The 142,986-nt window shown below is 44.0% G+C and overlaps 6 protein-coding genes across 19 annotated transcripts in view; 4 read left to right on the top strand and 2 right to left on the bottom strand.

Annotated features, from left to right (window-relative positions):
- Positions 1–8,107, bottom strand: part of si:dkey-264d12.5 (coiled-coil domain-containing protein 30) — a 35,766-nt gene extending 27,659 nt beyond the window's left edge. For 3 of the 5 annotated variants that reach the window (XM_023996089.2, XM_023996090.2, XM_070445537.1), the window contains exons 1-11: positions 7,530–8,106; positions 4,525–4,710; positions 4,231–4,351; positions 3,590–3,822; positions 3,169–3,252; positions 2,251–2,410; positions 1,876–1,947; positions 1,552–1,667; positions 1,324–1,395; positions 1,145–1,230; positions 602–977 (exon numbers count right to left, since the gene is read on the bottom strand). In XM_023996089.2, the coding sequence (XP_023851857.1) occupies positions 602–977; positions 1,145–1,230; positions 1,324–1,395; positions 1,552–1,667; positions 1,876–1,947; positions 2,251–2,410; positions 3,169–3,252; positions 3,590–3,822; positions 4,231–4,351; positions 4,525–4,710; positions 7,530–7,553 (1,530 nt within the window). In that variant the 5' untranslated portion in view covers positions 7,554–8,106. Of the gene's footprint in view, positions 1–601; positions 978–1,144; positions 1,231–1,323; positions 1,396–1,551; positions 1,668–1,875; positions 1,948–2,250; positions 2,411–3,168; positions 3,253–3,589; positions 3,823–4,230; positions 4,352–4,524; positions 4,711–7,529 lie in introns of all 5 variants that reach the window. The other 2 variants (XM_070445538.1, XM_023996091.2) reach the window with 2 other exon arrangements.
- A 2,696-nt stretch (positions 8,108–10,803) lies between these two features.
- emp3a (epithelial membrane protein 3a (MAM blood group)) lies at positions 10,804–24,830 on the top strand. Of its 4 annotated transcripts, XM_023996087.2 has the most exons (6): positions 10,804–10,979; positions 16,456–18,028; positions 20,971–21,093; positions 22,376–22,478; positions 22,772–22,912; positions 23,116–24,830. In XM_023996087.2, exons 3-6 carry the CDS (start codon positions 21,016–21,018, stop codon positions 23,289–23,291), a joined length of 498 nt encoding a protein of 165 aa, XP_023851855.1. In that variant the 5' UTR covers positions 10,804–10,979; positions 16,456–18,028; positions 20,971–21,015; the 3' UTR covers positions 23,292–24,830. The 4 variants fall into 4 exon arrangements, with proteins under 4 accessions (XP_023851855.1, XP_070301636.1, XP_023851854.1 ...); XM_070445535.1 differs by lacking the exon at positions 16,456–18,028 and having other exon boundaries at positions 10,804–10,983; positions 20,954–21,093; XM_023996086.2 differs by lacking the exon at positions 16,456–18,028 and having other exon boundaries at positions 10,806–10,979.
- Positions 24,831–25,203: 373 nt separating this feature from the next.
- fam83e (family with sequence similarity 83 member E) lies at positions 25,204–32,104 on the top strand. 3 transcript variants are annotated; one of them, XM_023996081.2, is made up of 10 exons: positions 25,204–25,590; positions 25,922–27,244; positions 27,558–27,704; positions 28,945–29,069; positions 29,163–29,612; positions 30,062–30,124; positions 30,277–30,336; positions 30,483–30,729; positions 30,890–31,102; positions 31,431–32,104. In XM_023996081.2, exons 2-10 carry the CDS (start codon positions 26,783–26,785, stop codon positions 31,626–31,628), a joined length of 1,965 nt encoding a protein of 654 aa, XP_023851849.1. In that variant the 5' UTR covers positions 25,204–25,590; positions 25,922–26,782; the 3' UTR covers positions 31,629–32,104. The 3 variants fall into 3 exon arrangements, with proteins under 3 accessions (XP_023851849.1, XP_023851850.1, XP_023851852.1); XM_023996082.2 differs by having other exon boundaries at positions 25,207–25,590; positions 30,890–31,096; XM_023996084.2 differs by lacking the exon at positions 25,204–25,590 and having other exon boundaries at positions 26,926–27,244; positions 27,542–27,704.
- Positions 32,105–34,284: 2,180 nt separating this feature from the next.
- On the top strand, positions 34,285–41,628 carry utp3 (UTP3 small subunit processome component). 2 transcript variants are annotated; one of them, XM_023996080.2, is made up of 15 exons: positions 34,285–34,560; positions 34,893–34,980; positions 35,181–35,237; positions 35,333–35,389; positions 35,500–35,614; positions 35,723–35,791; positions 35,943–36,064; positions 37,759–37,899; positions 38,056–38,168; positions 38,254–38,350; positions 38,485–38,616; positions 38,938–39,077; positions 40,761–40,821; positions 41,108–41,215; positions 41,452–41,628. In XM_023996080.2, exons 1-15 carry the CDS (start codon positions 34,544–34,546, stop codon positions 41,539–41,541), a joined length of 1,407 nt encoding a protein of 468 aa, XP_023851848.1. In that variant the 5' UTR covers positions 34,285–34,543; the 3' UTR covers positions 41,542–41,628. The 2 variants fall into 2 exon arrangements, with proteins under 2 accessions (XP_023851848.1, XP_023851847.1); XM_023996079.2 differs by having other exon boundaries at positions 40,758–40,821.
- Positions 41,629–43,607: 1,979 nt separating this feature from the next.
- ppcs (phosphopantothenoylcysteine synthetase) lies at positions 43,608–45,992 on the bottom strand. Of its 4 annotated transcripts, none has more exons than XM_023996075.2 (4): positions 45,904–45,992; positions 44,278–44,811; positions 44,072–44,175; positions 43,608–43,990 (listed from the first exon to the last, which is right to left on the bottom strand). In XM_023996075.2, exons 2-4 carry the CDS (start codon positions 44,807–44,809, stop codon positions 43,667–43,669), a joined length of 960 nt encoding a protein of 319 aa, XP_023851843.1. In that variant the 5' UTR covers positions 44,810–44,811; positions 45,904–45,992; the 3' UTR covers positions 43,608–43,666. The 4 variants fall into 4 exon arrangements, with proteins under 4 accessions (XP_023851843.1, XP_023851845.1, XP_023851844.1 ...); XM_023996077.2 differs by having other exon boundaries at positions 43,608–43,985; XM_023996076.2 differs by lacking the exon at positions 45,904–45,992 and adding an exon at positions 45,702–45,791.
- Positions 45,993–50,100: 4,108 nt separating this feature from the next.
- On the top strand, positions 50,101–130,953 carry LOC111969806 (forkhead box protein J3). The gene is made up of 12 exons (XM_023996073.2): positions 50,101–50,348; positions 75,513–75,969; positions 102,997–103,071; positions 108,752–108,835; positions 111,193–111,294; positions 116,746–116,874; positions 120,222–120,396; positions 121,933–122,394; positions 122,764–122,865; positions 126,145–126,345; positions 126,552–126,620; positions 127,093–130,953. Exons 2-12 carry the CDS (start codon positions 75,646–75,648, stop codon positions 127,203–127,205), a joined length of 1,836 nt encoding a protein of 611 aa, XP_023851841.1. The 5' UTR covers positions 50,101–50,348; positions 75,513–75,645; the 3' UTR covers positions 127,206–130,953.
- Positions 130,954–142,986: the final 12,033 nt, after the last annotated feature.

Below are 142,986 nucleotides of genomic sequence, written 5' to 3'. Positions count from 1 at the left end.
ACACAGGCTGCCCAATTCTGATTTTTTCCCCCCACTCATTTGATCTTTTGACCCATCACATCAGAGCTTTTTCAGAGCTGATCTGATTGGTCAAAAGACCAATTAGTGAAAGAAAATATCAGAATTAGGCTGCCTTTGGAAACACAGTCATATAGGACAGCACAACCAAGCTGCCATGTCAAATGAATACCCGCTAAATCCATGAAAAACACAGCACAAGCCATTAACATCAGCTGCTTTCAATGGGCCATTGTGTGGGATGTAGACAGTAAAAACAAAACTACATAATTCCAGCAGCTCTTAGGAAAGGTAGTCAGGAAAGAGGATTTCAATTGTAAGATGATTTTTAAGATTAAATGTAAACATGGATTTAAGCAATTTGCTGTGAGATAAGTCTATATTATGTTACTATTCTATCAAACTTAAAACTTGTAAGTTCATTCCATTAACAAATGTGATAAATATTGACATTGACAGTAGGCTAGGTCCTAACCATAGACACATAATTGGTCCTAACTAGCCCATTCACACTAATTCTGTAGCCCCTCCTAGTGGCCACAGCATAACACTACATCATCAGACGGACAGGAGTCATCCTCACCTTAAGCTGCAGTTCCACCGCCTGACTACAATGCGGCTGTTGCTGCCTGCTCCGGCCCAGAGCTTCATCCAGCTTCAACTCCTCCCTCATATTCTCAAGATGTTCGTATTCCTTCTTCTCCTCATCCATCTTAATCTCCACCTCCTCTTTCTTAGTCTTCAGTTCCTCATATTCCTCCTCCACCTCCTCGGTCTTATCCATCAGCAGCTCCAGAACCTTCTCCTCCTCTTCTCTCTGCTTCTTCAGCTCCTCGTAGTCCTCGTACTCCTCTGCCTTCCTCGTAACATTCAGCAGCTCATCGTATTTCTCCTGCAGCCCCTGCAGTTGACGCCGCACATCATTTAGTTTGTCCTTGGTCTCGGACTGCTGGAGGCATCTGCATGAAAGAGAGACACATCATCACCATCTGACAACAGATTTCACTTTCCTTTCCTCTTTCAAATGAATTAACTGGAACACCATCTACTATCAGCCAACACAAATCTGAGACATGTACTGGGTTTGGTTTTGGGCTAAGTTCTAGAGACAAAGTTAAGGTGGGACCTTTCATGGGTCTTGTCCTGGTCCAGGAGTAGTAGTTCTGTCTGGAGACAGACAGTGTGCATCTGAGGGGCGGGTATCCCTTCTCCCTGAAATACACAACAACAGGAAAGGCAGTTAAGTGACAGGCTGATTTGTTGTAATTTGATGGGGTCTCATCTCCATACTGTGTTTGGTTGTACCTTAGCCAAGTTAAGCTGCAGTGCTTCTGGGTGGATCTTAGCCGCATTGTCAGAGTCCTTAATTTTCTCCACCTAGGGAACAACAGTATGTCCACATTACATACAGTAACTATCGTGACCTTCACCCCCCTCATACATTGTAGCCAAAATGACTGCATCTTGTCCATTATCCATTTCTTTATGACAATTTTAGGAGGAGGATAACTGAATCCAGGAATGGCAGATTACCGTCTCTAGGAGGGTCTTTCTCTCTGCGTCCATGGTGCGCACCCTCGTCCTGAGGGCTCTGATCTCCTGGTCCAGACGATCATTCAGCTCCTTGGCCTTACGCAACTCCACCACGTCTATAGGAGGGACGAAGGGACATTTTACCCTCCAAACTATGGGTGTCACTGTCCTCACGTCAGTTACAGTCAGTCAGTCATACTTCTGGAATAGCCTAAAGCGATATTGTGCAGTTCCTTTGACATTCTGAAAGGCTGTTCTCTGAAAATGCTCCACAAAGGAATATTTTTTACAGTAATCCAAAATGTAAAGTAAATATCTTATTACCACATTTCTTGAGCTTTTCCACTTCCTGTCTGAGCTGCTCTACCTCCTCCTGGGCTCCCTGCAGCTCTGGCTCTGGGTTAAGCACACATACACTTATTCAAGACGGAGAAATACATAACACACAACTGGCACACAAAACATGCACACATTAATAAAGTTGCTCGTTAATTTTTTACTTTAGTTTATTTAGGAAATATTTTTCTTAACTCTTATTTGTCTTAAAACTGCATTGTTGGTTAAGGGCTTGTAAGTAAGCATTTCACGTCAAGGTCTACACCTCTTGTATTCGGTGCATGTGACAAATAACATTTGATTTGAACAGTAACTAGTACCCTCACTTAGCAGAGAAAAGGGCTGTGTGAAATCTGGCCTCACCATAGGCACTCTGGGTCATGCGGGCTGACTCTAGCTCATCGGTCAGACGTCGGATCTCTCTGTGGGCCATGGCCAAGCGGCGTGACGCCTCCTCCAGGTCTCTCTCTAGATGGGCCCACTCCCGCTCCACACTGAGCCCTGACCCCGGCCTGAGCTCAACCTTGGGAGGGGAAGAGAGCAGACCACACCACTGAGCACGGAGAGGAATCTATCATCGCTGTCTACAGGAGTACTATTGATTTGACGAATCATTCTCTCCAGGAAAACGTGGAGTCATTTGAAAGATCACTGCTGTGAGGCATTAGCTGTTCCTCACGCCGAGAAGGTTAAAGAAGGTTAAAACAGAATAAAGAGAAACATTCTTTTTTTTTTTTTAATTGGTCAGGAAATCACACGTGCAGTACATGCATTTGGTTCAGACAGGATACCATTGACACTGAGGGGTGTAGACTCCAAAATACCCATTACATCCACACACCCAGAAACATGGAACAATGTTAACTTGAAAGAATTAGCGTTTTCGTCATGAATATTGTTCTGAAGGCAGCTCTTCAGAGTGATCACTAGCTGGCACAGCCACAAAGTCATAAAATCATTAACCTTAACCACACTGCTAACCCTAATGCCTAACCCTAACTTTAAATTATGACCGAAAAACATATTTTTGTTTTGATGAATTTTTTCAACATAGGCAAATTTGACCCATCTAGCAGAAATCGCACAGTTCTGCCTCAAGGACACGACTCATCCCAATAAACGTCAATCTGCAAAGAGAACAGGAAAGAGATGCAGCAAACACAGTAATTACAGGGCATGCACAGGGGTCCCCACACCATGCTGAAGAGTTTCAACATAAACTACAGCATCTTATTCAGGCTAAGTGTTAATGAGGATGCAGTATTATCTAAATGGACATACTGAGGCCAAAGCCTGTTTGCTCTGAGCTGCCTTGCGGAGTCCAAAGAGCCTCTTCCATGGGCTCTGGCCACGTGAGGGTGCCCCCTTGTGGAAAGAGAGTGGAATGAATGAACAGTTTAGTTACAGACAGGGGTCTGGATCATCTTCTCTCTCCATGGTCTTGCCAGCAGAGCTGCAGCATGTCCACTGTCTATGACACCCTGATTTAGCAAATTCACTATAACAACATGAACCAACTATAGTATTTCCATGTAACTATATATCTTCATGGAACATTTGTGACAGTTACTAAACCACTGGAATGAACTGAACAAGAAAAGAAATGTGACTTCTAAAGTACTTTGGTTAGCGCTAATCCTCTCATCTAAACTCAGTATAATCTTGGACTGAGAGAAAGCATGAGCCAGCGAGTTGGTCTCACCTGGTCCATGCTCTCTTTGGGGCACTGAATCTGGGACTGTGTCTCCTGCTGGCTGGCGGAGGGAGTGCCTGCCTGGGCATCGGGGACCTGCGGGGCCTGGGGGTCATCAGGTCTCTCCAGCAGGGAGGCCCTCTCCACCAGCAGGTAGGCCACCTGTTCACTGTGACTGCTGGGAATCACTTCTGCCAGGCCCTCCTGGTACAACATCTCAGCCACCTCATTCATCTGGGCATCTACACACACACACACACACACACACACACACACACACACACACACACACACACGGTAAGGAAGAAAATAAAGTGTAAGTACAATGCCTACAACACTTCACTTAAAAGGGGACTATTACAAATTGATAAGGACACTAATGACACTGATATGACAGGGAATGGGATACACATTTGAATCCTACACACAAAGAACCATATGTGCGTTTAAACTAGAACGTATAATTGAAAGAGAGAAGTGTGATGACATGATCATTCAATAATTACACTTGATGTGGTATACACATGCCCAAAAAAAGACAGACAATATCAGATTTTTTTTTTTTAAAGCAACGTGGTTATTCGTTCCAAAGGTTCATTTGTTTCCATAGGGTTACATTTTTCACATCTTATCTGGGTTCTAGGTCGCACCTTGCTGGAGTGTCAGGCGTTGCAGCTGGGCCCTGAGGACCTCATTCTCCTGCTCGTACTCCTGGGCCAGGGCATCCCTCTTCTCTGATAGGCTACGGATGTGCTCTAGGTACCTCTGCACCTGAGATAGACACATATCATCAGCTCAGGCCCTGCGCTTTGGCTGAAGCCAGATGAGTGAGTTCCTGTACCCACCACATGGTGCCAATCAGAGAAAAAGTATTGAGATGAATGTATGTGCAGCCTGTACAGTACAGTGTAGCATCACAGACAAAACTCTAGGTAATGGCTCACCTCGGCCATCTCGGCAGAGTGGCGTGCTCGTAGGCTGTCCAGGTCATAGGTCACGGCGACAAGGCGTCCCTCGCTGTGCTGGAACAGCCTCCATAGGAAACCCAGCTGCTCCTTCACTGAGGCCCCGGGGGCCATGCCCTCCTCCTGCAGATAGAGGACCACATGCTCCAGTTCCTTCTGCTCCTCCTGGGGTTAACATGACAGAGAGACAACCACAGAGATCAGACACTGATAGGCACCTTCTATTGAATGGAATGTCTCAATGCTGTTTCTTGTAATTGTATTTGTAATGATTGACTATCAGCTGGAAAGCAAATAGCTGCTATGAAGATGGTCAAAGACAAGGCAAAAACAAAGTGAAACTCATTCTTCTGCTTCTCCTCCTGGGCTAGAACATCCTTCTGCTCTGACAGGCTGGGGATCTGCTCTGGGTACTGGGCAATGGGCTGCACGTGAGAGACACTTATCAACAGCGTCTCAAGGTATCGAGGCCGGCTTTAGGCAACATGACCCTATGTTGAGAGAGATTAGTGCACTCTCTGAGACTAATTTGATTTAGTTGAAGGAGAAAATGCTGAACTTGTCAGATCACCTGCCTTGCCATGCAGATTCTTACCTATAAAAGTTTTAATATGAAGCCTGTCAATGGCACTTTGATGAGGAGGCATGGACTGTATCTCTGACACATACAGTTGAAGTCGGAAGTTTACATACACCTTAGCAAAATACATTTAAACTCCGTTTTTCACAATTCCTGACATTTAATCAGAGTAAATATTCCCTGTCTTAGGTCAGTTAGGATCACCACTTTATTTGAAGAATGTGAAATGTCAGAATAATAGTAGAGAGTATGATTTATTTCAGCTTTTATTTCTTTCATCACATTCCCAGTGGGTCAGAAGTTTACATACACTCAATTAGTATTTGGTAACATTTTTTATTTTTATTTTTTATTTCACCTTTATTTAACCAGGTAGGCTAGTTGAGAACAAGTTCTCATTTGCAACTGCGACCTGGCCAAGATAAAGCATAGCAGTGTGAACAGACAACACAGAGTTACACATGGAGTAAACAATAAACAAGTCAATAACATGGTAGAAAAAAAGAGAATCTATATACAATGTGTGCAAAAGGCATGAGGTAGGCAATAAATCAAATAATTACAGTTTAGCAGATTAACACTGGAGTGACATTGCCTTTAAATTGTTTAACTTGGGTCAAACATTTTGGGTAGCCTTCCACAAAATTTGTGAATTTTGGCCCATTCCTCCTGACAGAGCTGGTGTAACTGAGTCAGGTTTGTAGGCCTTCTTGTTCGCACACACTTTTTCAGTTCTGCCCAGAAATGTTCAATAGGATTGAGGTCAGGGCTTTGTGATGGCCACTCCAATACCTTGACTTTGTTGTCCTTATGCCATTTTGCCACAACTTTGGAAGTATGCTTGGGGTCATTGTCCATTTGGAAGACCCATTTGCGACCAAGCTTTAACTTCCTGACTGATGTCTTGAGATGTTGCTTCAATATATCCACATACATTTTCCGTCCTCATGATGCCATCTAATTTTGTGAAGTGCACCAGTCCCTCCTGCAGCAAAGCACCCCCACAACATGATGCTGCCACCCCCGTGCTTCACAGTTGGGATGGTGTTCTTCGGTATGGCGGTTTTGGAGCAGTGGCTTTTTCCTTGCTGAGCAGCCTTTCAGGTTATGTTGATATAGGACTCGTTTTACTGTGGATATAGATACTTTTGTACCTGTTTCCTCCAGCATCTTCACAAGGTCCTTTGCTGTTGTTCTGGGATTGATTTGCACTTTTCGCACCAAAGTACGTTCACCTCTAGGAGACAGAACACGTCTCCTTTCTGAGCGGTATGACGGCTGCGTGGTCCCATGGTGTTTATACTGGCGTACTATTGTTTGTACAGATGAACGTGGTAAACTTCAGGTGTTTGGAAATTGCTTTCAAGGATGAACCAGACTTGTGGAGGTATAAAAAAGAAAATCTGAGGTCTTCGCTGATTTCGTTTGATTTTCCCATGAGGCACTGAGTTTGAAGGTAGGCCTTGAAATACATCCACAGGTACACCTCCAATTGACTCAAATGATGTCAATTAGCCTATCAGAAGTTTCTAAAGCCATGACACCATTTTCTAGAATTTTCCAAGCTGTTTAAAGGCACAGTCAACTTAGTGTATGTAAACTTCTGACCCACTGGAATTGTGATACAGTGAATTATAAGTGAAATAATATGTCTGTAAACAATTGTTGGAAAAATACTTGTGTCATGCACAAAGTAGATGTCCTAACCGACTTGCCAAAACTATAGTTTGTTAGCAAGAAATTTGTGGAGTGGTTGAAAAACGAGTTTTAAACTTCTGACTTCAACTATAATTTATTCATGTTTTTTCCACATCTCATGCACTGCACTGTTCAGTATGACAAACATACAGTAGACTTTCTCAGAGGGGGTGGGTTAAATGCAGAAGACACATTTAGGTTGACTGCATTCAGTTGTTTGCAACTGACTAGGTATCGCCTTTTCCTTCCTCTGTGGATGACTATACTGTTGAGACTATGGATCCACATAACTTTGAGAAACAACTGTTGCTTATTAGCGTCAGCTGCAGTTGGGATAGTCAGGAGAGGTTTGCCTGAAATGTGCAGCTGTTCAAATGCCCATCAGACCTTCCCAACTATTTTAAGAGTCGTTTTTGGAAAGGAATCTTACATTTATAATTTACTATGAGAAAAAATGGCCAAGGTAAATCCTGTTAAATCAAGTCTGCGGTTAATGACAGTTGATTATAGTCATCATTCTAGTTTTGCCAGAGAAAGTCTGTCACTGTCATGGAGGGTTTGTAGCCTGGATACTGTACTCATTCTAAACTTATTTTGAAGGGTTGTCAGAAAAGTTAAATGGTAAATGTTGATCAACAGTTGCAAATAGGCTAGTATAAAGTCGTCAACATCAAATTGTAAAACTATGAAAGAAAGAGGGACATACCTCACTCTGCTCCGTATCTTCCATGATAGGCGAGACAACTCGAAACAACTGGAAGATTCCTATTATTTAGGCGTTTAATCCCCAAAAATACATAGTCGATGCGAAACATAGAAGTGATTTGCTTCTCCCCAAAAAATGGCTGGAACAAACTCGCTTTCTAAAGTGGAACACATTATCGTTATGCGACGCAACAATGTTGCATTGCATTCCAGAGCCACGGATCGCGTAATAAGGCATTGAGCAGTTCACGGGTTTTTAGTTCGGACATGGCTGAATACAAAAGGCGTTAGCAGACCTACTGTAGAAACTCATCCAGCGAGACGCATGGACGACGACAACCAAGCTAGCACTATTTCCAAACAAGGATACGTTTTTTTATGAGGCATTCTCTGACTCCCTTCTCTTTATAAACCTTATTTCAAAACATGATACATTTATCTATTGTATTGTTAATTTTACGTGTCATGATTGTAGTTATTTTTCTGTCGTCTGTCTTGGTATGCCACGGATCAGTGCACAGTTGGTCTCACTCTCTTCCCATCATAGGCTCCCGTTATTTTTGACTGGGTGGATTGTTTCGGAGTCGTGAACGCGCACCGCGATACCAGCGCACCATTCGCTTCTATTTTCTGGCTACAGAATAGGAAACACCGAGAAAAAAGACATATACCCACGCAACCATGGCCCATGAATCTGTTTAGAATATGTACGTTTTTGTAGCCAACTCTCCCAATCATAGGCTTTAATATTCTTCATGTTAGTTAAAGCTTTTTTATACACAGACCTACTACTTAATTAAGAAATCATCTTCATTTTGTATCGAAATAATACGGTGAAGGTAACTGAATGACAGTAAGATAGTGAACTTTGTATCAATCCTTCTCCATAACAGCAGAAACACTAGAGGGCGCACATATAATGCACAACAGATATGCAACAAAAGACCAAGCTGAAATTCTGATCAAGATAGGGGTGTCATTATATAAATAATAAACATAGAGCTAGTGGTCAGGATATAGTAGGATAGACAGTAGGATAAAAGTACTAAGCCTAACCACAGCCCTAACTTAACCCTAGATTCATGCCTACACCCTACTTCAACCATAACTTAACCCTAGCTTCATGCCTACATCCCAGTTCAACCCTAACCCTAGCTTCATGCCTACATCCCAGTTCAACCCTAACACCCTAGCTTCATGCCTACATCCCAGTTCAACCCTAACCCTAGCTTCATGCCTACATCCCAGTTCAACCTAACCCTAGCTTCATGCCTACATCCCAGTTCAACCCTAACCCTAGCTTCATGCCTACATCCCAGTTCAACCCTAACCTAGCTTCATGCCTACATCCCAGTTCAACCCTAACCCTAGCTATGCTACACCCCAGTTCACCCTAACTTAACCCTAGCTTCATGCCTACACCACAGTTCACCCTAACTTAACCCTAGCTTCATGCCTACATCCAGTTCCACCCTAACCCTAGCTTCATGTCTACACCCCAGTTCACCCTAACTTCATGCCTATACCCCAGTTCACCCTAACTACATGCCTACATCCCAGTTCACCCTAACCCTAGCTTCATGCCTAGACCCCACTTCCACCCTAACCCTAGCTTCATGCCTACATCCCAGTTTCAACCATAACCCCTAGCTTCATGCCTACATCCAGTTCAACCCTAACCCAGATTCATGCCTACACCCCAGTTCACCCTAGCTTCATGCCTAGACCCCACTTCAACCCTAACCCTAGCGTCATGCCTACATCGCAGTTCAACCCTAACCATAGATCATGCCTACATCCCAGTTCACCCTAACATTCATGCCTACATCCCAGTTCAACCTAACCCTAGCTTCATGCCTACATCCCAGTTCCACCCTAAGCACCTAGTTCCACTGCCTACATCCCAGTTCAACCCTAACCCTAGCTTCATGCCTACATCCCAGTTCCACCCTAACCCTAGCTTCATGCCTACATCCCAGTTCCACCCTAACCCTAGCTTCATGCCTACACTCCAGTTCACCCTAACCCTAGCTTCATGCCTAGACCCCACTTCAACCCTAACTTAATCGTAGCTTCATGCCTACACCACAGTTCACCCTAGCTTCATGTCTACACCCCAGTTCCCCCTAACTTCATGCCTACACCCCAGTTCACCCTAACTTCATGCTTATACCCCACTTCAACCCTAACTTAATCGTAGCTTCATGCCTACACCCCAGTTCAACCCTAACCCTAGTATCAGCCTAATCTTGGCATAACCCTTATGTTCAACCCTGGCTCAAACCTTAACCTAACCCCTCCAAATATTGCTCCCCCACATCTGAATTCCCAATTTAAAGGTGCTACACCTAGTATTTAGCAGAATTTCTACATTGGCTACTTGACCCAATTTCCACTAGATAACACAGCCACAAAGTCAAAGCAGCTTTCCCATTTTGACAACAGATGCAGCTCTGTTGGGAGACATCAATAAGTGAATATCACAGCCAATCACAACACTGGAGGGTTAGTAATACTGTGAAACACTACCATTGTATGTTTGTTGTTAAATATTGCCTTTACATTCAAATAAAGCAGATTTCGTGAACATATTTTTGTTTGTCTTATTGTGTTAACTTTTAGCCTACTTGTTTAGGTTTCTTGTGTGGTCTCAGTTTTCCCACTCACTAGGAATCAAAAGTGTTCTCTAATGAGAAGCAATTTCCTCCCATTGACTGAATCTAGCCTGGCAACAGTAGCCAACTGTACTGTACTACAGACAGACTAACCCAGAATGGGTTACACAGTACAGTACACAGTACATTCCCACACAGTTGCCCCTAGATCAAAGCAATGGATCACTTTAAACTGGTAGTCTACTCAACTATAGTGTGACTTTGGATATAACTTGACAAAACAAATACATTAGGTAAATTGCTCCTGACAAATGTAATAATAATGTATGTTGATATGACAGTTAAGATCCTTCTGTCTCTATAAACTGACACTGAACACATACAGTATATTACATATTTCCACTCTTACAATTTGCTGTAGGGTTATGGAACAGGTCGAAAGCAAAGTATTAATTATTCCACATTGTATGTATACCATGCCAACATTCGAATGTAACGTTTACAATATGTAGCTTTTCATGTGATTGACTCGGTTTATGACTGTGGGTGGGTCCAGTGCAGTGGGTAGTCAGTAGTCATTTCTAGTCAGTTAGTCCAGACTGTAGACTTTGGGGGAGGGCAGAGGAAATGGAAGTTTAAAACTCCCCCTATATCCCACTGCATTCCAACCCCTGTCTTTCTCTAAATTTTGGAGACAGAGTGTGGGAGAAGACGAAGAGTAGAGGGGGAGGAGATTGGCATCTGTGAGAAAAGCCCGATTGCAGCAGAAGAGAGAGGGCTACTGAGGGTTACAGAACCAGCCACTTGGCCACAGGAACTGAAATTTGCAATCTAAGGTAAGTCACAATATCAAGGCTTTGAACTTGACTTAACAGTCTTGATAAATCTTTGGTTATAGTGATATCTATTGTGTTTTTGCTTTGATTTAACAGTAGCACAAATATACTATATACCAACATCATTATGTGTGTTTCGAAATAGATACTTTTAAGAATCAGTGAAAGTATATAATTGAATATAATTGTTATTCTCAATCTAGAGTGTAATGTTATCAGAGTCAATGTACTTTGTTTTCACGCAACAGTTCCCTTTCAGTCACTCACTCGGCGTAACATACTATGGGGAGTCAACGTCAAAGACCGATCATATTCCCTTGATGAAAACTGAAATCACGCCCAACAGGCCAATGGATGCTGAGCATGCCCTCGGAAGCCTTCCTGGTTATAATACCAGGCTCGCATTCATTTCCTCAATTCTACACTCTTCAGCTCACCTAAAGGGAGAAAGGGTCACGCAATTTATAAACTTTTCAAGCACACAAAGATTACAATTTTCGGCTCCAACTTAGGTGTCTGTTATTGGGGAGAGAGTACTGGTACCCCTAAATGTTATGAGTTTTGGGTGTTGGTATCGGGTTTTGTGTTTGATAAAAGCTAACTTCTTTCTGTTCTTTCTGGTCTGCTTGTGTAGCAGGTGCTTCCTTGCTTGACTAAGACGGCCAGTGGTAAGAGTAGGTTCAAAAAGGCTAACCAGCTGAGTTTCAACCTCCGACCGTACCCTAGGTTATACTCACAAGTGTTGTCCTGTTTGCCTGGGGTGAAACACGCTCAGTATGACGGGTCTTCCGTTGTCTGAGGCCGAGTGAGAGCAGCAGCGGTGGTAGGAGTTCATTCCGGTTTCTCTGGCAGTGTTCAGAGTCTAGATTCCTGTGATGCTATACTATCCCTGGTTGGCTCAGGGGCAGCTCTGGGGCAGCCTAAAGCCCCAGCTTTGGATTTGGTGGTGGAGAGTGAACCATTGGTGGTTAATGCGCCTTTGATGGCGCTGTGTCGTCGGGTGGCAGATCACCTGGAGACGGATTGGGTGTCTTCTCCCCCGTAGCAGAGTTCCTCCAGGTTTGGGAGAAGGTATTTACCTCCTGTCCCTTCAGCGCGGTGAAGTGTCACTTACCCCTGTATAAAGAGTTTAGCCGATGAGCTAAAGGCGACCTGGGATTCCCCTCATTCAGCCAGGCTGGTGCTACCAGGTTATGGCGAGTTCGTGATTGTAGAGGGTATGGAGAAGGCAGGGCATGTTTGCAGTCTGATGGATGGAAAGCTGGTGAGTAACTGAGCTCCAGATGCTAACAACGGGGCCAATCCTAGCACGGTGCTGCCGAATAAACCGTGCCGGCAGGTCAGCTGGACAAAGTGTACCAGGGTGAGGGGTGTGGCGGCCCGGTCATTGAATGTGGTCACAATGCTGCAGATGTATCATATCGATTTGCTGCAGGAGCTGAATAAGACTGTGGAGGCAGGGACGCCAGTTTCAGAGCTTCTCAACAAAATCCGTGCAACGGCTGATTTTGTGCTGTGTCTGTCCCACAGTACTATCCTAGTTGGAGGGAAAGTATGGTAGCAGCGGTGGTGGCTCAGCGCCACCTCTGGTTGACATTGTCCTGAATTCTTGAGAGGGACAGGCATATGTATTTTGATGAGCCAGTTTCACCAAAAGGTTTTTAAGCTTGGCTATGAAGTCCTAACAGGCCCATTTCAGGGAGAAACAGAAAGAGGACGCAGCTCTACGGGTCTTTTTCCCATGAAGATCTTTCACCGGGGCACCTCGGCAGTTCCCGAGGCGTGATGGGAAGGGTCTAGGCCAGAGCCGGGATGCCCCGGGCCAGGGGGCAGCTTCGAGGTTAGTTTTTGATCGTCTTTGTGCTTCTGGTCAGTGGCGGACGTCTTGGCACAGATGCCATGCTGGGTCAAAGGAGAGCAGGGTGAAAGAAGCAGACCTCACAAACCTAGCTGGAGGAGACATGTTCTTGGGGCCCTCCTCCCCAAGCATTTACGGTGGCAACAGTGCTCCCAAGTGGCTCGGTCAATGGGGGAAAGTTACTGGTTGCCAAAGTCCCTGAACCCGGTGTGGTCCGTGTATCAGAACGGCAGTACCATGAAAGCACATTGTTTCTACCCAAGATTCCTCTGTGTTCAGGGGTATTGAGAGTGTGGTATCATCCAGTTGTGGGCATTCCCCACATTCAGACGCACGGTTGTGGTGGATATGAAAACAAGCATGACAACAACAACAAAAAATATCCCAGTCCTTCAGGAGATAATGTTTAGGAGACTGGCAGCGTGATCTGTCCAGTGGCGGGCATGCACAGTTTAACTGGTTAATGAGGACGGTGACGAGGGGGTACTGTCTGCAGTTCCCTGTGCATCCTCCTCCTGTGCATCATTATGTCAATGGTCCCCGAGGTCCTAGCGTCTATCTTGAGAGAGATTTCCTCTCTCCTTCAAAAGCAGGCTGTTCGGGTGGCCCCTATGTCTGAAGTACAGAGCGGTTGGTACAGCCGGTACTTCTTAGTTCCCAAGAGAGATGGAACGTTATGTCCTATCCTGGACTTCTGTGTTTTAAACAAGCACCTCAAGGTTTGCAAGTTCAAAATGCTCACACTCCACCGGCTATTGTTGTCCGTGCGTCCCATTGATTGGTTCAAATCTGTAGATCTGAAAGATGCATATTTTCATGTGGCTAAACATCCTCTTCACAGAAAGTTTCTGAGGTTTGATTTCGAGGGTGTGGCCTATGAGTTTCTGGTCCTGCCTTTCGGGCTCTCCCTATCACCCGCACCTTTTCTGTGGTGGTGGAGCCGGCTTTGGCACCGGTGTGGTGCCAGGGATAGGAGTATTGGCCTATCTGGGTGATTGGCTGGTCGTAGCGGTGTCGAGGGAACAGGAGGAGCTCCACAAGTTGGTTTCCCATATTCAGTCTCTGGGGTTCATAGTGAATCACAAGAAAGATTGTTTGATGCCGGCTCAGCGTATTCAGTTTCTGGGTCTCGTTCTGGACTCGGTTCTGAATCATGCGTTTTTGTCCCAACAGAGGAGGGTCGCATACCGGCTCTGTCTGGCAAGGTTTCAGCTGGGGCACTCTGTGCCTTTTCGCTTGTGCCTGCGGTTACTGGGTCTGATGGCCTCTATGATACTGTAGCTGTGGTGTCTCTGGGACTTCTGTTGATGCGTCTGTTTCAGTGCTGGGTGGTTGCTATGTGTCTGGACGCATCTCGCCACGGCCATCGGTTGCTCAAGGTATCCCCGTGGTGCCTAAGGGACCCGTGACTGCTGTTGCAGGGGATTCTCATGGGCCACCTAGTGTTCAGCAGGGTGATCACGACAGATGCATCCTTACTGGGATGGGGAGCGCTGTGTGTGGGCTACTCGGAAAGAGGGATTTGGTCAACAGTGCAAAGAGCGCAGCATATGAATTATCTAGAGCTACTGACTGTTTTGCTAGCGCTGAGGCGTTTCCTTTCGATGTTGGAAGGCCAGAATGTGATGGTAAGGTCCAACAACAGGACGGTGGTGGCGTACATCAACAGGCATAGGGGTACACGTTCTCTCTCACTCCTACACATGGCCTGTTATCTGCTCGTATGGAGCAGTGCGCATTTCCTGTCGCTCAGGGCGACGTATCTTCCTGGATCACTCAACGTGGGTGATAGAGAATCATTGTACCATCTAAACCGCTGTGAAATGTCTTTTTCATAAGCACAAATATTGTATTTTCAGCTGTTTGAAGCTGGTGTATAAAACCACCAAAAAAAAGACGCAAAAACTAAACTTATGAACTGGAAGCATAGAAATAGCGCACATGGAACAGATCTACCGCTTCTTAAACATGCTTTCAATGAGAATGACAGATCTATAACACAGATGTGAATTTGGTTAGGTCTCCCAAAAAGTTACGTATTGCAGCTTTAAGTGTGTGTTTTTGAACAGTAAGTTGCATTTCATGTCGGCAGGTAGCCTAGTGGTTGAGCGTTGGACTAGCAACCGGAAAGATCAAATCCCTGAGCTGACAAGGTAAAAATCTGTCATTCTGCCCCTGAACAAGGCAGTTAACCCAATGTCAACAACAGTGGGAGACATTGAGACAGCTGCTGTACATTTTTCTGTGGATGACACTGTTCTCTATTCAAGCGGCAGTAGTTTGACTTTGGTTTAAAAACAAACTCAAATGGGTTTTAACATCATTCAACAGAATCTGTACAATTTGAAGCTTGTTCTGATTTGCTCTAAAACAAAATACATGGTATATTACTACCTTGGAAAGGAAGTCTATAGAGCAAGTAAAGACAAATATCTAGGAGTTTGAGTGGATGAGAGGCTGAGTTTCACTAATCATGTTGAGGACCTGGTAAAGAAGATCAAGTTGAGAATAGTGTTTTTTCCAGGCTTGTTTCTCTTTGGAGGTCAGAAAAGAGCTGCTACGGTGTACATTGCTGTCTATCTTGGACTACCGTGATGTCATTTATATGCAGACCTCGAGCACTACCCTGAAGGCACTTGATTCTGTGTATCATGCAGCTCTTAGGTTTATTACCGACCAAAAGCATCTGACACGCCACTGTGATCTCTATAGTGCTGTCAGCTGGTCTTCACTGATTCTATGTAGGCTTAAACATTGGTATGCTATGATCAATAAGGCCATTTTTGGAAAACTGTCACTTTATCTCTGTTCTTCTTTGATAAGGTCAGAAAAGAAATGCCAGTTAAAGTCTCACTCTTACTTACTTCTAACGGTCCCTAAAATCAGAACGGATCATTGCAAAAACTGTTTTAAGCTACTCAGCTCGGTGGTCTTGGAATTCTCTCCAGGCCAGCTTGAAACTCCAGGATCTTGTTTCCTTGGAGGAGTTTAAAGGTTTGCTTGACTCACAAGTTACTGAGGAATGTGATTGTCATTAGGACTTGGTGAAGGTGGTACATTTGATTGATTAGTTAATCTATGGCGCTTGTATGTTTCTGTAATTTAAATGTATTTGTGTCTACCTAAAACAAACCAAAAAATGATGGTGTGCCTTTGTCTGTAAGATGTTACAGTTTGTCTGATATTTGTCTCAAGCATTGTTTCCCCCTGCTGCTGCCTTGGTTGGACCAGGTCTCTCTTGAAAAATAGATTTAATCTCAGTGAGACTAACCTGGATAAATAAAGGTATAGAGAGGGTTTATAATGGTGCTTTAGTTTAAGCCTTTTATGTGTAATAACCTGTTATAGTGATGTCATATAGTCTATATTGTCATGCAATGTCATTGTATAATAGCTGTATATCATTCCTGATATTGATGGCACTTTTGTTATCTGCTTCCTCCTATAGGAAAACCACACATACACACACATCCACATCCACACACGCCTTCACACCCAAGTGTGCCTTGTGTCAAGCCGTAGCTCTGTACATGCTGTGCTGCCTTCATACGGTGCTGTTATATACTGTCTATCTTCATGTAAACTGCAAGTCAACTATTCACTGTGTCTTCCCATCAGTGCATCCTGACCGAGGCCCGGATGCAAGCACACCCATACCAAACCAGCAACCTAAGAATAATACACCCTTTATCCCTCCACTACATCTTGCTCCGTTCAAGCCGGGTAAAAGTGTTTACTCCCAGATCAAGATGCAGCGAGTTACCGGTGAAGCCTGGACCTGGTCTGATCATCCACGGCGCCACGCCTAACCTTGTCCTAGTTGTAGTAGCACAGCACAGTATGCACAGTATGCACAGTATGCACAGTATTCACATGGGAAAGAAGACGACCTTCAGCCTCTTATTGAGGGAGCTGCCAAGACAACACTCCTCACTCCACCCAGTCCCTTCCTCTCCAGCCAGGCCAGATGGGACACAATATAATATATATCCCATCTGAGCCACGAGGACAGAAGTATAGTCTCACTCAGCTACGTGAGCAACAAGAAGAGAGCTCATACCCCAGTCCATAGCTAGACTCTCTCTCACTAAGCCAGCCTCTACAGAGCACTCATCCTGAGGCATCCCTGCAGCAGAGAGAGTTCTGCCGACACCACCACGGCCCGCATCAGATTCTGCTGAGCATGCGTAGCCATCACCCAATGAAGAGGATAAGGCTTGTGATGGACAGTATGACAACTGTGAGTTGACTGACCCTCCACCGTGGCCTCCAGCATGTGATGAGTCACTACTGCCGCGTCATCAGAGTGACACTCCAAGCCTACAGTGCAGCTACCAAGAGCCTCCTCCAACAGCAGCTGAGTTCTCTCAGTCCCGGCACTCACCACACCTGTCTGAAAGCTATTCCTCCACTAGTGGTCCAGCTAAGAGACATACTGTACTTACCTATCAGCTCCCAGACACTTCCAGTGTGGAGAACCAGCCCGCTGACGGTGCCAGGGTGTATCTACCTGTCCCTGCCACTGGTTCTCATGTTGCCCTCAGCATGGCTATCCATCCTGTTCCTAACAAGGTGATCCAGTCTTAGCATCAGTCAGCAGTCAGCCATCGTGGAGCTCCAGACCACCTACCCCGGTCCCGGAGCCCAGACCAGCTACCACAGATGGGTCCCAGCCTGCCCCTTCCCCCAGGGTTCCTGCTGATTACTACAACGCTAACCCGTTCTTCCCTCAGGTTCCAGTCTGCCACAGAGTATGGGGCTGAGCCTACCCCTGTTAGGTCAGACTCAGCGCCTTCCACTCAGGAGGGGCAGCGTTCTCTACCTACCATGGCAGCCCAGCCAGACCTGAGCCTGAAGGTACAAGCTGGCCCTGTCTTCAGGTCACCACCTCCTGCAACAGAGAGCCATCGTGTTGTATCCACAGGGCCACAGACCGCCGTTGATGCAGATCATCAGCCAGCACCTCCTTCTCTGCCACCAGCCGCAGCCCAGGGATCCTTAGCCCCTGTCTCAGTATCTCTTCCACCAGCTGTAGCCCAGGGGCCACTACCTGGCTCTAAGCTAAGAGTCATCCCTGTTCCCGTTAGGGGGGCTTCAGAAGCCAACAACAAGCCCCCACCTGCTCCTGATGAGGAGCCCAGCTCATCTCCAGCCACGGTCCCTCCAAAGTTGCTAGGACTACAGTACTACAGTAAGTCTTACAGGTCCTCTTACAGATTGTATATCACCATAGTATGTTATACCGAGTGACCAACTGAAAGGGAACGTACAGTTCTGAATATAACTACTGTTCCCTAAAGGAGGGAACGAGGTATAACATATTTTGGCCCCGTGTCGTCAGGGGGTTTGGGCTTGCTGAAGAGCGGTACTGAATTGAGGAAATAAATGCGAGCGTTTGTATTATAGCCAGGAAGGTGGGGCTTCCGAGGGCAGTCTCGGCATCAATTGGCCCATTGGGAGTGATTTCAGTTTTCTTCATGTGAATATGATTGGTCGTTGACTCCCCATAGTATTTTTTGCCTCATTCCCTCCTTCGGGGAACAGTAGTTATATTCATAACTGTACATTCTCCCTCCTAATATGTTAATTCCTCAGGTTTGCTCCTCTTCATACTAGGTAAGTACTACATAAACAGTACAGTTTACCTCAGCAGTGGAAAAAGCCTAATGCCAACCAGATAAAGAATGTGACGAGACACATACCTTTAAGAATAGTCATTACCAAACTAATGGAAACGGATGTCTCTCTCAGTATTTCACGCAGGAGAACATGTATGTGTTGTATTTGAATTTAGAAAGAAAAAGAACAGTACACACACACAGTCTGCTCTATTCTGGAACTGAATGTCTGAATTTAGTCCTCCATTGGCATTCATCCCATAAACAGGCGCTGTCAGAATGGGCCAGCTTGAATGGGCCAGCTTGAATGGGCCAGCTTGAATGGGCAAGCTAGAGGAGACTGCGAAATGAACTCCTCTCGAGAAATACTCTTATTCCAGCCATTTGTTGTTGGATAGAGATGCATATTAGATTATTTACAGTATGAGGATGGGGATGGGATATACAGTAATCTTGTCCTGCATTGCTTTTAGACATCTGTATATATGTGCACAGGCTCACAGGAAAGAGATACATCTACATACAGCTGAAGTCGGATGTTTACATACACTTAGGTTGGAGTCATTAAAACTCATTTTTCAACCACTCCACAAATTTCTTGTTAACAAACTATAGTTTTGGCAAGTCAGTTAGGACATCTACTTGGTGCATGACTCAAGTAATTTTTCCAACAATTGTTTACAGACAGATTATTTCACTTATAACTCACTGTATCACAATTCCAGTGGGTCAGAAGTTTACATACACTAAGTTGACTGTGCCTTCAAACATCTTGGAAAATTCCAGAAAATTATGTCATGGCTTTAGAAGCTTCTGATAGGCTAATTGACATCATTTGAATCATTTGGAGGTGTACCTGTGGATGTATTTCAAGGCCTACCTTCAAACTCAGTGCCTCTTTGCTTGACATCATGGGAAATTCAAACAAAATCAGCCAAGACCTCAGAAAAAAGATTGTAGACCTCCACAAGTCTGGTTCATCCTTGGGAGCAATTTCCAAACGCCTGAAGGTACCACGTTCATCTGTACAAACAATAGTACGCAAGTATAAACACCATGGGACCATGCAGCCGTCATACCCCTCAGGAAGGAGACGCGTTCTGTCTCCTAGAGATGAACGTACTTTGGTGCGAAAAGTGCAAAACAATCCCAGAACAACAGCAAAGGACCTCGTGAAGATGCTGGAGGAAACAGGTACAAAAGTATCTACATCCACAGTAAAATGAGGCCTATATCGACATAACCTGAAAGGCCACTCAGCAAGGAACAAGCCACTGCTCCAAAACCGCCATAAAAAGCCAGACTACGGTTTGTAACTGCACATGGGGACAAAGATCGTACTTTTTGGAGAAATGTCCTCTGGTCTGATGAAACAAAAATAGAACTGTTTGGCCATAATGACCATCGTTATGTTTGGAGGAAAAAGGGGGACGCTTGCAAGCCGAAGAACACCATCCCAACCGTGAAGCACGGGGGTGGCAGCATCATGTTGTGGGGGTGCTTTGCTGCAGGAGGGACTGGTGCACTTCACAAAATAGATGGCATTATGAGGACGGAAAATTATGTGGATGTATTGAAGCAACATCTCAAGACATAAGTCAGGAAGTTAAAGCTTGGTCGCAAATGGGTCTTCCAAATGGACAATGACCCCAAGCATACTTCCAAAGTTGTGGCAAAATGGCTTAATTACAGCAAAGTCAAGTTATTGGAGTGGCCATCACAAAGCCCTGACCTCAAGCCTATAGAAAGGTTATGGGCAGAACTAAAAAAGTGTGTACGAGCAAGGAGGCCTACAAACCTGACTCAGTTATACCAGCTCTGTCAGGAGGAATGGGCCAAAATTCACCCAACTTATTGTGGGAAGCTTGTGGAAGGCTACCCGAAATGTTTGATCAAAGTTAAACAATTTAAAGGCAATGCTACCAAATACTAATTGAGTGTATGTAAACTTCTGACCCACTGGGAATGTGATGAAAGAAATAAAAGCTGAAATAAATAATTCTCTCTACTATTATTATGACATTTCACATTCTTCAAATAAAGTGGTGATCCTAACTGACCTAAGACAAGGAATTTTTACTAGGATTAAATGTCAGGAAAAACTGAGTTTAAATATATTTGGCTAAGGTGTATGTCAACTTCCGACTTCAACTGTACATGTTTCTAGTCTGATTGAAATTATAATAGTAATAATAGTAGCAGCAGACAGGGGTTTCAGACAAGTGACAGAACATGTATTTACTAAACCTACAGCATGTTGGAGCTCTGCTATGTTCTTCAAAGGCAGTTCAGGCTCTCTAGATTCCCTTGACTTATTCCCCTGACTAAGATGCCTGTGGTGGGTTGATAGATAGGCAGAGAGAGATAGTCACTGCAGGCATGTGTTGAGGAGCATGATGAAAGTGAACATGTTTCCCCCTGAGAGAGCGATAGAGAGAGAGAGAGAGAGAGAGAGAGAGAAAGCGAGAGAGAGCAGTGTTTCAGGCCACTGTCTCAAGACTCTGTCTATGTCCAGGACCACTGGGTGTGGCCTCAGTGGAAGCTCCCAGCAGCAGCCATCATGGTTCTCCTGCTCATGTCTGTGACTGTGCTGCATCTGCTCACTCTGGCCATGCTGTTCATCGCTACCATGGAGAAGGTGAGACACTCTCCATTGTTAGCCAATCTCAACAACTAACAAAGTTAGTGTGAGAGAAGTAGAACAATTATTGTTATCAATCAATAATAACAAACCTCCTGGCATTGACAACTTAGATAGAAAGCTACTGAGGATGGTAGCTTACTCTATGGCCACTCCTATCTGTCATATCTTTAATCAGAGTCTAGAGGGAGTCTCGGGGGCTCCCGAGTGGTGCAGCGGTCTAAGGCACTGCATCTCAGTGCTAGAGGCGTCACTACAGACCCTGGTTCGAATCCAGGCTGTATCACAACCGGACGTGATTCGGAGTCCCATAGGGCGGCGCACAATTGGCCCAGCGTCGTCCGGGTTTAGCCGGTGTAGGCCGTCATTGTAAATAAGAATTTGTTCTTAACTGACTTGACTAGTTAAATAAAAATAATAATACATAAGAAATTATCCTCAGGCCTGGAGGGAAGCCAAAGGAATTCTGCTACCCAAGAGTGGTAAAACAGCCTTTACTGGTTCTAACAGCAGACGTTTCAGCCTGCTGCCAGCTCTTAGCAAACTGTTGGAAAAATTGTGTTTGCCCAAATACAATGCTATTTCTCTGACACACACACTTACACCATCAGTCATGCCACCAGGGGTCTTTCACAGTTCCCAAATCCAGAACAAATCAAGAAAGTGTACAGAATTATATAGAGACATTATTGCATGGAACTTCCTTCCATCTCATATTGCTTAAATGAACAGCAACCCTTTTTTTAAACAGATAAAGCAACACCTCACAATGCCTCTTATTTGACCTAGTTATGTTTTGTGTATGTATTGATATGTAGGCCATGTGTGCCATTTTTACATTTATGTAGTTCTGTCTTTGAGCTGTTCATGTCTATTAATCTTCTATAATATGTCATGTTTCATGTTTTGAAGGAAGAGTAGCTGCTGCTTTCTCAAACAGCTAATGGGGATACTAATATAATACCAAAATACCAAATCCGACACTGCAGCACTCCCTTTCCTGGCATATGTTGCTGATATGAGTATCAAAGGCTGAAGAGAGCAACCACAACAATGTTGAATATCAACATACGGATAGTACTATGGTGCTTAAGATAAACCTACCGTGACCTTATATAATATGCAGGAATTTGATTTATGGATATCCAATCACATCGAAAGCTCTGAAGGAACCCAACAGTGGGACGTAGCCTACCCATTTTTATGATATGGGCAGATTGCCATGCACAGAACCTGCCTGCTGAACTAAACCTTTCTTGTATTGTGTGTCTCTCTCTAGTCCTGGTGGGTCTGGACCGATGCTGAGATCACAGACCTCTGGTATAACTGCATTCATGACAACGTAACGGGAAACTGGCTGTGTGCTGCCTCTAATGAAAATGGTAAATAAAATAGGAAGTTTTATCCAGTCTACATGTGATCTTTAGGATCTACTCTACATGTGAATGAGGATGTCACTTTATATAACCGCGTCCCACCATTATTCGGTGTAATTATGCCTTTGAGTGATCATGTGCATGATGTTTGTATTTTGTGTTTCCAATATAGTCTTCATATTCAATGTGTCTGTGTGTCGGTCCCAATGACATTGAGTGTATGTAAACTTCTGACCCACTGGGAATGTGATGAAAGAAATAAAAGCTGAAGTCTTATGGCTCTTCTCTTGTTCCTCCAGACTGGTTGCAGGTTGTCCAAGCCCTGATGGTCCTCTCTGTGGTCTTCTGCTCTATCTCCTTCCTGGTCTTCCTGGGTCAGCTCTTCACCATGTCTAAAGTCGGGGTCTTCTATTTCACAGGCCTTTGTCAGGTCTTCGCAGGTACTGTACTGGACCAGAACTTCACAGTTTATGGCAGCCAGTTACTTTGTGTGTTTACTTACTGTATATTATTTTAGAGGGTTTGTCATTAACCTAGATAAGTTGCTTCCTCATTCTCTGTTAATTGTGGTTATTGATTCACACACGTTTATTCTCTGAAGATAATTTACCCTCCCTGTCCCCTATTTGCTTTGCTCCTCCAGGTTTCACATCATTTGCTGCCTCGCTCATCTTCACGTTCCACCGTAAGGAGATCCTGGAGGACTCTAGAGACCTGAGCATGGGTCACTTTGGCTACTGCTTCATCCTGGCATGGTCCTGTGTACCCCTCCTGCTCTTCAGTGGAGTTCTATATGTCCACCTGCGCAAGAGGCAGTGAGCCAAGACAGACGTGAGGGCAATAAGCAGCATCATTCAGTATTACTTGATACTGTTATCCTGTTATCACTCGACTGTGGTGAACAACAACAGAGACACAATGTGCGATGAAAGAGAGTTACATACACTACATGACCAAAAGTATATGGACACCTGCTATTGAACATCTCATTCCAAAATCATGGGCATTAATTTGGAGTTGGTCCCCCCTTTGCTGCTATAACAGCCTCCACTCTTCTGGGAAGGCTTTCCACTAGATGTTGGAACATTGGTGTGGGGACTTGCTTCCATTCAGCGACAAGAGCATTAGTGAGGTCGTGCACTGATGTTGGGCGATTAGGCATGGCTCACAGTCAGCGCTCCAATTCATCGCAAAGGCGTTTGATGGGGTTGAGGTCAGGGCTCTGTGCAGGCCAGTCAAGTTCTTCCACACCGATCTCGACAAACCATTTCTGTATGGACCTCGCTTTGTGCACGGGTGCATTGTCATGCTGAAACAGGAAAGGGCCTTCCCCAAACTGTAGCCACAAAGTTGGAAGAACAGAATCGTCTAGAAAGTAATTGTATGCTGTTGTGTTAAGATTTCCCTTCACTGGAACTAAGGGGCCAAGCCCGAACCATGAAAAACAGCCCCAGACCATTATTCCCCCTCCACCAAACTTTACAGTTGGCACTATGTATTCGGACAGGTAGTGTTCTCCTGGCATACACCAAACCCAGATTAGTCCGTCTGACTGCCAAATGGTGAAGAGTGATTCATCACTCCAGAGAATGCGTTTCCACTGCTCCAGAGTCCAATGGCGGAAAGCTTTACACCACTCCGCATTGCGCATGGTGATTTTAGGCTTGTGTGCAACTGCTCCTCCAGGGAAACCCATTTCATGAAGCTCCAGACAAACAGTTATTGTGCTGACATTGCTTCCAGAAGCAGTTTGGAACTCAGTAGTGAGTGTTGCAACTGAGGTTAGACATTTTTTTTTGATGCGCTACAACCCTCAGCACTCGGCGGTCCCGTTCTGTCAGCTGGTGTGGCCTACCACTTCGCGGTAGGCCACACCAGACGTTCCACACTCCTAGACGTTCCACTTCACGATAACAGCACTTACAGTTGACCGGGGTAGCTCTAGCAGTGCAGAAATTTGACACACTGACTTGTTTGAAAGTTAGCATCTTGTGACCGTGCCGCAAGTGCTGTCATTAAGACCATTCTTCTGTCAATGTTTGTCTATGGAGATTGCATGGCTGTGTGCTACATTTTATACACCTGTCAGCAACGGGTGTGGCTGAAATAGCCATATCCACTCATTTGAAAGGGTGTCCACATACTTTTGTATATATAGTGTATGTATCGTGTGCATACTATTACTGTATCTGTGAAACACACCTTTTTTCATTTAATCTATCAATTGTGTCACTTCATTTAATTGAACATTTTTGACCGTAGGCAATATTGCTGCAGCTTGGTTTAATTCTGTCGTTTCTGTGATGAAGTATTTGACTGCATAAAATGTTCCTCATGATCAGCAAGAAAAAAACAGCAGAGGGGCTCTTGTGTGTTTAATTCCACTGTGAAAGCTTCTTTATATTCCTACCACATGCCCATTGTGAAGAACTCCAGTATGCTGTACTATAATAATAATGTAGAGTGTGCCATTATGTTCTTTGAGCTTCAGAGACACTCCTGTGAAGGGGCATTCGTAGGTAGCTACCACACTTACGCCACAACATTACTATCTTACTCTAAAAAACACTTTATGGTCAAATAACATCATTAGCTGACAAAATGATTGTTCCACTTTGTAGAAACCCGTATCTCAAGACATCATTTCTGAGCACGGACGGTGGAAATTCGATGAGAGTCAATAGAAGGTGTGGGAAGAGAGGACTGCCCCCAGCGAGGCTTCCCCAGGCAGTCAGTAGGAGTCTGACTCCAGTCCTGCTCCTGTGGCTAGCAGACCTGCCCGTCTGGCTGGACCGGTCTCAGAAGTCAGCTATGAAGTGAATGAAAAGGTTTTCTTTCATCACCACATAATAGATAACACAAGGGAAGAAATATTATATACACTCTCTGTAGGGAGACACCTATAAACTGCTTTATTTTTGGAGGATAGCCATACAGAATCCACAAGTTGGAACACAAGTTGACATGAGGATTTGAAAGTTGTCAGCTGTGCACTTCAGGGTAAGAAGTGACGATTATCTCGAGGAAACAGGGTAGTGACCCGATCGTGGCTGCGAGAGACTGAAAGGATGTAACGAACGTCGTCGGGAGAAGGAGAAGAGGACCAAGGTGCAGCGTGGTAAGTGTCCATAATCCTTTTAATAAATACGAAACACTTGAACAAAACAACAAAACGACAAATGAACAGTTCTGCAAGGTGCCAACACACAAAACAGAAAACAACTACCCACAACTAACAGTGGGAAAACAGGCTACCTAAGTATGGTTCTCAATCAGAGACAACGATTGACTGCTGCCTCTGATTGGGAACCATACCAGGCCAAACACATAGAAATACAACACACAGAACAAAACATAGAATGCCCACCCCAACTCACGCCCTGACCAAGCAAAATAGAGACATAAAAAGGAACTCTAAGGTCAGGGCGTGACAAAGGATCTGTCAGCAGAGCAGAACGCTTGGAGCAGAGAGAGAGAGGCAACGTGAGCAGAGAGAGAGACAACGTGAGCAGAGAGAGAGGCAACGTGAGCAGAGAGAGAGGCAACTCGAGCAGAGAGAGAGGCAACGCGAGCAGAGAGAGAGGCAACGTGAGCAGAGCGAGAGGCAACGCGAGCAGAGAGAGAGGCAACGCGAGTAGAGAGAGAGGCAACGTGAGCAGAGAGAGAGGAGGAAGGTGAGTGCGAGGGAGGAGTTGTACGAGAGGGGGAGGAGGAAGATAAGAGAATCTGTTAAAAGTTGGAGGTAATCAGTCATATTTTAGGACATGAAGTTTGAGTGTGAAGGGTGAGTTGTCTTTTTCTATCGTCACTATCATTATTTCATTGTTTTTAGTGGTTATGATCTCTTTAGTGATTATATATCATAACTCACTCAGAGCTATTTGTTCCTTACGTCAACAAGGACTTGTGACATGTTTGTGAAAGGCTGGGAACTTTTTTTGCCTCTGTTTTCAAGATCGTTCCCTTGAAGATATATCTGTGTCACAGGCCAAGCTGTTTGTGGAAATGACCTTATTTATCTGATTCTGGACAATGCTTTCAATGAGATCTAATGCGAGAATCAAGATTCATTGGTGACTGCGTTTCTCTCAGAGGAAACAGAGGTATTGAAAAGGAGACTTCTACCGCACACACTTTTCCAGTAACAATTAGCATATCGTTACTAGCTAGTGTAATTGGTGTCATGACTTTAGCTGGACCTGTGCTGCCCTAGTAGTGCTTGTAGGTGGGGGTGTACCCCCCCCCTCCCCCCAGAGTTCAAAAGACAATCCTCATTCCCAAAGACCGAGGAGGCTACATACTGTACGGCCATGTCAAACTCCCAGGAACAGAGTCTGAATAAAGACGTGATATTTCTGCCGGTGTCTGAGTCCAGCCCGGAGTACCTTCACTGCGAGAGGGAGCGCTATGCGCTAGAACGCCTGCTGAGTGCGGGCCCCGAGGCCTTCTACACCACGCTGAGTGCAGAGCACCTCGTCCCATTCCTCTCCCCAGAGGAGGTGAACCAGATCAGTGGCAGGGTCAAGGACTACCATAGCAGCTATGAGGAGTTGGAGGGGGCTGAGGAGGGTGGCAGCTCAGGTGTGCAAGACTTCTCCGCCAGGTACTTCCCCACCCACTCAGACACCCCTGCACCTTGCCTGGAGCTGGGCTGGCCTGAGGGGGTCACCTGGGTGGGAATGGGACGCGCCGTGGTCTATACCAGCCCACCTGCAGATGAACAGCCTCCTGTCAGAGAGATCATCAGAAGACTACTGCAGGGGGCTAGCAAGGTATGTCTGAATGATTGAAGATGATATACTTTGAAGGCACAACAATATCATCAGGCCTACATGCACTTGGCACATCAGTAGAAATATTGATTGAATGACGATTATTTGTAGCGGATGGCTGAGTTCATCGCTACTGCCTTACTGAGACCTAGAGGTGCTGTCAAGCCGGATCCAGAAATGCCTTTTCTTTGCTGAGTCAGTATTGTTGATGGTGCTTCTTCAGTATGTTGTGTTAGGGTTTGCGACCTGGTCAGGGAGGAATATCCACCCTGTCACATATTAATATTCCTCTGACAGAGTGTCTGCTGTGCAGGTTATTGCCATGGTGACAGACAGACTGACAGATAGCACTGTGATTGGGGATCTACGCACTATCGCTTCACGGGGAGTCCCTGTTTACATCATCCTGAACCAGAGATCCAGCCAGGAGAACCTCCCCCCTCACAGGCTGAGGCATCCGGTGAGTAACTACACCATAGAAGGACTACAGACTCTGACTTCTGATGTCATTCATACCACTTAGCCAATCCCACATACCTTGTTAATTCACACAGTACCAAAACAACAGCTCAACATATTAATACTCTTTGTCAATAGTGCATCAGGTTGCATAAGAGCAGTACGAGCTGTCTGAGAGGGGAGTCATTAACCTGACATCTGGCTCTTTAGAAGCTGATGCACACCCAGGCTGACTAGTCTCTGGTAACTCCTTTTTTTGCCATTTGTGGAATGTATCTGGGTGAAGCAACACAACTGAACAGGTTGTTCTGCATTTACTGTGTCAGTCTGTGCATCTCTTGGTGTGGCTAAGGTCACGTCTGTGGTAATGATATACAAGACAAAGGATATTATTGTGGACTACAGGAAAAGGAGGACCGAGCACACACCCATTCTCGTCGATGGGGCTGTAGTGGAGCAGCTTCAAGTTCCTTGGCGTCCACATCACCAACAAGCTAACATGGTCCAAGCACACCAAGACAGTCATGAAGAGGGCACGACAAAACCTATTCCCCCTCAGGAGACTGAAAATATTTGGTATGGGTCCTCAGATCCTCAAAAGGTTTTATAGCTGCACCATAGAGAGTATCCTGACAGGTTGCATCACTGCCTGGTATGGCAACTACTCTGCCTCCGACCGCAAGGCACTACAGAGGGTAGTGCGTATGGCCTAGTACATCACTGGGGCCAAGATTCCTGCCATCCATGACCTCTATACGAGGCAGTGTCAGGGGAAGGCCCTAAAAATTGTCAAAGACTCCAGCCACCCTAGTCATAGCCTGTTCTCTCTGCTACCGCACAGCAAGCGGTACCGGAGCGCCAAGTCTAGGTCCAAGAGGCTTCTAAACAGCTTCTACATATTACCTCAATTATCTCGACTAACTGGTGCACCCGCACACTGACTCTGTACCGGTACCCTCTATAGCCTCGCTATTGTTATTTTACTGCTGCTCTTGAATTACTTGTTACATTTATTTCTTACTTTTTTTATGTATTTTTCTTAAAACTGCATTGTTGGTTAAGGGCTTGTGAGTAAGCATTTCACTGTAAGGTCTACACTTGTTGTATTCAGCGTATGTGACAAATAACATTTGATTAGATGTATACTGTATATTCTGGCAGAATTTAAGTAAATTCAAAGTCTATGTCTGAATCGACAGGGTTGAAATAAAGTTGATTTCCATGTATTCTGCACTTCACAGAATATACAGGTTCGTGTTCTTGGAGGAAAGACCTTCTGTTCGCGGGAGGGAAAGATAGTGATGGGGGATTTGAAGGACAACTTCCTCCTGGTGGATTTGGAGACAGTGGTTAATGGCAGCTACAGGTAAAGCAGCTAGGTGCTTTCCACTGGTTCTAACTTATTACATACTCAGTTACCCTCTGACATCAAATAACAGCTTGTTATTGTGTTCACTAGCTTCACATGGTCAGACGCCCACCTGCATCGGCAGCTGGTGACGGTGCTGAGTGGCCCGGTGGTGGAATCCTTCGACCGACAGTTCCGGATCCTCTTTGCAGCCTCACTTCCAGTTCCAGACACATGGAAGACCGCCAAAGCCCCAATAGACGAGCCCCATCACCACTCAGTGCTCCTGGACCTCAACAACCGGCCCAAGTATTTCCCCATGGAGCCTATCAACAGCCTCACTCCTCCCCCCCCTGCAGACTACACCCTGGATTGGGAGGCCCTGGGCGTCATCCACAGAGGAAGTCCTGTCAATCAACAAGGTGAACCCATGGACATGAATATGAACATGGAGGAACCATTGCAACATTTTACAGCAGTGAACAAAAAGCCACCTTTTGGGGAGGAGTTTTGTCTGAAGGACGTTGATCACCTCACAACTACGCATGTATATGAGGGGAGGTATGTGTGATGAAACCAGAGGGGTTGCCACAATGTGATTTCCATACCTGTTTTTATGCCACAGAAGGCCAGATTTCCTAACCATTTGAAACCAGTGAAAGGTTTTTGATAAGAGCGTACACGGCTCTAAAGTGTACAAAAAGTCAGTTTCACGCACTCAGGTTTGATCATTTACCTTTCATTCCCTTCAAAACATATGTCAACAGGTGCAAACATAGCCCTTGTGTCAACGCAGACCCATATTATTGTGAGCTTAGGGGTGTAGAAACCTAGAACATATGAAGCCGGTCATAGAAAGCATGTAATGTGTGATTGTATGTACTGTGAGCCACTGTCTTGGTTGTATTTTCTCTCTGTATCACCTTATCTGTAATACTTTTATCTTGTGGGGACAGCAGCAGTTTCTGTATGATCGGTGCTGAGGTCTTTTTGTTCTTTTCACGTTACAGAATATGGGCCAACAATATCAATTTGGAGACCGAAATTCAGCTGGATAATCAAACGACTTTTAAGTGAGTCCATTTGGGAAATATGAGACTCATATGTGCTCAGTTTGCAATGTTATGGCATCCTTAAGAAGATAATGAGTTTACATAAGAATAACTCTCCACAATACATGAGTAGTAATGTTATAACACCTGTCTGGTTTCGGATTATTTCGCAGCGGAGCTTTACCCTCTCAGGAAGAGAACCAGCCGTCCACTGAAACAGAAACCCAACACAGGTGTGTAACGCTGTGATAATTGTGACTATAATTGTGATTGTGAATTAACTTTCAGAACTCAAATTAATTAAATGGGTACATTACCATAGTAAACCTAGCCATACTTTGTCAGTAAATAGTACTAAAATGTAATTTTTCGCTTGAAGGATACAACCCAAAACATATGGCATACACCTCTCCAAACAGAGGAGCTCTGGGGTTGATGAGAAAGAGTCTGTGTGGCCCAGCCAAAACAAAATGGAGACAGGCCCACGAGAAGAAGCTGTGGGCTTTCCCTCCAGAGAGAGAAGAGATCGTCCAACTAGAAGGGAAGATGTTATGGCAGAGGAGTTAGGCACAGAGGCAACTGAATCTAGAGTCAACTCTGGTGCTGATAGCCCCTCTACATCTAGGGTGAGTCTCTGGTTTATAAATATACACACAGTCCAACTGCTACTGATTCATCCTGTATGGAATGACGATTCTGTATCATTTGGAGTACAATAAAATCCAATACTGTTAGATGTTCAAGGACAGAGTATGGACAGTGAAGGTTTGCCTTTCTCTCGTGCAGAGACCTCTGATATTGAAGGTGCCTCAAAGTGAACGCTTCAGCTCTTTGAGTGACATCATGAGGAGGCTGCAGCCTCATCAGAGCTCTTCAACCCAGCTAAGGAGGGGTGCTAAGACCACCGTGTCAGAACTCAGCAGTTCCATGATGGACCTGAGTGTGATGCATACAGACCCAGGCTTTAAAGAGAAGGGACCATCAGTGCCACGTGTAAGTGTAATGATTTATGATTTATGTCACACCCTCACTGTGTGTATGTATGTATGTATGTATGTATGCATGTACAGTATGTATGTATGTATGTATGTATGTATGTATGTATGTATGTATGTATGTATGGTATGTATGTATGTATGTATGCATGTACAGTATGTATGTATGTATGTATGTATGTATGTATGTATGTATGTATGTATGTATGTATGTATGTATGTATGTATGTATGTATGTATGTATGCGTGTGTGTTCCTTTCCCCGTGTGTGAGCAAGATAAAAATAGAGACCATCTACTGAGACATTCCTTGGTTTTCTCTTTTTCTGACAGTACTTTGAACCTTTTCGAATGACCCCAGCCTTCGCCCTGATGAGGAAGAGGAATGATGAGTTTAAAACGGGGATCCTTAGGCCTCCCAAAACCTTTCTGCCTCCTACCACCAGGCCTCGCAGTGGCAGCGTTGGACTCCAGAGGGACTGGAGAAGGCCACAGAGTGACTGGGATCTAGGGAAGGAGGATAGAAAGTGATTGAGTGAAGAGGATGGAAGAGAACGGGGAAATGTCACTATGCGAATGGGACAGACAATGGTAGCTGCATTGAGAGCAGAGTCTAGTGTTGAATCACACGGACAAATTTGATGTGCAACTTCAGTGAAAATGGTTACTGTATTTACCTGGAAGATGAAGCAGGGAAGCCATCTGTTAATGACAGCAGTTTGAAATGTATTGTAATGTAATGTAATGGATGTGACAAATGTAAACTCAGTTGATCATCTCTCATAATACTGACGTTGTAGGTCCTACAAGATGGTAAAATGCTTAGCAGAACAAATCTAAACAGCCACAGTATTCATGGTTTCAGGCCCCACACAAATGTATACATACAGGTCTTCGACTAGAACAATAGACTTCTTGACATATTAATTTGTTTCTTATGGAATATTGGATTAGGACTCTTTTTCATTATATGTCAAACTGAATAAAATAACCTTTCATAATGTTAATTCACACAGGTTGATCTGTTTAATATAACTTTCAATCCTATGATATTTTGTTTATTATCATGATTAACTATGTCTCTGTCCTCGCAAATACACTATATTTTATAGTCCAGGGAAGACAAAAAAAATCATATTTTCCATAGTATATATATCCCTTTCAGCCAAATAGTCATATTCTGGTTCAGTCGCTAGATGGCAGTAGTATTACGAGTATGTTCATGATATCCACAATGTGGGGATTCAGGTTCTCTGTAGAGAAAACTCAGACAGTGTTTTTTACCAGGAGGAAGGTGGGAGATGAGGTATGCTTGAGGTTATATGAAAGAAACTTGGAGAGGGTGGGGGCCTTCAGGTTCCTTGGGGTATACTTTGACACGAGACTGACCTGGACAGAACACATTGAGAGAGTGGTGGGAAAGTGTAAGAAGGTGCTAAATGTGATGCGCTGTCTGACGGGGAAGGAGTGGGGGGCTGGGTGTTCCTCATTGAGGACCATGTATGTTGCATTGATCCGGTCTGACGGGGAAGGAGTGGGGGGCTGGGCGTTCCTCATTGAAGACCATGTATGTTACATTGATCTGATCTGTAATAGACTAAAGCAGTATAGCATCTGGTTCGGCAGCCCGGACATCATTGGAAAGGCTAGATGTCATACAGGGGCAAGGACTCAGAATATGTAGTGGGGCGTTTCGGACGTCCCCAGTGGCTGCACTACAGGTGGAGATGGAGGATATGCCATTGCAGATTAGGAGACAGCAGCTGGCAATTAATTATTGGAGCAACCTACAGGGACATGGGGTGTCTCATCCTGCGAAAGGGATTTTACAGGCATGCTGGGAACACAAGCGAAGACAGAATGCTTTAGCTGGGTGGGTAATACCCAGGCAAAGGAAATGGGACTGTATGGAAGGGAGTTTTGTCCAAATGTAGCTATTCCTGTAAATCCACCATTGCTACTCCCACCTCCAGTAGTTGATCTAGAAGTGTTGGAGAGACTACAGGAAGATAGGGAGGGTGTTGATCCATCTGATTTGTTTAAGAGACGTCTGGATACTGTGTATCAGGATTTTGTGGCCATTTACATAATGGTTCAAAAGATCCAAGGACAAGACGTACTGGGTCACGATTTGTAGTGCAGGAATGTGGGTTGCCAGTCAGGAAACGTATTACAGATCATCTGGCTGTATATACAGCAGAGCTGATGGCCATTCTGTTGGCCTTGCAGTGGGTGAAGGATGTAGTTACTTGCGCTAATTCATGTGCAGTGTTGATGAGTCTCCAGTCCTTTAGGTCACGTAGCAGACAAGACCTGCTGTATGAAGTGCTACAAACCCATGGCAGGATTAGACAGATGGGTATACAGAGAAGATTTACTTGGGTCCCAGCCCTTGTAGGGGTGGAGGGGAATGAGGCAGCTGATATACTGGCTAAACAAGCACTTAGTAGTGGGTATGTTGATGTTGTAGTTTTAATGAGAAAGGCAGAGGTAAAAAGCCTGATATGGACAGTGATGGTGCAGAGATGGCAGGAGCAGTGGAATAGAGATAATAAGGGCAGGCATTTATTTCAAGTACAGAGGAAAGTCGGGGAGAGGAGGACGGCAGGAAGGGACAGAAGAGAGGAGGCTATTTTTACAAGATTAAGGGTGGGACACAGCCAGTAGAGTAAGGGTGGGACACAGCCAGTAGATTAAGGGTGGGACACAGCCAGTAGATTAAGGGTGGGACACAGCTAGTAGATTAAGGGTGGGACCCAGCCAGTAGATTAAGGATGGGCCACAGCCAGTAGATTAAGGGTGGGACACAGCCGGTTGAATAAGACTTTAAATATGAAAAAAGCATCCAACAGGAAAGTGTGATTATTGACAGGAAACAGAGACAGGGGAGCATGTATTGCTACAGTGTGGGGAGTATTAGAGGGATAGACAGAGAGAGGCTGACATCTAGTATGAGGGAGAAGTGGATACAGGAAATTAGTTCAAAGAGTATATTGAGTGGAACTTCATTAAATATAGTTTCAAATATTTTGTTATATTTTTTTTCAGAGCAATGGGGCTGGCAGGAAGGATTTCGTTTTCTCTGTCTCTGGCCCACACTCCAGTACAATAGGTGGCGGTAACGCACCATAACGTCTCACTAGAACATCTTTGATACCGTTAGATTGGCAACCGCTTATAAACCCCACCGAAGAAGAGTAAGAAAACAATCCGGAAGCACGTGGAAAGAAAACAGAAAATGCGATGCTGCTAGGAATTGCAAACAATTATTTGTCAATATAACGTTTGTTGAGTCACCAGAATAGAGACAGCTTTTTTTTTTTACCGAGGACTTTAATTATGCCTGTCATATTTATGTTTGGAAGATCACATTTCTAGGCAACAGAAAAGTTATCCCACTAGTAAGATAGCTAGCAAGCTAACGTTACTCTACTGAGCTTCTCAACATGGTTCGGGCGCTAAGGTACGTTAGCTAGATTTCTTTGTATAAACAGTTAACTTTAGTTCAATATGCTAGACATTTAACCTTTAAATTGCCCTATGAGATGGCAAGATCGTAGTCTTTATGATGTCCAGGGCACTGTTTTTCAAAAGTTATCTATATGTCGCCTATCGAATACGATTAAATGCATATGAATAGAACGGGAGTTACCGTTCAAGTACATGTTTCGTCCGTTATATTCATTAAATATCTATGGATTTAATCCTATCCGAGAGGCGAAATCCAAATAGATTACTTTCGAAAAACTGGGCCCTGGCTTGGATGTGACAACTTTAACCCCCTGCTCCACTCAGAACCAAACGCGCCCCTCCGGTGAAGAAGACGGTACAATTTGACGAAGATGACCCTAAAGCATATAAGGACATGCCTGTCCCAGATAAGGTACAGTCTATATATGTTATGGAGAAGCCTGTGTGACTAGAAGTGTGATTAACTTCATATGTTATCAACATCTGCACAATGTTGATTGTCAACTATCCTTATGGAGTTTGTCCCTTACTTGACCAAGAGTTGTCATTGTTGCTGTAGACCGATTTTGAATGTTTCCATTCAACCTCCTTTCAACGTACAATCTTTTTAAGAGATCCTCGCAGTATACGAAGGACAAGGTCGATGAGTTCCACGATGACAAAATCTCGGTGAGTCTCCATCTATATATTTGTAGAGGTCAACTTCTTACCTGATATATTTGAACCCTACTCAGTCTTAATGTTGCATATGTTTGTCACTATAGAAACTTCTGGCACGTGGTGTTCATATGGACAGTGACCAGGAAGATGGTGATGACGAGGTGAGTCAAAGGCCAACAACTGCAGATGAACAGTATCTAATAGAGCAGAACTTGAATGGCTTACCCGTGCAAACGTCACATTGAGCCAATGAGTATCATGTGGTTTGCAGGAGGAAGTGATGGCTCTGGACCTCACTGACTCAGAGGATGAAGAGGAGGAGGAGGAAGAAGAAGTAGAAGAAGAGGCTGATATGGACAGTGATCTGGAGGGGAAGAAGGATGATGGTAATTATACAGCCCAATGTCAACCTACTGTAGCAGTTTTTGTACCCACTCAACTATTAACCTGTATTTTGCTGAATTAACATATTAAATGTGGTTGTGTTCTCCTAGATCTCCCCAATGATATGGCATGGGGAAACAGGAAGAAGATGTTCTATGACTCTGACTATGTGGCTGCCAGTGAGTATTTCACATTTTATTCATTCATATTATTGAGACCCGTTACCTGTAGTCTTTTATGTTTCCTGAATGTTTAAATCTGGCTGATGTAGTTACGTGTGTTCGACGTAGGCTGTTAACTTGAAACGACTCACTTTTTTGTTTGTTGCAGAGGGGAAATCTCAGCAAGACGCAGAGGCAGATGATGAAGAGGAAGAGGAAGAAGCTAAGAATATTCAGAGACGATTGGCTGCCAATCTTAGCGAGGAGGACTATGATCTTAACCTCCTTCAGGTATACATTATCAGCAACAAAGTATACAGATGAAGTCGGAAGTTTACATACACTTAGGTTGGAGTCATTAAAACTCGTTTTTCAACCACTCCACAAATGTCTTGTTTACAAACTATAGTTTTGGCAAGTTGGTTAGGACATCTAATTTGTGCATGACACAATTAATTTTTCCAACAATTGTTTACAGACAGATTATTTCACTTATAATTCACTGTATCACAATTCCAGTGGGTCAGAAGTTTACATACACTAACTTGACTGTGCCCTTAAACAGCTTGGGAAATTCCAGAAAATGGTGTCATGGCTTTAGAAGCTTCTGATAGGCTAATTGACATAATTTGAGTCAATTGGAGGTGTATTTGTTGATGTATTTCAAGGCCTACCTTCAAACTCAGTCCCTCTTTACTTGACATCATGGGAAAATCAAACGAAATCAGCCAAGACCCCATGAACCAGACCCCATCTGGTTCATCCTTGGGAGCAATTTCCAAACGCCTGAAGGTACCACGTTCATCTGTACAAACAATAGTACGCAAATATAAACACCATGGGACCACGCAGCCTTCTTACCGCTCAGGAAGGAGACGTGTTCTGTCTCCTAGAGATGAATGTACTTTGGTGCGAAAAGTGCAAATCAATCCCAGAACAACAGCAAAGGACCTTGTGAAGATGCTGGAGGAAATGGGTATAAAAATATCTACATCCACAGTAAAACGAGTCCTATATCGACATAACCTGAAAGGCCGCTCAGCAAGGAAGAAACCACTGCTCCAAAACCGCCAGAAAAATGCCAGACTACGGTTTACAACTGCACATGGGGACAAAGATTGTACTTTTTGGAGAAATGTCTGATGAAACAAAAATAGAACTGTTTGGCCATAATGACCATCGTTATGTTTGGAGGAAAAAGGGGAGGCTTGCAAGCTGAAGATCACCATCCCAACCGTGAAGCACGGGGGTGGCAGCATCATGTTGTGGGGGTGCTTTGCTGCAGGAGGGACTGTTGCGCCTCACAAAATAGATGGCATCATGAGGACAGAAAATGATGTGGATATATTGAAGCAACATCTCAAGACGTCAGTCAGGAAGTTAAAGGTTGGTCGCAAATGGGTCTTCCAAATGGACATTAACCCCAAGCATACTTCCAAAGTTGTGGCAAAATGGCTTAAGGACAACAAAGTCAAGGCCATCACAAAGCCCTGACCTCAAGCCTATAGAAAATTTATGGGCAGAACTGAAAAAGCGTGTGCGAGCAAGGAGGCCTACAAATCTGACTCAGTTACACCAGCTCTGTCAGGAGGAATTGGACAAAATTCACCCAACTTGTTGTGGAAGGCTACCCGAAACGTTGGACCCAAGTTAAACAATTTAAAGGCAATGCTACCAAATACTAATTGAGTGTATGTAAACTTCTGACCCACTGGGAATGTGATGAAAGAAATAAAAGCTGAAAGAAATCATTCTCTCTACTATTATTCTGACAGTTCACATTCTTAAAATAAAGTGGTGATCCTAACTGACCTAAGACAGGGAAATTTTACAAGGATTAAATGTCAGGAATTGTGAAAACTGAGTTTAAATATGTTTGGCTAAGGTGTATGTAAACATCCGACTTCAACTGTACATGCTTGAGCCTCTAGCTCTATCGAAGTAAATAAATACATTTTCCTGTTGTCCTCATTGTGTATGTGTAGGAGTTTGCTGTAGAGGAGCAGGAGGTGGGGAAGGAGAGGATTGTGAAGGACCTGAAGCAGATGTCCCAGAAGGAGAAGATGAAGCTGCTGAAGAAAGAGTCACCAGAGCTACTGGAGCTCATTCAGGACTTTAAGGCAAAGGTGTGATAACCACAACATCACTACTACTGTATGTGCAGCAGGATAAACATACAGTCTAATCCACACTTAATGTTGTTGAGCCTGTAACAAGCGTTAGTTACTAATGGTGGTGTTGTGTGGTACTGCCGTGCTGTTTGCCAATGGTGTTGTGTGCAGTTGGCAGAGCTGAAGGATGAGCTACAGCCTCTTCTGGAGATGGTCAACGATGGACGGGTGCCACCAGGAAAGGGTGCCAACTACCTGAAGACCAAACAGCAGCTTTATCTAAAGTAAAGTGTGAATGTTATTTGTGACATAAATTGCATAAAGAATGCCAAGGAGAATGGACTCGCTTATTGTTATTTCTGTCCTTAGTTACTGCACAAACATCAGTTTCTACCTGGTCCTGAAAGCAAAGCGTATTCCCGCACACAACCACCCTGTGATTGAAAGACTGTTGACTTACAGAAATGTGAGTAGATGCATTTGTGATTTGATCCAATTGTAGATATACTGTATGTAGTGAACGTACACAGTGCTTGTCGTGTAGTTGGTAGGATTCTGATTGTGTCCTATACTAATTGCGTTCTCTGACTGTCCCTGCAGCTGATTAATGAGATGGGTGAGGTAGACGCTCGGCTTGCCCCACAGCTGCGCCAGCTGCTCTCTGCAGACCAGAAGGAGAAGTCCGCTAGAAAGTCAGAGAGCAGCAAGCAGATCACCAACAAGAAGGTCAAGGTGAGAAATGAGTTGGATGTTGGTCCATTGGGTGATGTGGATGTTGCCTATTCTTTAAGGTGGACTCTATGACGTAGATGCACAAAGTAAACATATTGGGTCAATTTCTGCAACAACTTAGAGCGTTGAAGCACAAGGCTAAACTTCTCCGCTGTGTTGGTCCCGTTGCTACCACACTAACAGCGTGAAGCGAACCCGTGCACGTATACTGTGTGAGAGGGAAGTCTTGCATCTCGTTCAACGCAATATCTGCGGTGCTGCTCGTGGCAATATCATTTTGCCGGGTCTACCTTTAAACTGGACTGCTCCCTATGTTGTCAGGTATCTGAAGAGGCTGGGGCGGAATCATCTGAAGACTCATACTCTGACTTGGATGAGGAGGCTGCTCTGCGCTTCTATAGAGGAGTGGAGGAGCGGCTGAAACTGAAGAGGAAGAGCAAGAACCCGCAGGCTGAGGAAGGGTGAGTGTTACCCGAGGACATTATAGAGCACCACAGTGGAGGTGTCATAATACCCATAAAACCTAGTGGTCAAACAGGGAAATGGTCCCAATCATTTTCCCACCTGTCATTTTTCCCATAGGGGATTTTAGAAACACCTCTGGCGTGACGTTTTGATAACCGTGTAAATAAATCTCTTTCGGACAAGGTTACTTTTATTTAAACTCAGATTCGAAAATGGTAATTAGCATCAAATTAGACATCTAATCAAATGTTAGTTGTCACATGCGCCGAATACAACAAGTGTAGACCTTACTGTGAAATGCTTACTTACAAGCCCTTAACCAACTACGCAGTTCAAGAAATAGAGTTAAGAAATGTTTTACTAAATAAACCAAAGTGAAAAGAATCATCAAAGTAACACAAGAAAATTACATGGCAATAAAGAGGCTATATACAGGGGGTACCAGTACCGAGTCAATGTGCAGGGGTACAGGTTAGTCGGGGTAATTTGTAAAGTGACTATGGATAGATAATAAACAGCGAGTAGCAGCAGTGTAAAAACAAAGGGGGTGGTCAATGTGAATAGTCCGGATGGCCATTTTGATTAATTGTTCAGTAGTCTTATGGCTTGGGGGTAGAAGCTGTTAATAAGGAGCCTTTTGGACCTAGACTTGGCGCTTCGGTAACGCTTGCCATGCGGTAGCAGAGAGAACAGTCTTATGACTAGGGTGGCTGGAGTCTTTGACAATTTTTTTGGTGCTGGATGTCAGGAAGCTTGACCCTAGTGACGTATTGGGCCATACGCCCTACCGTCTGTAGCGCCTTGCAGTCAGACGTCTGGAAGTCCAGGATCCAATTGCAGAGGGAGGTGTTTAGTCTCATGTTCCTTAGCTTAGTGGAAGTAATAATTTGTAAGAAACATTTTCTTGTTTGCTTGTGGCCTGATACAGCTCGTTGATTGAGGACATTATGCAATACTATCTCTGCAAGCTACTGCTGACACCTTTGCTAACAGGTATTGTGTCAATTTAAAACTTGCCCAAGACCGTTCACAGAATTGTCAATTTAAAGAAATGTTGCCAATTTATTCATTACTACATTTTAGCTTACAGATAGTTAACCCAGAAATTTTTAGGGTTTCCTTGATTCGTCAGTCTCATCCAGATCATCATGGCATTTGTAGTTATTTTTGATAGCCACATTAGCTGATAATTGGCATTATATTAGTTGGGGGTAAATACAAGCGAATATATTGATAAGTCACCTTTCCAAGAGATTTACACGGTTATCAAAATGTCACGCCGGGTAAGCCTTCACGAAATACAGCCCTTATTTTAAGTGCCCTTACAAAAAAAGATTGCAGTCAGAGTGCAGTACACTGCATCTGAAATTAGTATTTTTTTTACTGCAGTAGTGTAGCTGCAGTTAGTGTGGTATGCAATTACTGCGTCCAAAATACCAGTCGACTGCAGTTACTGCACTTTTACTGCAGTTTCAAAACGGCAATCTTTTTTTGTAAGACTGTTTCTAAAATCCCCTATGGGGGAAAATGAATGGTGGGAAAACGATTCTAACCATTTCCCTGTTTGACCGGGTATTGGGTTTTATGGGTATTAGGACATACTGTGGTACTCTATTCAAGTTCAAAGAGTAGGAATGAGATGGGCAGGGTTTGATGGTAGATCTGTTTCCTCGTAGCAGATTGGAGGAGGCAGGAGATGACGAGGTGGATCCAGATGCCAAGAGACGCATTACCTACCAGGTACAGTGTAACACCCTCTGAGAATTAGAAATGAGTTACACACACATTCAAGTATACAGCAGCCACAATTTATTGTACATCTTAGCATTCATGTACAATATGAACTGGTTCATGTCTCTTGTTCACATTTTCATTGTACAAAGCACAGTATGAGGCATTCATTCTCACAATACATAAAATCATGGCCTTCAGATCAATCTTGTACTTTGTATGTAAGAGTATTATATTCCCTACCTAGTTTAAACCATTAGTCTAATTAGCACATGCTGCTCTATCCTTCCTGAAGATGGCCAAGAACAAAGGGCTTACACCAAAGAGGAAGAAGATTGACCGCAATCCCAGAGTCAAACACAGAGAGAAGTTCAGACGAGCCAAGATCCGCAGAAAGGGACAGGTTTGTAGACTACATTTAAACTTGAAGTTGCAGTGTATACAAATCCTATGAATGATTGACTATAAGTGCGTCGCAGGAATTACTGACACCTTCAGGCAGATCTTTCAGAACCACTGCTGTATAATGATATTATATACAGTGTTTGAAAGCAACAATTATGGGCCAAATTACAAAAAGACTGTTGGAATTCCTAGTTCTTCAAACAAATCTACATGAAAGTATTTAATGTATTCCAGGTTCGTGAAGTCCGTCGTGAGGAGACAAGATACAGTGGAGAGCTGTCTGGTATTCGTGCTGGAGTTAAAAAGAGTGTCAAACTCAAGTAACCAACCCAACTGTTTGCTTTAAGGAAGACTATCAACAGTTCCCTGTGGACTGGAGGTGATTTGTGTGATTTCTCCAGCACAATGTAATACCAACATACATTTGAGGTTTAATGTCCCAAGTCTGTCACTTTACTGATGTACTACTGTCTGACATTACTCTGTCAATCTGCTTTGTTGTAATGAAACTGCAATAAAGTTGTTCTTAATCAAATCTAACTTAATTTGGCATTATTCCACAACCCAGATGTTGTAATCTGCTTCCGGACAAGATGGTATGAAAGTTAAGATGCTCAAGGATCGGTTTGCTGTCATTATGTAATGTTGTTTTTTAGGCAGTACTGAAACCTGCTTATTCATGCACATGAATGTCTGAACTAGGTGGGTGAAAGCCAAGCCAGATAAAATAAAGATCCAAACTCGACAAGCATGAATTCCAGCCAGATTTTAAACAGTTTAGTACACAGAGATTGTCCCGTACATTAGTGTTCTACAAGTAGCCAGGTCCAATTAGTCAACTGGTCGATTGTTTGGTCGTTAGGCTGTTAATTGACCGAGGTTGTTTGTCGAGCAGTAACACATATACACTACTGTTCAAAAGTTTGGGGTCACGTAGAAATGTCCTTGTTTTGAAAGAAAGACACTTTTTCCCCCATCAAATTGATCAGAAATACATTGTTAATGTTGTAAATGACTACTGTAGCTGGAAACTTTTATTTTTATGGAATATCTATATCAACAGTGAAGAGGCGACTCCGGGATGCTGGCCTTCTCGGCAGAGTTCCAGTGCCTGTGTTATTTTGCCCAGCTTAATCTTTTCTTGTTATTGGCCAGTCTGAGATACGGCTTTTTCTTTGCCACCCTGCCTAGACGACCAGCATCCCGGAGTCGCCTCTTCACTGATGACATTGAGGCTGGTGTTTTGCGGGTACTATTTAATGAAGTTGCCAGTTGAGGACTTGTCAGGTGTGTTTCTCAAACTAGACACTAATGTATTTGTCCTCTTGCTCAGTTGTTCCCCCGGGGCCTCCCACTCTTTCTATTCTGGTTAGAGCCAGTTTGCGCTTTTCTGTGAAGGGAGTAGTACACAGCGTTGTACGAGATCTTCAGTTTCTTGCATGGAATAGCCTTCATTTCTCAGAACAAAAATAGACTGACGAGTTTCAGAAGAAAGTTCTTTGTTTCTGGCCATTTTGAGCCTAATCGAACCCACAAATGCTGACGTTCAAGATACTCAACTAGTCTAAAGAAGGCCAGTTTTATTGATTTTTTTCATCAGGACAACAGTTTTAAGCTGTGCTAACATGATTGCAAAAGGGTTTTCTAATGATCAATTAGCAACTTGGATTAGCTAACACAACGTGCCATTGGAACACAGGTGGTTGCTGATAATGGGTCTCTACGCCTATGTAGATATTCCATTAAAAAAATCAGACGTTTCCAGCTACAATTGTAATTTACAATGTATTTCCGATCAATATGTTATTTTAATGGACAAAAAAAAGGTGCTTTTCTAAGTGACCCCAAACTTTTGAACGGTAGTGTAGTTTCCGGTACTGTTTATATTGAGGTGCAGGAGCGCCACAATTCTTTTGAGTTAATATTCTATAAGAGGAACAGTAGCTCAAGCAGTAGAAAATTTGAGGTGCCCGTACTCTGCTCCGGTGAGCTCCTGCCCAGGTGCTTCTTATCCTAGTGAAAATAGCCTACAGCTGTGTCTGTAGGCCCACAATATTTTATACAATTCTGCAACTTTGCTAGTGCAAGCTTTGGGCTGGACCCAACGTAATGGTAGATAATGTTTCAAGTTAGTTGTAGACAGGCCATGTGTTGCCAGTGATTTATAGAATATTTTTATCAGGTTATTGGCTGCAATGTTTACATTTAGGCTATTTTGTTTCTATCTAGATCTCTGGCGCCCTCTTGAGGCATGTCTTATATCAAACTAAGTTTAAAGTGTCAGAGAAGATCAATGCCTATAGTTGAATTTATTTAAACACAAGGTATGTCTATATGGAAAAATACACGTTTACAAATTTCAAACAATGAACTGGTCAAAAGAACAGAACTTTCGGTCAAAAAATATTTTATTTCGTTGGGGAAAGCCCTAGCATGGTTAACTGGGGTCTCAGCCTTGTTGGGTTATGAATTGGCTGTGAGCTGCAGTCAGATTACCGACAATCCTGTCCTCAATCTCTTCATCTCTGCTTGCTTCCTCATCTGTGAGTACCAGCTCGACCTGAGTGTCAGGGGTCACCACCACTACGTAACCTCGTCTGGTATCCAGTACATTGGCTACCACAGCCTGGTGCCGATAGGTGGACAGAGCCCGCCGAGCTCTGTCCAGCAGGATGGATGGGTCTGTCTCCAGCTTGAAAGAAATCACAAATGCTTGAGGAGCCCAGTCCTTCACCAGCGGCGACAACATCTTGGGGACCATCTTCATACTGATCTACAGGAAAGAATCTTGACTTAACAGTGGATCTCTAATAAAGAGCATGTGCTGTTGTATTTGATGGTTTTCTTTACTCACCTGAAGTGGTCCATTGGAAGACTGGATCTTGTGCTCTGGCATATCAGATGCTGGGATGTAGAAATCCGACACTGCTGCAGCCAAATAAAACATAGCGTTGGACCCTGAGTGGAATGATCACAGAGCGCATGTTAGTTATCCCAGCACATGCAGGTACTGTACATCTCAATAAGCCCTGCTACCTCTAGTTGAGTGTCAGTACCTACCTATGGGGCTGAGTGCCTGTGCTGCTGCTTTGAGGAGGTGCAGGTACTCGGACAGGGTGCTGAACTCCACAGGCAGAAGAAGCCCTGCCTCTTTCACCGCCTGGTAACGCATCAGGATTTTGCCAATGTTTGGAAGTGCCTGCTGGTTGACCACGACTTGGTCAGAGACCGAACCCCCCTTTCCACTCTCCAGCTGTAGGCTGTCCAGCAGATTAATCCCAGAGTAGAGGCGTGTGAAAGGATATAAGGAACGGTGTCTGTGCAGGAAGATCACAGCATAGCCTGACTCAAGGAAGTACTCTGCCGAAGAGGCTCCGCGCCGGCCACTGCTGAAATTATCCAGGAAGCGGACGGTGCGAGACTCCAGGGGGACTTTGGTGCCTCCTGAGGTGATAAGCACCACCCTGTGCCCTGCAGCCCTGTGCTGCACAGCAAACGCTGCCATCTGCCCTTTGACCTCCTCTACATGGGAGGGAACAGCAAACTCTTCAGACAGCTTCCCTTCTGCAGTGAGGGTCCTGGGGTCTGCCATGCCTAGTTGGCCGAGGAGAGGGGGGGAAACATCAGCTTACAAGACGAATATTACATTGAAAAGGAATGTGAAACCTAACATGCATTGCCAAGTATGTGATTAAGCAATAAGGCATGGGGGGTATATAGCCAATATACCACGGCTAAGGGATGTTCTTATGCACAACACGGAGTGCCTGGATACAGCCCTTAGCCATGGTATATTGGCCATATACCACAAACCCCCGAGGTGCCTTATTGCTATTATAAACTAGTTACCAACGTAATTAGAGCTGTAAAAATAAATGTTGTCATACCAGTGGTATACAGTCTGATATACCACGGCTGTCAGCCAATCAGCATTCAGGGCTCAAACCACCCAGTTTATAATTTGGTTTAAAGCTGCAATATCTAACTTTTTGGGTGACCAAACCAAATTCACATAAAAATGTGAGTTATAGATCTATAATTCTCATCGAAAGCAAGTCTAAGAAGCGGTATAACTGTTTTGTGTTATTTATATGCTTCACATTCTTAAGTTTAGTTTTTGCGTCTTTTGGTTTTGTACACCAGTTTCACACAGCTGAAAATGCAATATTTTTGGTTATGGACAAGATATTTCACAGCGGTTTAGATAGAACAATGATTCTCAACACTATACCTGTTTTTTTGTTGTTGTCACAAACTGAAATTAGGTGAACTATTAGAATTTTAACAACCAAGAAATGGCGTAGCACCTTTAAACGTCAGTGAGAGGAGCCAAGCCATCAATCTCTTAGATAATTTACGTTTTTGGTAGGAATAGGAGACTTGTGACCTTGACAAACTTTTGAGGGGACGAATAGTAGTCACTGGTTGATTATTTGAAAGAGTATCTGGTTTGCCTCTAGGATACGTACGTATGTTAGACTCACCTTTGTCTACTAGTTACAACTTTACTGCACTTTACAGCAGTTAACGTTATGCCTTAGAAAATGCGGTTCACACTACCTGCTATTACAAGGAAGTTCGTTGACATGGGGCACGCGCCTAAGACCATTCGGCTAATGTTGCAGTTATCAGTGAATTAGCTTAATATTTATATGAATCTTATTCATTAATAGAAACATTCCTTACTTTAAAAGGCACCGAGGGAAAAATGTAGCTGATGATTGAGATGTACCGGGCGACTTCCGGATGCTGTCTGGCGTGATGTCTTCTTCGATTAGCTACATTCATTGGAATGTAAAGAACTCGGAATTATGTCGCCGCCTAACGTCGTGGAGGTTGAATTGCCAGGTGACTGCATTACAAATGATTCCAACAACAAAAGGAATGTAGGAGCTAGCCTATACATTGTGTTTCAGTTATTTATCACACTTAAACAATTTTTTCAGATATAATAATAACCTACGTAGTGATTCAGTGGCCTTTTTCTAGATACCTTTAGTCACAGGCAAACAACCTCCTGTGCCATGAAGGTCCAAACCTGGCAGAGGCTGTAGGACAAGTCCACTACCTACAAGTCCACATCTCTTGGCAGATGCTGTAGTCCTGGAAGGCGCATATAGGAGAAGATAGTGGGAACTGAGGTTTTGTTTGAAACTGCTAGTGAGTCGGGTGAAGATAATAGCACAGAGAGGAATGGATTGTGATTGAATAAGTGGGATGGATATTGTTTGTCGACGTGTCAATATCTGTATTTTGAATGACGTTGTTTTGCCGTCTTTCACGCAATGGATTTGTATTTTCTCATTCAATACCCTGTCCAGCTGGTGGCGGTAATGCACCATTAATATTGGATGCCAACCGCAATTAAACCCCATCGAAGAAGAAAAAGAGGCTGTAAACCGCTTTCAGTGAGCTCCAAAAGGGACAGTGACAAATGTTTTGTTGTTTTGTCTGTGCTCCAGCACTTTGGATTTGAAATGATACAATGACTAAGAGGTTAAAATGCAGACTTTAAGCTTTAATTTGATGCTATTTTAATCCATATCGGGGAACTGTTCAGAAAGTACAGCAATTACAGCTTGTGACGCTACAAACTTGTTGGATGCATTTGCTATTTGTTTTGGATGTGTTTCAGATTATTTTGTGCCCAATAGAAATTAATGGTAAAAAATGTATTATCATTTTTGAGTCAATTTTATTGTAAATAAGAATAGAATATGTTTCTAAACACTTCTATATTAATATGGACGCTACAGTGATTACGGATAGTCCTGAATGAATCGTGAATAATGATGAGTGAGAAAGCTACAGATGCACAGTTATCATACCTCCAAGACATGCTGACCTCTTACCATTACAATAACAGGGAAGGTTAGTATTTTTGGGGGGGCGGTATAATGAATCTGGGTTTGGCGGATGCCAGGATAATGGTCTGGGGCTGTTTTTCATGGTTCGTGCTAGGCCCCTTAGTTCCAGTGAAGGGAAATCTTAATGCTACAGCATACAATTACATTCTAGATGATACTGTGCTTCCAACTTTGTGGCAACAGTTTGGGGAAGCCCCTTTCCTGTTTCAGCATGACAATGCCCCCGTGCACAAAGCGAGGTCCATACAGAAATGGTTTGTCGAGATCGGTGTGGAAGAACTTGACTGGCCTGCACAGAGCCCTGACCTCAACCCCATCAAACTCCTTTGCGATGAATTGGTGAACATGGTGGCTAGTCACCTTCAACATGCTAAATCATATCATCACATTTTCTTTATTGATTTTAGTTACAGCTTTCAATACAATGCAAATACACACACTGCTGAAACGACTACTGGACCTGAATGTCAAAGGAGGCCTCGTAGGTTGGATCAAGGACTTTTTAACTGACCGCCCACAGAGGGTCCTTATGAATGGGGCCCTCTCTGATGAACTGACCCTGAACACAGGGATATGTCCTTTCACTGTTGTTGTTCTCTCTCTACACTAACGAGATGAAGAGCAGAGGAAATAATGTGAGCCTTTTTAAGTATGCGGATGACATGGCTCTGGTTGTACTCTTTTTGTAAAGATGCTACGTCAGATGGGGACAGCAATTTTAAACAGACCAACAACCTTCAAGAATGGTGTCGGTCATGTGCCCTCCACATCAATGTGGAAAAGACAAAGGAGCTGATCCTCAATGGCAACAACTTGCCAATGTCCCAACCACTCTCTCTGAATGACCAACCAGTGGAGGTGGTTGAGTGTTTTAAATACCTAGGGACACAAATTGATAACAAGCTGAGTTTTACAGAGAATGGAGACTGCAGATTATTATTTATTTTTTTAACAAGCCAACGCCTGTTCTTTATCAGGAAATGAAAGGGGTTTGGGGTCAGCCAGGATGCTCTGGAGAGGGTGTACTGCAGCTTGGTGGAGAGCATCCTCACGTTCAATATGACAGTCTGCTATGGTAATCTGAGTGTGAGGAGCAAAAGCAAACTGACCAGAATAGTAAACACAGCCAGTAAAGTAATTGGTCGACCACAGGGGCACATTTGAGAATTCTGTTCGACAAGGCAACCAAAAAGAAGGCACTGGCTGTCATTGGCGACCCCTACACCCTCAGTTCGAGGCTTCCCTCTGGCCGGTGCTTCAGAATGCCCATGGCCAACAGGAACATGTTCAAACATTCATTCGTTCCTTGTGTTGTTGGACTACTAAATGCAAAGTAAATTGTATCGGTATATGTACTTATCTATCTAGTGCAGTTGGGACAGTAGTCGGTTGGGAGTGAATGTATTAATGTCCTCTATGTTGTTAGTGGATGCAACATGATGGACTGACTGGTTTAAATGTGTATGATGTGAGAATGTATGTGTATGTGATTATTTTAATGAAGGTGATGCCAAAGGAAAATGTCCATCCTGGATGGACAATAGAGTTATATTATATTCGATTCTATTAATGCCCATGATTTTGGAATGAGATATTCGGCGAGCAGGTGTCCACATACTTTTGGTCATGTGTATTTGGACAGGAAGAAATATGAATCGCAACCTGTTTGCGGCTCAAGTGAAGCATTTTCAATGTTAATCCACTGGAGGTGCTGTTGCCTCACCAAAAACTGGATGAGGAAACTGAAATGATACTGAACTAGATAGACTAGCCCAGATTAGACGTTTTTGAGTCCAGCAAGGTATTGTAACGACCCTGGGTTTATAAGCGCGGAAATCGACTCTGCCGCACGAGCATGCTTTTGCGGCACAGCCGATAGCGCGCTTATAAACCCAGGGTCGTTACAGTATGATGAATTGACCAACATGTCAATGCATGTCTCATGAAGATGAACATTATTAAGATAATAGCTGACAGGATGCTTCTAACAACAGTGCAATATATCTAATGTCAATCAAATATCAAAATTATTAATTTCTTGCAAATAAATATGACCTCTAGTAGTACTGTAGTAACTCCTGTAATAAGATTATTAAGAGCTAACACCTCGATCACGCCTACAGTATTTTTACGCAAAATGGTACGCAGCATCATCTGGATATGTGTGCAACAAAATTTCAGCTTTCACATGCTACCATTTCCGCCAAGCCATCGATCTATGCATACAATTCGATGCATACCTTCAATAAATCCAACGTATGCACCACAAAGAACGTACCCCAACAGCCTCTACAACAGCCTCTACAACGCAATGCAGTATGGCTAATGCAGAGTTCCATTGGAAATTAATATACTTCTTCTGGTGTACCAAAATACAACGCACTGTTGGTGTGATCGAGGCGTAAGAACACATAGAAACAACTTTTTTGTATCATGTTTTTTATTTAGTTGTTATTATAATGATTGAGTAAATATGTGTTGTTATTCTTATTGTTATTCTTACTAAAGTTATTACTATTGTTGTTTTATTAAAGTAGTTGTAAAAGAGAGAGGACAGTGAAGTAGGGGACTAGTTTTTGTGGCTGTGTACATCTCCAAGTGCAGTTTGTAATTTGTGTCGTTCTCATGTTTCATGAACATGTAGCTGACAGGATGCTTCTAACAACAGTGTAATAGATCTAAAGAAAGTCAAGAAAATAGCTAAATGAATAATGTCTTGCTGTTAAATATAACCTTGAATAGTACTGTAGTACGAGTATTAATAGCTAAGAAAAAGAAAAAAAATCACGTATTTTGTTGTAATTATAATGATTGAGTAAATATGTGTTGTTATTATTATTATGAACGTGGTTCTAGCAGAGGCAGAGAGAGAGAGAGGACAGTGAAGTAGAGGACTAGTTTTTGTGGCTGTGTACATCACCGGGTGCAGTAATGTAGCCAGTGCAGTTTGTAATTTGCGTCGTTCTCTGAATTGTATTGAAAGTAGTTCCGGGTATATATTTTTTTGTAGCCTGTGTAGAAAACGACAGAGTCCCGGATGTTGGCTGTCGAGACTGGACTCGAGAGAAAGGCGAACGGGAAAAGGCAGAGAAGCCGAAGAGGGACGACACTGGCACACTGGTGAGAGTTCAACGGGTCTTACCTAGGACAAACTCCAAGAGCATAGGCACCTGAGGGACTTTCTTGTTGAAGAAGAGGTGAAAGGGGTGGGGGCAGATACTTCAACACTGCCCTGGACCAAGGTAACGACCTGACATACCCAGGGTAAGTGAGCTGTAAGAACATGGGAATGGTAGTTGAACTGAGGCCCATGAAATGGACGACTTTCATGGGGGAAGTGAGCTGTACTGAAGTTCTGGGGATTGAGTTCAGCAATCAGGCCTTGATAGTTTTCTTTTTGCTGGGACGGGGCGTATAGGGACATCATTAGTAACGATCCAGGTAGCTCGTTTCCTAACACGATAACTAGCATGCTTGATCACAATACGTAGATAGCTAGCTATAACTCTCGAACTTGACGGTTAGCACCATTGACAACTGAGCAACTTTGACAGCTAACGCCACGGTAGCATTCGTTTTTCCATATCTTTAGCTAACTATCCATATTGCAAAGAAGCCCAACTATTCTTTGACAAGGTGTGTTGCTAAAATGTTAGCCATTTTAGCAACATTTACTCAAGCTAAGTTGCTATCGTTAGCTAACTTAGGAATGGGTCACTGTGCGCACACTGTCTTTAGCTAACTCGAGCTAGCCAGCTTGACTGGCTGGTACGTTTGGTCCCTCATCAGCTGTTGGAATGCGTTACGTCTGTCAATTTAATGTTGTCTGACTTTGTGGGATTTCTCGAGATATGGATGATAATCAATGGTCTTAAGCGTCTGTACTTTAACTAGCTAATCAAAAATGTATGCATTGTCAATGTCACTAGCTAGTTTGGCTACCTGAAGTGAAGAATTAAGGGGAAAAAAGCACTTGAGAGCAAGGCTTTGTTGATTCAGGTTATAGTAGTTTGACTCGCACAACCTATGACTCCAGAACCAGGGATGTAACACAAACTCCTGATTTGTTAGCTGCAGATTGTACGCCTGATAATGTGATATAACCAAATATTGTTGGTGTCTATACTGGGCGTTACAGGAAAGCACCATACAAACCGCCGCCATAGATTTGATCAATGTACCTGTTCTTTGCGATATTTTCTTCGTTCTCGATTCCGTGAAAAAGTATATTAAAAAATATATATAATTTCCAGTTACAAGTAGATATACAAAAACCAGCGAAAACTCAGATAATAAATATTTTTTTGTATTGCGTGAGGATGTTCCTCGCGATCGTAGCTTCTGCACATATAGCATTTCCCAGCATCTTTGCAGGAGCCATGTGTTGGAACCGAAATTATTTTACAATAGTTCTGTTTTGAGCAGAACATTACATTTTTTTATCATTGTATTTCTGTTGAGGAAAATATAGTTCTGAACCAGTTCGAACCCCCCCAAAAGTTACGGTTCATATAGTTAGTTTTCGTATATATTTTTGTTGTTGTGTGGAATCAACATCGTTTTTACTTTTAGCTCATTCATTTACTCCAATTAGCGCCAATAGAGCAGCAACGGGTAAGATAGTTGTTTACATGTTTGATTGGTCAAATAATTGCAGGAGCTAGATTTAACTGAAATTTGACAGGTGGGGAGAGGGGCAGACATGGAGGGGGATTGGCTTGAAGCTCTGAACATCATGACGGAATTTGAATGTATTTAGGCTATTACTAGCACTATAACTTCACAGAATTATATAGCTAATAGACAATATTTTTGAAAAAAATATGTAAAACAAAAAATAACGTAATTAACCAGTTCTCAAGATTTGAAAATAACGATTCTGTTCTGGAACACTAGAAATCACTTTTGTTCCTGCTCCTGTTTCCGTTGCTCTGAAAATGTACTTATTTTCCCTGAACTGGTTCCAAACCCTGGCAGGAACTAGTTGTTTCAATGCATCGCGCCTGCAGCCACGCAGTAGATGACAGCTTGTCATACAATGTGACCAAAAAAAAAGTTCTGCACACATGTAAGAGGTATACAGTGCATTTGGAAAGTATTCAGACCCCTTGACTTTTTCCACATTTTGTTATGTTAGTCGTAACTTTAATATGGATTCAAGTACTTTTTTTCCTCAATCTACACACAATAATGATGAAGCAAAAACAGGTTTTTAGAATTTTTTGCTAATTGATTCAAAAATAGAAAAACACCTTATTTACATAAGGATTCAGACCCTTTGCTATGAGACTCAAAAAATGACCTCAGGTGCATCCTGTTTCCATTGAAGATCCTTGAGATGTTTCTACAACTTAATTGGAGTCCACATGTGGTAAATTCTATTGATTGGACATGATTTAGAAAGGCACACACCAGTCTATATAAGGTCCCACAGTTGACAGTGCATGTCAGAGCATGAACCAAGCCAAGCCATGACGTCGAAGGAATTGTCCGTAGAGCTCCGACAGGATTGTGTCGAGGCACAGATCTGGGGAAGGGTACCAAAACATTTCTGCAGCATTGAAGGTCCTTAACAACACAATGGCCTCATCATTCTTCAATGGAAGAAGTTTGGAACCACCAAGACTCTTCTTAGAGCTGGCTGCCCCAGACAAACTGAGCAATTGGGGGAGAAGGGCCTTGGTCAGGGAGGTGACCAAGAAGCCAATGGTAACTCTGACAGAGAGTTGTCCTTCTGAAAGGTTCTCCCATCTCTGCAGCACTCCACAAATCAGGCCTTTATGATAGAGTGCCCAGACAGAAGCCACTCCTCAGTAAAAGGCACCTGACAGCCAGCTTGGAGTTTGTTAAAAGGCACCTAAAGATTCTCCATGTTGTGGGGATGTTTCTCAGGGACTGGGAGACTAATCTGGATCGAGGGAGAGATGAACAGAGCAAAGTACAGAGAGAACCTGTCCCGAGCGCTCAGGACCTCAACAGGACAACAACCATAAGCACACAGCTAAGACAACACAGGAGTGGCTTTGGGACATTTAACATTTAAGTCATTTAGCAGACGCTCTTATCCAGAGCGACTTACAAGTCTCTGAATGTCCTTGAGTGGCCCAGCCAGAGCTCGGACTTGAACCCGATCGAACATCTCTGGAGAAACCTTAGAACAGCTGTGCAGCGACGCTCACCATCCAACCTGACAGAGCTTCAGAGGAGAATGGGAGAAATTTCCCAAATACAGGTGTGCCAAGCTTGTAGCATTTTTTTTATTTAACCTTTTATTTATCCAGGCTAGTTAGTTAAGAACAAATTCTTATTTACAATGACGCCCTACACTGGCCAAACCCAGACGACGCTGGGCCAATTGTGCGCTGCCCTATGCGACTCCCAATCACGGCCAGTTGTGGTACGGACAGTTGTGGATACGGCCAGTTGTGGATTCAAACCAGGGTGTCTGTAGTGACTCCTCTAGCACTGAGATGCAGTGCCTTAGACTTCTGCGCCATTCGGTAGCCCGAGAAGACTCTAGGCTGTAATCGCTGCCAAAGGTGCTTCAACAAGGTACTGAGTAAGGCGTCTGAATACTTATGTAAGTGTTATATTGCAGTAAAAAAAATATTTTTAAACCTGTTTTTGCTTTGTCATGATGGGGTATTGTGTGTAGATTGAGGGGGGAAACTATTTAATCCATTTTGGAATAAGCTTGTAAGTAACAAAGTGGGAAAAGTTAAGGGGTCTGAATACTTTCCGAATGCACTGTATCTCACTCGATACAAAACATAAATTCAGACAGATATTAAATCTATGATTTTTGTAGAATCACCTGCAACTGGAAAATGACATTTTGAAGAGAATTTCTTTTGTTCTTGATTTGGAGAAAGAAAAAGAAAAGTGTCGTCAAGAACAGGTTAGTTGCAAAATTGATGGCGGCAGTTTCTATGCGACTTTCCTGTAATGTACTCCTTAAAATATTTGGTTATATCACATTATCTGGTGTAAAATGTGTAGCTACAGTTTTCTATCACATGTCTACGAAACAGAAGTTAAGTTGTTTCTATATGTGCCATTTCTGTTATATGTCCTACTAAAAAATACAAAAAAACATTCTCAAACTTAGTCCCACAAAGATAGACCAGACCCGGTTTGTCTTAATCATCCATTATTTAAAGCTACAATATTTAACTTTTTTGGTGACCTGACCAAATTCACACAAATGTGAGTTAGATCTTTAATTCCCGTTGAAAGCAAGTCTAAGAAGCCGTATATCTGTTCTATGTGTGCTATTTCAATGCTTCCCGTTCTGAAGTTACGTTTTGGAGTCTTTCGGTTATGTAAATCCGCTTCAAACAGCTGAATATACAACATTTCTGGTTATGGAAAATTAATTTCACAGTGGTTTAATGGTACAGTGATTCTCTACACAATGACGGCTTGTTTTGTCACAAACTGAAATTAGGCAAACTATTAGAATTTTAGCAACCAGGAAATGGCGGCGTGATTTCTGCATAGTGCATCTTTAAATAGCAGCTACTGTGTGCTGTCTGCATGTACATGCAGCCTTGAAGATGTTCAAGTATTGATATCACTCCACTGGCATTACAATAATGACTTGAGTAAGTCTTTGGTTCTATTTTGACTTGGTTTTTAGAAATGACAATGTGCATAAATCACACATGCGTCTGATTCCTCAAAGTACCGTTTTTTGTTTTTGTTACTGAGCGGTAATGGGGAGGGCTTTGCAAATGTGGGTGATTTTAAAATATTAATTGTCATTCAACGTCCCATCGAGGTTCTCACTCTCTCCCCTAGTGATGGATAGGTGTTCTTTATTGACCCCCCCCTAATTTACCTTTGGGATCGATATTGTACTATCCTTCATGCTGTTCACAGTTTGAGTCTTTACTTCGGGGATGGTAGTCTGCTTTTAGGTTGTAACCTAATCTGTTTTGATAGTGAAAAGTGGAGTAATCATCTTTAATTAGATTTATAAGACTTTTTGGCACCTCCCCCACTTCCCGTTAGTTTCACACAACATGCAAGATAGTGAGAAATTCACACGTTTAAAAAAATTCAATGTGTTTTCAAGGAATTGTATGAACTGTGAATGAGTTGTTTCTGGATGACTGGATAGCAGAGCGGGAGATATTGTGCGGCGTGATGCAGCATTGTTGCGGCTGTGTGTGCTGAACTGTTCTCTGAGCATTGTGAAATTAGTCCAGCAGTCTGTGCATCAGTGTTCACCTCCTATTCTATTGAGGGTTTTCATATCCGTTATTTATGCAAATGTAGTCATGGTCATGTAGCCTAGACTTTGAACAGTATCGGCCACAACGTTTGTGTCTGCATTAAATTAGGCAACTCTTAGATGCTGTGTCGTTGGTCCTGTGTAATTAAATGTCTTTACTAATAATTTTAAGGATTAGACTACCCCTTTCAGTTTGAAATTGTAGGCCTCGTTTAAAAAAAATAAAAAAAAATCTTAAATAACCTCCAAGCAGGGATAAATGCACAATGTCAGTTGAGGTAGATGTTCAGCATCTGCTTGTTCGGTCTGTCTGTAACCATTTCCATCCAAGGATGTGCAGAATTTTGAGGAGATGAGGAACAATGCGACCACAAGCAAGCACTATGGGGTTAAATCTGTTCAACATTAGCGTTCCACAAATGAAAACCAGCACATTGAAAGGGCTCGACCACCCACCCAATTACCACCTTACTGTTATGGGTTGAAAGATTCCATTCCTCACAAGCTAGATTGGCAGATTTTCTTGTGGTCAGGGACGGAATATCTATACAGTGTGCTGATGGTTTAGGTTAATGCTTCAGGTGTACCCTCACAAGGATTATGCTTGAGTCTGCCTGCTGTCTTTTCAGAGCCCTCTGTGGAAGACCTGCATTTTCCCTGGCTTTTGAGATATTGTGCACCATTGATTGATCCAGCTGTGCTTAACAGTGGTACTACAAACATCTGAATGAAACAAAATTACTTTTCATTTTTTTTTAAATCATTGGAGCCTGTTCACTGGCTTAAGGTATTAATCTTTATCTACCTGCAAGTACTGTATTTCATAAAATTGCTGAATCCAGTATTGAATATTGTGCTATTTCTTTTAATAAGCTTAATAGGATAATGACACCATTGTGGAGAGGTGGGTAGGGTCTCCAAACTGACAAAGCCTTTGTAAGAGGCAGTCTCTCACCTTTCACATACGAGCAGCTCATTTCAAATTCATCTGTGCCCCTGTGCCTACCTCTGTCTCACTGAGAGGCTTTTTCATTTCTCCCCCTGTTGAAGCGATTATTCAAATGGCAGTCCGTGAGACTCAGTAACACGACGGCTGGTGGTAGCTGAGCCCCAGGCCCGGCAGGCTGAAATATACCAGTCCCCTGCTGCCTAGGGATCGGACAGACAGAACTCAGGAGGGAGGCTATCCATTCAGACCAGCCCAAGCAGTCAGTGTCAAGATATTAGCAATCATCATCCTATTATATATATATATATATATATATTATATTATAGGCTGGGCTATTCTTTTGATCGACTGGTGACTGACCGCAGTAGTGCAAGTGTAGAGGGCAGTATGTCTTCAATCCAATTGCAATATTGTGGTGCATTGTCCTTATTGATTGATCATATCTTTGTTCATAACCAGGGATTTTTTTGCCATTAATCCTTGGGCGGGCTGCCAAACAGTGGGAAAGAAATGCTTTCAGTATTAACTTAAACGACTGAAACCACAAAGTATGTAGAAAAGATAATGGACCTATATATTTTTTTATAATATAATCTTTGAGAACTAACAATCACCAATATAAAAGCAAGACGGGGAGAAATGAAAATTGCCCAAAAACATTGTTTTGAGCAAATAACTCAGCATTAGCCATGCAAAATGCCTAGAATTTCACCGAACTAGCTTTAAAACTGCAAAATGGAAAAATTTGTAGAATTGCAAGAAATTCTTTAACTGCAAAAATGTCTATTGGTGTCATGGAGAAATTATGGGTAACGAATGGTCTATGATTGTATTTTATCTGTCATGTTTGCCTAAAAAATACCTTCTACGTGAAAGAAAGACTTTGTCCTGGCTCTGTGTTACAAGACTTTCTGCTGGGTATTGGGTGTGCACATACATGCTCCTGTTCGTTGTTGTGATGGCAGGCAACTATTGCAGGCGCCTTCTCTGAAGCAGCTCAGGCCTAAGTGACTCTGAAGGGTTCGTTTGAAATCTCTCCTATGTTCTGCTCTAATCCAGTATGTAGTTTGTGCTCCTGGTTGCAGTGTTGGTGAGATGGGACTAGCTCAGTCTTCATTAGCAATGCTGTGCATCACCAGAATGCAGATGAGCTATGAAGCCATTCATCTCCTGGAAATGCGTCCCTGATTCCAATTTGAATCTTATTTGTAGTTGTGTGAGCCCCACTTCTCCATGTTAAAGAAATATCTTTATATGAGAGATCAGAGGGGGATAATTGCTCTTAAGTGAACCTCATTTAGTGCTGGCCAGAGCAATTACAGTAACTGCAGTTCCAGGCATTTACGGGGGCCAGCAGCAGCTGTCATTGAACACTCTGAAGCTGTGATATCAAATGGTGAATAGATTGACATTGGCAAAGCATTATGTGGAAATGGAATGTTCAAGGATGGATTTTAATTAGTTTTGCAGGTTTTATGCAGCTGTTTTGCATCTAAGGAAAGTCATAATTAAAAATAACAATTAGAAACGCATTATTTTTTGTAATGATTAAAAAATAAATTATTCTCAAGGTGCTGTAAGGTGAAAGAAAGCCAGCACTTCTTTTCCTCAGGCGAAACCCCCAGGGCTTGTGGGAGATGTTTTATCATTAATGTTATTCAGGAGCCAAATTTTTTGTTTTGCTCAGCTGGGTGCTTTAATCTATTTTTGCTGTAAATTAATGAATTTTTAAAAAGCTGTTCGCTGGATGTGGGAATGCAGCATTGGTTCAGCGTTTTCAAACAACCCCCCCCCTAACCTCCTCATGGGATGGAGAGAGCAAGTTTACTGAAGAACTTCGCTTGAATACATTTTTTTATTCATCTAGCAATACACTGCCTAACTCCGTCTCCCTCTCTCCAATATGCAAGGCTGAAACTGTGTCTGTGGAGTGTACTTGCGCTGTAAAATTTGGGCAGAAACTAGTTGTGGACACTGATCAGTGAAATAAATGTTTTAATTATTCTGCTTGCCCAGAATTATCGAAAACAAGTATACACATTTTAACTCAATCTCTCAATGTGTCCATGTTGCCATCCGCTAGCTTAGATAAGGGCCTTGTTTTGTGTACTGGTGCCATGTTTTTGGACCAACCTTCCCCATGTTGACTATTGAAGCCGCTACAGAGGAACCAGCTACCCACACTGTGGCCTGGTGGGTTCGCGCTCGAGAACGTGTGGGTGAGAGAGGGCAGAGGGAATCATGAATTAATCTCTTGCCACGTGGGGCTGTTGTGGTTCTCAGAATAGGCTGCACGTGGCAGCTGTAAGAAGGCCTAACCGCCACAAGAATTTTTTGCCCAGTGAAATTGACTACAGTGAAGGTTTGACCATAAATAAGTGTAGATCAGAACATCCATAGTAGGACCTTGCCATGTGAGACTAACTAATGCGTAATGAGTAAGACAGACTGCTAATACCTTGACAGGATTTCATTAGTTCATCATATTGTACCCGGTGTCCTTGAGTTGTCATCGCCTATCGCAGGACTTGAAAAATATATATATATTTTTTTTTTCTTCCTATGCTCAGTAGAAGCAATTGATATGCCTATACGATTCACACTCTTAAGAGACTTGTGAGCTGTGTGCTGGCAACGGCTTTTGCTAAGCTTACACAGCTTAAGTAATGAGAATGGAGCTCTCCTCCTGCTATTTAGTATCCATTTTAATTACAGTGGCTAGCTTATTCGCTCTTAGCCAATGCAAATTTCACCTCCAAGTTAAATGGCTTAACTTGCTAAAGATGACCTTTTTGAGAGAGGAATCTTCATCCCAAAACAAAGTTGTCGCCAAGTCCTTTTGCTGGAAGCATTGATAACACTGGAATAATACGATGGCCTGTGTGTGTGTTTATACTGCCAGCCTCTCTGTTCAGTGAGGAAAAGCAGGGTCGGTTTAATGAAGCCTTTGCTCTTAATCCTGTTTGTTAGTAAAGTCAGGCTTAATGTGTTAGTAGTATGTGGAGACGCTACTCACTGTGACGGTCACTGTCCCAAGTCTGCTGGGGTTGAACCAGTTAGGCGACCATTCACCCAGCCTCGTCTCTATGGCTTCAGTAACTGTTCATTCTTCTCCCCCTCATCTCTCTCTCGCAATGCTAATGCAGACCAGACAAATTATCTCCACCTAATTTCTGAGATTTTATCTAGACTTGTGATGTGGTGCAATGCACATGATCTTTAGGGATGATGGCCAAGTTTAGCAGATGGATTATTTGGTGGGTGGGGGGGGGGGGCTGCTGTGTTAAGTTAGATGTCTCAACCTTATGATTTTTAAATGGTCTTTACCCTGTGGCTCAATGTGTTCTGCCTGCTCAGCAGAACGTCTTAAGTCTCCCCCCACTATATTGTGTGTTTCTGAAACTCAAATAAATTACTCTTCACGTAGTTCATGTGCACACAGGTTTCATTTGTGATTCAGAAAATCCCAGAATGAAGCCAAGGGATCTCTGTGGAGTTAAAGGAAACGTCGGTCTGTGGAGCCATAACCGACACAATGAGTGATTTACTCTCTTCCCCCTCTCCCCTCTCTCTCTCTCTGCTAACCCATACCACTACATTCACTCGCTGCTCCTCACTTAGCAAACAACACGTCTGTGGAGATTTCTGAAGAATGCATCTTGTTACTCAGATGAGTCATACTTCCTCTGGCCTGTGTGCTTCTCCGTCAGAGTGGATGAATGAGCGGGTGTGCGGTGGGGGGAGGGGAGTGGCAGGATGGCTGCGGTGCCCTGCCACTGTGCCAGTGGCCTATAATGTAATAAGGAAGTGTCAAGGCCACGACACACTTCATGCAAATGGCGTCGGAGCGTTGTACACGGTCCTTTCCAACGTTTTTATTATTATTTTTTTTAAATGAGCCACACGAGTAAGTAGAACTGCACGTGTAGTGTATAGGGCCCGTTTCAGTGTGGCGGTGAAGGAGCTTGAGGCGAGGCAGATCCATGGTGCAACAGAATGGCTGTCCCCAGGTGACGGACAGTGGGTCAGCCAGGGTGAGTCATCCCCTGGTAAACTGACGGCCTGGAAGCCCAGCCGCTGACCCCGGCAGGGCTATGTTCCACTGGGCCTGGGAGGCATGCAGGCCCCGGGGCTGGAGAGGATGGAGCATGCTGCACCTGGTCATGTCTGAAGCAATTGCTGCCTCTATCTCTGGAGGAATTTGGTGTTGTGTTAGTCTTTTGTCCAGTGCAGGAATTAAGATTCCTTCATCAAAGCGTGCACTTTGTTACGTCTTGTGCAATAGGGCTACACACACACACACACACACACATCTGCCAACCTTGACGTCTAGGAAGAATATATATATTTTTATTATAGGGAAATTCTTAGGCTACTGTTTACTTTGCACAATGCACAGACTCCATTGATTTGAAGTAGTCGTTGATTTGAAGTAGTCGTTGATTTGAAGTAGTCGTTGTTATGTAGGCTATGTCAATTGTATTAAATGTATAGTTAAATCAAATGGCCTTCACATTAGTGTTGATAACGGTTAGTGTTTGACTGCCATTAGGCCTCACTCGGCTTAGTCCTGTCTTCCCTATACCTGCACTATTTGATCAATGCCAGGATCAATAACTCAGACTGAGTGACCTACTTATGTCTTCTAAGAGTGCCAGAGATACTTATATTTGCAGGAGAATACGGTGGTTAAATATGTCAATTAAAATGTAGTTAAACCCATTTTAGGATTTAAGCACCCAAAGGCTGTGTCAGCATGGTAGTCACCTCAGAGAATTCCATTCGTTATCGCAGAGCCACAGAGGCATTCTGCAAACATTTCAGATGTAATATCTCATTAGCAACAAATGATTGAATTTTATATTGGCTCTCCCTCCCTCAAGCCAATTCCAAAAATGTCAGAATCTAACTAATTAGCCTTGTCAAAGTCCGTAATGATATACTTTCTGTTTGATGTATCCAATTTATCCATGTTGTCACTCAGACGTATGATTCAATCGATATCAAAGGCTTTTAGTTAGTGTAGTGGCACTGGGCATGAAGGGGAAAACCCCTATAGTACCTAGGCCATCTTGGTCTACCCCCATACGTGTGCATAGACTGTATTCATTGCGGGGGAGAACCGATAGTTTCATAACGCACTATTATTTTGGAACTATTATAGATATGACTCAAAGTATCGATTTTGTAAAAAAACGATGTATATATTTTTGCTTCAGTAGGTAGCATTAGCTAGCGCTAGTTGACTGTACATGCATCCTATTTGCGAGTAGGTTAAGTTATTTGAATTCCATTTAGTTCTGTTTTTTTTCCCTCCCTGTGAGCTCAAGAAGCACACTGTGCAGTTTCTCTAGAGCGATCCGATCAAGCCCGAACTGTGAAATGTAGTAAGGAGTTAGTTTCCAACAGGCCTATATTCTACGTAATTGCCACGTTTTCTGCATTAAACTACAATGGCCATAATCCATTGCACACCTAGTTGTCCAGTCTGTTTCTTTTACACATGCTACGTTAGGTTCGAGTGGGACAGACACAGAGAATAGCCCTTTGAATGCGCGATTGAGAAGAATAGAGAGCGTTTGCTTCGTGAGCTACCTCTACCTGAAAATACATGATCTAAGTGATAGTTGGTATTCAGCAGTCATAAAAGTATGTCTTAATTACTTTGATGAACTACTACAATTTAGATTTTGTCAGACAGCATAGGCAGCAGCTCTATAGAGATGCAATGATGACTTGGAATGAAAGTCATCAAATAAAAGTGTAACATACACAACTGAAATGTTTTAATGGCAATGAATGATTAAGCGATGAGCAGTAACTACCATTGATCGGCCTTTTATTCATGGTTTTATTCTGTTACATTCAACCCACGATGCAGGTGGATTTCATGTAAAAAATAAATAAAAAATAAATTATATTTGAAATAGAAAACTGGATTATTTTGTTATCGAACTGACCTCAAAGCACTAATCACTCAGAACTACCTGCACCAAAACTCGGGTATTTTTCATCCTATAGCTTATCAATCTTTTTAAAATAGTGAGCACACATGTTTTCGGCACATTTCCCTGACTGAAACTTTTCTCATGCTTTCTCTCGTATCTCTACAGCAGGTATATATCTATATTTTAGTGAGCCTTATGTTTGCAACATCAACTCGCAATAAAATTGCAGTATTGAATCGCAATACGTATAGAATGAGGACAATTGTAATGCATATCGTATCGGCACCTAAATCTCATGGTAATATCGTATCGTGAGGTCCTTGGCAATTCCCATCCTTTATAGACCGAAGAACCGATTCTACATGAATTATGTTTAAAAGGGACGGGGACCATACAGCTTGGTGATCACTGAAAATAAAGCAGGGGGAAGATCAATGCTTATGAGAGCGGTCTGATATGAGCTGGCTTTAATTGGAAAACGGTGCTGTTTTCCTATGAGGACAGCATCTCAAACTAATCTCTAATTGCAGTTTTCGGCGTGTTGCCTCATTGAAGCAGAAACAAGCTGTGCTGTTGAATGCAGCGTCTTGGCTGCTCTTTCCCTTGTACAAGGCTTTGCTGCTTTGAAATGTCAGTTTGACACGATCGGCCCCGCTCAGTTCGACCCCCCCTGGAACCACCCCCCCCTGGCATGGCCGCTCCAGGGGGTATGTTCACAATTTTTTATTGGGTTTCCTCTAATACTGTGATGCCTTCCCTTCTGGTTTCTCTCCCCCCATTAAGATGCAGGAGGCAGAGAACGTGTGTGTTCGGTAGGGGGGTGAGGGAGAGACGGTGTGCGCTTTGGGACTTGAATTACTTAATGGGCGCTGTAGAAACCGAGCACACAAGTTCTGTAGCTTACAGAACGTCTAGCTGCAGAGTGTCAAAGTTAATGTTCTGACAAAAGTGATCATGATTGAGGATGAAGAAATTAGTAGTGCCTCTTTGGCTAATACTGATTTACTACTGGGTGGAGCGGTTCAAGACTCATAATCCCCATAGTGCTCTCGTCACATTATCCCTCCTCAGAAATTACTGGCTTTGAAACCCCCTTGCCTGCCTCATTCTTGTTCTTTGACTTTCATGTTGTCTTATAAACTTCACATTTTAAATGTTCATAGCAAGCAGGCTTTATTTATTTGGTTAGCGTTAGCCTATTCGTTTTCTACTCTTGTAGTTTTGCAGCCCTACTTACCATGCTAACTTGGTGCCCAAGGCAAGAAGTTGCAAATGCACTTTTCAGAACCTACGGTGTAATGCTACTTTTTTATTAATTTCAAAACTCATGGATAATTGAACTTTAATCCCCCAAAAACGTGATACATGCTACTGTAGTGCTAACAAATGTTTAGAAATTCACACAGTCATGAGAGCCAGGAATTGTAATCCGTTGATGGAGTCTACATGCAGAATACATTCAGTATGATTGTGTGTGTGGCTATTCGATAAGTGTTTGGGTCTGTAAGTGGCATGATCTTGGAACTGTCAATATGTTGAAGCTCCTGGTGGACAGGCCCTGTGGGTCAGCAGTCTGCTCTGCTGCACCACAGCTCCTCTGAACCAGTGAGTCATGTTGCATACCACATGACTCACTACTTTCGCCAAGTGAGTCATCTCTAACAAAAGCGCCTCATATGGAGGAGGCTGAGGGGGAACCAGGAACGTCTTTCGGAGAAATCAATTTTTTTTAGGTCTTTAATTATAAAATTGCTGTAAAAAGTAATATGATAAATATCCTCATGCTGTCCGCTATCGGCTTCTCCGAATCTGTCTAGTTATTAGCCTAGTTTGTGAGCGTACGCGTGTGTTCTGTTTTCTGATAACCATGAATTGGTGAGGATTGTATAGCATAGTGGTGTTCAATGCAGTTTGGTTGTCATTGTCCTATCCATTGCAAAAATTCTCTCATATTTCCAGCGATCTTGGCAGAGAACTTAAAGCAGCATAGTGTTGCGCATTTCATCTGTTTTTGAATCGTAAAAAAAAGAAATGATTCAAGCGCTTGCTATCTGACAGACATGTCCTCCATGGCTGTTTCATAAAAGCAATAGTCCCACCCCAGAATTTGACTTGAACTCCAAGGCATTCTACTCTCTGGCTTTCCTTGTGTTTTAATAATCCCGCTATATCAATTGAAGTCTGTTAGTCAATTTTGCTGCAGAATTCATAGTGAATCTTTGCTGTGGCTCTTCAGTGTGTTACAGTATAAATCCTTTCTCGCTCACTGTTAAACAGAAGCCGAAGACCCGGGAGAGCAATAGGGAGTTTTATTAACCTATACAGCTGTTTGTCCTTGGCCAACACATGCTTTCTCATGCTTAGGCTATAATAAAACCATAATGACAGGCATAGAGGCTGAGACGCACAAATAAGAAGTGATCGTTGTCTTGGGCATGTGATCTCTGAGGCAATGGAGACTGATTTGGTTTGGAGCTCTCGTATTGCGGCGGTCTCTCGCCCTCTCAGCTGAACAGTTCTGATTGATGAAGCGCACGCAGTGTCTCCTGCAGGATATAGGGTTGACATTGTTTCCGTGGATTTTCTGCATATGGCTGTTACTCTTTGTGAATATTATGTATTGTACAATGGCGGTGTGTACCCCCTTAGACGTATTAGTAATCCTATTTCTATGGTGTTGTGTGCATGGCCCCTTTAAGGGGAGCCTGTGTCTGCTGGCTGGCTGTTTCTGGGGCCCCTAAGTGAAGGTGTCTCTGTCAGATGAGTGACGCTCGGCAGAGGCAGCAACTGGGACTTCTGTTTCATCTCCTCTCGTACAGCTCTGGAGCAGACATGCAAATCCGCTTTTAATGAGCGCAGCCTGTGGTGTGTGTGTGTGTGTGTGTGTGTGTGTGTGTGTAGGGGGATAGGGATATGCTCAGGAATTTTAAAGTGGGGTAAAAGGAAGGTAAGGTGAGCAACCGACAGCAGCGTGCCAGAGCAGAATGGGGGGAAAAAGGCTTTGTAATCTGTGAGGGAGGTTGAGGGGTATGTCAGTAGATGTGATAGGAAGTCTCCTCTCTCGACTCAAACATTCATTAGCCCCATCTGATATCTGACGTGGCTCCCTCTCTTTGGTGCTAAAACACTCGGGTGAAGCTGCAAAGGTTTTTTTTGTAATTACATTTTCAACCAGCATCAACAATAATGCACATTGCTTCACGCGGAGAATTACTGTGAGGGCTTTTAAAGTTTTTGATTCGTCTGGATGTTTAGAATCCCCAAACACTCCATTTGTCTGTTCTTAACAACCCCCCCCCCCGTATGTGTCTGCAGTACATTCAGGTTTTCCAAGCCATTACAGTAATGGCAGGGCCACTGAACAAGATTTTAAGACCAACAGTTTTTACTCTTGCTGTGGACTTTGCCAACTTTGCTACAAAGCGTGCAGGGTACTTTACCTGATCTTTGGAAAGTGATAATCCATCAGGGGTGCATGTCATGTGACGTCTGGATGTTCGGTCATGACATGTAGCTCTCTGGAGCCGTGATACAGATGAGCTTTGTGCTGTCTGTAAACGTCCTGGATCAATGTACGATTTATCGCCTTCAGCCATTGTCATATAATGTTAATACACTGAGGAATTAAGACTCCGTTTTTTGATGAGCTTTTGCAAATCGATTGGCGGTTAACAACCTCATCAGCTGCCACTGACTTGATCGGAATTTCCCTGGAGGTCCTTATAGCCCTGCGAAATGGCTGTGCTAACTAGGCGGTTTCTATAAAATACTAGACCAATTTGTACAATATCCACAGTAGTGCACTAGACAACCCAGAGACGTATCTCTCTATAAATATTGTAATCAAATATTGGATAAATGATATATGATGACAACATCCTCAGCGTGGTCCACTGCTTTGTGCATCTCCAGATGTTTCTAACCACACATCTACAAACGGCCTTGACGCAGTTGTTTCATGGGAGGAGCAGAGGGCGTTCCACACCAGTCTGTCCCACGAATACAGTGCAGTTCGCTAGTGACCAGATTCAGGAATTGTCAAGCAACTCCCATGCCTTCCTCCCCACATAAAGTGCGAGTTCCATAGCAGAAGCATGCTTCTCCTCACTGCCTGCATGGGCTTTTGCCTTCTCTCTGACAACACCAGTTTCCGATTACCGCCTGGCTATGGCTGTGTTCTAACACTGGAGGGAGTTCCTCTGTCTGTCTTGACAGCCAGGCTACCGTAGCATTGAGTCATGTCACTGGACACAACACTGTGGTGCTGTTCTCCTGAAGCTGCTGCCATGTGGGAGTGGTGGCTTTGTTCTGTTGCCTTGCAGCTTCAATGTAAGTAAACAAGTTCAGCAAGCCAGGTCTGGGCGGGAGACTTGGTCGTCTGCAACACTGTATTGTTCCGTTTTATTATTATTATATATTTCTTCTTCATAATTTCCAACTGTGTGGACTGGTCAGCAAGCGGAGTGATCTCTCGGATCAGATCTGTGATCAGCGTCATGTGTCGGCAGTGGCTCTGCCAGGCAGTATGAGTTCAGTCCCCATGGTGATTTCACAGTCTGATACTGCTGCACAGCGGCTGTTCGGACAGTGTGTCTGAAATCTCCATCGCTTCATTTGAACATCGTGCACTTGGCTTTGGGGGATGATTTTTGCGTACTTTGAGCTTTTTAAAATCTAAATCGTGTACCTGGTCTCACGATAAATCCTCTGGGTTAGTGATGCCCTATTGTGCTGTTTGATGAGCAATGCCATGTTGATTCCCTTTTTGCCTGGAGGTATTTGAACAGCAAAGGCCTAGAACAACAATGACTCGTACAGTTACCTTCTCTCCTCTCCTCCTCCACACCCAGGTAAACAGTGTGGTCTCTAAGAAACCAGACGCGTTGACGCAACCTGGAACAGGGTGTGTGGGAGGGATGATGTTGACAGGTGGCGATGCTGAATGCCTGTATCTCCGACTCTCAGTCACTCACATGGCCTAAAGCTTCCTGGAAGCTGCTTTCTGAAGTTGCTCGGTCTCAGCCAGGGAGAGGGCAGGAAGCCGTGCTACTCCAGCTAGTCTTGTTAAAGACTCCATCCGCCCAAGTCCTACTGTTCTCTCTGCTACCGCACGGCAAGTTGTACGGATCCACCGAGTCTGGAACCAAGCCATCCGACTGCTAAATAGTTAGTCGATCTGCATTAACCCTTTTTGCACTAACTATTTTGACTCCTCACACATGCTGCTGTTAATGTTTATCTAAACTGTTGCCTAGTCACTTTGTCCCTGCCTTTTTAATGTTCATATCTTCCTCAATTACCTCATACCCCTGCACATCGGGCTCCCGAGTGGAGCAGCGGTCGAAGGAACTGCATCTCAGTGCAAGAGGCGTCACTATAGTACCTGGTTTGAATCCAGGCTGTATTACATCCGGCCATGATTGGGAGTCCCATAGGGCGGTGCACAATTGGCCAAGCATCGTCAGGGTTTGGCCGAGGTAGGCCGTCGTTGTAAATAAGAATTTGTTCTTCACTGACTTGCCTGGTTAAATAAACAATAAAAACATGGACTCGGTACTGGTACCTGTGTGTGTATAAGTCATTGTGTATTTATTCCTTGTTAATATTTTTTGATTTCTTTTTCCCTTTCTCTGCGTTGTTGGGAAGGGCCCATAAGCTTCCATTTCACAGTTAGTCTACACCTGTTGTTTACGAAGCATTTGACAAATAAAATTTGATTTGGAAGGCTTCCAGAGAATGCATGAGGAGTTTCTAACCAGGTTTGACCATGGCTGAGTCCTGGTGACTGACTCGTGGTATCCCTGGTCCATTCCACAGCTGATTGTGGTTTCTCCACTCTGTCAACTCATTTTACTAGGGCTAACGGAACACACAGCAGCAGTCTCACTCTCGAATGGAATGGGATCGCTCTCCAGAAAGAATGTAGAGCTCTGTAATGGATGATTTGTTTCTCCTGGCAGTGAATATGGGCCACCGATGGACTGTCTGTGCTGGCTGTGACCCAGTGATTGGGGGGGGGGGTCACTCACAGTTCTAGTGATGGCATGCTGTCCGCACATCCGCAGAACGCTCCGACGTCACATCAAGCAGCCCTCTGCAAAGATGGCCTCCTCAGCCTGCCTGCCCTGCGCCAAATGGCTACGCTGTCTGAGCAGAAGCTAAGCTGACGCTCCAACAAAAGATGAAACTATTGACCTGTGACTTAATCCTCTAATCTCCGCTGTTATTGTGCAACCACAAATGCAGAGGCATTATCGTTCCAGGGAAAGGGCACGGTTTTATGACGGGTGGCCCAGCCAGCCCCTTTGCAATGTGCCATGAATGCCCATCATGCTCTTATTGTGCGTGGTCACTCTAGCATAAGCTTTATCTTAGTCAATTACTGGCTGGAAGGCTGCAGTCTGTTCCATACTATTTTTGTTGCGTGTTTGTGTTTATCTGTTTGTGGGCTGTGCTGCATGCGTTTTTCCACTGGCTACTGGGCGGCGTTATCTCATGCCGGGTAGAGGGTACAGTGAGGCTTTTTTGATCATTTTTTTAAAGAGGGAGGGGTTGGAGCCGGCGGTGCCTGGATGGAGGTGCAGTAAAACGCTGAAATGGAACTGAGTCAAAGAGCAGCTCTTCAACAGCATCCAGTTCCGTCAGGCAGTAAACTCTTTTAATAAGCTGTTCATTATTTCTGAGAGAGTGGATATTGATTAAAAAGCAAAGCGGTTTTAATTAAAACTCAAATGTTACTGCCATCCCAGGTGAAGACAATTTTTAGGCTTACGTGAGGAGAACCTCTAATGACTGAACCAAAGCGTCTTATTCTCCCAATTAGAATGGCGTTGGGCATATTTAGTGCTACAAAAATAAATACGACTAGTGTGGTAACTGTATGTTGCGCTAGTATCACTCTCCGCCTTTGCACAACCTAGTGTGCTGCCTAGCCTGAACCCTCTCTCCATTTTGAAATTCAGGAAATTATTCCTGTGATGTGATTTCTGAGCATGCTCTGCCCGCCCAGGTAATTCCTTCGACTCACGCTTGGGCGACTTCAGCTTGTTCACGTTATTTAACACATTTCAGTTGCCGCGAGGAAGATCGCTTGTGCACCGTTATTTGGGAAGGTGGTGATATGGGATTTACAAATGCACAACGTAGTGCTGGAACTCCATGTCAAGACGAAGCGGCTTATTCCGGCCGAGTCCATGCGCTTTAATTGCAGGAGAACTTCCTGATTAATAATGTGAGTTTGCTGTATCTCTACTGATGTGACACTGGAGCCAATCATATCTGGTCCAGAGGCAGTGCCAGCGCCTCCCTCCTTACCCCAGAGCCTGGAATTTAATTGAGGCCTATAGGATGGGATCTGGGGAATGCTGATGAGGGGAAAGGCTCTCAAGAATGCTACAAACAGTCATCCTGCCAGTCCCTTAAGTGGTCTATTTGGGATTCAGCAGCAGCCCCTCTCTGTCCTGTCTCTCTCTCTGTCCTCTCTGTCTCCCGCGCCGGCTGCCAGGCTGGCGTGGAGTCAAGCTCCCCAGGGGAGAGTGTTAATGCAGGCCCTCAGGCCCGGGGACCAGGGTAATTGGGTTTGCATGGTCGGTGTCAGGGCACCCCCACCGCTCCCTACACAAAGGCCACCTCCCAGCCAAGCTGTTAGGGACAGAAACACAAACCCCTCCTGATCACTGGTGTAATTCATTGGAAAGGCTTATTGAATTACTGGAATGCTGTATGTGGAGTTTTTGTGAGGACCTGCTGCAGATTGCACAATGAGCTTGAGGGCCTTGTGTTTGCCTGCCTGCGTGCGCAGCTCTCTCCAAGCCCAGGCTCAGAACACTACCGTGAATAACGGCAGACTGCTAATTTCTAATATCCCCAAACGGCGTAATTACTGCAGCTTCCATTCAGAATCCTTTTCTCTTGTTTTCAAGTGCCCAGGGGGTCGCGTTAGCATTCATAAGTCTGCTGTTTCAAAACACAGACCGTCCAGAAATCTGCGTTTTTAAACCCCATTTCAACTGCGTTTTTATATTAAGTTATTATTTTTTTGCTTCAATAGTGATCAGGGGCCTACAGCTATAGTTTACATTCTCAGACATTACATTAGTGCAACGCATTTTTGCTAAAACAGTGCATGGCCATCCGATGTCTGTTTTATCATAGAGCGAATGCAGCCTGCTACATTTTCCTGATGTTTTGCTTGAAGTTTCTCGCATTTTACTGGAGAAAAGTAGGCTACACGAGGATAAATACCAGAGAAAAGTAGCTCCACATCAGTCAGAGCGCTGTCTGCTGATAGAATGCCAGTTCCTGAATTCTCATTCAAGTGGAGAAGTGCAACTGAAGCTTAAAATTAGTCTGATTCCGAGCAGAGATTACAATAAACCATTTAACATCTGTGTTTACAATACCCAGCAAGGTATTTCTTACGCCTGAAAAATCACAATCGCCCTTAACGCGGCCCCTGGTGTCTGTTTGACCAGGTCTTGATGTGGGGGCGGGGTCACAGAGTCGGTTGTCTGTGCTGTAACCTCATGACAGCCTGGAGGCTGGAGCTGCATGGCTGGGCCTCATCCAACTCCGACTGTATTGGCTGGGCTGGTGTCAGCTGCCTGCTACGGCTTATGTTGACAGGCATGCATAACCATGCGGCCTATTATGCTCTGGTTGGTTTGATGCTGAGTGCTTCGAGCACCCCAACTAGTATGTTTTTGCTCCGTGCAACAAGAGCCAAGTTGTTCACGTTAACGTGGCCTGAAAAGGGCAAGTGGACAAAGACGAGTCTCTTCCGCCTGGATATGTGCAGTGTTTTAAAGCTTTTGTCCGGAATTGAAATGATCACCTCACCTCTGTTTTGGTAAAAAGCTGAGGGGTGGGAGAAAAGTAACCACTCTCAAATGCATACAGCGCTATGGCTGAGAAGACTGGCCGTCCATGATATTAACGTTTTAACCGTGTTTTAAGGTTGGTGTTTGTTTACATTTTCTTTGTTCACAAACATTGGAGTAAAATTTGCTTGGTCATGAGGCATTTACAAGTTATATTCTTTTAAGAATCAATGGGTACATATAAATCCAAACGTTTCAGCAACTAAGGCTTTAAACTGCCTCACACAGCATGGTGGCAATCTCCACTGATTGGTAATAGTTATGGAGTATGGTGTTAAGTCACTGGCGAGGTGGGAGCAGGTGAACTGAGAGAACCCACTTCCCCTACAGTATACCATAGACTGCTTCACATAACCACCAAACCCAACCAATTTAATAGACCGGTTCCCAACACCGAAACAGAACTCCAAATGCAGTCAGCAGCTATCTGCAAACACAGGCCCTGTGTCTGAGCCCAGCTTGGCTGCGGGCTACAATAAACTGAACAATGTGCTCAGCAGTTTGAGCAGTGAAGTGATAATTGACACATCCTAAAAAATGCAAGTAAGGATTGGGTTATTAATGCTCCCTCTCTTCCTGGCGCTGGTTTCAACGGCACCATTAAGCCTTTAATTGAGAAGGAAGATTGAAATTAAAAGTCGTTGCCTTGGCACTGCCATTACCTACTTGAATTTATTTTATTTTAATGAAGATGAAACCCCCTTGGGGGTGTTCACACGACACGATTACAAACGTGAGCATTCCAATCACAATGGCCAGCCGTGTTCTTCCAAATATAACTCTTCCAATAAGCCCTTGGCCTCCAGGACTGGAAAAAGTGAGGCATCTCCCTTTTGAGTGACAGACAGGTGAGCGTGGTTCCCGCCCCCCCCCCCCTGCATATCATTAAGAAAACGAGGGCTTTTCAAGCAGTGGAATAAGGCTGTTGATATGGAAGGTATGGCCTGAGTTTCGGTCGAAAGTGAAGATGTTACAAAAAACTTGTTACCAGGTTACATCACTGTTGTGAGTTGTGTGCCAGATCTTCAGGCGTGGCAGAGGGGTACTCGCGGAGCCATTCCCGTCTCTTTCGCCAAGTTACATTACACTTTTCTTCATTTAACAGACGCTCTTATCCAGCGCGACTTACAGGCGCAATTAGGGTTAAGTGCCTTGCTCAAGGGCACATCAACAGATGTTTCACCTAGTCTGCTTTTCTCCGGTTACTGGCTCAGTGCTGTTAACCGCTAGGCTACCTGCCATCTCTCCCACTACAGGAAGATATCTCTTGTCACCGCAAGCTTTTCTCTTTCTCGTCTTAGTTTCTCTGTACTCTCTCTCGCCAACATGCTCAGGGGCAGCATTTAATCACCGGTGGTGTAAATATTTACTGTTGAGTTTTTGACTACCGGTGACTGTGTTGGCTCTTAAGGAGATGTGCAGCACTATCATGGCCATGGGTCTCATGGTCTTGTGTAGCCAGGCAGACATATGCTGTGCTGAGGTGTTAAGTGTGACAGATGCATGGCGGGAGTAAATGGAGGGGATTCATTGCAGATAAGTGCATTAGAAGGAACACTGGTCTGGTACCTATCAAGAGTTTTACGTCGAAGTGTGACTGAGAATGTGGAGTCTGGATATCCCTTTCTCCGGGATAGAGAATGATTCAGGGTTATGGATATCTACAGGTTTCTATAGCTAGGTAAAGAGAACGTGGTAAGCGTAAGGTTCTAGGAAATGTAGCCTATATGGAACTATAAGCAGGTACTGAAACTAATGCTTGCCAAGTGTAAGGCTATGCAGCAGACAGTGGGAAGGGGTGAGTTTCAAACCCTATTTTTTTTTTTTCTGCTCCATCTCAAGACCGTGAAGGTGTCATCTACTGTGACGTTATGGCGAGGACAGCAGGCTCCATTAGTCACCCTGTTGCCTCAGAGGATGACGCCCACTGACAAAAGGGTTTGGCACTACGCAATGGCTGCACTGTGTTTGAGCCACATCGGACTTATTGACAGTGAGGCATGACTGAATCACTGTCGGTGCTCTGTGTAATAAAAAGGTAGGGAACTTGTTGGATTAAGATATTTCCATACCAAATCTGCCATTAATCTGAGGGGGATAAAACCCTTCAAGCGCCACTGAATAGAAATGAATTTGACGAGGCGTTTATTCCTCTGTTGTAAAACGCGCCCCAGAGCACCACACTCAAAACAAATTACAGTTGAGGAAAAACCCTGGTTTGTGAAAGCGACAGTGACAGACTCAGCCGGATCAAAGCGGTTCCATTGTGTGGAGTGGTAATCTCTTCCCTGGGTCTCCTAAGTGTCGGTGCCTGAACTCTCTGACCTCTGGATGGTCCTGCCCTTGGCTGCCTCTCACAGAGCCTTGGCCTGATGAAGGCAGAGGGGCTGCTGCCGCTCTTCATCATTCCTGCCACAGCCAGGGTTTGCCAATTTAAGACAATCGGCCCTGCAGATTCTGAAACATCTGGATCATTAGCATAGGGTCAAATGGCGTTCGTTCGGCGTCTGGCTGCATCCTAGCCCTGCTTCATCATCCTATTGTAAGGATGCAGTGGATCACTGCCACTGAGCCACAGGTTAGAACCAGCTACAGACACACAGTGAGAGACCATGCAGGGGAAAGTCTGCTAGTTGTATTTCAGGGTACTGTGGCTTGTGTTTCAATGTAATTGGTTGTAGAACAATTTAGAGATTCGTATTTTCAATGGTACATAAAGATAATGAGAATAGTGTGTTAATTTGATCTAGGAGAGGGTTGGTCGCCCTGCTATCTCTTTTAAAGTGGAAAATGACTCATTAGCGGGACGTGACCCACCTTTCTCATTTCAATTAGCTCCAGAGCCACTGTGGCATTTGGTAGTTTCAGGTAATAACGCAGCAGTGAGCTATAAGTGCTGCTACTACGTCTCATCTCACAGATCAGGGTCTTAGTTACCACTAGGCTGAGGCTCCAGTCAGTGACTTGCTGCAGCGTATTGCCTTGTCTCTGTGAAGGGCATTCCTGCTGCCCCTCAAACCCTCCGAGGTCTGGGAGTATTTATTACAGCAGGGTGGGCGTGTGAGCAACACACACACACACACACACACACACACACACACACACACAGAGTGGAGATTCCTCTCTTTCTCCTGTGGGGCTTTCTCCCCCACCATAGTGCAGTGTCAGTCCTTTACAGGGGGCTTGTTTTGCATGGCTGCCTGCCTTCACCTATCTATGCCTGTAACTTTAGGCCCCTCTCTTCTGCTGCTATTTTAAGCCAGAGAGGGCATCGAGCCCAGCGAGAGAGGGGCTGTTTGTGTGCAAATCAAGGCGGATACAAAGGGCCGAGCATAGGCTAGGACGGTTGGCATGATGACACAGGGCTGGTTGTTTACGGCAGAGGCTCCGCCTGGGGGAGGAGGGTTTACTAGCCTGCAGTCAGAATTCCTCCTGAGCCATTCCCCCATTTGGCTGGCAGTTGTGAAAACAATTCTCCCTCTAGCATTTAACTCTGAGTCAGCTCTATGGGCAGCAGGGAGAGTGAATGTGCTAACTTGCAGGGGTGGTGGGATATGTATTTTATTTTAACAGGTAATTTGACTGAACACATTCTCATTTACAGCAACGACCTGGGGAATAGTTACAGGGGAGAGGGATGAATGAGCCAATTTTAAACTAGGGATGATTAGGTGACCATGATGGTATGAAGGCCAGATTGGGAATTTAGCCAGGACACCGGGGTTAACACCCCTACTCTTACGATAAGTGCCATTGGATCTTTAGCGACCACAGAGAGTCAGGACACCCGTTTAACGTCCCATCCGAAAGATGGCACCCTACACAGGGCAATGTCCCCAATTCATTCCCCTGGGGCTTTGGTTTCTTTTTTTTTTTTTTTTTTTTGTAAAGACCAGAGGAAATGGCGCCTCCTACTGGCCCTCCAACTCTACTTCCAGCAGCATCTGGTTTCCCATCCAGGGACTGACAAGGACCAACCCTGCTTAGCTTCAGAAGCAAGCCAGTGGGATGCTGCTGGCTCCTGAACTTCCTGTGTGCTGTCCTGGGATCGGGATTATGGAGTGTGTGTGTCAGACAGCCTTGTGTGGTATTGTGAACCATCTCTGTAACAAAATATGTGGCACAGCGTTGACTACCAGTATGTGGATTTAAGGCCAGGCTGAGTCAATCAAACCTACCTGTTTTTCTAGTATCCTCTAAAACGGGAAGCATCCATATGTTTTGAAAGTACCTAAAACCAGTCAGACGTTTACCTTTTTACTACAGGGAATATGATACTAATTTAATACAGTATGTCTAGCTAGCTGCCAGACATTTTGTGTCATTTTTTTTTTATGCTCACCAACCTCATTGTTGAAGTGTAATTTCAAAATGTGTGTAGTTGGACTAAACCCTGCCTGTCTTATCTTCTTCCAGGCCTCACTGAGAGACCGCTAGACAGCTGAGCTGGGGGAGCCTTGCCCTCAGCCTCCACTCACCTCACCTGGCCTGCTTTCCACCCATCAACACCCCCCCGCCCCCCCCCAGCCTAGCCCAGCCTGTCGTCGCTATGACGTCGGAGCTGGAGAGTAGTCTGACCTCCATGGATTGGCTGCCTCAGCTGACCATGCGGGCTGCCATCCAGAAGGCGGATGCCCAGGGGGGCCACGGGGGGCAGGGCATGGGCAAGAAGAACGCCATGCTGGACCCCAACACCACGCTGGACCAGGAGGAAGTCCAGCAGCACAAAGACGGCAAGCCGCCCTACAGCTACGCCAGCCTCATCACCTTCGCCATCAACAGCTCGCCAAAGAAGAAGATGACCCTGAGCGAGATCTACCAGTGGATCTGTGACAACTTCCCCTACTACAGGGAGGCAGGCAGCGGCTGGAAGGTACGTACTGTAAGAGGACAGACAGACAAGCTGGAGTAGAACGGATGTCAATTCCCAGCTGATGACATCACCCGGTGTGTGGTTTTGGAATGCTATCGAGTTAGTTTTGTAGACATCGAGTTGGTCGTAAAAGCTCAACGTCATTCATAACAAGCACCACACTGTAATTTCCCTAAAGCTCAAAGCGTGCTGTACATCTTTTGAATAAAAAAATATAAAAATAGGAGCAGCCCTGCGAGAACTGTGAAGAGTAAAATTCTGGATTAATATTCAGAGATGTCCCTATCTGAGCAAACAAAGACTAAATAACTCATTCATGGGTGGTATTATTCATTGCAGATGCCTTGATAGGGAGAAGGCCGTTGTGTAGGAGAGAGCCAGTGCTGTGTCATCATCTCAAGGAGCACATGATATACACAGATGAAGCTATGCTGATTGCCTTTTAAAGAGCCCAGATGGAAAGTGATACAAGAATGAGTTTTCCAATCAGTAGACATTTATAGGAAGTAGGATGTGCGGCACTGGTTTATTGCAGTCAGACATGATGTATGCAGCCCATTTCCTGTGTGCGTCTATGTGGGGAGGGGATAAAGTATCCAGCATTAAATGGGTTGATTTGGCTTCGGTTGATATGCAATGTCTTAGATTTTAGGTTGAGATTTTAGTGCGATCCCCATTAGCCGACGCCAGTGGCGACAGCTAGTCTTCCTGTGGTCCGGCGCAAAAAACAAATGTATTAGACAAAAATACTTTACTACATTTGTCTTAACTAGGTTTTTTTAAGGTCATTTTGCTGTTTGCTTGTGTCATTTGAGATTAATATGATCGTAGGGGGGAGGGTTCGAAGGTGACGAATGGAATTGTTTTAAGATGGTCATACTATGGATCATTTAGATTTTTTATTCTGAATTTTAGGGCCCCTTTATTTATAACAATTATTTGATAAAATATTGAATTTGACATTTACTCGTATAGCCCAGAGAAACACATTGAATAACATGTTCATAAATGGCAAACAATGTATCATAAGAAACAAGGTTTTGAGGTGTTTGCCCTATATCTAGGAGATATAAGAAAGCTCAGGAAATATATATGGGATGCTCTGGATCGACAATGTGTTCCAGTTCTCCCCAAATATCCAGCCACTTCGCACAGCCATTGAAGAGGAGTGGGACAAGATTCCACAGGCCACAGTCAACAGGTTAACTCTATGTATAGGAGATGTGTCGTGCTGCACGAGGCAAATGGTGGTCACACCAGATACTGTCTTTCTGATCCATACCCTACCTATTTTTTTTTTTTTTATGTATCTGTGACCAAGACTCCTCTGTACTCCCAGTCATGAGAAATCCATAGATTAGGGCCTAATTTATTTATTTCAATTGACTCATTTCCCTTTATGAACTAACTCAGTAAATTCTTTGAAATTGTTGCATAATTATATATATTTTTTAATGAAATTGTTTCATATAGATTTGTTTAGGTGAAATAATGAATATTTAGGCTACCTCCAACTTCCATTATGTTCATATTCAGATAGCCATTTCCAACTAGGCCTACTATCCCCTCCTATACCTTAGCTGACAACATTGATATTGTGGCAGATTGTAACCAATGCCAGCCATAATTAGCTATATAGGCTTTAAAGCCTTGGCTACAGGTTAAACAATTTACAGCTTTGATTTCCCCACCATCATAACAGTCAAGGGGGTAAATAACAGTGGTTTCCTTTGAAAGTGGGAAAATGGGATCTTTCCAAAAATGCCAGATGTATTACTGTACTCCTAATATTCAACAAGTAGCATTTGTTCTTCCCATAGGAAAAAAGCAACCACAACTCTCATTTGCGGACTGCGGCAACACCGATGAGTGACTAACAGCACACATGGGAAAATAGAGCTTCTGATGTGATCAAAGCAAAAATAGCCTACATGAAAGTACGAGAGAGCGTAAACATTGTTTCTAGTTGAGGTTAGTTGCAAGTCAAGTGTCCTGGCTTCGCATCAGTTTAAAAGATTGACAAGTGACTGAAGTGACCACCTGGGAGCTGTGAGGGAGAGCCGGGCAGATCAGCTCAATCAGACCACACGACTGAAAGATACCAATGCATTGCATGAGATATTGTACATGTTTAGGATTTGACCAAACAGATGAAATAGAGCTTTATGTCAAATTAAATGTCCGTTAGGCTCACGTGGAATTCTCGTCTCGTCACATTTGTCAACTAAAATTTGTAAAAGTTATTGTTTCTTTTTCGGGGCATCTCATTATTGTTAGTTTTAGTTAGGAAAAATAGGTATTTGACGAGTTTGTCAGTTATTGGCGACGAAACTAACACTCAGTCAATCTCTCCTCTACTTTGAGCCAAGAGAGACTGACATGCTTACTGTTGACATTGCAGAGGTTACTAAGGGATTGTGGGCTGGGTGGTAGCCTAGAGGTTAAGAGGTTGGGCCAGTAACCAAAAGGTTGCTGGTTTGAGTCCCGAGCTGACTAGGTTAAAATCTGCCTGTGCCCTTGAAGCACTTAATCCTAATTGCTCTGGATAAGTGCGTCTGCTAAATGACAAACAAAACAAATTGTTAGCCTACACAGTTTGAACATATGTAAAAAGTACTGTATGGTGGTGAAATGTATTTAGGTTGACTATTGAGGCTGTGATGTGAATAATGTGGTGTCACTATGCATGTGTTGCAATCTGTTCATTCATGATTTACATTTTCAAAGACAATGTCTTTTTAGATGATGGTGAAACATGGAAATCACAGGAGCAACAGCGTTTAATTCAATTAGCTGATAGTCCTGGGAATGCAACCTACTATGATATGTATGCACCTAATATAACTTCTTTTCGAACGCTTTTAAAACACGGAAGCCAAACGTGGAAACTATGGATACGACTTCCTCCGTGCTCAAGCATTATCATAATTCATATGCGCGTCACTAGAAATCCCTACATTAGCACATTTCTGTTAGCCGAAAACATCCTGACAAAATACAACATATTACTGGGCCTTATGTGCCTGAACCTTGTAAACTGCTAAGAAAAAAAACCTGTAACTGATATTAATGGTTGCCCAATCAGGCAGTCTAGATGCAGTTCTTTTGAAATGAATACCGGGATGCATTCTTAAACACCAGGCATCTGAGCAGTTATTCAAATTGCATAGGCTATTCACTGCCGTGTCCAGCATAGACTTTTCTACTCACTTGAAAACAATAACATTCTTCATTACATTGTAACGCATGGTATATTTTCCAGCTGCGTACCCCTGGACTGGTAAGGAGCGCACTCAGCGCAGCCTCTGGAGGCACATAATGTAGCTACCTATGATTTCGTTATCTAATGTTTTATTTCGCTGTGTAAGTTGACTGGATATATTCACTGCGGTATTAAGCCTAACATTGAGCTTATATGAATTATGGTCTAATCTGTATACACTTCTACTTAGGCTGGAGGTTACATTTCGAGCCTGCCTTTGTTCTGTTTCACAATTACGCACCTGGCCTCTCCGCTGCCACGGCTATTCCTGGGGTCCCACGAAAAGCCAGACTACAAAAGCTTGTTGGACACTTGTTTCAAATTTAGTTTTTTGCCTAATAGCCTATTGGAGGAGAGATTTGTGCTTGTTTACTGAATGTAAAATGGGCTACAGCGTTGAGGACAAAGTGCATTGGTGTGATCACTTTTGGCCGGCTATGATAACACTGTTACATAGCCTAGATGACTACAGTGAAAGACCCAGAGGAGTTGACAACTGTTAGAAAAATGGAAATCACGTGCAATCCACTTGGGCAATGACATGCTGTAAAGTTTAGCCCAGCCTAAATAGCATTTTTATGTTGAATTGCTACATTAAAAAAAATGTTTTAATACAAGTTACTATAAATATTAGTTTTCCTTAGGCCTACATGTACATTGAAGTATTATTTTCAGTTGTCACTGTGATGAACACGCACTGAATGGTCTGAACCAGTATCTGTGTGCTAAATGTTATGAATGGTCTTGTTACCACCTTTTTAATCGGCAACATGTAATAGGATGTGTTGATCAGTCGACCGGTGCAGGACTGTAGAACGATAAACTTTCTTGTGGATGCTGACCAACGTTTTCTAGTCCTGTAGCCTATAGTTTATCATCGTTGTTTTTATAGTTATTGGCTTGATGGCCCTTAAAACCTCTTAAGGATCAGACCCTTTTTTCAATTTTCGCCTAAAAATGACATAGATTTGACTAACTGCCTGTATCTCAGGACCTGAAGCAAGGATATGTAAACTCAGCAAAAAAAGAAACGTCCTCTCACTGTCAACGGTGTTTATTTTCAGCAAACTTAACATGTGTAAATATTTGTATGAACATAAGATTCAACAACTGAGATATAAACTGAACAAGTTCCATAGACATGTGACTAACAGAAATGGAATAATGTGTCTCTGATTTTGACCCCCTCTCTGTTCAAAAGTAAGTCTCAATCTGGTGTGCCACCAGCTGCATTAAGTACTGCAGTGCATCTCCTCCTCAAGCACTGCACCAGATTTACCAGTTCTTGCTGTGAGATGTTACCCCACTCTTCCACCAAGGCACCTGCGAGTTCCCGGACATTTCTGGGGGGAATGGCCCTAGCCCTCACCCTCTGATCCAACAGTTCCCAGACGTGCTCAATGGGATTGAGATCCGGGCTCTTCGCTGGCCATGGCAGAACACAGACATTCTTGCAGGAAATCACGCACAGAAAGGGTTGTATGGCTGGTGGCATTGTTATGCTGGAGGGTCATGTCAGGATGAGCTTGCAGGAAGGGTTCCACATGAGGGAGGAGGATGTCTTCCCTGTACACCACAGCGTTGATTGCCTGCAATGACAACAAGCTGAGTCCGACCATCACCCCTGGTGAGACAAAACCTGCTACTCGTCAGTGAAGAGCACTTTTTGCCAGTCCTGTCTGGTCCAACAACGGTGGCGATAGGTGACGTTGTTGCCGGTAATGTCTGGTGAGGACCTGCCTTACAAGCCCTCAGTCCAGCCTCTCTCACGCCGTTGCGGACATGCTGAGTACTGATGAGGGATTGTGCGTTCCTGGTGTAACTCGGGCTGTTGCCATCCTGTACCTGTCCCGCAGGTGTGATGTTTGGATGTACCAATCCTGTGCAAGTGTTAAACGTGGTCTGCAACTGCGAGGACGATCAGCTGTCCGTCCCGTCTCCCTGTAGCGCTGTCTTAGGCGTCTCACAGTGCGGACATTGCAATTTATTGCCCTGACCACATCTGCATGCCTCCTTGCAGCATGCCTAAGGCACGTTCACGCAGATGAGCAGGGACCCTGGGCATCTTTCTTTTGGTGTTTTTCCAGAGTCAGTAGAAAGGCCTCTTTAGTGTCCTAAGTTTTCTTAACTGTGACATTAATTGCCTAATGTCTGTAAGCTGTTAGTGTCTTATTGCCCGTTCCACAGGTGCATGTTCATTAATTATGGTTAATTGAACAAGCATGGGAAACAGTGTTTAAACCCTTTACAATGAAGACCTGTGAAGTTATCTGGAAGGCAGGGTCCTGAAAGGGACGTTTTCTTTTTTTGCAGAGTTTATATTCTTGATACCATTTGTAAGGAAACACTGAAGTTTGTGGAAATGTGAAATTAATGTAGGATAATATAACACATTAGATCTGGTAAAAGATAATACAAACAAAAATACATGCGTTTTCAATTGTTTTGTGTTTCATCTTTGAAATGCAAGCGAAAGGCCATTATATCACTTAGGAGTCTAGGTGTGATTTAGGCCACTAGATGCCAGCAGTGTATGTACAAAGTTTTAGACTGAGCCAATGAACCATTGCATTACTGTTCAAAATGTTGTATCAACTCAGCCCAAACGTGCCGACTTGGTCAATTGATACATTTTCAAGTACATAACTAAAGAGAACATATAGAAATGATATGGTAATAACAAAAAATATGTTTTACACACTCCACAGAATGTCATAAATGATGGCTTCCCTACAGAAAAGGCACTAACCTTCACACATCTAGATGGGAGCAGACACAGCAGGGGTTCAAACTGTAGAACCCAGTGCCTACGTTTTGAATATAAAAATGTATTTTATCAAACAAAACAATGCAACATTTCATCTCTGGGACCCTCAGGATGACATATCAGCAAGATTACTGAATGTAAGTACATTATTTACCTTCCGATGTGAATGTATCAAACCAGTTGCCATGATAAAATATTTTGCTGTGCGCTCTCAAACAACGGCATGGTATTTTTTTTCACTGTAATAGCTACTGTTAATTGGACACTGCAGTTAGATTAACAAGAATTTAAGCTTTCTGCCCATATAAGACATGTCTATGTCCTGGGAAATGTTATTGTTACTTACGTCATGCTAATCACATTAACGCATGTTAGCTCAACCGACCCGCGGGGCAAACACCAATCCTGTAGAGGTTTTCACTCTTACACAACTAACCTAATTATCACAACATAACTGCTAGTAGATATAGCTAACATTAGCGAACTTTAATTAAATACATATACAATTTCACTTGTTTACTTGACTTTAATACTCTATAAATTGACTCCTTCAAAAAAAATGGACTCTAGCAAGTTTGCCAGGAGGGGACTGCAGTAGGTAAGGAAGGCATAAGTCAAATCCTTCACTTCCATTGTCTGTGCACATAGCAACGTTCGTAAATGGGGATAGCGTGTGTCTAGTTCCTTTCGTGTTTGTGTGAGAGAGGGGTTGATGTGAGCATGTCTGGGCGGGGTGAATGTAGGTCGGATGCAGTCATCACTCCGCTATTCCCCTGGAGAGATGTTGGCGGGCTGCAAGAATTTAGGAGCCAGAGCACGCACGCGTCTGCTCTGTATGATAATGCGGGCTGTGCCTCTGAGATGAGACCGGGCTAATCCAGGCATTTAATCATCTCCATAGAACTCCATTAGCCCACGCTTTTAAGAAATATCAATAAGTGCTGTCAATAGGAACAGCTAATTCATCAAGGTCAAAAAATATGAGCGTGGCCGTTTTTGAAGGAGCGAATAAGCACACAGCGTCCACGAACAGGCAATTAAACAGAGGCTTTCTTAAACCCTCTCCAGCTTTCTAAAGCACTTTTGGATACATATTTGCACTCTTAAGCGATGCAGAAGAGTTATAAAAAGAGACCTCTTATTTTTTTTATAGGCCTGTGCTGTAGGTCACACTATTAGCTGACGAGAACAATGTTTGGGGTATAGCTAGTACTTGGAGAAACACACTGGCTAGTCCTGACTTATGTAGGCCTAGTATGCCTGCTACATGGATACTTGCTTAAGGATATTTCATCCTTTCTATAGTCCCCCTCCCCCTCATCCCATAGCATATATTTGTACCAACATCACCGAGCATGTTACATGGGAGAATCATTTATTTATATGTGTATGTAGTGATTATTGTATTCTAAAACAGACCCTTCTGTGTTATCCCCTGTTCCCTCTAGTCCAATTCAATCTTGCTGCTCAAACTAATCCATTCCAGTCTGTCATTGCAGTGTAGGATATGTGGAGCTGGCCCTAATGACTTTCTACAGATTAAAAGGCAAATCGGAGTGATCTGGTCTCTCCCAGGTTAGGATGTCCTGCTTCGCCTGTCCAAAGCTCTTGATGCTGATGAGACTTATTTTTTCTCTTTTTTCTCAAGACGTTTTGGCTGTGGGTCAGTTTCTAAGGTTATGAGTTTCACACTGGCTGGCTCCTGCCTGAGCCACCGCTAATGAATTTAAAGCGATCAATTTCTACCTGACCTGCTTGGGTCTCATACCTCGGCCCTGCAGTGACTTGTTCTCTCCTCAGACCACACAGCCTATAGGCGACTGCTGAAATGCATTAGTGTAGGATCCTTTTGTTTTGTGACACGTTCCGTATAAACCTCAGTGTTAAGGTATTAAATGTATAGACACTAGAGGATTACCGGGCACCCAGTCCATGCAAAAGCTCATGTTATCTGCAGAGATCTGAAATCTCTGTTTACAAAACAGGTCTATAATCCCGCTTCAAACCGCCCATCTAATCTGATCAGGCCCTCTGAAAACGTGTGGCTGGCCGGCCGGCCGAGCCTTGGCAGATGTGCGCACCGCTAATGAATTTAAAGCGATCCAAGTTCTACCTGACCTGCTTGGGTCTCATACCTCGGCCCTGCAGTGACCTTGTTCTCTCCCCAGGCCACACAGCCTATAGGCTACTGCTGAAATGCGGTAGTGTGGGATTCTTCAACGTGTGACACGTTCAGTATAAACCTAAGTGTTAAGGTATTAAATGTATAGACGCTAGAGCACCCACAGATGACGCCAGCGGAACCCCTGTTCGGCCCGCTCCAACTCCGGGAAACCAACTCGTTAGTGCTCTCGGATGGAACACACCCACTCACGCATGTACACCCAATCCAATAGTTGCTGACTGTGGAACCGCCCACCTCCGTCTCAAATCTTTCTTCCTACACCTTATGTCGTCCAGTGCAGGCAGAAACTCTTTCCCTGCTGCGTTTCTCGCAGGTGAAGGATGCCAAAGAAAACGTGACGCAATTCTCAAACAGGTTTGAAATGTTTGCTCTTGAACTTTAACTGTTGAGGAGATTGTTGCGACTGGTGTGATTTTTTTTCTTCCCCCCCCCCCCCCCCCTCCATGTTTTCCACACCTGCCTGAAGTCAAGCTGGCAAATAATGGCTGCTGATTGCCCTACAAGCACCATCTCCCTACTGCATGTCCACATGTCCTCGCAGCTACTGTGTCATGTTGATTAAGAAACGGCTCCAGTGTCTAGGAGGCTATAAATCGGCCAGTCTGCAGACTAGAGATGGGGTACGGCGCTGCCTTCTGCAGGGGCCCTGGACAGACCTAGCCTCTTTGATCTCATTATAAAATGCAAATGCGCTGCACCCTAAAGGGATCAAAGGTTCCCCTTCCCATTGGATGGCGCAAGCTTAATAATAGCAGCCTGGAGCGGTTTCTGTTTTTTAAGAAGTGATTTGGGGAGCTGCCGTTCCTCCGGGACATTATTTACTTTGGAGATAATGTTGCTGCTCACTAACGTAGTGACTGACTGCAGCACAGAAATCCCAGGCAGCTCCTGTTGCCTATTTTAAATGTGATCAGTCAGGTAAGCGTGTTTTGCGCTTCTCTCTGGCCCTGCTATCTCCCACCTCAAGCTTGGGTTTCAGGGCGTGGAATGTGAAAGTGTAAAATTGCTTCAACGGTAGACTCTGTGATACCTCCATCTACTTCTCCATTACCCCGCTAAGCAAGCAGTTACATTTTAAATGCTTTGCAGATATTCAATAATTCAGCAGCTGAGATACATATTTAGAGTAACTAATGCTTATTTTCCCCGGCCCCAAAAAATACGACCATTTTAGAACACTGTCTTTATCATGCTGTATCAAAGGCACTGACAGTGCAAAGTGAGAGCCCTGTTTTTTGAGATGCATGTGGGATTATTTTTAGCAACTCCGTCTCTCCCCAGATTGTTGTTAATTGTAGATGCAGCAGAAGTGGCTGTGTGGAGGCCCGGTGCCGACTGTGTTGGTGGTGGGAGTGGTAGTGATTCATTCGGCAGCCGGTTTGATCCTGCTGTGTGGCGGGTTCCCGTGTCAGGAAGCTCCTGCCTGGCTGCCCGCCCACCAGGCTCACCTTTCCTCCCCCCACCGCCTCCCCACTGCTCACACTCTGCCCCTTGGAGTGGGCGGGGAGGACATGCTGGCTGGCATGCCTCGCATCCATTTGGCAGGAGCTGTTGTCCCCACACCCCGTTGAGTGAGGAGTCGACTACATTGAGGAACATGAAAGGGCTCGGGGCTCTGGAGTTGTCTCTTGTGGCCCATATGTACTGATTTTGGCTCCGTTTTTATGTAACCGTGTCTTTTCCCAGCTCATGACCATGACTTCACAGTTCAGTGTATCTATAAGGTTCCATTCCATACAAGCAAATCTTAGCCTAAATATTAGCGTCTTTTTTTTTTTTTGTACTGTTTTTCCTTTCCCTGCTGAGCAACACATTTTGCCATCCGTCATTAGTCACGAATTGATCGCCGAAGCTCCCTCGACTGTGATAATGAAATCTGTTTAAAGTCAATACCTGACTTGCTGCCTGACTCTGAGACCCCAGTAGTAGTAGTACTGCTGGTGTGCTGTTTATTTCTCCACTGATGGTGTTGGACAGTGATCCACTGTTGAGCTCTGGATGGGGTGCATACTTGCTGAGTCACTGCTCCTGGCCTTTCTGAAAAGCAGTGCGTCTCGGTCTGTGTTATGGGGGCATGTTGCTCAGCCACTGAGTGCTACGATGACACTAAAGCAGTGAGGGAGCAGAATGGGCTCAGTAGCTGGGGGTAGGGTTTGGGCTGATACACTCAGCAATGCAGTGAGACGTTGAAACACAGGGATGAATTTGGATTCGCTGAGATTTATATGTGCGTATTTAATAACTGAGGAAAGGGGGTGGTTCTGTATTTTATGACTTTTCCAGATCTGTTCGCTTATGTGGCGACTGAGATCATCACCTCCAATGGGCTGTGCCCATGCTTTGTCTCAGATCTGAGGCTGGAAATGGAGACAATTTGGGAGGGGAGGGGGGGTGAAATCACCCTAGCTACAGAGTTATGAACTGTAAGGAATTTTAGGCAAAAAAACAACTCGTAACTAGAAAAATAATTAGCTAGTTCTCAGGTTCTTCTAAAGGGAAAACGAACGGGGAGTATGAGAATCCTTCAGTCATCCTTTTGTACCCAATCAGATTTGAATTTGGGTATTTTTATTTCATTTTTAGATGTGATGTTCTGAGGTGGTGTGTCCATTTTGGCCATATGGGTGTTCCTGTCATTGTAGCAAGGGCAGCGAGCATCTAACAGTCCAAAGTGCAGGACTCTGTGGTTTGCGCAGTCATTTGACATCGTCATCATTTTAATCCTCTATTTAAAGCCTTACACAAAATGAAAGCGGTTGTCTGAGGGTGGTGCTAAACCATCTGACATAAAAAGAAAAGGGGTAAAGTTTCATGGAAAAAGCTTTAAATAAAGGTTAAAATCATGCATGTCACATGATTGCGCGAACACAGGGCCCTAGTATGAGATGGTGAAAGCTTTACCATGGCTTCAGTATAAGACTGAATCCCAATCATGAAAGCCTCTGCTTTGCTGGTCTCGTTTTAATTGAAAGCTTAAGCTAGACGTTTGAATTCAATTCCTACTCATGGCCTTTCGGTGTTAGGTCAGTCTGAGCCTAAGCATGGCCTCTCATAGGTACTGTGATTTCTCCTGGAAAGAGGGGGGGGGGGTGGAGAGAGGGGGGATAGACAGAGGGGTGGAGAGAGGCGCTGAGCCATGATGAATTCTACATGCTATAAATAGAGCCAAGTCCTTGGAATCCGCCTTTAACTCTGAATCTTCCCTGTTAAATCCACCTAAGCTGGGCTAGGCCGGCTACTGCTGCTGCCGCTGGCTTCTGCTATATAAAAACTATTATTTTCACAAATCCTCCAGAAAACATGAACGATCAAACAAAACAATCAATGCTCTCGTGTTTTTAATAAAGTATGTGTGACGGATTTCTTCCCTTCTCTCGGTCTCCAGGTCTTTGTTTGTAATTTCATTAATAATATTCATAATTGAGGTAGTCTGTTCTCCTTGTAGATCGTTTGCCTCCTGTGAAGCTCGCTGCTAATTTGTCAGCTGTTCTCTCGTGCTGTTTTGTTTTCCTTTTTGAAAAAAAAAAAAGGAAAAAAGTTCCAGCCAGGACTAATTATTAGAACCTGTGGGAAGGTCCTGGGGAACATATGACTGACTGGGGATCATGCCGGAGTTCTGGAGGCTGGCTGAGGTAAGCTCTTCCCTGAGCATATACTGTTAAACCTGGAGGTTTATCTGAGCTAACTAGCCTATACAGCCACACTGCAGGTCACCGTCATCTGATAGGAATAAAAAGCAGAGGTAACAAGCCTAATGATTGGCATGTTTATCTAATCAGCATGGGTAGTAATTATAGTGAGAAGGTTCCTGGCTTATTTAATTTCATCTTTGTTATAATGCGTCCTTCAGCCTCCATGGTAATTACGTAACCCTGATCACCCCTTCGGTCATTGTCCCAGAGCTAATAACCTCACACTGCCGCTTGCAATCGCCGCTTTCTGCAATGACATGAATGTGGTGTGAATGCCAAGATATCGCAATGTGCAAAGCATAACGTGGCTACAAATGGGTTATTTTAATGTTGTCATTGCCACAAATCTGATAGCTTTTGTACGCCCCTCTCTGTAAGCCTTGCTCACGTCAGGACGGTCTCTGAGTGAGAAACTTGAACCCCGTGCCTGCGTGTCCTCATTTTGGGGTCGGTGCTCGACGGAGAAGGGGACAGTGACACAGCTGTGGCGGCAGAGCGGAACCAGTGATGGATGACATGTCAGAATGGGCTGCTCAGCCTTCCCTCCACTCCTATTGACAGCCACGACTCTCCCATCCAGCATCAGCGTGGCTAATCGCAGGTCACTGCACCCACGGATATGACACATGAATATTGCTGGTTGTAATTGCTCGTTTGTCAATGTCACCGTTTTCAATGCCAGTTTTCTGCGGTTAATTTATCGAATGAAAGTCCCATTTGACAAACATCAAAGAAGTGGGCTAAGTCAATTTGCTATGAGGCAGAGGCTGTGTACGCTGCAGTAGAACACCAATGTGGCTCACAGCAGCACAGTTTGACTATGCTAACTAGTCGCCGGTGTTGAGACAGGGTTGTACTCTGTTATCTTAGCAGTGACCAGGAAGAACGGAAACCAACGTTTTAACAAGTGTTTATTGTTACCTTGTGGTTTTGCGCAGGCTCTATCTAGATGCTGGGAGTTTTGTCCTAGTACAACAATATGTAAATGGGGCTCAGTGTGGGAGATGGTGTGTGTGAATGCTCAGAGCAATTGTTAGCCCCGGCTTTGAGCCCTGCAGCCGCAAGGCCACAGCCCTCTTCCCCCCCAGTTAATTGCCTCTGCATTAGCCCATTGATGCGGTCGTGTAGAGGGATGAACGGGTGCTCCGAGGTGTCTGGCCTCTCTTGACCACTGCCATGTATTATTTATGCGTCAGCGAGTCTGTCTGCTCAACATTAACTTGGCTAATGGGCTGTATAGGAGGTCTGTTGCTGCCTTTTTAAATCAGTAGCAAGTCAAATAGAATTCGGGAAAGTTCTGGTTTGGTCTGAAGGTCGACGCTAAGGCAACACTTCAAATTTTTAAAGGCAATTTTTCTGTTCCTCTGTACGTTCCTGTAAGATTGAATAGTTCACCCTGAGGACAGGTTAACATGGGAGATCTACCTCGGATACGGGGTTGAGTCATGCGCTGTCTGCCTGTGATGCAAAGGCATGGACGTGCTTGGTTGCCCCATATGAACTTCTTTGATTCTGTATAGGTTAATCTGAGGTAGGATAGTTTCTCTGTCCTATTGAGGGATTGTTTGTATATCCAGAGGCTTTAGATCGCATGTCTCAAAGTCATTTCACGGAGGGCAGCGTGTCTGCAGGTTTTCTCTCCTCCCTTGTGCTTGATTGACAAATTAAGGTCACTAATTAATAAGGAACTTCTCTCATTTGGTTATCTAGGTCTTAATTGAAAGGAAGAACCAGCAGACAGTGGGCTGGGTGATAAATGGCCAAAATATATTTTTTAACATTTTTGATTATCTATGTTTTTATATAATAGTTCTAAATTTGCTTTTATGAGAAGTGCAAAACCCTAGGGTGGCAACCAATGACTTATATAAAACCTGGATTGCTGATGATATGTGTTGGCCAGTGAGAGGCTTTGAAGCCACCGGTCGGCCATATTGGCACTTCCTTGTAGGAGCAGGCCTACATCAGCACTGGTATCAATCAGGCTGTATTAGCTAGCTACTTTTTTGCTCTGACTCTGTACATTTATTAGCTAACTAGTGATTAGCGGCTAACACTATTTTAGCCACAACTACCTAAGAAAACACAAACTAGCTATTTGCAGACAGTAAGACGCACAAACTAATAATGTAATCATAGAATGCTGTGGTTTTATATATTAAGAAGCAAAGTGGAAAGCAGCATCGTTTTCATCAACATCTTGTTGCCAGCTGCTGCATTGATCGTGCAGACTAAAGTCGGGTGAAGTGGGCGAGCAACAACAACTGTGCTCCTTGAGTGACGGGTCGGGGCTTGGTGAGCGGCGGAGAGGGACGACTCACTCAAGTAGCATAGTAAACTATAAAAAGGGACGTTACACAAGGCCGAGTGGCGTATCACATTTAACAAACCAAACATTGAAATACAGTTATACAAGGTAAAGTAAAAACCCAAGACGGTCCGTGCAGCAATACGTGTGTGTGTGTGTGTATAGTCAAATATTGTATACAGCCCAGCCCTACACTAGGCCCTCCATGGAATGAGTTTGACGCCCCCAGCTTTGGATGGAGGTAAATGTGGACGTTAAGACCCCTGGTCTATTTGTGAACCCTTCATTTATCCGTGTCTTTTCACTGCTTGTTCTCTAAGAGCGACGGGAGAAGAACACAACCTGTATTTCCACTGAGAATATTATTTTCTTGCAATTCATTAAACAACCAAACTTCCAAAGGCAGTCAGTTTGCATTCACCAGGCATAGTGAATATATGATGCCTCCAGAGAACTCCACCACGTTTCTGATGAGATCGTCCCAATCGCAAAACGTACTTCCTCCTGCCTTTTTTAGTGGTGCTCAATCATGGCTGGCAAGTCATTTCCGTCTCTCTGACATTGAATACTAAATTCAAATGCCTTATTTCAGTCTCATATTATTCCACTTTGACCTTCTCGCTACGTTAGATGTGATTTTAAAAAAAACATGTTTTTATCTTTCTTCCGTCCCAGAGACATTTTGCTGTTCTCAGGCTTTTTTTAAAGTCGACAAATTTGACTCTGCCAAGAATGGTAGACCTAAAGAATGAATGCATGTTGCCTACATTTAGCTTTATATGCTTTGATTGTTGTGGAGTATAAGCTCTGTAAATTCAAAGGAAGCAAATTACAGGTCAATGTCTTTCGTTTCTCTGCCAGACTTCATGACACAAAACGACCACATTATTTCCCCACATCCTTCAATTGTCTTTACGAAATCAGAGTCAAAGCGGCAGGGTCAAGACAAAATGTAACCTAAAACATTTTTAGGTTTTAACATTTTTATGTAACCTACCCCTCAATATTATGCACTCTACCTCCAAAAAGGGTAAATGCATTTAGTTTTGGTGACATGGGCTATGTTATACAGCATTATTGTGGTCTTTTAAAGAACGTGTTTTTATTGGACCCAAAGAATCTCCCTTACAGGTAACCACATTTTACATTGTCTATTTTCTATCCACGGCGTACAAGGCTAGAGACTGACACAAGGTCATATAAATCAGAATTTATACCCAATACGTCTTTGTAGCATTTTAATTCGTTCTACTCTTAAGTGGGCCGTTGCCACTACTAGGTACCGAAGAAGCTGTGTGAGTGTGGGCACTATAGGGGGCTGCTGTGAGCAGCTATTGTTAGTGGAAGGATACTATCGGACGCTCTACTGCCTGATAATTAAGTGGCGTGCTGACAAACGGCTTTCATCAGATCTCTCATGTGGAACTGAGAGCATGCGAAGGCTTTCAGGGAGGATAAACTGGAGGACGTCACTTTGCCTCCAATCTCTCATGGCCTTGTGCTGCTTCCGCAGAGAGGGAGGGGAGAGCCATGTATTTGCACAGAAGCACGAAAGTGCAAGCTTGCATCCGTCAGAATGGAACAGACCCAATTTACAGCCAGGCTTATTGTGTGCTTCTCTCTTATGGCAAATATTGCGAATTCAGAACAGTTTTTTGCGACGTTATGTCAAATGGTGAATGCAATGTGTGAGGATTGTTTTCCCTTCTGAAAACCTGTCAATTGTCTTTTGTTTTCTCTTGGAGTTTCACAGTTCGGGAATCAAGTCAGAGTGGAAGTGCAATTGGCCCTCATCTAGATGATGCAGATCTTGTTTTTAGACATGTTTCCTTTGTCTGCCAATCAATTCAGTGAGACCTTCAGTTCAATTTGAATATCACCAGACTGGTAAGATGAGCCAAATAGACAGCCTGGGCAATGAAGCAAATAGTAGGCTAAGCCTATATGTCCACTACTTTTTTTCAACACTTCTGGACCATCTGGTTCCTTAGTCCATTCCTCTAGACCCGATTCTTCTTAGTCTCCTGTGCTGACCAGTGAATGATGACTAAACAGTGGCTCCATCCCTCTCCCTCCCCTCTATTCTCCTCTCTGACTATTTTTAACAAGGTCCATGTCCTTGTGATTTTTGAGAGCGAAAGTTGGGGGGGGGGGACCTCAAACCTGGAAAAACGAAATGGATTTTTTTGGGGAAACTAAACCGAATCAGGCCAAAAATAAAACAATTTGAAAGGCCCTAGTTATGAGTGGAGCTGCTCTGCTCTGGAGACTGTGGAAAGCCCTTTGACTGTGTGTGCTTTGCTCTCAGCACCAGGCGAGAGAGCTCTCCCTGAAGGACTATGATTAAAAGGGTTCAGACGCGTGGCTCAGATCTTTTGTCATTGTGTTGACCTGTCATTGTGTTAAATTTAAGTGAATCTTTCCCCCGTAGCCTTTCAAATATATTCACAGCAGCCAACCTGGCTACCAATGTTGAAATGGAAGCGTTGAAAAATCTCAAATGTTGCACTGAAGAGTCAGGGCTGTAACCTTGAATGCGTCCAGGAAATAATGCAGGAGTTTTTTTTTTTTTGTTTTTTTTTCGCAGACTGAGCTCAAGGTTACCCAAGAAAGCAGGTAAAGATGTAGGTGTGAGCGAGGTTGAGCTCAGAACACTATCTTTGCGGTGCTTTTGGTCTCCAATACCCTCCTACTCTGCTGAAAAGGGAACATCCTTAGTTCAGCTTTCATAAACTTCTGTGCCACTCCGGAGAATAGGAGTTTTGTCTGTGCTTAAACTGAATGTGGGTGTAAGTATCCTTGGATTACTTTCAAAGTAACTCTTCAGATGAAGATGGATGTCTTTAGGATCACACTCTCTATGACTAACTGAAAAGCCAGAATATGGGGAATATTCTGTTTCGAATAGCAGAGTATCAGTGCAATTTGGATAGACCGTGACTGACTGGCGTGAGTCGGCTCAGCCAGTGAGTGTCCGTTTCTCTCTCTGCATCTTGTTGTCCCCTGCATACCTGCCCGGGAGGGGCTCTGTGTGTCCCACACCTATTTTCATTCCCAGTCATGTCTCCTCTTCACAGCCAGCCACGCACTAAGCAGGGGTGGGTAATAATTTTGTCTTGAAGGCTTCACAAATGTATTTTTGGACTTATTTATATATATTTTATTATGATATTAAAAAAAAAAATAACAATCAGTTTGCGGGCCAGAAAAGGTGCAGTTATTTCAAAGTTTATACCTAGGTCCGTATTTAATCGGCCGACGGGCCGGCTCCAGACCGTGGGCCGTATTCTGCTCACCCCTGCACTAAAGTGTAGTTAATATAGGCTAGTAGCTCTCTAAGCCTTGCAAGCGAGGCTTAACAACTCCATACCCACCTGATGGACAGGAACCAGCCCGTCTGTCATCTGCCTATTACCTAACATGACCCAAGGCATATGTATAGGAAGATGTACACTAGCCTATACAGAAGTGAATCTAAGCTCTGTATGAAATGACCTTAGCAGGCAACTCCCACCATGGTTATCCAGTGGGTGTAGACGGCACAGCTTCACCTGAGGTTAAAACTTGCGTGGGTTGCCTTTTATTGTACTGGATCTGAAGCTCTTCAGAACCAAATGGTAAGGAGAAACCTTTCTAAATAGTCGGTACGTTTTTAAAAGCTTTATCTGATTTAAGCAAATAGTTTATTGTACAGTAGAAACAGGAGTTATCACTGTGGCTATTTTGAGCACTGATTTCTTTGCCGGCATGCATGCATCTTATCTTTTATTTTTTTATTCCGTATGGAAGCATTTATCGCTTTCATAATTTAAATATACATGTGAAGTATGGGTTTAATTTAACCATTTTAAATAGAATTTTCAGATTGTGTAATCTCACTTTGCAGAGGACAAGATTTTGGGGGTTTAGATTAGGCCTACTTCAACATGTTACACACAGGCTAGATAGGATCTTCATCACAAACTGTGCGTTTCGTGATCGACATGTTTTTCAATTTTTACTGTTCTCTCCGTCTTAATTCACATGGCCTCAACTTGCATGCTTGGTCAACATTTTTAAAACGTTTATTTTTCCATAGATCCCCTATGTTTTACCAAAATCAACTATATGTAAGCTACTGAGCTCCGTGATTAAAACTTGTTTGGGATAGGGGGCAGCATTTTCACTTTTGGATGAATAGCATGCCCAGAGTGAACTGCCTGTTTCTAAAACTGTTTGAATGATGTCTGTGAGTATAACAGAACTCATATGGCAGGCAAAAACCTGAGAAAAAATCCAAACGGGAAGTGGGAAATCTGAGGTTTGTAGGTTTTGAACTCACCCCTATCGAATACACAGTGGGATATGGGTTATTTTTCACTTCCTAAGGTTTCCACTAGATGTCAACCGTTTTTAGAACGTTGTTTCAGGCTGCTCATGTGAAGGGGGGCCGGATGGGAGCTGTTTTACTAAGGGGTCTGCCTACAGCCTCGTTCTCAGTCATGCGCTTTCACTTGAGAGGTTGCTCTCATTCCGGTGCATTTCTACTGACAATGGAATTCTCAGGTTGGAACATTATTGAACTTTTATGATAACATCCTGAAGATTGATTCTATACTTAGTTTGACAAGTTTCTTCGACCTGTAATATAACTTTTTGAACGTTTCGTCCGAATGGACCAGATCACGCTTTTGCATTGTTTACCAAACACCCTAACAAAAGAAGCTATTGGACATAAATGATGGACATTATCGAACAACACAAGCATTTATTGTGGAACTGCGATTCCTGGGAGTGCATTCGGATGAAGATCATCAAAGGTAAGTGAATATTTCTAATGATATTTATGAATAATGTTGACTACCCAACATGGCGGATATTTCTCTGGCTGGTTTGGGCTCTGAGCGCCGTTCTCAGATTATGCTTTTTCCGTAAAGTTTTTTTGAAATCTGACAGCGGCTGCATTAAGGGGAAGTGTATCTAAAGTTTCATGTATAATAGCTTAATTTTCATCAACATTTATTATGAGTATTTCTGTGAATTCATGTGGCTCTCAGCAACATCACTGCATGTTTTGGAACTACTGAATCTAACACGCCAATTTAAAATAAGATTTTTGGATTTGAATATGAACTTTACCAAACAAAACATACATGTATTGTGTAACATGAAGTCCTATGAGTGTCATCTGATGAAGATCATCAAAGGTTAGTGATTCATTTTATCTCTTTGTGCTTTTTGTGACTCCTCTCTTTGGCGGGAAAGATGGCTGGGTTTCTATGACTCGGTGGTGACCTAACATAATCGTTTGTGGAGCTTTCGCTGTAAAGCATTTTTGAAATCAGACACTGTGGCTGGATTAACGAGAATTCGATCTTTAAAATGGTGCCTAATACTTGTATGTTTGAGAAATTAGATTTATGAGATTTCTGTTGATTTGTATTTGGCGCCCTGCAATTTTATAGGCTGTTGGCGAGGGGTTCCGCTAGCGGGGGGTTCCCACTGCTCTTTGTGGGAAAGGTTATTGTACCTTTTCTATTTTTTTGTTTTCTTTTTTGTTTTCTCCCCAATTTCGTGGTATCCAATTGGTTACAGTCTTGTCTAACGCTGCAACTCCCGTACGGACTCGGGAGAGGCGAAGGTCGAGAGTCGTGTGTCCTCAAACACAACCCAACCAAGCTGCACTGCTTCTTGACACAATGCCCACTTAACCCGGAAGCCAGCCGCTCCAATGTGTCGGAGGGAACACTGTACACCTGGCGACCGTGTCAGCGTGCACACAGGACTATCGTACCATTTCTACTGATCTGCGTGCCAGTTAGGATGTTCATGGAACAGTTTCATTTATCTTCATATCTCAAAATCAATGTCATGTGGTTAATCAAAATTCTTTCTAAATGAAAATTATACAAATCTAAAGTTAACTTCTATTGCCAGTATGTAAAAATTGCCTACATAAAGCCAACAAATAACATTGCAGCCCATAAGTAAAAATGCTGATTTTAAAAATAAATATCCTATAAATCACATTGGATACCCATGGCCTGCCTGCAAGGAACTTGAAACATTGTATCAACTATTAACTTGGTCCAGCCTGGAGTTTGTGCTAGCTAACTTGCAGCATTGTATAAAATATTCTTGCCCCTCAGTTTCCTGTGCCAGTGAGCTCCTGACAGACATGGCTGTAGGCTATTCACGTATCTTATTCAAGATTTTAAACTTTTTTTTTTGGTAACTACATGATTGGGGTGGCAGGTAGCCTACTGGTTAGAGTTGGGCCAGTGATCGAATCCCCGAGCTGACAAGGTAAAAATCTGTTGTTCTGTGCCTGTACAAGGCAGTTAACCCACTGTTTCTAGGCCGTCATTGTAAATAAGAATTTGTTCTTAAGCGACTTGCCTAGTTAAATTAAATGCATTTTATTTATTTTTTATGATTCCATATGTGTTATTTCATAGTTTTGATTAGAGGTTGACCGTTTAATCGGCATGGCCGATTTAATTAGGGCCGATTTTTCAAGTTTTCATAATCGGTAATTGGCCTTTTTGAATGCCGATTATGGACGATTTACATTGCAATCCATGAGGAACCTGCGTGGCATGCTGACCACCTGTTATGCGAATGTGCCTGCCATGCAAGTGCAGCGTCAAATGGATTTGTGGCTGCATGGAGCCAAGGTAAGTTGCTAGCTAGGATAAAACTTATCCTATAAAAAACAATCAATCTTCACATAATCACTAGTTAACTACACATGGTTGATGATATTACTAGGTTAACTAGCTTGTCCTGCGTTGCATATAATCAAAGCGGTGCCTGTTAATTTATCATCGGATCACAGCCTACTTCAACTTCGCCAAAAGGGTGATTTAACAAAAGCACATAGCTGGAAAAAAGCACAATCTTTGCACAAATGTACCTAACCATAAACATCAATGCCTTTCTTAAAATCAAAACACATAAGTATATATTTAGTTAAAAGAAATTCATGTTAGCAGGCAATAGTAACTAGGGAAATTGTGTCACTTCTCTTGCGTTCAGTGCAATCAGAGTCAGGGCATATGCAACAGTTTGGGCCGACTGGCTCGATGTGAACTAATTTGCCAGAATTTTACATAATTATGAAATGACATTGAAGGTTGTGCAATGTAACAGCAATATTTAAACTTTGGGTTGCCACCCGTTCGATAAAATACAGAACGGTTCTGTATTTCACTGAAAGAATAAACGTTTTGTTTTCGAAATTATAGTTTCCAGATTTGACCATATTAATGACCAAAGGCTCGTATTTCTGTGTTTATTATAATTAAGTCTGATTTGATTGAGCAGTCTGAGCGGTGGTATGCAGCAGCAGGCTCGTAAGCATTCCTTCAAACAGCACTTTCCTGTGTTTGCCAGCAGCTCTTAGCAATGCTTGAAGCACAGCGCTGTTTATGACTTCAAGCCTATCAACTCCTGAGATTAGGCTGGCAATACTAGTGCCTATAAGAACATCCAATAGTCAAAGGTATATGAAATACAAATGGTATAGAGCAAAATAGTTGATGCGTCATAGTTCCTATAATAACTACAACCTTAAACTTGAACTGGGAATATTGAAGAACTGGGAATATTGAAACACCAGCTTTCATATGTTCTCATGTTCTGAGCAAGGAACTTAAACGTTAGCTTTTTTTACATGGCACTTATTGCGCTTTCTTCTCCAATTTTTTTTTTTTGTTGCATTATTTAAACCAAATTGACATGTTTCATTATTTGAGACTAAATATATTTCATGTATTATATTAAGTGTTCATTCAGTATAGTTGTAATTGTCATTATTACAAGTATATAAAAATAATCAGATTTAATCGGTATCGGCTTTTTTTGGTCCTCCAATAATCGGTATCGGCGTTGAAAAATCATAATCGGTCGACCTCTAGTTTTGATGGCTTCAACCCTGGAATTAGGTGTCCAAACTTTTGACCGGTACTGTATGTGTATAGTTATATCTATTTGCAGTGGCTCGACAAAAAATAAATAAATCTGTCGACCAACAGCCTATCGACCAGACAATTGACTAGTCGACTAAATGGAGTCAGGCCAAGTAGGGTTTTTAAATGAATTAGTTTTTACCTCGGCGTGTGTTTTGCTGCAGCAAGCAAACCGTTGATGTTTTATTAAAACGACATACAAGGAGTAAAGATCAGAGACTAAGGGGTTTAAAGCCTAGCATGCCAAGACTGCTACAAGATACCAAGGGAAGCAGATTATATGCCTTTGAAGCCTGTAAACAATCAAGTTGAAAATCGTTGCGGTTGACTTCATGGCTCTTCAAGTGTGGGCTACGGGTCTCAGTACTTTGGTTGTGAGAGATTTTCGGTGTGTGCTGTACGTCGAGCCTGTGCTTGACTGTGCGTCTACTCAGTTGGTGTGCGTGGGGTTGTGGGAGAACTGTGTTTGGCGGGAGGAGGGGGAGTGGAGGAATGCGTGTGTGTTTGCGCACGCTGTGGCGTTCAACGTCTTCCCACACCCACAACAAATAGACAGCAAAGGTGCTACATTCCTTAGCCCCTGTGGAGATCTCTGAAGCCGAGGTCAGGTTTATGTTTTGTGTAGAATGTGTGTAACAACAATGCAAACTAATCTACTGTACCAATGCTTTATCCTCGCTGCTGGTTGGTTACTTCCTTTGTTGTATCATAGCTGTGCTATGGCTCAGTCCTCTCTCTCGCTCGCTCTCTTTCTGTCCTCGCTCACAGAATGCTGCTGCAGGCCTTATCTGAAAGATCACATCCCTTTCTGTATAACAAGACTAGATCTGATGTATGCACCTCAGTGGCTTAACTCTTTTTGTCTGCCTCAGTCATTCACATGGAGTTTTTCCCACAGGTCATTTAAAGGTCATGCTATCCTTGTACTATTTGCTTTTGACTGCACAGGCCTGTATTCTCTTTTTTATTTATTTGTTACATGCATGTTTAAGATGCTCTTAAAAGCCTTGTGGTGCTGTCTGTCTTTAATTGTTAATGTTGAGAAGAGATGTTGGGAATGTAAAGTGAACTTGTGGGTACGTTGTTAGTGTTATTATTGGGGAACAGTGTCATAAGAAATGGTGCAACTCCAGTACAACACTTCTGGGTTATGCAATATAATGGTTTCCAATTCTGGCACTGCACAGTTGTGGGAAAACGCATTGATCACACACTGCTGCAAATCTGAAGGCATTTAAGCGCTGCCCCTTAATTTTTTTTAAATGGGCTCAAGTAAATACTCAACTTTTACATGAGGGAGAAATGCCATGTGTTGGCATGCCTGCCAATAGGACATGTATTGGCGGTAGAGGCGCAGCAGCAGAGAAGGACTGCGTTAGACCTGTGGAGAGTCCTCTTTTCTCCACGGGTTCTCTCTGTGTGAGAGAACTCCACCTCCCTGCGTTGCAGTTGCATCCCGGTGAGGCTGTGGACCGCTGGGTCTCGGCAGGGTGTACTGACCCCCGCTCCTTCCCTCCCTGTGAGGAGCAGGGTAGTGACACGGCCTGTCCCTTTGGCTCACTGAACGTTTGACACGCGACGCGAGGTCGTCAACGTGACCTACTTTCCCCTGGCTACCCTTCTGCTGAGCCGCAGGGGCGTCGAGAGGGTGGTGGTGGTGAGTGTGTTACGGGGCAGGGACGGTGCTGTCCTGGTGTTAGATCACCACGTTAGTTTTGAGACGCTGTGGTGTGTGGGAGGCGACAGTGGGAGACGCACACCGGCTGGGCGTGAGCTGCACTGTGGGGGTTGCAGGTGCTGGGCAGTACTTTGGATGGACCCCTGCAATACTGCCTTAACGCAATAAATCCTTCTACTCCGTGTACTTCTGACCACACTGTGGGTTACTGATCTGGCTGCTCCGTCCTCATTGTGTGCCAGTATGATGCTCTGCATGCTGGAGATGCTAAGGCTAATTATAGTATAGCCATAAAGTGTTTATTTTGGAAAAGCTAAGTGGCTTTAATTGGGAGGATTCTCACCAGCGCTTTGTCATCTTATTGACGGCTTGTGCTCTGCCTCCCTGCAAGGATGCTAGGGTCTCTCAAATGAAGCAGAAGTGGCTCTCATGACGTTTCTCTGCGAGACGCTGCGGTCGTAATGTGTTAAACGCTTCTATCCACTCCATTTCACCCTTTCTCCTACGATTGACCCCCAGCCTGTTAGTTTCACACCAGTGACTTGTAAGCTTAGAGAAGGGAGCGTGTTTGATAGAATACAGTGTGTCGCTGGAGCACAGAGCCGGTCGGAGAGAAGAGTTAATTTAAAAAGTCAACCTGTTAATGCACTGGCAGTACTCTAGGCTGGGTCAGACTGGATGACCGTATCAATGATTTCGACCTGCAAGAAGGCACTAAATGGTGAATGAGCAACATCTCTCCGCGTGTGAGGCTGAGCGCTACTTGCCCTTCTCACCTCGTGGTATCAAGTGCACGACTTGCCCTCCTGCTCCTCGCCGCCTGAGTCTGGACGGTGGATGGGTTTTACTTCGGTCTTAAGTGCTTACGCTTGTAAGACATTGTAAGGTCAGCATTACACTCGGTCTCCTTTCTCTCTCTTTTGTCTTCCTAGGGGCCTAATGGCCGCCTTAATGTTTTCCAAACTGATGGCATGCATCACACCTTTTTGTTCCTGGACCTGAATGTAGGCTATGAATATTCTGTATAGTCTACTGTATGTCTATACAGATTTATCCTCATGCATGCTGTCAGACACAGCTGAGTGTCCCCACTTGACATGTGGTCATATCACCTAATGCAGTGGTTCCCAAACTGTGGGGCTGGGCCATTGAAATATTGAATGCTCCCCAATGCTGGAAGGGGGGCCTGAGTGAAAACGTTTGGAGAACCCCTGCCCTAATGCAGGAGGCGTGTAGGCTAAGACTGGCGGACAGACTGGATAGAGACCATCCTACTGATTTAGTGCAGTCTGTGAGGAAGCCCTGCCAGGCCTGACTGAACGGCTGCTCCAACAGATTCCCAGTAGAGCAGGCAGGCTTGCCCTCTGACTGGACCATCTCTCCATCAACCACGGACACTGACTGATACACTCCAGTCTAGAGGTCGACCGATTCATCGGAATGGCCGATTTTAATTAGGGCCSATTTCAAGTTTTCATAACAATCGGAGATCTGTGTTTTTGGACACAGATTTGGCCGATTTTATTTATTTATTTTAAATTTTTTATTTTTTATTTTTTAAATACACCTTTATTTAACTAGGCAAGTCAGTTAAGAACACATTCTTATTTTCATATATGAAATACAAATAGTATAGAGAGAAATAGTCCTATAATTCCTATAACTACAACCTAAAACTTCTTACCTGGGAATATTGAAGACTCATGTTAAAAGGAACCACCAGCTTTCATATGTTCTCATGTTCTGAGCAAGGAACTTAAACGTTAGCTTTCTTACATGGCACATATTGAACTTTTACTTTCTTCTCCAACACTTTGTTTTTGCATTGTTTAAACCAAATTGAACATGTTTCATTATTTATTTCAGGCTAAATTGATTTTATTGATGTATTATATTAAGTTATAATAATTGTTCATTCAGTATTGTTGTAATTGTCATTATTACAAATAAATAAAATAAAAATGGCCGATTTTAATCGGTATCGGCTTTTTTTGGTCGTCCAATAATCGGTATCGGCGTTGAAAAATCATAATCGGTCGACCTCTACTCCAGTCCCACCCTAGACTGGAAGATATAGCACCGATGCTATCAGACGGTGCCACAGATTTGGGGTTTTGATTAGCCTCGTTATTGTTTTTGTTTTTTATATATATTTAATTTTTCTATAATGAACACAATCTGCCCTGCTGTAACGGTCCTGCCACGTTTTGATGCATTAAGTTGTGCAAGTTTTGGTGTATTGGATTTTACCATTAGCATTTCAGGGGATTTTACCACTGGAGATTGACAGCTCGATAACGAGACTGCCGTTATCCTCTCTTCCTGAGGTGTATTTCTCTATACTGATGTTACAATCAGCGCCATCTTATCGGCTTTGGGCTGTACACATCTCACATCTGCCCAATGACCGTCTGACTCGGCTGCACTAAAAACCTTTGAGATCCTCAGACATCTGTCAATACTAAAATGGTGTGGAGATGTGTGCATTCGGCTAGTCCATTAAGCCTATGGCTGGCCCAGCTCCAGCTGATTCCAGGAGGCTGGCCGGCTCCACCCTAACTGTTACTAAACCAGGAGCACCACTCCACTCTTCAGCCATCATCATGGCTGCTTCGAGCCCCCGAACAGGCAGATATATCAGCCTCTGTGGGTGAGGAATAGCTAACACCATAATGAGTTAAGTTTCAGAATGATCTACATAATTTATCCCCCCCCCAGGAGACTTGTGTAGCATTAATTAATATCAGGCATCGTCCCAGTGAGGGATTCATTTGGGATGCGTGTCTCTTAATTCAAGATGAGCTTTGATTGTTGGTGCTCATGTAATTTGAGAAGTAGAAGAAGCCAGTCTGCTGTTACCGGGTAGTTTAGGCCCTATGTCTTCCTGGTAGCTTTGGCCTGGTCCAGTGACAATCAGTGTGTAGACTGACATCTAGTCACAGATATAGCAGTTTATTTCCTCCAAGGTGTCATTTTAAAACAAGTGTATCTTGACAGGAAATGGGACTTAACACCAAAGGATGACGTTTACCATGCTACCAAGGTTCCTGTTCTGTCTTTATCACAATGGCACAGCCTCTGTGGCTATGACATGATCTCTGCTTAAAGACACACGACCTCTTCCCTTGTAATGTGATTTTTTTAAATTTTATCTCTAACCCCAAATTTCTCTCTCTCTCTCTACAGAACTCAATACGGCACAATCTGTCATTGAACAAGTGTTTTCTCAAAGTGCCTCGCTCCAAAGACGACCCAGGAAAGGTAAGACGACCGTGTTTCATTCAAACCCAACATACAGAGATGACTGTAAACGTAGCGGAAATAACCGGCTGGTGTCCACAGACAGACCTACTAGTCTAGACTCACTCTTTGCAAGTAGTCCTCCAATATGATCTAATTCTATCTGCATGAGGAACATGTTCGCTGTGAACGCCTGCCAGTGCTCTGACAGTCTGGAAATGCATGGCATGCTCGTAATCTATTATGAACGTTCTACCCCCACAAAATTGCATGGCAAATGTAAAGACCTTGTTTTTTTTTTTTAGACCTGCAGGGCAGACTAAGTACGAAGATGTGGTAATAAGTCATTGTCCTTGTGGGAATAGTCCAAAATAAGGCTGTAGTCAGTGCATTTCGAGTAACGCCCCAAAAGTGCTTCTCGGGCTGGGTTATGAGGAGAAAAGCCCTCAGCTCAGCACTTAGGGTGAGAGGAGAGGGAGGCCACGCTGACACCTACAGCACCTGCCTCTCCTGCCCCCTCAGGCCGGCAGGGACTGCTGCTATGTCATGACCAGCTCCCATACCAGCCTGTTTTACCACACAATCGCTCCCATCTCTCGCCCTGTCACTTGTCTTACTAGTATCTCTCACTGCGCTTTGTTTCTCACGTGGTTGGACCATGTGGGCCTATATTTAGTGTATCCTGGTTATGTGAATTGGTCTAACCATATGTAAGATTTTTTTTATCTGGCGAACAGGCACACAGTGGCTTGAAGAGCTACGCCAAGCTATGTACTGTAGAGGTTGGGGACTGAATGCTAATTTCATGTTTTGCTGTAATCCTCTGATGTTGACTCTCCTGGGAGCTGCTCCACTAAATACAAACCATCTATTGCTGTATGGATCCCATTCCAAATGCATGGCCAACATGCTCGCTTCCTTAATGTTTCATTTGGAATTTCTCTCCCCCCGAAGATAACTTCAAAGAAGCGCTAGCCTCTCTTGATATGTTACATCAATATTGTAATGTGGCAGGAATATGAGCACTGCTGTTTGTATGAGATAGGCGAGAGCCATGTCTTTCTCTGAGATGGAGAGAGAGAGATGATGGCAGGCATGGCATACTCCTTTACCATGGAGGTAAGGGGGTACAGTGTAGTGCCGATACAACTCCCACTGCAGATAGACCTACATATTCATTTACATGATGTTAACTGGTTAGTTTCAACTCAGTGACTAGGGTCTGTTTTCAATGATGGACGTGTTTGGCTTAGAGGAACTACGTCACTACTTGTAAATAAGAATTGTTTCTTAACTGACTTGCCTAGTTAAAGGTTAAATAAAAAATATATATACTTTACCCACTTGAATAAAATACAAGAGATGGCTAGCAAGAGAGATTACGGAGGTTATTTTTAATGAGTGCATTTCGTCTTACACTCTTGGGAATTGGCCTGTATGGATAGGGCTAAATTAATGTTTCTTACATAAGAAATATGGAAAGCATACACACAACCATGGTAGCAATTAAAAGGGAACAGTTTGGGCATAATGGGGAACTTATTAGACTAAAGGTGAGGACAACAATTCACCTGACACTAGTGAATCCAAACATTACACTGTAGAGGTCGACCGATTATGATTTTTCAATACCGATACCAATTAATCGCCGATTTTTATATATATATAGATATATATTTGTAATAATGACAATTACAACAATACTGAATGAACAATGAACACTTATTTTAACTGAATATAATACATCAAGAAAATCTATTTAGTCTCAAATAAATAATGAAACATGTTCAATTTGGTTTAAATAATGCAAAAACACAGTGTTGGAGAAGAAAGTAAAAGTGCAATATGTGCCATGTAAAAAAGCTAACGTTTAAGTTCCTTGCTCAGAACATGAGAACATATGAAAGCTGGTGGTTCCTTTTAACCTGAGTCTTCAATATTCTAATCTCGGAAGTTGAAGGCTTGAAGTCATAAACAGCCCTGTGCCTCAAGCATTGTGAAGAGCTGCTGGCAAATGCAATCAAGTGTTGTTTGAATGAATGCTTACAAGCCTACTGCTGCCTACCACCGCTCAGTCAGACTGCTCTATCAAATCATNGGGGGGGGGGGGGGGGGGGTAAAAGTGCCATTACGGCTCCCACTGCAGAGACCTATTTATTTCACATGTTAACCGGTTACGATTGCTAAATGAGCACCGTGATTTAAGTTTTTTTTTTTAAATAGGTTGACATACAATACTGTAGGAAAATCACCAGCCTCTGAGAGAAACAGGTAATCAGGGCTCCTGGTGGAATCACCATATGTCCATGGCATTTTGTAGAGACTACATGGATGATAGAGCTTACAGTTGTAGCTTACATTATGGACAGACATTCTTGCTGTGCCGGCTTCACTCTGATGCAGTGTATTTGTGATTTATTTAAGCAGTCTTTATGGGTGTTTTTTTTCTCTTCCCCCGTCGAGTCTCGAGGGGCATGTGGAGAAATGCAGAAACTCCCCAAGGGTTTGTGCTTAAAGATTTTTTTTTGTTGCCTAATTAAAAGAAACGCCGCCCGTCTCTCCACCGGCGCAGTGAGTCTGAGTCTACCAAGAGCTCTAATTGAAACAGTTAACCCCAAAATCCTCATACATCTAGCAGTGAACCAGATGCTTTGATCAAAACACGCAGCTCAGGCAGCTCACCTTCAGACGTCCTTAGACGTTTCTCTGTCCGTTACTCTCAGCGTCTTGCAGTGAAGACTCATCGTCAAATATACCAACAATGGAATTGGGCTACAGAATTTTTATTTTTTATTTTTTTATTTGTCCGTTATTTTACCAGGTAAGTTGACTGAGAACACGTTCTCATTTGCAGCAACGACCTGGGGAATAGTTACAGGGGAGAGGAGGGGGATGAATGAGCCAATTGTAAACTGGGGATTATTAGGTGACCGTGATGGTTGAGGGCCAGATTGGAAATTTAGCCAGGACACTGGGGTTAACACCCCTACTCTTACGATAAGTGCCATGGGATCTTTAATGACCTCAGAGAGTCAGGACACCCGTTTAACGTCCCATCCGAAAGACGGCACCCTACACAGAGCAGTGTCCCCAATCACTGCCCTGGGGCATTGGGATCTTTGTTTAGACCAGAGGAGAGAGTGCCTCCTACTGGCCCTCCAGCACCACTTCCAGCAGCATCTGGTCTCCCATCCAGGGCCTGACCAGGACCAACCCTGCTTAGCTTCAGAAGCAAGCCAGCAGTGGTATGCAGGGTGGTATGCTGCTGGCAGTGGTATGCTGCTGCTTGCCTTTAACTTATTTAACTTGGGTCAAACGTTTCGGGTAGCCTTCCACAAGCTTCCCACAATAAGTTGGGTGAATTTTGGCCCATTCCTCCTGACAGAGCTGGTGTAACTGAGTCAGGTTTGTAGGCCTCCTTGCTCGTACATGCTTTTTCAGTTCTGTCCACAAATGTTCTATAGGATTGAGGTCAGGGCTTTGTGATGGCCACTCCAATACCTTGACTTTGTTGTCCTTAWGCCATTTTGCCACAACTTTGGAAGTATGCTTGGGGTCATTGTCCATTTGGAAGACCCATTTGCGACCAAGCTTTAACTTCCTGACTGATGTCTTGAGATGTTGCTTCAATAKATCCACATCATTTACCTGCCTCATGATGCCATCTATTTTGTGAAGTGCACCAGTCCCTCCCTCAGCAAAGCACCCCCACAACATGATGCTGCCACCCCCGTGCTTCACGGTTGGGATGGTGTTCTTCGCTAGCAAGCCTCCCCCTTTTCTCCAAACATAACGATGGTCATTATGGCCAAACAGTACTATTTTTGTTTCATCAGACCAGAAAAGTACAATCTTTGTCCCCAAATGCAGTTGCAAACTGGAGTCTGGCTTTTTTCTGACGGTTTTGGAGCAGTGGCTTTTTCCTTGCTGAGCAGCCTTTCAGGTTGTCGATTTATAGATCCTTGTATACCTGTTTCCTCCAGCATCTTCACAAGGTCCTTTGCTGCTGTTCTAGGATTGATTTGCAGTTTTTGCACAAGTACGTTCATCTCTAGGATACAGAACGCGTCTCCTTCCTGAGCGTTATGACGGCTGCGTGATCCCATGGTGTTTATACTTGCGTACTATTGTTTGTACAGATGAACGTGGTACCTTCAGGCATTTGAAAATTTGAAACCGGACTTGTGGAGGTCTGCTATTTTTTTCTGAGATCTTGGCTGATTTCTTTTGATTTTCCCATGATGTCAAGCAGAGGCACTGAGTTTGAAGGTAGGCCTTGAAATACATCCACAGGTACACCTCCAATTGACTCAAATTATGTCAATTAGCCTATCAGAAGCTTCTAAAGCCATGACATCATTTTCTGGAATTTTCCAAGCTGGTTAAAGGCACAGTCAACTTAGTGTATGTAAACTTCTGACCCACTGGAATTGTGATACAGTGAATTATAAATTAAATCTGTCTGTAAACAATTGTTGGAAAAATTACTTGTGTCATGCACAAAGTAGATGTCCTAACCGACTTGCCAAAACTATAGTTTGTTAACAAGAAATTTGTGGAGTAGTTGAAAAATGAGTTTTAATGACTCTAACCTAAGTGTATGTAAACTTCTGACTTCAGCTGTATGTTATTACCGCTTCTTTGTCTCTGGTTAATTTGCACTGTGAATTATTCTCCCTCTGAGGGAAACACTAATTGACCCCAAGCTTTAAAAATATTTAAACATATTTTCTCAACATTGTATTGTTGCAGCAGTGAGGTTAAAGTTGCAGCGTTTCAAAATGAAAGCTAGGAGAGAAACACAGGACCGTGCTTTAGATGGCAGTAGTACCGTGACGAGTATGAAATGGGCCTACTACGGGACACGTGTTGTATGGATGACTTTAGACACAAGTTGTTGCAACAGTACTTCTCTTCTGTTGTCTAGAATGACAATTTCTCTGTAAATATCAATTATTCTCTCTGCTAAGGAAGTCATTTTAAAGGTCCTGATCTCACTTCCCCAGACAATTGTGAATGATTTTATCAGGAGTAATATAAAATATTATTTAAAATCACAACTTGTAATGGCCTGGGGGTGAGAATCTCATTTTAACCACTGTAAGCAGTGAAGCTTGTGGCTTCAGGGAGGAACGCCATTGAAAAATGAATTAAATGTGGCCGAATTCAGAGATAAATAATGCAGCCAAGGGGTGGCGTTGTGTGGAGCTGCAGCCTCCGAGCCAGCAGGTCTATTCTCTCCTTGATTAGCTGGGCTCAGACATGAACAGAAACCCAACGCGCTGCTCCCGCGCCTGGCGACAGCAGGCCAGCTACAGTTGGATACACTAGCACTACTTCAGGAGGGGTTTACCAGTTCAACAGCCCCAGTCTCTAACTAAAGAGCACCAGAGACAAAGGGAAGCCTTACCACGAAACACGGCTCCCTCCAATTACAAACAAAACCCACGTACACACTTAATACCCACACAGGTTGACTGTTATACTTAATTTTTTTGTGGATTGTGTTTTGCTAGCATTTTGTCAAAGCACTAATGTGGCAGTACCAAAGAAAAGTCTGATGCTTTTACTCTTTGTCCTGAGATGGAAAGCCATGTCCATTGTTAACATCCCTGTGGTGCCAGGCAAGGTCTTGTCTGTTCTGTTCTTTACTGTGGTGCTCAATGGTCCTCTCTCTCTCTCCCTCTCTCTCTCCCCACAGGGCTCCTACTGGGCCATCGACACCAACCCAAAGGAAGACGCCTTGCCCACACGGCCGAAGAAGAGGCCACGGTCCGGAGAGAGGGTAAGTCCTCCAGACAACACACCTGTAGATAGCCTCACTTAACACATTCCATTAACACATTCCATTATTGACATACACTACATGACCAAAAGTGTGTGGACACCTGCTCGTGGAACATCTCCTTCCAAAATCACGGGCATTAATATAGAGTTGGTCCCCCCTTTGCTGCTATAACAGCCTCCACTCTTCTGGGAAGGCTTCCCACTAGTAGTTGGAACATTGCTGCAGGGACTTGCTTCCATTCAGCCATAAGAGCATTAGTGAGGACGGGCTTTGATGTTGGAAGATTAGGCCTGGCTTGCAGTCAGTGTTCCAATTTACATTTACATTTACATTTAAGTCATTTAGCAGACGCTCTTATCCAGAGCGACTTACAAATTGGTGCATTCACCTTATGATATCCAGTGGAACAACCATCATCCCACAGGAGTTAGATGGGGTTGAGGTAAGGGCTCAGTGCAGGCCAGTCAAGTTCTTTCACGTTGATCTCGACAAACCATTTCTGTATGGACCTTGCTTTGTGCATGGGGAATTGTCATGCTGAAAACAGGAAAGAGCCTTCCCCAAACTGATGCCACAAAGTTGGAAGCACAGAATCATCTAGAATGTCATTGTATGCTGTTGTGTTAATTTCCCTTCACTGGAACTAAGGGGCCCGAACCATGAAAAACAGCCCCAGACCATTATACCTCCTATGCATTGAGACAGGTAGCCTTCTCCTGGCATCTGCCAGATTCAGCCGTCGCACTGCCAGATGGTGAAGTGTGATTCATCACTCTAGAGAATGCGTTTCCACTGCTCCAGAGTGCAATGGCGGCGAGCTTGACACCACTCCAGCCGAATTTTGGCATTGCGCATGGTGATCTGAAGCTTGTGTGTGGCTGCTCGGCCATGGAAACCCATTTCATGAAGCTCCCGACTAACAGTTATTGTGCTGACGTTGCTTCCAGACGCAGTTTGGAACTCGGTAGTGAGTGTTGCAACCGAGGACAGGTTTTTTTTTACCGGCAGGTCTGAGCTTGTGTGGCCTACCACTTCGCGGCTGGACCTACTACTTCACAGTAACAGCACTTACAGTTGACCAGGGCAGCTCTAGCAGGGCAGAAATGTAACAACGGTGCCACATTGAGTCACTGAGCTCTTCAGTAAGGCCATTCTACTGCCAATGTTGGTCTATGGAGATTGCATGTCTGTGTGCCGATTTTTAATAATAATTTGTATTATTTATTTTGTATAATTATTGTTTTATATATACCTGTCAGGAACGGGTGTGGCTGAAATAGCTGGATCCACTAATTTGAAGGGGTGTCCACATACTTTTGCGTATATACATTATTTTTATTTTTTCGAACATCAATTAATGTCCTCTGGCTGGTTATTCTGAGTGGGAGCGTTTGTCTGTTAATTATGCATGAGTCGTGTCCAGTGTAATATACTGGTTTAGTCAACTGCCCAGATTGACCTGGCTACGAGGCATCCATCCCTTCCTCCCTGGCTACTGCAGTCTGGGCTCCCCTTTGTGGCCCACCATAGGCTACAAGAAGACATGTGGGGCTTCGGTTGAAACACTGAGACGAAGACACAAAGAATCACAGCGGAAAGGCAAACACACTCACTCCGTTAACCACCTACGTGTGTGTGTGTGCCTCCGTGTGTCTATCTGCGGTTGTAAGATAGGGAGAGGGATAGAGCAACGCACATTCCATTCTATGCATGTGTGACACACACTGTGTAAATGAGCTTAAATATAGTCATTGTTGTGTAATTCAAAAGCATGACAAATGCACAGTGTTCACTCTGTCAAGTTTGTACATGTATGTTGTGTTGGTATGACACGTGCACGCCATCCTCCCCTACAGTTTTGACTGGCTGCCTACAAGGCATCCCATTTAAGTCCTCCGACATTAGAAATGGTGAAATCTCATTTATGTTTATCATGAATTAAAAATGGTATTGTTGCCAGCCAATCCTCTTACAGTAAGCAGTTTTGGGAGACAGGCGTGGTGGAGTTATCTCCCCCGACCGAGCGCCCGAGCCGTGCAGGGAGCAATGGGGGCTGTGCTCTTCTTCATCTCTGGGAATATTTCCGATGTGACCTAAATAAAGGTGTTGCTCCTTCTTTGTTGTTTTCTAAATGGTCCTGGTGTATTTTCCATACTGGAGATCTGCATCCCTCCCTATTGCCTGGAAGGAAAACTAGCTTCCCAACAAACACGGCAACATGAGCGTTAGGACCTTTACCTCCGCCTATGGCTTGAGGTCCTGTATAATTCTGATAATTAGTTTAGAACTTTTATTTTTATGCTCCTTTATTTGATAATTGGCTAGAAGAGTGATTATTTTTGGTCTCCCTCCAGGCTTCCACACCGTACAGCCTGGAGTCGGAGTCTTTGGGAATGGACTGTATGATCTCTGGAAGTGCCTCTCCAACGCTGGCAATCAACACTGTGACGAACAAGGTACCTACCCAGCATGCACCTGCACACACTGCACCACCCTGACCCTCCCTCCCTACACCCAACCACCCACAGCTTATTCCCCCCCTGAGAGTAGCACTCAACTGGGATAAACACACACACACATTTACAGATTCTTTCCAGTACATCTCACACTAACGCACAGCTGCAATGCAGCACAAGAAGCACTGTATACAAAAATACTGTAGTGGTGAGTGTGCGAGCGGAGTTGAGCGCTCAGAAATCCCCCCTCGTTGCTCAGACCGGTCAATGTCCTTTTCCTCCGCTCTGCGGAGGGAAAAATGATTCTCCAAATTTTCTCAAATTTTGGGTGTTAAAATATAATTTAAGTCACCCCTTCAACCATTTGGTTTTGAAGTAGGCTATCATAACAATCGTCAACATTTCAACATGTTGTAGGGCAGGCTATTCAACAAGGAACCTACCTGATGTGTTAAAAAAAATATTATAATAAAAATGATAATCAGATACTTGCTGCGTCTCTGTGGCGCTTACGTTTTACAGTTGATGGACAGTTACAAACTTAGACTCCTCTTTAACAATAGCCTATATAGAAACCGAAACGTCTCCGTTGCTGCTGCATCGGCTCATTCGTTGTCTTGCCATCAATAACACAGGCCGTGTGACCTATTTCTCAGTCGACTCACGTCAACATCTCTGCGCATTAGTGGTGGGTTAGGGTAAATAAATACAACGGGAGGCCCTGATTTTTAAAAGAACCGTGATGAAGGAAATGAAGCAAAATGCTGGGCAGAGCATGCCCAGAGCTCGTGGCTGAGTGGTACCGGAGCGAAATTGGAGTGGGGGAGAAGGTCGAGCCAACATTTTAAAAATCCGCTCCAGCCAAATTAGGCACGCTTCATTCCGCTCACACACACACACAGCACCACAACAAGGGATTACTCGTACTGTGCAATACGGTATCGATACTTGGCCGTTCTGCAATATGATCGACCCTACACACAGACTTTGCAATGTGATACTCTACACACCAGGGTTGGGGTCAATTCAGGAAGTACACTGACATTTCTAATTTCCATGAAGAAAATGTTGAATTGGAATTTGGTTTACTTGTTGAGGAGAAATGGAACTGACCCCAACCCCCTGCCGACACACCTGGAAGTTGATGCCCAGTCCTTCTCTATCCATCAGGTGTGGTTGGGGACATTTCCCTCTCTGCTGCAGGGGTGGGTGTGTGGGTGGGGCCGATACTGCAGAGAGTGGGAGAAACCACAGGGACTGCAAGCTGTTGGCTCTGAAATTGAAATAGGCTTTTTAACCTTAAGCCCTCTCCTCTGGGCCCAGTGGGGGCAGCTCTCTGGAGTACTTTTTAAAAAGCCTGCAAGTCGCTTATTAATTTACTGCAGCAGGCATAAAAAAGACTGGGTTTAATATAAACGGGTGGGAGGCGGGGGGGGGGTAGTTGTGGTGGGATCTGCAGTGTGTCTCTGTCTGTCCGTGTGTGTGTGTGTGTGTGTGTGTGTGTGTGTGTGTGTGTGTGTGTGTGTGTGTGTGTGTAAAATCAGTGTGCAGTTGAGGAGTCTTGTTGTGTGAGTGGCTGCCCCTTGTCTTTTGGGTGGTGGTGGTGGTTGTGGGGGGGGGGGACTGTAAACACACACACTAACCCACGCGTCTGTCCTTTCCTCCTCTCATCTCAACCAATGAAGCACTTGTCATTGATTTTGCCGGCGTTTCAAACCTCAGTTGGGCATTTGAACACGGACGTCCTCCATAGAATAACAGCAGTTAGATTTCACACATGCTAAGAATCATGAGCAACAAAACAAATCTTCGGAACATGCCCGCTCCAGGCAAGGTTACAGCAGGGCTGTGTGTGTGAGGATGTTATTATGTGTCTTTTGTTCTCCTGCTTGTAACTGTTGCTATGGTAAAGCGAAGATCAAGTGGATAGGAGAAATGGCAGCAGCAGATCGGAGCCCTGCTCTTGCCAGAGAGCTCATTTCTCATTGTAGTACACTGTAAATACACAACTGGCCACGCCTCTTTCAGTGCGCTGTGCCAAACCACAGGAATTCTCTCGCTCGCTCTCTCAAATTCCCGCCTTCTCTAAGAGGTCAATGTGAGGTTGTCAGGACTACAGAACCAGTGAGTTCCCCCACTATCCCTCAGACATTTCTCAAGTAGCCCTCTTCCTCTCGCTCTCATTCCCTCTCAAACAAACGCACGTTATTTCTCTATTCTGAGGTAGCCGTTTTCAGTGGCGTGAATGAGGCGGAAGTCAGGCACTAGTGTGATAAAGGAAGGGGGATTGTAGGAAGACGTGTGTTTACTGAGGAAACGTCTGGCCCTGTGCTTTGCTTCTCTCCCTCTTAAATCCCCTGAAGAGGGATTCTGCAGAACACTGGCTGGCATTGTCAGCGACACCTGGGTGAATCTCGCTTTGATTTCATAATCCGTGTCTCATGCTCCAGATTAGACTCTCATGTAAAAGATACCCCTGGCTTTTTACTTAATTCATGGCTAAGAATATCACACACACTGACTCGCTACCACCAAACACGCATCAGGAGTTATTGTTGAGGGAGTTGCTGCGTGTGCGCTGCGCACGTGGGGAGGCTGTGTGTGTGGGGTGCTGAGGCTGTGTGTGTGGGGTGCTGAGGCTGTGTGTGTGGGGTGCTGAGGCTGTGTGTGTGGGGTACTGACGCTGTGTGTGGTGGGGTGCTGAGGCGTGTGTGTGTGTGGGGGGTGCTGTAGCGCGGTGTGTGTGTGGGGGGTGCTGAGGCGTGTGTGTGTGGGGGTGCTGAGGCTGTGTGTGTGTGGGGGTGCTGAGGCGTGTGTGTGTGTGTGGGGGTGCTGAGGCGTGTGTGTGTGGGGGTGCTGAGGCGTGTGTGTGTGGGGGTGCTGAGGCTGTGTGGTGTGTGTGGGGGGTGCTGAGGCTGTGTGTGGTGTGTGTGGGGGGTGCTGAGGCTGTGTGTGTGTGGGGGGGGGTGCTGAGGCTTTGTGTGTGTGTGGGGGGGTGCTGAGGCTGTGTGTGTGGGGGGTACTGAGGCTGTTGTGTGTGGGGGTACTGAGGCTGTGTGTGTGGGGGGTACTGAGGCTGTGTGTGTGGGGGGTACTGAGGCTGTGTGTGGGGGGGTACCTGAGGCTGTGTGTGTGGGGGTACTGAGGCTGTGTGTGTGGGTGAGCTGGGCGGGGTGGGCTGTGTGGGGTGTGTGGGGGTTGATGGCTGTGAGTGGGCTGTGAGCTGTGTGTGAGGGGGGTGAGCTGTGCATGTGTGTGAGAGACATGATGACATTGGGTGTTGGTCTGTGACTGTGTGGCGTACATGCTCAAGTGGGCGTCTTGACTCGCGGGTCTCTCGGGTCTGTTTAAAACCACAGAGCAGTGAGGTTTGGAAATCATCACACTTTATGGATGAGGAGAGTAAAAATAGATTTATGGCGAGCAGCTTAAGGCTAAAAGCCTCTTTTATGACTTCATTACACATACCATTTATATTTCTGCAGCGCACTGAGTTTGATCAGCATTGTAGTGCTGATTCTCAGACGTGCCTAAGCCCTCAGTCTTAGCCGCTCATTGAGTTCCCCATTCACGCTAATGAACACTGGAGCCCAGCCCACACTGAGTGGTGGAAGGCTAGAGTCTACTAATGAGCTTCTCTTGCATCCCCATCCCCTTCCCCCACCCCCCACACAACACAATACTGGATTCAATGCTCTCCTGACTGTTGTCATTAAAGCACAACATTTGTGTCATTCTCTAGCTGAGAAATTGAGAGCTTAGAATGACAGACGGATCAAACTGAGTTAAGAGTTCTGCGTGATGGTGTCTGCTCAGACATAACAATAAGGACAACAGCTCGATCTGGGTTTGAATGTTATTTGTTTTCTTTCATAATAGATAAATACTTTGAGCGTTTGGTTTGATTCAGCTTTCCTGGTTTGAGATTTGCTGGGTTTTCACTTTTGTGACTTCCATTGTGCCCGTCATGCTCAATCACGCACAAGTACTGGAGGGCAGTCAGGCCTGGACTTCCCTCTGGCCTCAGAAAGCAAAGCAGCCATGTCCTGCTGCTGTGTGTTAGACAGAGGGAGCTGTAGAGAGGGCGCAGGCAGGGCCACAGCCACTCGGCCCAAGGGTTGCATGTCTCATTGTGTAGAGCACAGAGCCCAGCCTTGTTCCACTCAGCCTGATGAGCAGGCAGCCCGACCGGCCACTGGGCAAGACTCGGATTCATCACCAGCACCATCCAGGCTGAGGCTGCCAAGATCTGCATGGTCTGTCACACCAGTGTTTCCCCAAGGATTTTTTTCAGCTGCGGTGGCATAGTTAGTGGGGGGAGGGTTTAGAGCCCTTGGATGCCGAGACAAAATGTTGCTGTTTCTAAGGCAAATTTCCTTCAATTCTACACATTTTGCCATGGCTTATGCCTTGTTCTTATGTTTGAATCACTCCGATAGCATAACATAATCAATTGGGGCCCCATGCCATGCCATTTTGGAATTTCTGATTCTCTGACTGTCTTGTTTTTATTTTGTTGATTGTTAGCTCTCAAAGATGATCTTATTTACAAAATATATATATATGTATGTCCATTATCTTTTCCACATACTTTGTATCTGTTTTAGTCATTTACGTTTCCACTGAAAACATTATACCATCCCAAGTTTACAATTTTTTTTGCCGTTGTGGCCACAATGCGTACGAGGGGAAACCCTGCGCACACACCAGCCAGCAGCATCCCACATAGCTGCCATTCCACACAATGGAAAAAATCTGAATGCAGTAGCTATTCTCTCTGGATCTCATTATATTCATTACCAGATTGTTTCTACCACCAATGCTACTTATTTGCGGTCTGTTGTGTTATGCCACAATACACTTTTTCCCCCCTTAGCAAAACCTTTTTCAGATGATGATAATGAAGGGTTTTGAAGTGCTCTGGCTGCTTGCGTCGCTGTATTGAAAGGTCAGGGTCTCGGTTGCGTTGGAGACCTTTGTTGGCTGTCCCAAACCGATTTGCGCACTGTGAGCAGATGGGTCTGACACGGCCAGTAGTGTGACCTTTAGTGAAGAAGGGGGCGGTCCCACTTTACCTACCCAGAGGGAAGAGCCTTTACCTGGACACTCATTCAGAAAGGGACCCCTCGGGCTCTGCTGGCTGTGTAGCCTCAGTAAAGGTGTTCCAGGCCAGCCACCATCTCAGTTCAGAGAAAGCGCTCTGCAGTAATGACAAGTGGTAACATCCAGCACACAAAAGCTTTACGCACACACAGGTATTGAATTTCTAGACACACACACACAAACCAAATTCAGGTTGTTACGGAACCAAACTGATTTGCATGTGTTTTTACTGTCAGAATGATAATGATTTTAGATGGCATGCAGTCAGTACATAAAAACCCTGTTGGTTGATCTCCAGGATGTGTGGTGTACAAGAAAAGCTAATGTAGTGCCTTCATCTTATTTCAGGTGGCATTATACAACCCAGATCAGGATGGGAGTGACAGCCCAAGAAGCAGCCTTAACAACAGCCTGTCTGACCAGAGTCTGGCCTCAGTCAATCTAAACAGTGTTGGCAGCGTGCACAGCTACACACCGGTAAGACATTGCACTGCAACCTCTAACCACAGTGCTACAGCTCTACACACTTCTCAGACCAAGCACCACAAACGACTACAAGATTCTAGCTAGACACAATTTAGACCATGTGCAGTGCATTCGGAAAGTATTCAGACCCCTTGACTTTTTCCATATTTTGTTACGTTACACCCTTATTCTAAAATGGATGAAATCATTTTTGTTCCCTCATCAATCTACATAAAATACCCCATAATGACAGTGAAAACAGGTTTACATTTTATTTTTTAAGCAAATTAAAAAATATATTTAAAATATATTTAAAAAACAATACCTTATTTACGTAAGTATTCAGACCCTTTGCTATGAGACTCGAAATTGAGCTCAAGTGCATCCTGTTTCTATTGATCATCCTTGATGTTTCTACAACTTGATTGTAGTCCACCAGGGGTAAATTCAATTGATTGGACATGATTTGGAAAGGAACACACCAGTCTATATAAGGTCCCACAGTTGACAGTGCATGTCAGAGCAAAAACCAATCCATGAGGCCTAAGGAATTGTCTGTTGAGCTCCGAAACAGGATTTCATTAAGGCACAGATCTGGGGAAGGGTACCAAAACATTTCTGCAGCTTTGAAGATTCCCAAGAACACAGTGGCCTCCATTCTTAAATGGAAGAAGTTTGGAACCACCAAGACTCTTCCTAGAGCTGGCCGCCCAGCCAAACTGAGCAATCGGGGGAGTAGGGCCTTGGTCAGGGAGGTAACCAAGAACCCGATGGTCACTCTGACAGAGCTCCAGAGTTCGTCTGTGGAGATGGGAGAGGACCTTTCAGAAGGACAACCATCTCTGCAGCACTCCATCGATCAGGCCTTTATGGTAGTGTGGCCAGACGGAAGCCACTCCTCAGTAAAAGGCACATGAAAACCAGCTTGGAGTTTTCCGAAAGGCACCTAGATTTTCTCAGACCATGAGAAACAACATTCCCTGGTTTGATGATCTTTGGCCTGAATGCCAAGCATCACGTCTAGGGGAAACCTTGCGCCATCCCTATGGTGAAGCATGGTGGTGGCAGCATCATACTGTGGGAATGTTTTTCAGCGACAGGGACTGGGAGACTACTCAGGATCGAGGGGAAAGCTGAACGGAGCAAAGTACGGAGATCCTTGATGAAAACCTGCTCCAGAGCTGGGTCGAATATTCACCTTCCAACAGGACAATGACCCTAAGAACACAGCCAAGACAACGCAGGAGTGGCTTCGGGACAAGTCTCTGAATGTCCTTGAGTGGCCCAGCCAGAGCCTGGACTTGAACTCGATCGAACATCTCTGGAGAGACCTGAAAATAGCTGTGCAGCAATGCTCCCAATCCCTTTCTGCCAGAGCTTGAGAGGACCTGCAGAGAAGAATGGGAGAAACTTCCAAAATACAGGTGTGCCAAGCTTGTTGCGTCATCCCCAAGACGACTTGTTGCTGTAATCTCTGCCAGAGGTACAAGCATTTCGCTACACTCGCATTAACATCTGCTAACCAGGTGTAAGTGACAACATTTGATTTGATGTGCTTCAATAAAGTACTGAGTAAAGGGTCTGAATGCTTATGTACATGCTGTCTCTTATACACATCTAGATGTGTATAAGAGACAGGTAAAGGGTCTGAATGCTTATGTACATGTGATGGTTGCAAAAACATTTTTACCTGTTTTTGCTTTGTCATTATGGGGTATTGTGTGTAGATTGGTAGGGGGAGAAAAACGATTTAATCTATTTTAGAAAATGACTAACGTAACAAAATTCGTAAAGAGTTAAGGGTTCCGAATGCACCGTATATCAACCTCTAACCACAGTGCCCCGGCTAAACACGAGCTAAGACCAAAAACACCACAAATCACTGTCACTGTATCACAGCTAGACATACAGTAATTTAGACTATGTATGTCAATCTGTAATCACACTGACAACTATATACTTCTAAGACTGAGATCCTAAAACCGCTACTGTCTGCATCACCACTAGACATAGTCATTTAGACCGTGCAAGCCGATGCCTAACCTCAGTATCACAGTTACATAGCGGTTAGTTAGCTGAAAGCCTGGAACTTTAACACAGTGAAGCAGCTCCACTCTGAGGGCAGTGCCCCTGACCAAGGGGGTGGGGGGTGGGGGGAGGGGGGGGTTTAAGGGAAAGAGATCTGTACACGTTCTTGGAGAGCTGCTGCCTGTGATGTCCTCCCACCAGAGATGCCCCCTTCTTTGGTGTGGTCTTCCCGCTTCCCAGGGTGCTCTCTGCTCCAGGCTCTCTGCATCGATCTGTTCAGACTGATGGATGTTTCTCCAGTGCTGCTGAGACCAGTCTCTTCTTATTACTGCCTCATTTCAGCCAGCCACACTGACTGGGTTCTATAGCAAGGCAATCTATACCGTAGCCCACGAGTACGGCTTCAAAGCCTTTGCTGTTGTAAATAATGTGGCCTCCAACATACGTGAATTTAAGGAGTCTCCCTAGCGATAGAGTAGTGATGGCTGAATTATTAGTGTCCTTCACATGTTAAACCTGGTATGGCTTGAAAGCTACCTCTGTGATGCGGAATTAAATAATGTAGACTATTTTGTGTCCTCAGTTATAGAATAGTGATGACTCCATGTTAGTGTTCTTCTCATGATAAACTTCATTAGACAGTCTTGCTAGAGCACAACATTGCCTGCACTCTCATACACCAGCAGATAAAAATTGACCCCCAGGCATATGCCGTACATGACTAAAATTAATGGTTATTTGTACAAGGCTTTGGTATTGATTTTTGTTTTAAATACATTTTGCCGGCCATCTGAGTTATTGGCTTAGTGTTCATGTTGGTTACTATTTGAGATGAGGCTGCAAGCAGCGATTAAGACTGTCAAAGGCAAGTAGGTGATAGGTTGAAGAATGAACACTGATATTTAGCTGCTTATACATGTTCATTATGTCTTAGAAGTTCGATTAGCTTAGTGGACTGGACTAAGATATAGATATATGCTTAGATCTGTTGCACTAAATAAAGAAAAATGTTTCGCGTGAAATGGTTCAGTTTCTCTTGTTCTCCAGCAGTTCTATGTGCAGATATCTGTCGACGTCTCTGAGAAGTATGTTTCCCAGTCGAGAGTCAGTTTGACGGTGTAATCAGCACTCTTCAACAGTTAAAGTGAAAGTTGTAGTCTGTCTGGAATAGGTTTGTATTGTGGTTAGTTTTAGACTGAGGTGTGACCGCTAGCTTGTACTGAATGACTGAAATAAGAGCCCTCAGGTTCTAAGCAGAGCAGAATAGTTTTAATTCACTGCTCCCAAATCTCTTATCTCTCCTCTTTCTCCTGCTCTCTCTTCCTCCCCAGGTGACTAACCATCAAGAGTCGGTGTCTCAGTCCATGAGCCTCCAGCAGCCGCCACAGCCCCAGTACAGTATGCCAGAGAGGGACAAGCAACTCCTCTTCTCCGACTTTGAAGATCTCAGTGCCTCCTTCCGCAGCCTTTACAAGTCTGTCTTTGAGCAGTCCTTCAGCCAACAGGGTGAGTGCTCGTCAAGAAGGGTTACACATCAGGTACTGTAGTGGACAAGTTTGTGCACAAGAGGCCAGGATTATTCTATGGCCTTTTGTTTTGCACTAAACAGTTGGTCGAAGGAGAGTGGAATGGGCACTAATTAGGTTAAGTGGGTTGGATGAGTAGGGATTCGATAGACAGTAGCTCTAGTGCAAATCCATATGGCTGTTTACACGGTCTACGGTGTGCTAAAGCCACATGCTAAATCCTCTGGCCTCATTCCCAATGCGAATGCACAAAAGAGTCAGAGTTCATAGCAGAATAATGCAGTTTTGTAAAACGTGTAAATGCAGCTTTGTTATTACTCTGCCTGTAGTCTCGTATATCTTTTACAGTGTTTTATACATTATTTTTCAGAGCGATTACAAGATTGCAGCATCAAACCTCTGTCTGTTGGCGCATTTTCCATAGCAATGATATTCATAATGGTATAGGCCTATCGCACAGGGTCGGATCAAGTGTGGCACTCCAAAAGCCTGGCAGCCCTTTAGAACGTAATGCTTTTTGTTTGTAATCTGATTGACTGATGAACAAAAAGCACTTGACAAGCGGGTTATGGGCAAACGCCGACAAAGCTTTTTCTTGTATAACCTACTTTCACAAATCAAATGCATTTCATGCTAATGTTTTCAAAAGTGTTCCTCTCCCTTAATCTATCATCTAGGTTTCATTAGTTTAAAGTTGTTACCTTTTTTTTTATATATATATATATGCATAAAAGTGAAATCTCTTAGTCAGACAAGCCCTTGCAATTAAAAAGTGTAAATATGCGAGTGAGAGGATTTCACACCCTGGTGCTGTAGACAGTGAGCTAATTCACCGGCTTTGATAATAGGTAATGAGCTCGCATTATTATTCTGGGGCTGCGCGCTAATTGCTTTCTGTATTTCCCTGGTTGGACAATGGGCTTTCTGTACCGATAAGAGATGTACCTTTGTCACCCCTGCAGTGAGTGTTCTGGGGGCGATTGCGGCAGGGCTGGAGTCGGCTCTAAAAGCACTCCAGTGAAATAGGTTTTACCGTGCCAAAGCCGTGATGGACAGGGCCTCTTAAGAACCGCTCCCCTACACTCAGATTATTGCTGTTTGGTTGTGCAGATGTTCGCGCTCCAGTCGTGCTTGTTTTTCAAAATAGTGCGGCAACACAATGAAAAGTGTCAAAAGAATTGCAGGGTTCGGAAGAAGAAATGCCCGGGCACTCTGTGGTTTTCAGAAGCTCTGCTGCTGCTCACTCATTCCTTTTAGCTGCTCGTTCAAAATGGCAGCTGTGTCAAGTGTAGTGCTCCTTGAACAAGGGAATCCCAGATCCACTGATTGCATGATGTCGTCGTTAACTTGAATGGGTGCTTTTACAACTGAAACCTACAAGCCCCCTTGGTGTTAATGACTTATCTGCAATATTTAAGTGGTTCGTTGTAGTTTGTTGCATTGTATGTTTATATCAAATAATGACTTTGTCGAAGCACAGAGTAATAAGGATGACTGTGTGTATATGGACTTCCAGGTTTGATGGGCATGCCGACGGAGTCGTCCCAGCAGACCCATACAGCCTGCTCCTATCAGCACTCCCCCAGTGGCACAATCAGCACCCAGAACAGCCTGACAAACAACCACTCCAGCAGCGGTGGCCAGGTGCCCCTGTCCCACCCTCCCCAGCTCCCTGGCCAGAACACCCACCCGGGCCACGGCTCGCCCCACACACAGCACCTCTCCCAGCACGGCCAGCATGGCCCACACAACCAACATGGCCAACACAGCCAACACACCCAGCACCCACAGCACCCTCCACACTCTCAGCATGGGCAGCACGCACAGCACCCGCAGCAGCACACGCCGCACCCCTCCCAACACGCACAGCACACCCAGCACCCCTCCCAGCAGCACAGCCAGCACCCCTCCCAGCAGCAGCACCAGAGCCTGGCTCACCAGCCCCATCCTGCCCAGCAACAGATGGCCTGCAACACAGGTAAGACCTGCCTCTTTCCTCTGCACCACACACACACACACACACACACATTCAGATGCATTCAGAGATAACCCAGTGAGACACAGCTGGACCTGGCTACCTCCGTATTTATTCTGCATAAAGTACAGAGACCTGCTTTTGGTCAACAGACAGTAAATTATTATCTGATTTATGCGGTTTGCTGTAATGAGAACAAAGCAAATGCTGCATCCAGACAGCAGACAGTACCTCTGGAGCCCTGCAACCTTTTCAGAGGGAACCGACTCCACCCCGTGGCCAAAGTAGAGTACTGTTTAAAAAAATTCAAAATAAATGCTGATTCCTCTCCAGCCTCTAAAAACCAATCTGTGCTCCCCTCTGTGTTTGCAGGCCTGCCCTCTGACTGGTACCCCAATCTGGACGCACTGAAAGAGAGCTGCCGTATTGCCAGCAGTTATAACTGGGCTGATGTCGACCTCTCACCTTTTCAAGGTGCGGCCATGAAGGATTGTGAATGCAGTTCCATTGCATTGGCATATCCAACTTAAGCCTCAATAAGCTAACTAATTATACACTTGTCTTTATTTTTATTATTCTTATTGTCAACCTGTGTTTGTTTGTTTTTTTTACCAACATTTCAAAAGCTGTTTTTTGTGATTACAAGAGTCATTTTATCCAAATTATTTCATGCCGTAATGCCTGTGATGAGCACCAACAGGCAAGTTTATTGGAGCTCTTTTGTTGGTGTGCTGAAGTGTTGCCAATCAAGGGTTTCATTTGAAGGAGCTCTTCAATTAAAGAACGCAGCCTTCAAGTTTAATTACCAAATGCAGTGTAGCTCAGCAGGTCACAGAGTTGATCCAATTACAAATGTTATTTTATTTGTTACATGCACCGAATACAAGTGTAGATTTTATTGTGAAATGCTTACTTACGAGTGCTTTCCCAACAATGCAGTTAAAAATGAATAACATTTGCAAATGGATAAAGAAAATGGTAACACAATAAAATCACAATAACGAGGCTATACACAAGGAGTACCAGTCCCAAGTGAGGTAGTTGGGGTGATTTGAGGTAATATCTACATGTAGGTTTGGTTAGGTGATTGATTGAAGTATGAAATGACAGTGATGTACTGGGCCGTACGCACTACCCTCTGTAGCGTCTTGCGGTTGGATGCCGAGCAGTTGCCATACAAACTGGATGCAGCCAGTCAGGATGCTCTAAATGGTGCAGCCGGATACATTTGAGGATCTGAGGGCCCATGCCAAATCTTTTCAGACTCCCGAGGGGTAAGAGGCGTTGTCGTACCCTCTTCACGACTATGTTGGTGTGTTTGGACCATGATGGGTCCTTAGTGACGTGGACACCAAGGAACTTGAAGCTCTCGACCGTCTCCAATACAGCCCTGTCAATGTGAATGGTGGCGTGCTTGGCCCTCCGTTTCCTGTAGTCCCCAATCAGCTCTTTTGTCTTGCTGAAGTTGAGGAAGAGGTTGTTGTCCTGGCACTACACTGCCAGGTCTCCGACCTCCTCCAAGTAGGCTGTCTCGTCGTCGGTAATCAGACCTACCACCGTTATGTCTGCAAACTTAAAGATTGTGTTGGTGTCGTGTGCAGCCATGCAGTCGTGGGTGAACAGGGAGTACAGGACGGGGCTTAGCACGCACCCCCGGGGGGCCCCCATGTTGAGGATCAGTGTGGCGGATGTGTTTTTGCCTACCCTCACCACCTGGGGGGGCGGCCCGTCAGAAGTCCAATATCCAAATGCAGAGGGAGGTTGTTTAATCCCAGGGTCCTTAACTTAGTGATGAGCTTGGAGGACACTATGGTGTTGAACGCTGAGCTGTATTCAATTAACAGAATTCTCACGTAGGTGTTCCCTTTGTCCAGGTGGGAAAGGGCAGTGTGGAGTGCAATAGAGATTGCATTATCTGTGGATCTGTTGGGGCGGTATGCGAATTGGAGTGGGTCTAGGGTGTCTAGGGTGTCTGGGATGATGGTGTTTGTGAGCCATGACCAGCCTTTCAAAGTTTTTTTTTTCTTCTCATGGCTACAAATGTGAGTGCTACGGGGCCATAGATGGGTCACATTGGCATTCTTGGGCACAAGGACTATAGTTTGCAAGTCCTGCCACATCCGACGAGCGTCAGACTACGGATGTTGCCTGTAATCCATGGCATCTGATTGGGATACAGTGCCTTCGGGAAGTATTCAGACCCCTTGACTTAGAAAAAAAAAACTATCACATTTACATAAGCATTTAGACCCTTTACTCAGTACTTTGTTGAAGCACATCAAATCTAATTTTATTGTCACTTACACCTGGTTAGCAGATGTTAATGTGATTGTAGCGAAATGCTTGTACCTCTGGCAGCGATTACAGCAACGAGTCTTCTTGGGGATGACGCAATAAGCTTAGCACACCTGTATTTTGGAAGTTTCTCCCATTCTTCTCTGCAGGTCCTCTCAAGCTCTGTCAGGAAGGGATGGGGAGCATTGCTGCACAGCTGCTTTCAGGTCTCTCCAGAGATGTTCGATCGAGTTCAAGTCCATGCTCTGGCTGGGCCACTCAAGGACATTCAGAGACTTGTCCCGAAGCCGCTCCTGCATTGTCTTGGCTGTGTGCTTAGGGTCATTGTCCTGTTGGAAGGTGATTCTTTGCCCCAGCTCTGGAGCAGGTTTTCATCAAGGATCTCTGTACTTTGCTCCGTTCATCTTTGCCTCGATCTTGACTAGTCCCTGCAGCTGAAAAACATCCCCACAGCATGATGCTGCCACCACCATGCGTCACCGTAGGGATGGTGCCAGGTTTCCTCCAGACGTAACGCTTAGGTTTCAGGCCAAATAGTTCAAACTTGGTTTCATCAGACCAGAGAATCTTGTTTCTCATGGTCTGAGAGTCTTTAGGTGCCTTTTGGCAAACTCCATGCAGGCTATCATGTGGCTTTTACTGAAAAGTGGCTTCCATCTGGCCACTCTACCATAAAGGCCTGTTTGGTGGAGTGCTGCAGAGATGGTTGTCATTCTGGAAGGTTCTCACATCTCCACAGATGAACTCTGGAGCTCTGTCAAAGTGACCATTGGGTTCTTGGTCACCTCCCTGACCAAGGCCCTACTCCCCCGATTGCTTAGATTGGCCAGGCGGCCAGCTCTAGGAAGAGTCTTGGTGGTTCTAAACTTCTTCCATTTAAGAATGATGGAGGCCACTGTGTTCTTGGGGACCATCAATGCTGCAGAAATGTGTTGGTACCCTTCCCTTCCTCGACACAATCCTGTCTCGGAGCTCTACGGACAATTCCTTCGACCTCATGGTTTGGTTTTTGCTCTGACATGCACTGTCAACTGTGGGACCTTATATAGACTGGTGTGTGCCTTTCCAAATCATGTCCAATCAATTGAATTTACTACTGGTGGACTCTAATCAAGTTGTAGAAACATCTCAAGGATGGTAATGAAGCAGGTGGCTGTGGTAAACTCCTCAATGCCATCCAATGAATCCCAGAACATATTCCAATCTGTGCTAGCTGAGTATACAATCTACAATTGCAAAATAGGTTTTAATTAGATTTCACTGCTAAAATGTATTTATGTGTAATACATGTTTTTTTTTACAAACTCTTGACGTTTTTTATGTGGTGTGATTTTTAGAACTCCACTGTTGTGACTGGCAGCTAGTACTACTGATACGGTTTGACGGGTGTGCTGCAGAGGTGGCTGTGTATTGCTGTTTTCCTTGGCTCATGTTGCATTTGGGTCTGACCCCGTGCAGGACTGAAGGAGAGCATGAGACAAGCAGAGCTGAACAACTGGTCCCTGGAGCCCACCCAGATCGCTGACCTCTGCTCGTCTATCAACCAGTTCTTCACCCGCACTGGTGTCATTCAGCCACAGGGGGCAGTGCAGCCGCCGCCCGTACCCGTATGCCATGGCTCCATGCACCCCAACAAGCCCAGCCAGCACATCACCACAGGTCAGTGACCCTCATCTACATCCTAGCTCACACTATGATTGCATTTAGCATTTCAGACCACTCCCATTATCAGGACATTGACGACATGTTCCTCTTATGTGAACTTACATTGCAATAATGCTGGGGATGAGCAGGATTGTTTAAGCTAGCGCATACATTATTTTGGGATTGTGGTATTTCAGTGAAGTTGGTATTTTTCTCCACAGGAAATCTCTACATGGATTCCAGACAGAGCATGTCTATGATGGGGCCCCCAGGGTACCCCCACATGACAGGTACAGTACAGCTGCAGCCCCCATTCAACTAATCACTAACCTAGGTCTCAGGCAAGGGCATGGTCTCTACAGTGCACTAGGTATCCATCAAACCTGTCCTTCCACATTAAACAAGCACTAGAACAACACCTTGACAAGTCCTTTCCCCATTTGACTACTTTTATTTCAAAACAATTATTTAACCTTTTATTTAACTAGGCAAGTCAGTTAAGAACAACTTCTTAATTACGATGATGGCCTACCCCGGCCAAACCCTAACCCGGATGACGCTGGGCCAGTGGGACTCCCAATCACGGACGGTTGTGGTACAGCCTGGAATCGAACCAGGGTGTCTGTAGTGAGGCCTCTAGCACTGAGATGCAGTGCCTCAGACTGCTTCGCCACTCGGAAGCCCAAAACGACTCCTTTAACCAATGATGCTTCTACAGTGTATATGTACTATGCCCTCATTCCCCTTCTCTCCCTCTCTTAGGACACCATGCGCAGATGAACCAGCAGCACATGATCCCTCCCAGAAACTTCCAGATGCACCGCATGCCAGCAGATGACATCCAGGATGACTTTGACTGGGACTCCATTGTCTAACGTTAGATGTTCTGCCCCTAACGAGGAGCGTCCAGGAGGTGCAGAGGAGATGAGTGTATGAGGAAGAAGCCAGGCTGAGCTGTACGCTCACAGTAAAAGGAGACGAACTGTTGTTGTTGGGATACAGAACCATAGAACAGGTGTCACTTTCGGAGGAGAGAGCAAGAGAGAGACTTCAGAGTCCTGACATTTTTACAAACAAAAACAAAACGTACAAAAAAAAAAGTGTTACTTTGAAGACAATCATATTTAGTAAAACATGTTTAAGTGGTGGCTTATGTGCTTGTCTTGACGAGGCAAGTAGCACACGTTCATGTCAAAACACATGCTCCAGCCTTCATCCCTCGGCCAGCCCTCTCCGGCCAGCCCTCTCCGCCCCCCTCTCCCAGCCAGCAGCCATCCAAAGTCTCCCCAGGTCCGTCCGTAACTGTTGTGTGATTTGAGCGACCTTTTTCGGCTTGTTATCCTTCTCGTGTTGACTTTAGGCCTCAGCTGCTTCGTGGATGAGTTTCTCTCTTCATTTTCGTTGTTGTTCTTTTATGGAAAACGCAGGCAGCCTTTTTGAGTAACGTGAAGGTGCTTGTTGGTCAACTTTTGGGTGGACGATGGATCCCCAATGGTGGGTTTATTGGTAGTGAGGTTAGGTTTACAGTAGCTGAGGTTACGTTATGACCAGGGTGTTTTGCATTGAACTCTGCTTGATATAAAGATCACAGATGCTTCATCATAGAGTAATCCATCCAGTTGTCCTTTAACCAACTCATCTGGTCCATAAAAAAAAAAAAAAAGAAGCTAATTGTGGAAATTCAGCAACATTACCGGCAGTATTTGTGGTTTTGTGTCTATTCTGTCAACAATGTATCGTACCTTTTTAATCTCCAATACTCCAAGACTGAAAAAGATGCATGAGTGGGTGACTGTAAGAAATCCAAACCTCCTTTTCACCTTCTTTTCTTTGTTTGACTTGTTGAATAATACTTAGACTGCAAGTACAGTCTCATTCTCAATCACTACATCCTTTCACTAGTAATAGTTAATACACAATGAATTTGAGTACATGTGTACGCCTATTGTCTGTAGGTGTCTCTTCACCTATTCAATTCAGTGCACATGCTGCACAAAGAAGTGTAGGATATCTCCCTATTCTCTTCTGATGCAGGAAATGTACAGGCTAACTTCATTTTTCAGTCGTAAGGTCTACTACAAGCCATGCAGTAGGAATGTTCTTCATTCAGATGCTATACATCTGAATCAGTATCAATCTCCCCCGATATCTTCCTTGCTGTGACCCAGTCAGACTTGCACTGCAAGGCAGAGAATATGCTGTAATACAATCATGAACAATAAAATAAAAAAAAAACAATGGGAATGTGGTGTGTGTGTGTGTGTATGAGTGTGTGATTTTAATGTAATTTTAGGGCTATGATTGTTTGCTGCAATCATCTGCATATGCTATCAATGAGCACAAATCAGATGCACAAAAAAAGAGAAATGAACGGTTAGAGGCAGATATGCATTTTTTTAGGCAGGGTTTCTTATGCAGAGAAATTAGCACTTTTTCTGGTCAACAGCCAAGTAGAGAGAGAGAGAGAAGATGGGTGGGAGACGAGTGGTGCTGGAAACACTCCTGTTCACCTGTCATGTCCCTTAGTGGCTACTGAATCGGACTTGTCCTGAACCCTCAACATGGTTGCTTTGCGCTACCTATATGGGAGCTTGGGCTGAGTCTAGCACCGTTCAGCTTACCTTTTCACTTTGTTTCTTTCACTACGGATCCCCGAGATTAACTAAACATTCACTGTTGCCCCCCACCCCACCCCCCCTTAGATAAACTAAAGCTTGGGTTGGATTTTGTTTCTCTCCATTGCTGAAAATGTTGTTGTTTTTGTGTGTGTGTGATCTAACGACAATCGCGACAAGGTTTGTAGTATCACATTAACACAGCTGAGCCCAGACACCTTTGTCTGTTGTAACAGTTAGTATACATGTGTAGATACTGTGTGGCTGTCCTTTTGAAACAGGATGCAGAAGACATAAGTGGGGAAGCTTGGATGGAACTAGAGCTTTTCACACAAACATATACTGCCAGGCGTGTCTGCAAGGTTGTACAGATCTTTTGCCAGCCAGTTCACTCTGTAAATGGTTCATACTACCCATCGTTTTGATATTTTAGGCTAATTGTTTTTATTTGTTGCTTTTCCTCCGTCTTTATCCATCATGTCTTACTACTTCTACCTTTACCTGTAGCTGGTTTTGGGTTAGATTCCCAAATGTTCCTTGTATTTTAAACAACCGTTGTGTGTGGCTCATGTTCTTGCCTGTGGATACCCATTGAGTGTTTAGGCTTTGTTTATTGGCCCAAATCAAGTCAGTCAGTCATTTAAAGGGATACTGAGAGATTCGGACAATTGTTTTTCTACTTACCCAGAGTCCGATGAACTCGTGGGATACCCTTTTATGTCTCTGTGCAGTATAAAGGAAGTTAAGAGGTAGTTCGCAAGCCTCTGTTAGCACATTGACTGGAAGTCTGCAGGTACGCCAGCGTATGGGTAAGTAGAAAAATGGCTTAATTGCCAGAATCTCACAGTATCCCTTTAAAACAGTCAGAATGCTCATTCAGTTACAATGCCAAGGTTACTTCAGATTCTCAACCATTGAGTCCTTCATTAGTGAACAATGAATACTTTATGAAGAAGTAGTGATTGTGAATTTACCATTTGACTGCTAGATAAGGTCAGCTTGGGTCCTGTAGACTATTGAGACTGACCCAAGGAATGGGTGTTTCGGGGGAGATGGTTAGAATGTGGATCTAAATGTGATAGGGAAGTCTTGGCAGCCCATGGTTGGCAGGGCATGTTTGGTATGTTGCATTTCATCACTGGTAATGATGAGGGCACTAATGGAAAAACACTAGAGGACCGTCAAAGGGTATGTAGTTGTTAACCCACCCCCCACAGCGCAAAGAGGAGATGGGAAAGGCGGGGAAGAGCTCATGGATGTGATGCACATGAACGAGTAGGGGAAAGACAATGACTGGATCAGGTTTATGCATCACCCTCTTTACTGAGTCTGTGTGTCTGTCCGTGTGAGCGAGTACATTTTGTTTGAAAAGACAACTCAATTTTTAAAATACCACTGGAGATGTACCTGCCAGAGAGATTACTATGATATCAACAAAAGAAAAAGAAAATAAGCCTTGTTACATGGGAGAACTGCCAACAAGTACTGCTGATTGAGGCCTATTTTATTCAGTGCTGGTGTGTTGTGCTTCTTGTAAATAAATGTATTTTCAATCATCCCTTTTTCCTCTTGGGGGTGGGGCATCAAGGCAGGGGTGGGACTTACTCATGAGAGGAGGGAAAAGAATAGAGTATTTTGTTATTGTCCAATCAGAGGGTGACACAGTATGTATATATCTATATTGTATATATGTGATGAAAATGCGTTGGCTTTTTGTGTGACACTACCTTTTACCTGTACTATGGTTCTACATTCAGTGTTTCAATGTTGACTGTTTGTTTTTCTGTTTTTGATTCTGTCTTTGTCATTTCTTGTATTTTGTTTTCTTTTTGTCCTTTTTTTGGTTATTGCACGGTTTATTACTTTTGCTGTCCAATGAGGTGACACAGCTACTCTTTGTATTGGTTTAGTGCTGTAAAATAACTCCAGTGTTATTAGAATTGTCTATCCCACCCCCATCCCCAATATGCATGAATGGCACTTAAAGAATTAAAATATGTTAACTTCACTGTGGAATGGTGTGGTGTTTGTCATATTTTGTATGTATTTGAATGAGTTATATGAAGCAAACTTGTGCTACAGTGAATTATCCTCTGAATGATTTACTATTTTGAACAGTAGAAGTAGCTGCTATCAGTCACAGACCGCAAAACTCATTTTTCTGTTTCAACTAATAGTTGTGCGTAGTGGAATTGCACTTTCTATGTGCAATTGTGTTGAAACAGCAAACTTAAAGGTTAGGGTTGAATATAACCCGTAGTAGTGCAGTTCCTCTGTGGTCACATCTCTCAAGCATGATACCTAAAATTGTTTTTTGGTAAGTATTTTTTTCACCTGCAACATTCCACTTTGATTGGTGCACTCAATGTTTAAAAATTTCCTAATTCAGAAGGTTAGTATTACAATAGTACAGTAGTCTTCCATACTCATTGTCCTTTCCCAAGTGAACAATTCACACAATCTTTCATATTTCCAGTAACCTGTCTAGTGTTTTTTTATTAAATTTTTTACGCTTAGGAAGTTCACATAGCAGGCAATTGTTACATCTATTTTCTATGGTGCATTTCCATTTCACTATATTTGATAAAAACAATGACGTAACACCTAATAAAACCGTTTTCCCAAAAACCTAGTGTCGAATATAACTTAAGTGGTTGAAATGTTTCCATTACTTATTTCAGAAGATTGCGCAGTAATAAACTGGCAACAGCCTGCATGCCATCCCACCTACTGTATCTGTTAAATATCTCCGGTAGCCTGCGAATGCCAACATGGATAGAATGCAATAATTTACTATTTGCCATATTCCTAATAATTATCATGTGCCAACGTATCGCCACAGTCCTTGCACTCCTGTAGATCTGAAATAATTGAATGGTGAATCTTGCCGGCCAATCAGGAAAGCAAGGCTAAGCAATTCAGGCATTCTTGAACGTCAGGACAATCCTTGTCCTGCAAATATATATATTTTTTTTATAGTGGAAAATAATGTGTGCAGTAGACATTTAGAATTAAATGTGGAGTGGAGCTTTATTGTTAAGTGATGACATCACATGCATCGCGTACCTTCAAAATTATTAGAAAATAATTTGTAATGAAAAAAGAAAAATCCACCTTTGTTGAACGGATGAAAATGTTATCGATCTTTAGAAGGAAAAAAGTATGAACTCACTACTGCAAATCACTCTGTACATTTAAGTCATTTAGCACACGCTCTTATCCAATGTTGAACATTTCTCCTGTACCTGCCATTTCCATTAGGCCTACACATTTCGCAATGATTGCTTTTGGCGAAAAAACCTGGGTCAATGGAAATCTGCCTAGTGACAGGTTCCATATGTTCTTTTACACATTAACACGTTCCTGGACTAGAATAGTCTCCCAGGACGGTTACTAGTTACATTTTTATCCAATTGGCGACAGATTTTAATGCGAATATTCTCAAATCCGCATAAAAACAATATGCGCATTTTCGTCCCAGAGCTGTTTCCATCAAATTGACTTGTTGCAGATTAAAGGCTGCGTGATGGTGTGGCGCACATAAAGAATAGACCTACCTCCTGTGGTTAAATTCCCATGTACCGAATAAGAATAGAAGTTAAATGGGTTTCCAACTCATTTTCAACTCTACTGATGGTTTTCTCACCCCAAAAAATGCGTTACATAGCGAGTGTGCCCACTGGTATTGGCACGTGCGCTCTAGCCAATAACGATGCGCTCTTATAGCCTAAATTATTATGGACAATATAGCAAGATTATTTTAATTTGTCAAATGACAACGCATCGATGATCACTAGAATAAGACTCTCGATATTTATTGGAAAGGAGCATCAAGCTCATCATCTTGCACTTTCACTACCCTGTGAAGTTAATAATTGATTGAATCTGTAGCCTAATAAACATCATGCTTTTCTGACGAGTCGTAGTGGGAGTACATGTCATGGCTTGACTCTTAAGTTTACTTCGATATGATGGTTATTATATCAATATTTGCACATTTCTCGCATAATTCATTTTAGCTACACAAAAAGACCCCACCTTGTCTACCATATTTTGTTTTGTTGACATTTGGAAAGTTTACTGACAATTTTTCTGTTTCTACCAGGCCTGTCATTACATTTTTTTCATCCGATATGTACTTTACTCGCATACAAATAATGGGAACCTCCTTAAATATCAGCAATCAAAGGTTTATCAAGACATGCATGTCCTTTCCCCCGCCCAGCTCTCCGAAGACCCTCCCCTAGCCCCTACACATGACGACCAGGTCCGTGTATGTCCAGGTCCAGGCTTTCACACTTCCTCATGACACACTTGCTTTCATGCTCATTTCGGAATTCTGCTCCATCTCTTTGGACCAAACTGGTAGAAGTACATTAGAAGTGAATAACTAACTGAAGAGCCTCCACCATAGCCGCAGGAAGTAGGGGTGCTGAGGATGCTGCAGCACCCCCTGAAAAATCAGAATTAAAACAATATACACTACCAGTCAAAAGTTTGGACACACCTACTCATTCAAGTGTTTTTCTTTATTTTACTATTTTCTACATTGTAGAATAATAGAGAAGACATCAAAACTGTGAAATAACACATATGGAATCATGTAGGATCGAGAAAAAAAACTGTTAAACAAATCAAAATATTTTTTTATTTGAGATTCTTCAAAGTAGACATCCTTTGCCTTGATTACAGCTTTGCACACTCTTGGCATTCTCTCAACCAGCTTCACCTAGAATGCTATTCCAACAGTTTTGAAGGAGTTCCCACATATGCTGAGCACTTGTTGGCTGCTTTTCCTTAACTCTGCGGTCCAACTCATCCCAAACCATCTCAATTGGGTTGAGGTCGGGTGATTGTGGAGGCCAGGTCATCTGATGCAGCACTCCATCACTCTCCTTCTTGTTCAAATAGCCCTTACACAGCCTGGAGGTGTGTTGGGTCATTGTCCTGTTGAAAAACAAATGATAGTCCCACTAAGCGCAAACCAGATGGGATGGCATATCGCTGCAGAATGCTGTGGTTGCCATGCTGGTTAAGTTTGCCTTGAGTTCTAAATAAATCACTGACAGCATCACCAGCAAAGCACCATCACACCACCTCAGTGGCGGTTCTAGCTTGTATGGCTCCCAGGGCGAACCCCCCCCCTTCAGCCCCCCCCCGCCAAAAAAAGCACCTTTCTGCACTAACTGTAATTTTTATTCAGACATTTGGAACACAAATAAATAATCATAACATTTTAAACTATAAAAATATATACAAAAATAAGACTCATAAATATCAAAAGAAGTAACAAAGACAAATAGAAACAAACTTGAGTTGATTTGGCACCCAAGCATCAATACATTACCCATCCCCCAACACTGTCAACCAAGAGTCAAGACTAAACCAATTCACCTTGGTGGTGTGCAGACTGGTTTTATATTACTCTTAACGATTTCGCACAAACCAGAAAAAAATGCAACAATATGTCTGTGAAACTATATATTCACAGTATTATGAATGATGTGTGATTTATTTGGTAGCATTTTGTAGTGTGACTGATTTTACTAATTGCATTAGTACTGGACAAAGTTAGAGGTGCGCTATTTGATAGATTCCCCCGCTCCCCCTACCTCGGGCTTCCAGTGGGGAGACCTGAGGTCAACCTACCCCCACCACCCTCCCCATCTCGTATTTCTGAGTAGGAGGCCTGCCTATCTCACAAACTAGAATGAGGGCGCCCACTTTATTAACTAAGGTTAATTGACCCACAGTCCCACACGGTGAGATGATATCATTGACATCATTGACGTGACATGCAATGGAGCGATAGAAAACCTATCGTGCAAATGTCACCATTCCGTTTTTTTTTTGTGCGGGCAGCCGGTGCCGCCCCCGGCAAGATGCTACCCATGTCGCCTATACCTCAATCCGCCACTGCATGGGAACCACACATGCGGAGATCATCCGTTCACCTACTCTGCGTCTCACAAAGACACGGCAGTTGGAACCAAAAATCTCAAATTTGGACTCATCAGACCAAAGGACAGATTTCCACCAGTCTAATGTCCATTGCTCGTGTTTCTTGGCCCAAGCAAGTCTCTTCTTATTATTGGTGTCCTTTAGTAGTGGTTTCTTTGCAGCAATTCGACCATGAAGGCCTGATTTACGCAGTCTCCTCTGAACAGTTGATGTTGAGATGTGTCTGTTACTTGAACTCTGTGAAGCATTTATTTGGGCTGCAATTTCTGAGACTGGTAACTCTAATTAACTTATCCTCTGCAGCAAAGGTAACTCTGGGTCTTCCTTTTCCTGTGGCGGTCCTCGTGAGAGCCAGTTTCATCATAGCTCTTGATGGTTTTTGCGACTGCACTTGTAGAAACTTTCAAAGTTCTTGAAATGTTCCATATTGACCGACCTTTGTCTTAAAGTAATGATGGACTGTCGTTTCTCTTTGCTTATTTGAGCTGTTCTTGACATAATATTGACTTGGCCTTTTACCAAACAGGGCAATCTTCTTCTGTATACCACCCCTACCTTGTCACAACACAACTGATTGGCTCAAATGCATTAACCTCTACGGGATGGGTGTCCCTGTATTTTTCCAGTCTCCCTACATAATTATGAATGATGAGAGGGTGTTTCATACATTCATACATTTGATTCATTCAATTATGCACTATATCGGTATTTTGTTTTATTTTCGCACCAGGAGAGTTCAACCAATGACTTCATTTGTTGATTGAGCCTGCTGTCTGACCTAAAAATGAATGGAGTCATGTTTTATAGCAATTATTGTGGCCTTTGTGTTTCGCCGATTGCACGATCACGCTGGCAGCGAGTAGATATGAGTGTCCTTATTCAATAGAGCCATTGGTCTCAACGATGTTCCTATCTGCCAGGATATTGCAGGATATCTAGGTTGACTCATTTGCAATATAACCTCTCTTTTTGCACGAGGCAGTGTTGTTCAGTACAGTGCAATTTTGTGATAGATTTGACCATAACTGGGCTTGCTAGTACCACCACAAGCCAACCTAGCCAAGTTTAGCTAGCTGTGTTTGCTATACCTAAAATGTACTGTAGTTGTCACGCCCTGACCGTAGAGAGCGTTTTATGTCTCTATTTTGGTTTGGTCAGGGTGTGATTTGGGTGGGCAGTCTATGTTCTATGTTCTATGATTTTCTATTTCTATGTGTTTGGCCGGGTGTGGTTCTCAATCAGAGGCAGCTGTCTATCGTTGTCTCTGATTGAGAACCATACTTAGGTAGCCTTTTCCCACCTGTGTTTTGTGGGTAATTATTTTCCGTGTGTGTTTGTGTGCACCTCGGTTGGGTCACGTTCTTTGCTGTTTTACCTGTTTGTTTTTTGGTTGTTTCACTTTTATTAAAAGATGTGGAACTACATGCACGCTGCGCCTTGGGCGATTTATGACAGGGAGTTTGAGGATAGCGAGCGTGAAAGAATTACCCACCACAAGAAAACCAAGCAGCGTGCGCCAACCTGGAGGAAGAGTTGGACCGGGGAGGAGAGAATGGTAGAGGACAAGACCCGGTCACTGAAGCCCGAGAGGCAGCTCCAAAACATTTTTTGGGGGGGCGGCACACAGGGAGTGTGGCAGAGTCAGGTTGGAGACCTGTGCCAACTCCCCGTGCTTACCGTGGCGAGCATGGGACTGGTCAGGCCCCGTGCTATGGGGTGATGCTCACGGTGTCAAGGCGGAGCATTCACAGGCCGGTGTGCTCGGTGCCAGCGTCCCGCATTTGCCGGGTGGAAGCTGGCATCCAGCCAGAACGGCTCTGCGCTCGAGACCGCCAGTGCTCCTCCACGGCCCAGTGTATCCGGTGCCTCGGCCAAGGAAGAGGCCTCCTGGATGTCTCCCCAGCCTGGTGAGTCCTGTGCCTGCTTCCAGAGCCAGGTCTCCTGTGTGTCTCCCTCCTGCCCGGAGCTGCCAGAGTCTCCCTCCTGCCCGGAGCTGCCAGAGTCTCCCTCCTGCCCGGAGCTGCCAGAGTCGCCCTCCAGCCCGGGGCCCGCTACAAGGGTAGCTGCCAGAGTCACCCTCCAGCCCGGGGCCCGCTACAAGGGTAGCTGCCAGAGTCGCCCTCCAGCCCGGGGCCCGCTACAAGGGTAGCTGCCAGAGTCGCCCTCCAGCCCAGGGCCCGCTACAAGGGTAGCTTAGTGATGAGCTTTGAGGGCACTATGGTGTTGAACGCTGAGCTGTAGTCAATGAATAGCATTCTCACATAGGTGTTCCTTTTGTCCAGGTGGGAAAGGGCAGTGTAGAGTGCAATAGACATTGCATCATCTGTGGATCTGTTGGGGCGGTATGCAAATTGGAGTGGGTCTGGGGCTTCTGGGATAATGGTGTTGATGGGAGCCATGACCAGCCTTTCAAAGCACTTCATGGCTACAGACGTGAGTGCTACGGGTCGGTAGTCATTTAGGCAGGTTACCTTAATGTTCTTGGGCACAGAGACTATGGTGGTCTGCTTGAAACATGTTTGTATTACAGACTCAGTCAGGGACAGGTTGAAAATATCAGTGAAGACACTTGCCAGTTGGTCAGCGCATGCTCGTAGTACACGTCCTGGTAATCCGTCTGGCCCTGCGGCTTTGTCAAAGTTGACATGTTTAAAGGTCTTACTCACATTGGCTACGGAGAGCGTGATCACACAGTTGTCCGGAACAGCTGATGCTCTCATGTATCCTTCAGTATTGCTTGCCTCGAAGCGAGTATAGAAGTAATTTAGCTCATCTGGTAGGCTCGTGTCACTGGGAAGCTCGCGGCTGTGCTTCCCTTTGTCGTCTGTAATAGTTTGCAAGCCTTGCCACATCCGACAAGTGTCGGATGTGGCAAGGGTTAGAGTCCCACCCACTGCTTCCGGGTTAGAGTCCCACCCACTGCTTCGACCTCTTCAGATGATTTGTATGTACTGCAAGTCTCCTGGAAAGACATGAAGAATGATTATGAAGATGTGTAATCATACAATAAACCATGTTCATCTGTATAAAAAAATAAAAAGGGTTTAGTTACACTCTGAGTCAATAATGGGGCATTTAAATGGGATTTTAGCAAGGATGTGAAAAGTTTGAGGGGTCTTAACTTGTAGACAGTCTAGTCGTTTATTGTTGTGTATGAGCACCTACAGTTGTGCCGTTGAGTTGACAAGCACCGCCAAACAATAGAGTGAATAGGCTAGAGTATACCAGGGCTGCCAACTTTTGAAGAGAGCTTGGTGTGATATTTTCTGGCACTTCCCTACCATTTCTGCTTAGCTTGTGCACAATACTAAAATGTCCTAAATTTGATTTGATTCCTTAAGCATATCCCATGCTTATTTGTACGACGTATTCAAAACTGTCCATGAATGGCTGCCAAAATACATAGCCTCATATAATTCATTTTCAAAGACACAAGTTGGCATATCAAATTTCAAATATGTGATTACACTGGCAAAATTGTGAAGAAGTGTAATAGTAAATTTGCAATGAATATGATGGGAGACAGAGCTGGTTTCAAGCGCAGGTGTTTAATTGTAAAGGACCACAGGAGGAGGCAGGTAGCTGGGTCCAGGGGCAGGCAGAAGGTCATAAACAGGGGTTCCAAAAAGGTAACAGTACAGGCAGGGAAAGGCTAATAACGTAGTCCGGGAGATCAGGCAAGAGGTTGATGACAGGAAATCTGATAGGCAAAAGTACAGGCAGGGAATAGGCAAAAAGGTGTCATTAGTGAGGATGGCCAAAAACTACAATACACAGGAGGACTAATACGGGAAAAACCAGCGCTCCAAATAGAAGTGTGTATCAAAACAAACAATACCTCACAATGATGGGGTGCAAAGAACTGAACTAAATAGTGTGTGTAAATGACATACAGGTGTGTGAACAGGTGATCAGAATTCAGGTGATTGGGATCTGGAGAGTGAGCTGCGTTCAGGGGCTCTATGTGTTTGAGAGTGTAAGCTGGAAGCAGACGTTACAAAAATAAGTGTGGGGAATAACAGTGGTGTTGCTTGCTGACAAGCACATTAAGTATTCTACAGCTATAGCACATGGTTGAGAATGAGAATTGTTCCACTGATCAGACTACATAAAGGAAATAGATAATACAATATCCTGAAGACAAGATGTCATGAATCTGACCCTACATGTCCCTAACCAAATCATTTTTCGATTTATTGTTCCCCATCTAGAATCAAACTTTTGGGTTCCCAATCTGTTCGACAAAATTATTTTCATAGTTAGAAAATCAGGTCACCCTACCAAACTTCCCTGCTAAAACATACTGTACTGTAGGTCTCTCCCCAGCCTGGCAAGAGTGGCCAAAGGGGTGTTTAGCATCCCCAGTGGCTCTGCAAGCACGGAGAACGCTGCTGGCCTGCTCTCCAGGCACCCTTGCCTCAGCCTGAAGCCACAGACTAGCCAAACTCTTGTTTCTACAAATTACTTCAAAGGCACTGTAGACTGAGCCTAATAAGGCATTTTTCATTTAATTTGTATTTAATTCTAAGTAAGTCACAGCCGATATGCGCAATTTATAGAATATAATGATTTAAACAACAAAATGTTGTTTAAATGCTGAGCGCTTTATGTCCCTACCAGCCTATAGTGTTGCACTCACAAATGCTTCACAATGTATTTCTTTGTAGGCTATAGCCTTGAAATAATAATATAGCCTAAATAATTAATTTCAATTCCTTCTTAAGATCCCTGTCTGGCTCCTGACCTATTTAGAGTGTTTATATGCTGTTTAATATGACATGTAGCCTATTTGAAATTATGAGCGCCTCTTACATTTACCTTTTAATGTTTATTAAAATACTTTTCATTCAAATCATATGGTTTGGTTTCAATAACTCAAAACCAAATGTTAGGTCCAGGTAGTCACAAAAATATATGGGTGTTGGTTAAATTGTGATTTTTTTGTTTTGTTTTTAGCTGAGTGGTTGGAAAGGAAGTGGAGCGCTATCTGTGAGCGGGATAACTAACTGCTCAACTCTGCTCCCATACTCTGGTCTAGACACACACAAGTCGCTTTGTGGTCTGATTGTGTTCAGATCTGGCTGACCAGGGCTGCATTGTATGCAGATTTCTCCTCAGTCTGGACACAATCAGGCTACCGAAGCACATACAGTGGGCGTTATCATCAGCACTCTGTTATGTGTAAAAAAACAAACACTTTTCTCATCTCAACAAGTAGCATCTCAAAAATCACCTTGTCATTTCCGATAAAAAACATATAAACTAAATAAACTGTCCAACCGATGATACGAATCATGGCTGCTATACTAGACAAAGTCATACGCAACCATCAGGAAGCGTTGGTGATGTGGCACATTGTAGAGTTCACCTCAGATGTACAGTTGGATATGTTTCCATGGACAGGAGGGCCAGGCCAGTGGCTGCAGTGGTGGTGCCGGGGGTGGGCCTGTCTTTCCACTGACAAGGCATGGAGCACAGTCACGTACTAGCCCTTTGATATCATGATCGATGCCAGGCCACCACACCAGGTCCCGGCAGCGCGGCTTCAGCTTCACAATGCCAAGGTGGCCCTCATGAGCCATAGCCAACACTCGTCTTCTGAGGCTGCTTGGTATGACGGTGCAGTTTCCGCGAGCCAGACGTGTCATCCCAGTATGATAGCTCATTTTCAAACCTGGCATATGGTTGGAGTTCCGACTGGAGCTGTGCTGGCCAGCCATTAGCTACGTATTCCCGCAAGGTCGTGAAGATGGGGTCGTTGGCTGATTCTCGGAGAGGTGAGTGTAGGAGCTGGATGAGGTCCTCCTCGGAGTCAACCTGGGCACAGGTGGGGTCTGGGGGAACTGACGTGAAAGGAGGTCGGCCACCACATTGTCCCTGACCGGCGTAAACTACAGCTTAAAGCTATACTGCTGGAGGCGGTCTGACCAGCGTTACATGCAGTGGAGGTTGTGACCCGACCCGGAGGTAGACATCAAGCATGTGAGGGCCTGGTGGTCGGTGCGCAGGGTGAAAGAATGTCCGTAGAGGTAAATGTGCCACCGCTCGCAGGCCTAGACGCATGCTAGCGCCTCCCTCTCTCCAACCTCTTCAGAAGCACACTTGTTTCTTTGCGAAATGTACATCCAAAAGTTCAACAGCTGCATCTTATGTGTGTGCTTCCCCGAGCGTTTGGAAGATCTGCAGGCCCTCGGTGCCGAGACAGTGGAGAAGAAGGGCCCTTTGAATCGCGAACTGCTCCAGTGGAGGTAGGGATATTGTAGAAATACTTTCAGCCATCCTCGTTTGCCAAATGTTATGTTTCTCAACAAACATTTGTTCTCAGTTGAAGCTGAGGTTTTATCTCAACGAGTGGCATCTCAAAATACAACGGAAATAGAGCCACCAAATCACCTAGTCATTTCCGATAAACAAAATAGACTATCCAATCGATGATATGAATCATGGATGTTATACTAGACAATCAGTGATGAACACAACACAACACACTCCTCCCACAAGTGTCCGGAAAATGTGTGTTTTGGGACCGAGAGGCACCTTTTCATTATAACGTTGTAGGAAATACTGTACATTCCTAGCATGTGTAGAACGTGTTTCATAAATGCTAACCAGCTAGCTAATATTTAGAAAAAAAWTTTTTGTTTGGCTAGAGTTATAGCGTTGCTTGTGTGCTGGCTAGCTACAGAAGTTAGCTACAGTAGTTAGCTACTGCCATCAGTTGTTGTGTTATTATCATATTTTCCCTATAGAGGGCTTGCAGTTGACATACAATGCCTCCTGGTGGCCATGTTGGAAGACCACCACATTAATTATTCCGATAAAAACAGCTGAGTGGCTACCCCAAACTGCTACCCCATTCAAATAATGTAGAACCAGCAACAGATATAGCCCTTGGTTCACTCCAGACCTGACTGCCCTTGACCAGCACAAAAACATCCTGTGGCGTACTGCATTAGCATCGAATAGCCCCCGCGATATGCAACTTTTCAGGTCAGTTAGGCACCAATATACACAGGCAGTTAGGAAAGCAAAGGCTAGCTTTTTCAAACAGAAATTTGCATCCTGTAGCACTAACTCCAAAAAGTTCTGGGACACGGTAAAGTCCATGGAGAATAAGAGCACCTCCCAGCTGCCCACTGCACTGAGGCTAGGAAACACTATCACCACCGATAAATCCACTATAATTAAGAATTTCAATAAGCATTTATCTACGGCTGGCCATGCTTTCCACCTGGCTACCCCTACCCCGGTCAACAGCACTGCACCCCTCACTGCAACTTGCCCAAGCCTCCCCCATTTCTCCTTCACCCAAATCCAGATAGCTGATGTTCTGAAAGAGCTGCAAAATCTGGACCCCTACAAATCAGCACGGCTAGACAATTTGGACCCTCTCTTTCTAAAATTATCCGCAGAAATTGTTGCAACCCCTATTACTAGCTTGTTCAACCTCTCTTTCGTATCGTCTGAGATGCCCAAAGATTGGAAAGCTGCCGTGGTCATCCCTCTCTTCAAAGGGGGAGATGCTCTAGACCCAAACTGCTACAGACCTATATCTATCCTACCCTGCTTTTCTAAGATCTTCGAAAGCCAAGTTAACAAACAAATCACCGACCATTTCGAATCCCACCGTACCTTCTCTGCTATGCAATCTGGTTTCCGAGCTGGTCATGGGTGCACCTCAGCCACGCTCAAGGTCCTAAATGACATCATAACCGCCATCGATAAGAGACATTACTGTGCAGCTGTATTCATCGACCTGGCCAAGGTTTTAGACACCACATTCTTATCAGCAGCATTGGTTTCTCAAATGACTGCCTCGCCTGGTTAACCAACTACTTCTCTGATAGAGTTCAGTGTGTCAAATCGGAGGGCCTGTTGTCTGGACATCTGGCAGTCTCTATGGGGGTGCCACAGGGTTCAATTCTCGGGCCGACTCTTTTCTCTGTATACATCAATGATGTCGCTCTTGCTGCTGGTGATTCTCTGATCCACCTCTACGCAGACAACACCATTCTGTATACTTCTGGCCCTTCTTTGGACACTGTGTTAACTAACCTCCAGGTGAGCTTCAATGCCTTAC

The sequence above is a fragment of the Salvelinus sp. IW2-2015 genome, linkage group LG11, assembly GCF_002910315.2.
Source record: "Salvelinus sp. IW2-2015 linkage group LG11, ASM291031v2, whole genome shotgun sequence".
Taxonomy (NCBI): domain Eukaryota; kingdom Metazoa; phylum Chordata; class Actinopteri; order Salmoniformes; family Salmonidae; genus Salvelinus; species Salvelinus sp. IW2-2015.
The sequence above is the reverse complement of the archived record's forward strand: the minus strand, read 5'-3'. Positions and strand labels throughout refer to the sequence as shown.

Bases quoted from the DNA above. Each gene is read 5' to 3' on its own strand.
- emp3a (XM_023996087.2), top strand. From the start codon at position 21,016: ATGGTTCTCCTGCTCATGTCTGTGACTGTGCTGCATCTGCTCACTCTG. The intron at 21,094-22,375 runs GTGAGACACTCT...GTCTCTCTCTAG, and splicing joins TCATCGCTACCATGGAGAAG to TCCTGGTGGGTCTGGACCGA. The intron at 22,479-22,771 runs GTAAATAAAATA...TTGTTCCTCCAG, and splicing joins TGCTGCCTCTAATGAAAATG to ACTGGTTGCAGGTTGTCCAA.
- fam83e (XM_023996081.2), top strand. From the start codon at position 26,783: ATGTCAAACTCCCAGGAACAGAGTCTGAATAAAGACGTGATATTTCTG. The intron at 29,070-29,162 runs GTAAAGCAGCTA...TGTGTTCACTAG, and splicing joins GTGGTTAATGGCAGCTACAG to CTTCACATGGTCAGACGCCC. The intron at 31,103-31,430 runs GTAATGATTTAT...TTTTTCTGACAG, and splicing joins CATCAGTGCCACGTGTAAGT to TACTTTGAACCTTTTCGAAT.
- utp3 (XM_023996079.2), top strand. The intron at 34,981-35,180 runs GTACAGTCTATA...AATCTTTTTAAG, and splicing joins ACATGCCTGTCCCAGATAAG to AGATCCTCGCAGTATACGAA. The intron at 37,900-38,055 runs GTGTGATAACCA...TGTTGTGTGCAG, and splicing joins TTCAGGACTTTAAGGCAAAG to TTGGCAGAGCTGAAGGATGA.
- ppcs (XM_023996075.2), bottom strand. From the start codon at position 44,809: ATGGCAGACCCCAGGACCCTCACTGCAGAAGGGAAGCTGTCTGAAGAG. The intron at 44,176-44,277 runs GTAGGTACTGAC...CATTCCACTCAG, and splicing joins ACAGGCACTCAGCCCCATAG to GGTCCAACGCTATGTTTTAT. The intron at 43,991-44,071 runs GTGAGTAAAGAA...TCTTTCCTGTAG, and splicing joins CTTCCAATGGACCACTTCAG to ATCAGTATGAAGATGGTCCC.
- LOC111969806 (XM_023996073.2), top strand. From the start codon at position 75,646: ATGACGTCGGAGCTGGAGAGTAGTCTGACCTCCATGGATTGGCTGCCT. The intron at 108,836-111,192 runs GTAAGTCCTCCA...GTCTCCCTCCAG, and splicing joins GGCCACGGTCCGGAGAGAGG to GCTTCCACACCGTACAGCCT. The intron at 111,295-116,745 runs GTACCTACCCAG...ATCTTATTTCAG, and splicing joins TCAACACTGTGACGAACAAG to GTGGCATTATACAACCCAGA.